General features: G+C 29.7%; 5 protein-coding genes across 10 annotated transcripts; 2 read left to right on the forward strand and 3 right to left on the reverse strand.

Annotated features, from left to right (window-relative positions):
• Positions 1–4,301: 4,301 nt before the first annotated feature.
• Positions 4,302–17,810, forward strand: LOC137827943 (RNA-binding protein 2-like). 2 transcript variants are annotated; one of them, XM_068634323.1, is made up of 6 exons: positions 4,302–4,582; positions 15,363–15,505; positions 15,593–15,881; positions 16,003–16,064; positions 16,178–16,259; positions 17,388–17,810. In XM_068634323.1, exons 1-6 carry the CDS (start codon positions 4,498–4,500, stop codon positions 17,489–17,491), a joined length of 765 nt encoding a protein of 254 aa, XP_068490424.1. In that variant the 5' UTR covers positions 4,302–4,497; the 3' UTR covers positions 17,492–17,810. The 2 variants fall into 2 exon arrangements, with proteins under 2 accessions (XP_068490424.1, XP_068490425.1); XM_068634324.1 differs by having other exon boundaries at positions 15,596–15,881.
• Positions 17,811–37,841: 20,031 nt separating this feature from the next.
• Positions 37,842–39,846, forward strand: LOC137827942 (extensin-like). Its single transcript, XM_068634322.1, has 2 exons — positions 37,842–39,289; positions 39,531–39,846. The coding sequence occupies exon 1, from the start codon at positions 38,027–38,029 to the stop codon at positions 39,260–39,262; it is 1,236 nt and encodes a 411-aa protein (XP_068490423.1). The 5' UTR covers positions 37,842–38,026; the 3' UTR covers positions 39,263–39,289; positions 39,531–39,846.
• Positions 39,847–70,445: 30,599 nt separating this feature from the next.
• Positions 70,446–94,291, reverse strand: LOC137827685 (nuclear pore complex protein NUP214). 2 transcript variants are annotated; one of them, XM_068633940.1, is made up of 17 exons: positions 93,953–94,291; positions 93,647–93,861; positions 92,146–92,314; positions 91,556–91,702; positions 89,009–89,133; positions 88,163–88,275; positions 87,181–87,320; positions 83,422–83,587; positions 82,951–83,080; positions 82,076–82,834; positions 81,700–81,852; positions 78,624–78,681; positions 77,878–78,011; positions 77,681–77,805; positions 73,502–73,844; positions 72,795–72,987; positions 70,446–72,710 (listed from the first exon to the last, which is right to left on the reverse strand). In XM_068633940.1, the coding sequence occupies exons 1-17, from the start codon at positions 94,143–94,145 to the stop codon at positions 70,609–70,611; spliced, it is 5,265 nt and encodes a 1,754-aa protein (XP_068490041.1). In that variant the 5' UTR covers positions 94,146–94,291; the 3' UTR covers positions 70,446–70,608. The 2 variants fall into 2 exon arrangements, with proteins under 2 accessions (XP_068490041.1, XP_068490042.1); XM_068633941.1 differs by having other exon boundaries at positions 92,146–92,274; positions 93,953–94,269.
• Positions 94,292–95,401: 1,110 nt separating this feature from the next.
• LOC137827692 (serine/threonine-protein kinase STY46-like) lies at positions 95,402–110,828 on the reverse strand. 4 transcript variants are annotated; one of them, XR_011083768.1, is made up of 17 exons: positions 110,142–110,820; positions 109,923–110,037; positions 108,145–108,257; positions 107,857–107,979; positions 107,051–107,123; positions 106,170–106,280; positions 105,687–105,737; positions 103,368–103,507; positions 103,195–103,302; positions 102,574–102,647; positions 99,052–99,227; positions 98,549–98,644; positions 97,582–97,662; positions 97,400–97,450; positions 96,873–96,977; positions 96,486–96,626; positions 95,402–95,881 (listed from the first exon to the last, which is right to left on the reverse strand). XR_011083768.1 is itself a non-coding variant. In XM_068633955.1 (16 exons), exons 1-16 carry the CDS (start codon positions 110,321–110,323, stop codon positions 95,855–95,857), a joined length of 1,662 nt encoding a protein of 553 aa, XP_068490056.1. In that variant the 5' UTR covers positions 110,324–110,828; the 3' UTR covers positions 95,402–95,854. The 4 variants fall into 4 exon arrangements, 2 of the variants coding, with proteins under 2 accessions (XP_068490056.1, XP_068490057.1); XR_011083769.1 differs by lacking the exon at positions 96,873–96,977 and having other exon boundaries at positions 96,486–96,649; XM_068633955.1 differs by lacking the exon at positions 96,873–96,977 and having other exon boundaries at positions 110,142–110,828.
• Positions 110,829–114,093: 3,265 nt separating this feature from the next.
• Positions 114,094–121,987, reverse strand: LOC137828078 (transcription factor VIP1-like). Its single transcript, XM_068634496.1, has 5 exons — positions 121,381–121,987; positions 119,521–119,653; positions 115,595–115,679; positions 115,238–115,345; positions 114,094–114,368 (listed from the first exon to the last, which is right to left on the reverse strand). The coding sequence occupies exons 1-5, from the start codon at positions 121,917–121,919 to the stop codon at positions 114,094–114,096; spliced, it is 1,140 nt and encodes a 379-aa protein (XP_068490597.1). The 5' UTR covers positions 121,920–121,987.
• Between the last annotated feature and the right edge of the window lie 22,192 nt (positions 121,988–144,179).

Raw genomic sequence — 144,179 nt, forward strand, 5'->3', positions numbered from 1 at the left:
GTACTCGTGTGTTTTTTCTCCTGGATCCTTGACTGCACCAGTGTAAAAACACACACAAAAAAACAAGTCATTCACTTGAAGAGGGAAAAAAACAGATACACATAAACCACACTCTGTAAGAAACTGTTGCAACCGACAATTTGTGAATAAAGTTTTGTGATGCTTTTTCTTCGCATAACTGTGACCAGTAACCACATGACAGAAATTTAAACTTTATATAGTGAATTTTAATCTTGAAAAGATACTAATTACATTTATCTCATTCAAAAATAAGGAAAAAAAGCTCGAATCTAATACTTATCACGTACAAGATCCTGTTTACTTCACTTTATCAAATTTTTATGCATTGTTTGAAACCAGCTAACAATAAAGGAAAGGGAGATAAAACTCTGTTGGATTTATTATGTGTACAAAAAAATTCATAAATACTTATAAGAGAAAAAAAAATAAAAAAAATAATATCTTCATAAATTTTTACATAAAGTTTTGTTACATTAATTTTAACTTGTGCAAGCTTATAGAAAAGTCTTTTTTTTTTCTTGTTATGTCTTTCCTTAGACTTTCCTATGGATTAGAGGGAATATATGATTGAAAGATGACGAAGGACTCACCATTTTTGCAATCAGCCTCTTTTGCATTAAAGATTATGTTCAGCGCATCAAAATGCCACAAATTACTTTTTTATTATTGATTTCTCATTAACGATATTCATTTTGTTATATATAATCTTATATATATTATCATACAATCTAAAAATCATCTCACTTTCAATTTTTTTATTTTTCTTTCTTTTCATTTTTTTCTCTTTCACTTTTATCTGAAATAAAACATCTTTAGATTTTTAACTTTTTTATTGGATGATTCTTTCAACTTGTCTTGGCTATCCATTCACCCATGATCTTGATGATAGATGAAAAGTATTGGAACTTGCCAGTCGTGAAAGTTTTGTGTGTTGTTTTCTGTAATGAGAAAAAAACAATGTATAATTCCAATGAGAGAAGGATACGAGAGAGGAGATTGCATGCAACAAGGAAAGAAAGAAAACAAAACTTTTAGTTGTTGTGTAACATGTTGTATATTAGATAATGGAGTTTCCTGTTAGTATTATATCATTCACGTATACAAGCAAGATATTGAAAGCATCAGAAGTTCTTTTTATAAACAAAGAATTATGGATTGAATGAAATCAATGATTTTGAGAAAAGAAGATAGTTTGGAAAACCATTACCTACTTGTTATTTCAAGCCATATAATGACTTGGTTAGTTGGCATACCCAACCTGATTTAGGAGCTTCCATACCTGAAGGAGGAATCAGGTAAATGTCTTTAAGTAACTTATCGTGAAGAAAGACATCGTTTAGGAAGACATTGTTTACATCCAATTATTGCAAATGCTAAGCTTGAATGACAACTAAAGCAAGAAACAACCTCGTTGTAATCAACTTAGGTTGAGAACTCATTAGCATATTTTAGCCTATGTGAACATTAAATTTGACATATAAGAATTCGAAAAATAATTAATAAAAGTAGATAACCAACCAAATTGTTTGCTTGGTCGAGAACTATAAAAGTAAAAAAAAAACTTCGGGACAGGGAGATAATGAAATAAATTTACACAAAATACAAAAGGCTTACATAGGCCCAATTATTGGGATGTAGTTCAGTAGATCGACATTAAGAATACGAAGAACACCTTTTTGAAATTCATCAAGAGGAAACCGGACATTAATGTTCATAAAGAGACATTCATAAAAATAAAAGAATTCACAAGTTTCGCCTTCACGGTCATGACAAACATTGTCAATAGCTCGACAACGCCTAAAAGAAATGATTTTCTCAGGAGAATAAATATAAATTTTTGATAAAAAAAACTGCGAAAGGCTGAAGAATAATGATACCAAGAGAAATACTCGCGAACTTTATGATTAATCCATTCATAACCATGTCGAAGACTCTAGTTTTATTATGCTCTTTCGGCTCGTTCTTTAGCTTTAAGATCCACAACTTCATCACTTGAGCTTACACCAACACAAGAGTTATTTCTACAAGAGATGTAGTAGTCGATGAAGCAGACAAATGAATTTTCCTAGTAATGTCCTCACTCACTCTCCCGGTAGCTCCATTGGTCGCGCTCGAAAATCCTGAAATCTCATCAGAACCAGAAACAGAGTTTGAGGAAGACATAATACCTTATAAGAATGATTATAGATATCTCTCGGACACAAAAATACAAAAGTAGTAAAAGCAGTGGTATACCATTTGGGAACAGATATTTACGGTGCTTAAAAAACCTTTCTAAACGAAACAACATAACATCACAATCGTTGAATTTGAACGCATCCAACGGTCAGAGATTAAAAACCTTTCACATCAATGACACAGTAATTGTTGCACACGTGAAAGGATGCAATCTTTTTGTACCAAAGTGCAATTAATACACGAAATCTCATAAATGCTAAAATCATTTCAAAAAATCTAATAGTTCCAAAGTGCCATTTCAACTTCTTCAAATTCCTTATAGGCATTTCATCTTTTTAAATTCTTTATGTTTGGGAGTGTACTATTTAGGCCGAATGGTCGAAAGGTTAACAAGGAGATGAAAAACCAAATTAAAATGTGTAAATAATAAAATAATAAAGCACGGTAGCGAAGCCCAATGAATAAGCCAAAATAGGTACAATATGTTTAATAAATATAAGGTACGAAGAGTAAAAGTCCAATCAGACCCAAAGTCTAATAAGTGAGTATTATGAATAGGTGATCAACCTAAAAGGTAAGTAGAGTGAATTTTATCTGATAATTAAGCAAAATCGATTCTGACTTTATCATCGGAGCTTCTTATAGGTACACACACTCGCTCGAGAGTTGATATTGAGTTCAGAAGTCGAGAGTTCGAGTTGACCAAGTCTGACAAGTGAGAGTCCATATACTACATCCAAAAACAAGCCCAAACCCAAACCAGGAGACCGTGAAGCCGAAAAATTAAAAAAAAAAGAAATTAATTGCTTCTAGTTCTTGTAAGAATATATATATATATATATATATATATTATATTTATATATACTTAATTTATAATTTTTGTGTACATGTAAACTTTAAATCATCATCAAATTTTCATTTTATCTCTTATTTTTCTTAGGTGAAACTAAACCAAAGCAAGATGAATGTATAATTAACTCTCTTGATGGTAATTATGTATTTTTTTTTATATATATTTGAACAAATTCTGAAATTTGTTATAGAATTGTTTTGACAACATTTGATGACTTAAAACTTTTTCTAAATGATAGTTAATGTAGTTGAGATTTGAATTTAAATATTTTAAAGAAAAGGTGGTAGTGAGTGTTTTCACCCATTGCTTTAGACAAGTTAAATACTCCTATTGTGTATATTTTTTGAACACATGGTTTAACTTTTAAAATTAATGCAGGTAGATTAAGAAATGATTAATAAATGAAAATATGATAAAAATAAATTAATCAGACTTTCAAAATTTAATATAATTTTTTTGGAATAAAAAAATCTGAATTTGTTTAAAAAAGATGAGAAAGGCAAAAATTTAAATATTTTAAAACATATTTTAATCTAAGTACTATATATTCTATTTAAATTTTTAATTATATATAGTATAACATTATAGGATGCACTGCACAAAATACAAGTTTGTTTTATTTATCTAATTTTTATAATAATAAATAGTTAAAATAACAAAATTACATTACAATTTAAAAGAGTTAAATATTCTAAACATATAAAATATATTCTAGAATTATAATAAATAATTTATATGGCTATACAATGTTATTTTTCAAAAATATTTGAAGTCATAACTAAAAGTATTGAAACATAAAATGAAATAGATGAAAAATCAAGAAAAAAATCTAAAAATATTACAGTAGAAAACAAAATTTAAAAGATTTCCATTTTTATAATGATTTAAACATTATCCTTAAATATAAGGGAAAACATTAACTTCTCCTTTACTTTTGAATAAAGTAAATTTACATTCTTTATCATTTTTAATAGAATGATACTTACTTTCTTTATCTATATAAAAACTATTATATTAAATAAAATTTAAATAAATTTAATAAAACTTAAATATAAGTGACAAATGTAATTTCTCTTAAAAATTATTATTTTAATTTATTAGGTATGAAAGAGAGTAGAATTAGAAGGATATATTAAAAATTAAATTAATATTTTCTGATCTTATTTTATGTTGTGCATAAATTTGCATATGCTAATAAAAAATGGAATAAATAATAAGGAAAAAAAAGTGTCGGAATGCAACCCTACCCCACGACCAATCTCTTTACAAAAAACACAGGTATGATAATTTTTATTTTGTCTCTTTTGAACAGAGAAGTGCAAAGACTTAGGGTTTGGTGTTGTGCAAATTAGGGTTTGTGATTGGATCTCCATCAATCTCCACTGCCAGAGTCTTAACCATAACCATTGCTCATCAGATCTGCGAATTCCATATTCTCTCTCGACATGACAGACGGCTCCTGGAATCGGCAGCAGCAACAACCACTTCTGCCTTCTTCGGCATTGCTTAAGCGACCGCGTACTGAATATGGTTCTCTCTTTTCTCTCCTTCTCTTTACTATTTACAATTTCAAATTTAGGGTTTGGAGTCAGCTTTCTTAGTTATTTTCGCAATGATTTCCAATGATATATGATTTGTTCTGATGGTATATGTTGTTTTTAAATCTTTCTAATTTGACTTTTGAGGCCATGGCAAAGGAAGTGATGATATTATTAAGTTTGAGTGTGTATAATCTAAATTAGTTGGATAGACTTAGAATATTGATGTGTTGCAGGGCTTTGAGGTATAATACCCTGGAAGAAGTGTTTTTATGATTTTGAGTTTTTAGTGATTAAATTCTGGTGGGGCTCAATTTGTGTAAGGGAGGAATGTCCTTCTGTACATCTCTGAGCTGTGGTTTTCAAGTAGGTGGAACAGCAGTGACTTGTGATAGTATCCATCCAGTTAGTCTTTAAAATGATCATAGATAAATATATTACTGGATTAAATTACTTTCATACCATTTGCTGTGCTGATTACTGCATCCTGCTTATATCTATGAAAATTCTCTTGATACCATGTGCTTGGAAGCCTTATGGTAATAATCAGGATCGTATGATTTTTGGTGTTTCTGGTCATTTTCAAACCCTTTCAACATAGGATAGCAAACTGGAGGGAAAGGAGCATTGATGGGATACATGTAAATTTGTCGGATGTGTGAGTGTTATTTTGTTATAATTTCCTGTCTTGGTAGTTTATCCATACTCGACTTTTCCAGCCAATTTGGCCTTCCCTTCCAAAGTTCAGTTTCCCCTTTTTACTGTGTTCTCAATCTTGAACATCTAATCCATCTTTGTGATTTCTGTCTCTGGTGTTTGGTGTTTGAAAATTCTGTTGGCTGATGTGAATGCTCTGTTCATGTCTTTGTTTGAGTTTTCAAGTGTTCTTTTGTTTGAATTTTGATATTATGTTGGTCCTTGTTTACAATTTTCTTGTTTTTTAGTCACACATTTTGTTTGCTTGTTCAAACATAACATCTTAAGTATGCTTTGCCTTCACATTTGCACAGTGCATCTTGCTATGGTTCCATCAACATCATCATCATTATCATCATCATCATGAAATGAGGCCATTGTTCAACTTGAGCTGTAATACATGTATATGTTAATGTAACAAATAAGAAGCTTAGAAGGAATTAAATTTTGAAGATTATTTTGTAGTAAAAGACAATCTATTCAGAGAAGATGTGTTATGTACTATGGAGTATTTATCCTACAAGAGTATGATGTTTATTGTTAGTATTGGGATGTTTCATTTGCTAATGTATATATCAATATGTCATGCATATGGAGATTCATATACAAGAATGTGAAGATTGAGACGTGATCATCCGTTGTGCATGCAATTGTACTGGCTTGTGTTTTCTTTTTCTCTATAACCAAAACCTCTTTCTGTTGGAACCTGTAATTATTTCCTTTTTCCATTCTCATAAACTCATAAGATCACCTAAAGAGCATTGCTATGCAACTCAGCCCATTGTACATGTTTTATTTATAGTAGTAGCACACATGCTAGACATGGTGAAATATACATGTTTCACTCTTCTTTTTTGAAGAATTTAATACAACATGCCATAATGCACGATAGGAAGACGCCTCTGTTTCCTTGTGCACCTTCATCTCTGAAGGATCCTTACTTCCACTATTGGTTTTTGGCTTTTTGGTCTTTGTACTGTTAACTCATTAGTGACCATTATGAGTAAAGAGTGATTGCTGTTTCATTTTGAAACCTTTAGCTTTTTTTATTTTTTATTAAGTATATTGCCAATAAACACAATTGGAAATTTTAAATTGTAATCAACAATGTTGTCAAAATCGTGAGTTTACTCTGTCGGCAGATTGGGATCAAAGTGCCAATCAGAGGATCACCAAAGCTTGTCAATTCTGGATTGTGACTCATTCGTGGTCATTTTTGGCCAAATAAATGGACCTTGCTTTTCTCCATTTAAGGCCCAATGACAAAATTTAAGGCCCAAATGACCCAAAATGTGTGTTCTTTGTTACGAGAGTGAGAAATCCCAAACAAGAGTGGAAATCCCCTAACAAGAGTGAAAAATCCCCAATCGAAAGAAGATAGGAAACCTAGAAACGAAACCCACCTCGTACTTGTTGCCGCTCACCATTGTTGTCGTCTTGCTTGCCGTTGGCCACCGCTGTCGTCGTCGCTTGCCGATCGCTGTGCCTACTTGTTGTCCTACTCTTCGTTTGGCTTTTTTAATCTATCACACAATGCTTCTTCTCTTCTATTCTTGGTGCCTTTTATAATGCCTTTAAGCGGTGACAATGCGAAAAAAGGAAGTGTAAGAACACATTCTGCATGGAATCACTGTGTTTCTATTGATGAAAAATCAAGAAAGGTAAAAATTGTGAGAAGGTCTTAACATGAGGTATTTATAGATTAAAGCATCATCTTGTAGGGACTTCAAAGGACGTTAAAGCATGTATTGCCGTTCTCGAAGAGGTTAAAAAATTAATGTTGGGTATTGTTTCTATGCTGCAACAAAATTTGATGAAGAAATCTATGTCTAGAGAAGAGTGGGATAGTCCCTAAACCCTAAACCCTAGTGTGGTGATTTTGAATTTTTTTGAAAAAGACCAACTCAAGAAGACTGTAGGGGTGAGTCATCAAGTATTTTACAAGAGAAAAGGAACTCAAACTGCTATCAATTCCATCTTCAAGATAAGTGAGAGGGAAGATTCATGACAAGAAATTGCTTTATTTTTCTACAACAATGCTATTCCATATGATGTAGGAAAGAGTGAAGAGTTCAATAAGATGCTTGAGTTGTTTGCCAAACATGGTCCTGAACTTAGGCCACCGTCTTACCTTGAAATTAGAGTGAAATATTTGAAGCAACAGGTTGAAAAGACCTGTCTAATACTGGAAAAACGTAAATTATTTTGGGAAAAAATGGTTGCACAATAATGGCAGATGGATGGACTGATAGGAGGGAAATGACCATAGTTAATTTTCTAGTAAATAGTCCAAAGGAGTTTGTCTTTTTGAAGTCGATTGATGCTTCTGACATATGCAAGACAACTAAATTGTTTTGAAGAAGATGAATGATGTTGAGGAGGTTGGGGAAGAGAATGTCATCCAAATTGTAATTGATAATGCAACAAATTACAAGACAGGTGGAGATATGTTAATGCAAAAGAGACAAAAGCTGTATTGGACACCTTGCGCAACACATTGCATTGATTTAATATTGGGAGATTTTGAGAAAATAGTCAATGGTAAGAAAATCACAGCTTACATCTATTCAAGAATTGGACTTATTTGCTTGTTGCACAAACATACTAAAGGGATAGATTTGATAAGACCATCTAATACTTGTTTTACTAGTTCTTATCTAAATTTGGGATGCTTGAATGAGAATAAAAGATTACTAATTAGGATGTTTATATTAAGTAGTGACAATCTAATTGAAGGCTTGTGGAAAATTTGATATTGGACAAGAGATTTTGGACAAATATTTTGAATTGCATGTGGAGTGCTCTTCTCCTAATTAAGGTGTTGCGCATGGTGGATTCGGATGAAAAACCAGCCATGGGATTTATTTATGAAGAGATGGACCTTGCTAAAGAGAAGTGACAGTCTTTTCAATAGAGTTAGTTATAGGTAAATAACTAATTACCTTTCACTTATATTTGATTTCTATTTTTTTTAGAAATATAGACTTTGTTTTCTAGATTAATTTATTTACTTTATCTTAGTTACATTCCCCTTTGGGAAATCATTGATCAAAGATGGGACAACCAACTGCATAGATCATTGTATGCTGAAGGCTATTTACCTTAATCAATTTAAAATGTTTTTCCAAAATTGAAGAGCACCCCTAAAGCAATTTAAAATGTTTTTTCCAAAATTCCTTGTCCAATATCAAATTTTCCTCCAACCCTCCATTTTTAGTTTTTACAAATTTACTAGATTGCCACTCTGAGGATGTGAACATCTTAATAAGTGATCATTTATTCTCATTCAAGCATCCTAAAGTCAGATAAGAGGTGGCAAAACGAGTATTGACTGGTCTTATCAAATCTTTTCCTTCACTATATTTGTGCAACAATGAGAGAATACTAGTTCTTGAATAAATGTGGGTTGTAATTTTCTTACCATTGGTGATTGTGTTGTGATGAAGATATATTTTCTTTTCAAAATCTTCCAACATTAGATCAATGCAATGAATTGCACAAGGGGTCCAATACAACTTTTTCCTCTTTTGCATTGACAACTCCCCTGCTGCTTTATAATTTGCTGCATTATTTGTTACAACTTGGATGTTATTTTCTTCCCCAACCTCTTCAACAATATCATTCATCATTTTGAAGATTTTTTTAGTTGTCTTGCATATATCAGATGCATCAATAGACTTCAAAAAGACAGTTTCCATTGGACTATTTACCAAAAAATTAAGTATAGTCTTCCTCTTCCTATCAGTCCATTCATCTGTCATTATTCTACATCCAGTTTTTTTGCAAAAAACTTATGTTGTTCTAGAATCAGATTTGTCTTCTCAACCTCTTGCTTCAAATATTTCATGATATGATAGTGACTTTAATCCGGGACCATGTCTACCAACTAATTCAAGCATCCTCTTAAATTCCTCACTCTTTGCTACATTAAAAGGAATAACATTATTGTAGAAAAATTGAGCAATCTCTTGACATGCATCCTCTATGTCATTCTTCTTGAAAATGGCATTAATAGTACTTTGAGTTCCTCTTCTCTTGAAATTATTTGATGAGTCCTCAATCTCTTCACTTGATCTTTTTCTAGCACTTTTTGAATAACCCTCATTACTCTCTTCTCTAGAGATTGATTTCCTTAACAAATTTTGCTGCAGAGTAACCAAATCCAACATTGATTTTTTAACATCTTCCGGCACTGATATACATGCTCCCACATCCTTTGAAGTCCCTGCTTAATGGTGCTTTAATTTGTAAACCCCTCTTGTCAATACTTTCTCACAATATTTACATCGTACGTCCCTTGCTTTTCCATCAACAGACACACAATGCTTCCATTCAGGATTAGTTCTTCCACTTGCCACTATAAATTATCACCCAAATGTAGTGGAGTAGTGGCAGAGTGGAGGCAATGGCGGAGGTACCGAATTGCGTGGTGGTGCGAGCAGCATGCGTAGTGGCGCGAGTAGCATGCGCAGTGGCGCGAGCAGCATGCCCAATGGCGGAGGCAGCGAATTGCGTGAGCGGCGAAAAACAGTGTGAGCGGCGGCCAACTGAGGCATATGTTATAAACTTAGGTTTGGGTTTTCAAGTTAGGGTTTCTAGGTTTTATTGGGTTTTAAGTATTTTTTTGGGTCGTGTCATGGATTGTGGAGGCCCAAAGATCGTCTGATCCGACCCATGGATCATCGGATCGCTCCGATCCGAATAGATTCCGATCCCACCTCTGATCTAGCCCGTTTTCTTCTAAAAAGATCGTAAGATCGTCGATCTTGACAACATTGACGATGATTTCCTTGGATAGTTTAATTGTATTAAACATTTGTGAACTTATTAGTTGTTTTATATATGAACATTTTTTGAATTATGAACCTGTTTTCAGTTGGGTTATGTATTGAATGTTATTTTTCATCTGTTAGTAACTCTTACTGGTCGAGTTACGATTTACAAGTTTGACAACATTGGTAATGAGACTTAAGTAAAAGGGCAAAATCTTGTTTTGTCTGTCTTAATGTGTTCTCTTGTAGTATAGGAGGAAATAAGTTAACCCTTAGCTAACCAAATGATGTGAAATTGTGGGAGCCCATTTGAACCAAGAAAACTTTTAGAACTGGACAAAAGAAATGAGATGGAAGGATGGAAGTCAAAGTAAGCATAGTTGTCCCTTATTTGTCCATTGTGTATTGAAGTCTTATCTAGGCTTGATAAGACTAGTTTTGAATAAATTCCGCAGATCCTATAGTTAGATGGTGAGTGACTTGAGTATGCAAACTACATTTGAATGGAAAACCTTTCTAGTTTGAGTAAAGGTTGAAGTGTGTACCCTTTTTAGGAAATGCTTGGAGTTGAATGGGTTGGAATGGCATTATAATGGGGGATTTGTCACTTGGTATAAACAGGAGTTGAAGTGCTCCCAAAAGTGGTTGCATCATGGAAACCCAAAACAAGGTGAATTGTACTATTGTTTTGAGCCAAAGCTTGGGTGTATCCCAATGGTTGTTTTTTTAGTGCAGAGTAGTATGTAGTGGATGGGTGAAAGTAAATAGGCTTGTGCTGGATTCAGAACTAAATAAGTTGTTTGAACAATTTACAACCAAATTGACGTGACAAGAAATCAAGCATTGACAACCCGCCTGACCTTCATGACCTTTGACACAATCTAATCAACTATAGCTGCGCCTAAAAAATTAACCTTCCTTATTTCCTGTTTTATTTACAAAAGTGTCTGCTGAGTCATTTCATTGTGATGTTTGTCAGTTTGCTAAACACCATCGGACAACTTTTCCTCCCAATGGTAATAAAAGTTCTAAACCTTTTGATCTTATTCATTCAGATGTATGGGGACCTTCACCTATTCCTAATATCTCGGGTACAAAATGGTTTGTTTCATTTATTGATGATTGTACTCGGGTTACTTGGTTATTTCTCATGAAAGATAAGTCTGAAGTTTTTCACTTGTTTGTAAAGTTTTACAGAATGATTCAAACACAATTTGAAAGTTCAATTAAGAGATTGCGTTCTGATAATGGAAGAGAATATGTGAACCAAAACCTTTCCAAGTTCCTTGAGGAAAATGGAGTTGTTCATGAATTAACCTGTGTGGACACTCCTCAACAAAATGGGGTTGCTGAAAGGAAAAATCGTCATCTCCTTGAGGTTACTCGAGCTTTACTTTTCCAAACATCTGTTCCTAGATCTTACTGGGGGGAAGCAGTCCTGACTGCCACTTATTTGATTAATAGATTACCCTCTCGGGTTCTAGAGGGTGTTACTCCTATTCAGGTTATGACCACATTCTATCCTTCTATTCCCATGTTGAATAGTCTTCAGAATCGTGTCTTTGGTTGTCCTGCTTTTGTCCATGTTCATAGTCCTAATCGGGGTAAGTTAGATCCTCGTGCCATCAAATGTGTCTTCATCGGTTATGCCCCCTACAAAAAGGGGTACAAATGTTATCATCCTCAAAGTCGTAAAGTTTATATTTCCAAAGATGTCACCTTCCATGAAACAGAGTCTTTCTTTCCTAGTTCTCAGCTTCAGGGGGAGAGTATTCAAGAAGCTGAGGACCTTGAGTTGCCACCTTTTCCTTTGTTACAGGATTTCGTTCTTAGGAAGGATGACAAAGACCCTGCACCAACATCATTACCAGAGAAGAATAATGAAGACAAATATTTTGGAAAACAATATCAGCGAAGGCAACAAGAACCCGTCCTGGTCGAACAGCAACTTCAATTGTCTGAACCGGAGGTAAGAACTCATACCAGTGAGACTCTTGAGGACACCTTAAATACTGCTTTTGAACCTAACCTAAATGATTTACCTATTGCCTTGAGAAAAGAAAAAAGATCTTGTGCCAAATATCCTATATCCCAATTTGTGTCTACAGAAAAACTTTCTATGCAGCACCAGAGTTTTCTTTCAGCTATTGATTCTATCAAAATCCCTACATCGGTACAAGAAGCCTTAAAAGATGATAACTGGATTCGAGCCATGAATGAAGAAATGAGCGCGTTAGAAAGGAATGAGACTTGGGAGATTGTAGAGAGACCAAAAGATAAGAAAGCAGTGGGTTGTAGGTGGATATACACAGTTAAGTATAAGTCTGATGGCACACTGGATCGGTATAAAGCAAGGTTGGTTGCAAAAGGGTACACTCAAACCTATGGGATCGATTATGAGGAGACTTTTGCTCCAGTGGCAAAAATGAATACCGTCAGGATTATTCTCTCCCTGGCGGCACACTTTGGTTGGGCAATGCATCAATTTGATGTTAAAAATGCCTTCTTGCATGGAAGCTTGGAGGAAGAAGTATACATGGAGATTCCACCTGGGTATGGTATTGTTAATGAAGGGAATAAGGCGTGCAGACTTAAGAAGGCCCTATATGGTCTTAAACAATCACCTCGTGCTTGGTTTGGAAGGTTTACTCAAGCTATGGTATCTTTGGGGTACCGACAAAGCCAAGGTGACCATACTCTGTTTATAAAACATTCTCAGAATGGTAAACTCACTCTACTTTTGGTCTATGTAGATGATATGATTATTACAGGTGATGATGAGATTGAAAAACAAAATTTGAGGGAGAGACTAGCTGCTCAATTTGAAATGAAGGATCTTGGGAAGCTGAAGTACTTCCTTGGGATAGAGGTTGCTTACTCGAGACAGGGCATCTTTATTTCTCAAAGGAAATACATCCTTGATCTTCTCAAAGAGATTGGTAAGTTGGGTTGTAAGCCCACTGGAGTGCCAATAGAGCAAAATCATAGGATTGGGAATGATGAGGAAAACCCAAAAGTGGAGAAGACACAATATCAAAGACTTGTGGGAAAACTCATTTATCTTTCACACACTAGGCCAGATATAGCCTATGCAGTTAGTGTGGTTAGTCAATTTATGCATGATCCAAGAGAAAGACACTTGCAAGCAGTAGATAAAATTATTCAGTACTTAAAAGCCTCTCCAGGAAAAGGATTGCTATTCAAAAAGGGGGAAAACTTATCCATGAAAGTATATACTGATGCTGACTATGCAGGATCGATTGTTGATAGGAGATCCACCACAGGCTACTGCATGTTCTTGGGTGGAAATCTGGTGACATGGAGGAGCAAGAAGCAAAATGTAGTTGCAAGATCAAGTGCAGAGGCAGAATTTAGAGCCATGGCTCAAGGGGTGTGTGAACTCTTATGGATGAAGATCATACTTGATGACCTAAAAATAAAATATGAAGCTCCTATGAGTTTGGCATGTGATAATAAGTCCGCTATCAGTATTGCACACAATCCGGTTCAACATGATCGAACAAAGCACGTAGAGATAGACCGACACTTTATTAAAGAAAAGTTGGATGATGGTCTTATAGCCACTGAGTACATCCCTTCAAGACTCCAATTGGCAGATATGTTTACTAAGGGACTTCCCGCAAAACAATTCGAAGATCTTACTTGCAAGTTGGGAATGATAGATATACATTCACCAACTTGAGGGGGAGTGTTGCATAATCAGGAGAATTATGTTATAATTAAGTGCAGATTCTATTTTATATTTATTAGGACAGATTTGTTAGTGATTTGATTTGATTTGTACAGCTTTAAACACTCATTATTTCTGGCTTTCATTGCCTATTATTTCTTTCTTTAATTAGGTTGTAAAACAGTCTATAAATAGAGACTGTAATCACATTTGTAAAATATCTCAGAAATATATTTCACTTATTTCTTTCCACTCCTTGGAAACTGTAAGAGAAACCCATAGAGCTGAGTAAATAAAACTCTACTGACCACCATATCCAAGTGATGGTGAATGAGGCCTGCATAGTGCTGAATGCTTGAAACTGCAGCACTCTCTTTTAGAAAACTTGATTTGAAAGAGTACATTGCTAATGCTTATCAATTTGTGCTTCTTGTACAAGATGCTATCTTCAATGTTGTACACTGTAGGGATCAGTTATGCTGTTTATTGAGGTAACAAAAGTATTAGAAGTCCATCAAGGATGATGTCAGTGTGATTCAGAGATGAAAGTGGATCTCTGATAGAGAGATCAAGGAATTAATGATGGATTTGATCAATGCAGATGCTCTGAAATTGATTGCTTATTTTCTTGTTTGAATTCAGATCTGAGTTGACACAGCTTAGCACACATGCAAATAAACATAACTTACTTTCAAATGTCCAAGGAAAGTTTGCATCCAATGACTTTAGGGTCAGAAGAGATTCTTCTTGTGAAGTAGGCACAGAATAGTGCATTTGATCCTTCCACTCTTACTGCAAGAAAACTCTGGTTACTTGTGAAGTAGGCACAAAATGTCAGAAAGCCCACTTTTTCTAAATTTTATGGTATTTTTCTAATCATAACAACACCTAGTTGCTTACTGTTTCCAAAGTAGGAATTTTTTGTCATCAAGTTTTGTTGAAATTGGGTGAGGATGTGATATGAGCAGGAGTGGGTTGAGTAGAAGATTCACTGAGAGATGCTGGTGGATCTGAAAAACGGAAAGATTAAGTGGTGATGCCATGGAGTGGAAATAGATCCAAGAAAATCTTTCTATAACACAACAAAAGTCAGTAGTGAGAGCTATAGAGATAGATAGACAATTAAAGAAAATATTAACCAAATGAATTGACTTCTGTTGCAAGGAAGAAGACTAGAGATACACATGGTTGAGAGTGCTTACCGGTTAATTGCTTAGAGCTGGGAAAGTATGAGCCTGTTTACAATCTCCAGTAACTACAATTTGAGTAGTTAACCTAATACAACTAGTCAAGTAACAATGGTTGACTTTTTATGCTATTTGGTGTGTAAGGATCTGACTACTGGTAGTTTGATAGGTGACAACAAGCATGTTTGTGTGTGTCCTCTGCTCTTTGTAATATTGTGAGCACTAAACAATATGGAGCATGTGCTGTTTAGTTATCTGTGTTTTGCCAGCATCTGGCATATTTGCTACTAGATATATTGTCTGTGGTTAGCATTGGAGGATGGCTATGGTATACAATGATGCAAATGACCAAAACTTCTTTTGATTCAGTGTATTTAGGTTCTATATTTTTTACTAGAGTTAAGGCTAGATTCTGATACATTGCAGATATGTCACCTTCTGGTCTGACTTCGGGAGGTAATGAGATGCATAATTATATTGCTAGGAATGATGATCATACTGGTCACCGAATGCTAAAGGACACTAAAACACTTGGATCTGCTTATGATCGCTACCTTCAAAATGCAGGGGTATCTTAACCTGTTTTTTTTTTTTACATATTTGAGGATGTGCTTTCATAGCTTGTTTGCTGAAAACTTTTTTTTGGTTAATAAAAGCAGCTTACTTCGTTTAATTCTGGGGAAGCGAGTGCAATTGGTGGTGTTGGATTGGCAAGGAGTGTTGGTGGATTGCCAGGTCATTCGCTATCTGATCCTTCTGTTATGGGGCATCCTGGTGGTGGTCATGATCTTGCACGAAATGGACGGAATGTCAATTATGGTGGTCAGTTACCAGTAGACACAGCCTCCATGCCTGGACCAGAGACTGTACCTCTCCCACCAGATGCATCTAGTACTTTATATGTTGAAGGTCTCCCATCTGACAGCACGAGAAGGGAAGTGGCTCGTATCCTTTATTTTTTTCCTATAATGTTTATTAATTGGATTATCATACTGTCGACTGTCTTGTCATCTTTTTTTTTATTTTTTTTATTTTAGCTTTTCAAATTCCTTAATGCCATTTTTAGATATTTTTCGCCCTTTTGTTGGATATAGAGAAGTAAGACTTGTAAGCAAAGAGTCCAAACATGTAAGTGTACTGCTCGTAACAGTTGTCTGGTTCTCATCTATTATTTTGGTATGTTGTTCTGCTCATTGGATAGAAGATTCATACCTTTATGCTGAAATGCATGCTTCTTGCAGCGTGGAGGAGATCCTCTAATCCTTTGTTTTGTGGATTTTGCAAATCCGGCTTGTGCAGCAACTGCTCTGAGTGCATTGCAAGGTAATTGCTTGTTACCCGCTGAGATAAAAATGAAATTAATTTCATGTTTGATTGTGCAAGTCTCATAGGAAAACATCTCATAAGGTGACTTGATAAAGTTGTGAAAATTGTAGAATTACCTTGGGTTTTTTCTTCTAAACCAATATGTGGCTATTATGTTCCTGAATTTTGTATCAGTGTGTTTGGAAACTCATTGAAAATGGAGAAATCACATTTAGAATTTGGAAACTATAACCATTAGATTCTGAAAATTGCGTACAAAACGCAAAAAAAGTCACATTTGAAAACGTAACCAAATACCCCAGATGTTTTGTTATAATTTTTTTTAATTGTAATGGGGTAAAATATTATAAAGCTGCACTAAATTTATCAGTAAAATTCCAAAGGAACAAGTGTTGGGTATGATGTGCTATCTAATTATGATATTACTGAATATTGTATTGAACTAAAAGGATTTAAATTGGGAAAGTGATAAATCACTCTTAGACTGAATATCTTTGTGAAAGTTACATGTGACGTAATAGTTTATTCAAACTGGGTTACTTCACAGAACTGAAGTAGTGAACACGTTATAAATGAGTTCCAACTTCCATGTTCCTATCTGTTATCCTCTTTCATTCCCAAAGTACATAAATGAACACATACAAAGATAACTATTCTATTAGTTGTCATATCGTTGTTATCATCACTTTGGAATTGTGATCACCCATCACGTGTGTCTATTTTTAAAATGAAGTTATCATTTTTTTATGCCACGTATGCACGAAGTCCCTAAGTTCTGCTGCTATAACATAGTCAGCTGTTCCTGTGGTCAGGAAACTATGGACACAATTTAGATGACGTTTCTTACGTCATTGTCATCAAGTTCTCCAAGTAAATGGTGACATGTTGAGCTATTAAAAAATTCTTCCATACAATTTGTGGAAGTTGCTTATTACTTGAAAGGAGAATTTAATGGTAAATAAATATACTACAAACTTGATCTAAGTTTAAGTTATGTCTTCAATCTAATGCAGTGTTCCTTATGATCTTACTAACCCAGTATTGTAGGATTTGAACTAATGATTTTTTCAAATAGTTATGTACCCAAATTTCAGTGTTTGCTGACATCGTGGTTTGATGACACAGGTTATAAAGTTGATGAACTCAATCCTGAGTCTAGCCACTTGCGGCTTCAGTTTTCTCGGTTTCCTGGTCCCAGATCCGGACCTGGTCCTCGTGGCAAGAGGTGAGCTGGTTCGCTCAGGTTTTATGCTGGTCATAATGTCCTATCTTTATCCCATATTACTGTTATGGGGTTTGAATGTTCAGAGTCGATGTTCACATGCAAATTTAGTCTCCCTCCTGGCTACAATCCTACTTTATTGAGCTCCCTAGGTGCACATAGTATTTTAACTGGATAATATCAAATTACAATTGCATTTTGAGCAAATCTAACATGGAGGGCCTAGTCAATTTACTGTGTTGTATAAATATTGATAATTTTAGTATGAACCTGATTAGAGTTTTTTTTTGGGCTCAAATAAAGGTTTTTAATTTTAATATTATCTATACTGGTCGTGTGCTTGTGATAACTGTTTAGCTTTAGTCTGTTGTTGAGCCACGGAATTCTGTTGTTTGATGACATTTGGCATGTATTGTGCAACTGTAATTAGCTTCGGTCATATGGTGCCAAGGCTCTAATGTCTGAATTCTGTTGTCAGAAGACTGAGAATGTGATAGCTACTTGGATTATCTTAATGGTTTGTGTTTCACTTCACAGCATCGTTATTGATATGCCTTCTAAGATATTTATGAAAAACTCAATAAACTTATCTTAAATAGAAGTATGTAATGTAGGAACAACTAGTTGAACTGTAGTGTGGTTATAAATCGAAAGCACCATGAATATGCTATATTAATGGATTTTCTTATGAAACTATGGGTAAAAAAATCCTTTGATACGACTAAATAAATACAAAAGAAACCATGTCTATCAATTTATGGATGAATGAGACAGCTAGTTTGTTTGTATCATGGAGCCTATCGTTTTATTATTTTTATCTTTTATGCTCGAATATAATCTGTTATATTCCCACGTATTTGTAATTTTTGTACAAGAAATTTCCATATAGATGTAAAATTTAGCATTCTGTGATGTCTCATGTTTTCCACTTCGATTGCAACAACTAAATATTGTAAAATTTCTATAACAATAATATAATTAGATTATTATCGAGTTGTTATTTTAAAAGCTTTTTATACGTGCTAATCAAATGATGTGTACAAATGGTTTTTATTCAAAGAAATTTTTTACAATATGATTTAAATGGTAAGAGTTTTTATTTTTAATTCAACCATTAATTTTGTTAAATTAGCATCTAGTGTTAAGTTATTGAATTAGGAATAATACACTGGTATAAATTGTCACATTGTTTGTTTTAATTTAGGGTTTCTTATAAATATAAAAAACATTTTACATCTACATTATTTTTATATATATGCATTTGTAAGAAATACTTGATTTTGTGGATATTCCAACAATGTAAATATTCAGTTGAAACTTCTAAATTTTTCCTGTTTTTTTCCTAATCACATTACTTCATTAAGTATATAAATTATGTGTTTTCCCTTGTTACCTCCTTAGATTTCTACACCCAATGTATATAAATCAATGTCTTTCTAACTTAAACCAAGCTAATAACTTTCGAGTTATTTTAACTGACATATAAACAATAAGCATGTTTATAAAATTCCAGCTATTTTCTGACTAAATTTATAATTTGTTATGATTAAATTAGTTTGTCAATTAATTTTACCAATACACAACAAAAAAGAAAAGGAAAACAAAAGAAAGTGAAATAAAGTATTATTTTATTTTAAGAAAAATAAAATAAGGTATTTTTTTTGCTTAATTTATGCGTAAGGAGTAATATACACACATATATAATATCATTGTAATCTTTGATTGCATCATATTTTTAAAATATTCAACATTAAATTGAATTTTTTTATCATATAAATTATATATTAAATTATTTAATACATATTTTATATAAATCAAAACAGAGAAATGTATATTTTAAAATATATTAAAATAAAAATAATTTGATATTTTATTGTTATTTACTTTTTTAAAAAAAATAATTATTAAGAGTCAAATTAACAAAATACATTTTCTATATTAAATTATGAATTGCCTAACATTTGGTATAATTATATATATATATATATATATATATATATATATAGATTGTAATAAAAAAAATTATTTTTATTATTCTTGTTTTGATTCAAAGTTAAAATAACCTCAAACCAAAACATATAATTATTGAGTCCATTTGCTCATAATGAAAAAATATATTTTATAGGTTCTAATTAGTTGTCTTCTATTATTTGAATTTTAATTAATATTATTTAATATTTAAAATTTTATATCTTTTTAATAATTTCAAGTATCACTAATAAATATCCTTTTATTCTTATTAAAATTGGATAATTTAATTAAATTTCTCTTTTAATAATTAATAGACTCTATTAATAGAAGATCAAACTAATTATCGGTACACAAGTTCCAACTTCAAGTCGAACAAACAAGGGATCAAACCAATTAGCGATACATAACTCTCTAAATCTCAAGTCGAGTAGATGAGACAAAGAGGTTTATCCGGCAAAAAGAGAAAAGAAATAAATTATTATGTATGTTGTACCTAATTTATCTATGGTCATGTACCAAATATTAGATTTTGGTAGATACAACAATAAAAAAACGTTAAGCTCCTTATAGATGTCTGAAATTATTCAAATTTGAAGATTAAAAATATCAGTATAGAAAAATATTAAATACCTTGACACATTAACTTTTGATTTAGTTCATTTTAATCATTCAATTGTTTAATGTTCATTGTTTTGTTCATTCCATGGTCGAGTTTTAATCGATTTACTCAGTTGGTGGTCAGCCGTTTATTTCTAAGGTTGGAATCTAGTAGAGTTAGACCCGTTCAACTAACAATCAACCTTAGTTTATTTCTACAACTAGAATCGAGTCGAGCTAGACCCATTTGTTAGAATTAGAAGCCTAAACAAGAGAGAGATGAATTGTTTTTGAAAGATTTTCACAAAGATTGAAGGTAGCATAAAAAGCTTTGCAGAATAAATCAATTGAAAATTCTATTCAACCAATAAAAAAATGTTTTAAGTTTGATTCTTGAAAATCAACCAGTTGTTTTCACGACACAATCAGTTGTTTATACCATCAGAATTGAAAAACAATGTTAAAACAGTTTGAGTGTAATGGTTCACTCTTAACCAAGAGCTACATCTAGTCTTCAGCTAACCACTAAGAATTCACCACGTAATCAATCATAGATTACAAAACACACACCAAGAGTGATGATCTTGAACCCTTCAAGAACACATACCACGCTATGGCAAACAACATAGTTTTCAGAAACACATTTTAAAACTGCCTTACACAAGAACACACAGAAATACAATGTTCAATGAAGAAGAGAATAAAATACACCTGGTATACAAAGCTTAAGTTCAGAAGAATACAAAATTCAATCCTATTCCACACACTTGAGATGATCCAAAGCTTTTAAAATCTTGAAAACTGTTTTTGATAAACTTTATTTCTTAGTTAATGCAAAAAAGCGTAAAACAACCTTTATATAACCTCAATTAAGTAGTCAAAGCAGTTAAATCAAAAACCAAAAGCAATTGGAATAATTTAAAACAGGTTAAACCACTTAACAAAATTTTGTTAAGGTTTTCACAAAAAAAAAACTAGTTGATTTATCGAAACAACAAGTTGACTTTGTTTGACCGTAAAGCAAAAACAAAGCTAAGCTTTTCCAAACCATTTTAAAAACCACTAAGTATCGAACAATCGATTGATTCGACATTTCAACATGTTGAAATTTCACAACCTTTTAGAAAACCCATCTTTTCAGAAAGGTAAAAATTCAATTGAACTTGGATCATCTTAAGGAATTAATTAACAAGTTTCAAACAACTAAACAACACACACCCAATAACAAGGTGTTCAAGCTTTTCACTTGGATTTGGAGTCATCAAAGCATCTTGTTCAACACCATTCAGTTGATGGTCAACCTTAGTTCATCTTTAAGATTGGAATCTAGGCAAGCTAAACCTGATCAATCAATGATCAATCTTAGTTTATCTTTAAGACTGAAATGTAGTCGAGCTACACCCGTTCAGTCGATGTTCAACCTTAGTTTATCTCTAAGACTGGAATTTAGGACCCATTTAGTCGATGGTCAGCCTTAGTTCATCTTTAAGACTAGAATCTAGGACCCGTTCAATCGATGCTCGACCTTATTTTATCTCTTAGGTTGTTTATCTCTAAGAATGTTTATCTCTTCTAAGGTTGCCGAGCTAGACCCATTTATTCGATGGTCAACCTTAGTTTATCTCTAAGGTTGAAATCTAGCTAAGCTAGACCCGTTCAATCAATGTAGATTTTGCCCAACCGTACTAGGTTGTAGATTTTTTCTCTGTCGTAATAGAATTTGTCTAGTCATGTTGAGTTGTAGATTTTATATTGTAGATTTTCTTTCTTAATAGATTTCGCCCAATCATGTTGAGTTATAGATTTTATATTGTAGATCATCTATCAGTCGTAACAAATTTCGTCTTGTTGTGCTAGATTGTAGATTTTATATTGTAGATCTTCTTTCTATTGTAGCAGATTTTGACCGATTAAACTAGATTATATATTTTTTTTCTAGATCTTCTCTTTGTCATAAAAGATTTTACATGATTGTGCTGGATTGTAGATTTTCTCACCAAATGTAATTAACATGTAAAGGAATTAGACACATTTTAAAAAGAAGCATTCAACTTATTGGATACTTATTTTTTACTATTTAAAAAATTATCTATTACAACTAAATATTAAAATACTTTCAAACAAAAGTTATCTTTTATTTTTTTTTTCATCAAGGATAACATCGTTTCTTCTTATAATAAAATTGCATAATTTAAGAAGAAAAATTATAATTTTTATGTTTAACTAAGGTAACGATGGATCTCTTAATAAAATAAAATAAAATAATTAATTTAATAAAATAAAAAAATAAAACTAACTAATAAAAAAATATTATTTTTATATTTTTATAATTATCTTTGACATAAATATTTTTTCCTCTCTTGATATTATTTTTTAGGGAGTGTGATTAGTTTAACGTTAAAATAAAAAATATTAATTAGTAATGAAAACTTAAAAGAAATAGATAGTTATTCTATTTTGATTTGCATAATAGATTCAACCTATTATTCTAAATCTATTTTTGTTTAGATTAAAAGGAGAATAAGGAATGAAAGATAAGAGAAATATAATAGAAAATATTGAAAAGTAAATATTTCTAAATGATTTGATTGATATTAGAAAATTATTTATATTAATATAATTAAAAAATAATTTCATTTAATTTATTATTTTAATTATTTATTTGATTAAAATAAAAAAACTTAAATAATAATAAATTATATTAAAATAATAATAATCGATTATGTAAAAAATAATCAATTATCTCTTTTTCTTGTTTTGTCCGTAAATCATTTTTAGGTTGTCTATAACTTTTAAACATTTTTATTTTACGTGTTTTAATATTTTATAATTCTCAATTATTTCTTTCTTTCTTTCTATCCTTCTAGAAACAAAAAGATGGCAAACAATCTTTTCTTTACTTTGCTTTATATCACCAAAGAACTAATTTCTTTCTTTAAACTTTTCTCTCTCTCATGCAACCCATCTTTTTTAATCAATAGTGTGATGTAAGAAAGCACAAGTATTAATAAATAATAAAATTTAACCATATATAATAAAAAAATACATTAACATTGATTTGCAATGATAATGATTTGTATTCTTTAAATAGGTTATTACCTGTTCAAATTTGAATAATGTCAATTTAAATATGAAATAACTCATATCAAGCAAGAGTAAAAATAGTTGGAAAAAATATAAATAAGTAAAAAATAAAGTGAAAATAGTAATTATTATATTTAAGAAAAAAAAGAAAAAAGATTAAGCTACTTTGGTTTGAAGAAAATTAGTGTCACACTTGCGATTCTTGTATCTTTATAGTTGTAAAAATTGATGTGGGTTAAAATATGGCAAATATAATTAATTACCAATTATAATAATAACATTAATTTTGAAGTTTTGTTATAATTAATCTATAACGAACTGGTTGGTATCAAAGAAGATAATATTTTTTATTGAAAGTAATTACTATGTTATTCAAAATTAAAAATATTTTTATTTATATACAAATATTATATTTGTATATGATTGAAACTTACATTAATTTATCACTCCATCGTTAACTTAATGTATTTTCAGATATTTTCATCCGTGAATGGAAAAATGTCAATCTTTTTACAACGGTTAAAGTGTTTACCAGATCTTTATAAATACAAATTTTCAAAATTTCTTCTTTATTTCGTCTGACATGCTGAGTTATATTAGGAGTCTATTTGGATAATTTAAAAAATATCCATAAACTAAAACTAATTTGTATAAATTAAAATTATTTTAAAAAGTGCGAAAAATATTTTATAAATTAATTTACATGCAATCTAATTTAATTTGTGAAAAAATAAATTTTTATATTTTTAAATGTTAATTGGGAAACTTATTCAAATATATTATAAAACTTTATTTTACGAGTTTTTGCTTCAATTTTCCCGCTCAATTCTTGAACAAAATTATATTTAATTATTTGCATCTATTTTAAAGTAATCTATAATTAGAGAATTTGGAATTTAAAATATTATAATACTATATTTAAGAAAATCAACATATTTTTAATTGTTTTGTGAACTTTGTTTTATGCGAGCGTGTAGCCTTGAAGCAAATAATAGTTTACTACTATTATAAAAATAGTAACAAGAAGGATAAATAATTTTTTCTTATATTTATATAATTAATTTAATTTTTCCTTTCATTACTAAAACATTATATTTAGTTTTTCAACTTTTAAATTAACATTAATTTGATCTTTTCTATAATGCATAAACGATCTACATGAAGAAATCAAGTTTATATTGATTTAAAATTTAAGAATTTTAATTAAAGTTTTTAATGATATTATTCTTATAAGACTGATATTATTTTAGCAAAATAAAATTTCACTTTTTAGCCTGGTTAGTTATGTTATTTATAGCTCTCGTTAGTTATGTTATTTATAGTCTTTAAGAGTTTGGTGATATTTTATTTTAATAAAGAGGTATCTTTAGTGATACTCAATGCTTTAGCAATGATCAATGTCTTTTATATTTGAGATTGTTACCCATTTATCTTTATAGATCTTGCAGGCGAGTCCATATCTCATTTAACCTTGACTTAATTGTTTGCTAAACGTGTTGGTTTAAGATACTATTGCGTACGTAATTGTAATGATTTAACGTTGAATAGGTTCTTAGATTATTCTGATAGGCTGAGACCTTCTTGACTAGTTGACTAAGACTAAACATATATTTTGAGATGACCCCTCAAGGGATCATAGGCCTCTACTCATACATTGACTCCTTAGGTTTGAGGAGGTGCTTAACGAGAAGTTTATGTTACATATTAACCTATTATTTAGCTTGTTTTTTGTTATTCTCTTGAGGTTGATTGACCAGTCAATCATGACCTACATAAGCAAAAGCATATTGTATTTGAGTTTAGAAAAACAATAACATACCTCATTCATATGTTTTCTCTTCTCTTCTCTTCTCGCACTAACCTATGTTCTCTCTTGACTGTTCAGAAATCCATTGATTAGGGTTTCCCTTCTTTCATTGGTGTTATTCGATGAGTCTTAGGAGAAACCCTAGATCCCCACTATAAAAGATTTTTTTTTACCATATTATCGAGTCTATATATGCTGCTCCCAAGCTTGAGTAGAGGTCACACAATGAAAAGTCTAGAATCCTCTTCAAACCACCCTTGTGAGACGTGCATGTGTGATTGTAACATTTTAGAGTTGAGGAAAAGTGTTATTATGATCATTAAAGATGGAGAGGGGTTGTGAAGGTTGGGCTTTCACGAACTATCTAAAAAGGGCTCAATCTTAAGTGTTGTGACCATATGGTGCTAAACCATATATGGTTAGGGTTTTTGATATTTAACTTTACTTCTCGAAATTGCTCCTTAAAGGTCCTTAGTGACTTTACCTTCTCTTATTGAATGTTTATTCGCAGACTATTGATGTCAACTACTAAGGATGACTAGTTGCAAATCATGTTTCAAACTTCACAACTAGAGTGATAAAATTGTCAATAAAATGAGGTGATAGCCTAGTGAATCAACTTAGACAACTCCCTTTAAGGATGTTAGGAACACTCGACACAAAATTACATCATCCATCATGTACAAACACATATGTGTGATGTACACATTAATGTGCTTATTGTGATATTTATCTAAGGTATAATTTTTCTATGTTGATGGGACATAATTCGATTCAGAGTGGGATGTCAACACAATCATAATGTGCTTAGGAAGGTATGACTTTAGGCATGATAATATGTTTTGGTAGCCAAATAGCTCTCGATCTCCTGCATCTTGGATGCGAGTGGTAGGAATGTGTCAATCTATGTAGCATAGATACGAATACGGACACTGACACGATACGAATACGGACACGGAGATACGTATAATCTCTAAAATGTATGACACAGGGACACAGATCTATATATTATATAATTTTGAATTATATAAATTGAAAATAAATATTTATGTGTAAAAATATGTTTCAGATTCCTCTGAGAGCAGGTAAGATATTTTTCATGAGTGGTTTAAAAGAATTTGTTCCTTATTTTTATAATCGTAACAAAAATTTATGCAAAAAAATTGAGTTTTTAGAAAATTATTGTATGTATACCTTTTAAAATTGTGTTAAAACTATGCTAAAATTTTCAAAAATCCAACAAATATTTTTTGAATTGAATACTTAACCGATAAGTACCCTACGAGTATCAACATCGATACGTGTGTCCGACACGAATACGTCATTTTAAGAGAAATGTCTGAGTCTCATGCCAATAGAGTTTTCTTTGGTCTTCACTCCTTATCTAGGTTGGCCAAGAAGGTACAAATCTATCCTTTTTCAACTTTTTCTTCATTTAGACATTTTCATTCCTCAAGGCATTAAATTCTGCAGTGTTATTTTTCATTAGGATCTGAAGCTATTTTCATAGTTTCAACAATAATATTGTTTGGTCTAAATTCTTTTACAATTCTTGGAGTGATGGTCACTCATTATTTGTCATGTTACATATAGAAAAAATGTAGTTTTCAAAGAAAGTCTTACCCAATATCAAAGTGGGGGACAACATACTTTTATAAAATCAAGATAATTCTCTGTAAAATCGTATTAATTCTTATCATTTATATTATTTTCAATCTTTAAGAATTCAGTAATACTATCTCAATTGATAAAGAGGTGCATGCAGTTATATTAAATATAATAAAAAATATGTAATAATATGTCTCTTTTACATTATAATTATTATTTATTAATTTAAATGTATATTATTACATAATTATAACAATGAATTAATCTCAATTAATCATAATAAATTTAATAAGTGAAACCATTCACCTAGTGGATTATAAGTTATTCCAACATGATACAAGAGGAATTATATAATAATAATAATAACTACACCGAAACATACCTTTAAATTAATCCTAGTAGGCTTGACGTTCACATGCCTCTTTTCTTACCTATTTACAAGTAAAGTGGAATAAATTATCAGTTTTTCTTTAAAAAATTCTTTTAGAATGATATCTGTTGTGTAAGATACAAATCACACTAAAATTTTTCAAGTTCATACTAAGAGTATAAATGGAATAGAACTTCCAGATAATAAAACATCACATTATTATTGAAACAGGTAAATAAGACTAAACAAACATTAATAATTTATAAATGTAAATTTAAAAAATAAATCTTATAATTTATTTAACTTTATCTTTATATAATTTATTCAATTTTATTCCTATATTATTAAAAATATCTAAATTTTGAAATTAACATCAATTTGGTTTTAAATTTTAATAATATAAATATTATATAAATTATATAAATACAATGTAAAAAGGTAATTTAACCTGATAATAATATACACAATTTTATATCTCTTTGGAAGAGTAACTTCACATTGACATGTAAATATTCATTCCCTTAAGATTTTGTATGTGTCGGCAGGTGGGGTCCACTTATTCTCTAACGTAAAAAGAAGTTAAAGATTTGAATACTGAAAAAGTAAAAGCAATTGCTGCTCCTGTCAGAAATAATAGGTTATTCAATTAATTTGTTGTCACTTCTGTTTATTGCATATCCAATTTTGTACATTTTCATTTGAAAACTATCACACTAAAAAGTTTTTCACATCTAAGTTACACATAATCCATCAACTTTCAACATTTAAAAAATTTATTAAATAATAATTAAATTTAATAATAAAAAATAATTAATCATTATATTAATTAAATTAAATATTAATTTAAAAAATAAAAAATTATTTATATTTAAAATAATTTTTATTATTAATAAAAATTTATAAAATAGTTTTCAAATTTATATCTAAATTAATTATTTAAATTTTAATAACTAATATTTTATATTATAAAATAGTCTTTAAAAAATTAATAAAAATTAATTTAATATATAAAATATTAAATAATTAAAACTTTAGTAATTAGGAGTTAAATACTAATTTATAATTTATTTTATAATTTTTTATTAATAATAGAAATGATTTTAAATGTCAATAATTTTTTTAATTTATAAAATAATATTTAATTTAATTAAATAATAATTAATTATTTTGGTTTTTAAAATTAATTTTTACTTAATGATTTTTATTAATGATTAAGTTGATGCATAAAAATTGAAATTTGATTGAATGATGTGTTCCACTCTCAAATTGAATACCATTAGGAGGGTCACCAAGTTTACTTCATAAATTAGATTTTACTCTAGTTTCATTATTATTTTTAAAAACATAAAACTTTTGGGTATATCAAAATATTTTATGTACCTTGAATAATGTGTCAATTAATTACAGAGAAAATAATAGTAATGTGAACAAGTATTATTTAAAGAAAGTGAATTGAAAGCTTTAAAATCTTATATTTAATAAAAAGTATTTGTGGTGGTTCATTCAATCTCTATCATCCTTTGGCATCATTTGTGTAGTTGGTGGCTGACTTTTCTTCTCATTTTTTCTCATTATGTATAATGTTAGTTTCTGCAAGTAATCCATAAAAATAAAAAAGCAAAGAACTAGTGCTTCTTTATTCGTGGAGGAAATTACAGTGGGGTCTTCTTCACTTGTAATACCACTTTCTTATCTTCTCCAATTAAATGGAATTGTGAATTAACATCATCATCACTGTCCTTGATATTAGGACACACTGCAGGCTGCTTTCATGGAAATGATATGAACAGTAACAATTGTCAGGCTTGCAGTTTCTTGGATGTAGATGGCATGTAACTCACAAATAGCAAAGAAAAGAAAAGGTGTATTTAAGCATAACCTTAAATAGGATAATGTAACATTAGAGTAAGTTTCAAGAGTTATCATGGTTGTTAATGTCTTAAAAAGTTGAATGTTGAACCTCTGAAAGTGTTCATAGATTATTTACAACTAACTTTTTTTTTTCTTACATATTTATATCAGTGGATAGGTACATATTTAATCTCATTCTTTAATTATATGACTATCTAATATTCTACTCAGAGGTAAGATGCTTGTTCTTAATAGGAAGCAAAGGTTGATTTTGTTCTTCTGAATGATCATAATAAGGTAAAAGATGCTTATTAAGTGTTGTACATAAGAACATGCACATGATTGCACTCAAAGCTCCTGGGCCAGAGATAAGGGTTAAATGGAAAAGAGAAACAACTAGAGAGAGAGATCATTCCCATGTGCAAAAGCATAGTTTACAGCCAAAAATATTTATCTTTTCCATTGCATGGCATCTTCAAAAGGCATATACCTAAATCGCTGTCTTGCCTAACTAATGTATAATCAATTGAGTGCATACAAGAAACCTTGGTTAAAAGCAAACTTACTTTGTGCCTCTTGACTTTTGCAGTTTGTAATTATACGTATATTTGTCTACCACAACACAACAGCATTAGCTTCAAATATGCAAAACTACACATCTGATGACTAGGTTTTTTGTGACAGTTACTGCTGCCCTAACAATGACTTGGTATTGATTAATGTAATGCACACATATGGCATAGTTTAGTATCACAGACATGAGATTTTTTTTTCAAGATGCTTGAGTTATTAAGGTGATTTAGGAAGAGTTGAAGCAAGTTGTACAAAAGTAACTATGCATTGAAATTGTAGGTAGTTGTCAAGGCCAATAAAGCAGTGGAATCTTGGGGGAAAAGTCTTTGGATTCTTTGCAATGAGGTAAATGAAAGAGAGATTTTATTGTCATACTGAAAATGTGGTCCACATCAACAATGCCATGTCCTCATGGCTTGATCACGTATATGGGGTTTCACCAAAAGAAAAAGATATCTCCATTGATTTTTTTTGATGTAAAAATGTTCAAAAATATATTTGATATCTTAATGAAATTTTTTTTCACTACAATAAAATCATGAAATAGAAATCAATTTGTAGATACCAAAATAATTAGTTGCAATAGTAACTAAATTAGAGACTATTTTAAAAATTAAAAAGAAATTTGGTTTTTAAATTAGTTTCTATTATTGTTAAATAGTTTTTAAATTGGTATCTAATTAGCAACCAAGATTTTTGTTATCAAATTTAGAAACTAAATAATTGGTAGTTAAAATCTTAGTTGTTAATTAGATATCAATTTAAAAATTATTTAATAATAATATAAAATTATAAAAATTAATTTAAATTTTTTTTTTTTAGTTTCTAAAATGATATGTGTTGTAAATGCTCTACACCTTATTAATTGATTTTTCTATCAATGCTTCGTTTGAAGTGTTGGTGACTCTTCAAGATCGAGAAGCTACAAAGAGATCATACATTAGGGACCACAATAACCAAGACCATGATGTGAAGCTACTTTGACTTTTGCTTATGGATTTTATATACATGGTGATGTGGCCATAATGTACCCATCAGTGAATAATGGAGACTCTCTCTCACTCACATTTTGATCACTCCACATGGTCAAATGCTGACCATCTGATCCACTCCATGACATGATCATGATGCTGCATGTTCAAGATGTGAACTTCCTTTATGATCATTTCATTTTTTCTTTAATGAACTGTAGACACATTATCTTCTTCTTGGTCCTTTGCAATTATTTACATTTTTCTTGCTGCACATGAATACAGCTAAACGAGTGAATTTTATTTGGTGCACTTTGATCCAGTGTGTTTGATTGTTCATCCCACTCTCTTGCACCCTTCAAAATAATCAAATCCAATAGCTACAATTAATCTAGTGGTTGGCTCTCATAGGTTGTATGAATGCACCCAAATTTGTCACACTCCATCTATATCCTTTTAGTCAAGTGGTAAAGGGTGATAATAATGCATATTTGTTTTCCCCACATTGTTTAATATTATTTTAGTACTTTTAATGCTCATACCATCCTCTTAGTCCTGCTGATTTTTTTTTCTTTTAAAAATCATCACAAATCAAAGTCTCTTGCTTTAATCATTATTATGTATTTTATTTATCTTTTCACTCACTTGAAATCTAAATTTAAAATTAATATTATAAGAATATTTTAATTTAGAAGTAGACATGAAAGAGAGGAATGAAACATTTTAAATGAGTATGTGTGAGTTCTTTAGATTTATATTGAAATGAGAAGAACAAGCTGAATTTCTTTTTGTAATGAGTAAAACACAATTGGTTGGGAGTGTCGTTTGTGTCTCACAATGATCTTGTCTCAAAATTTGTTCAATTCAGGATGAACACGCTTTCTGATTCGATTAATGACGTGTGGAGTACAATTTGAGTTGGGGTTGTGGGAAAAATCTGGAATCACAGGAATTCTATCATTTTCAATAGGAGTGTGACTGATGCGTCTGAAATTGGATTTTTGTAAATCTCGCTTTGCTTCGGGGTTTTCTTTTCCTGTTGGTGTTTGAAACCTTTGGAATGTATACGAATGATTGTTTGATGTATTTTAGGTTTTTAGTATGGGTAGTGTTTTTGCTTGTTGGTTTGGTGGTTTTTGTTAGATGTTGGTTACTGTATCTCTTGTATAAGGGCTGATTCACTTCTGAAGTGGTTCACATTTATTTATTTGTTATTGCTGATAAAAATGGCTTAATTTTTATTTAGGGTTTTCATTTTTTTTTCAAAAAAGCAATTTATAATTTATTTAACTTTTTTATCCCTTTTTTTAAAGAACGTATAATTATTCACTAGAATATGAGTATCTATCCATTATTTTCTAAAAAAATAAAGGAAAGAAATTGCATGCAAAAGGTTTGTAATCAAATGCTGTCCACCTAAACCCCTTTGGTATTTTAAATTCTAAACCATTACTTTACAGTGTTAAAACATTAAAATAGTACCAAATACAAGGACAAATATGTCTTACCACTTTTATACTTTATTCCCTCTCATAATGCATAACGTTTGTGATCTATAGGAACCCACATGCCATACTTATATATAATTATAAACTAATAATCAAGTTCTTGTACATTATTCAGAATATTCTTCGCAAATATATAAGATCTATAAAAGTCTACTTTTAAAAATAATTTTTATTTATTGGACTATATAAACAAAAATTAAATATACTTGCATTTCAAAATATTATAATTTTGATTACAACTTGGGAATAATTAATATGTTAGTGAAATTATGTGAAGAAAATAAATTAAATTGATATCCTAATGGTTTGTTAATGTTGAATATAAAAGGACTTTATCTTTGAAGTGAGCATGTGTTGTAATATTTTTTAGGATTGTATCAGAATTTGACCTGCATGGTGTCCACACCTTACAATTTAGTTTTTGCTGAAAAAAAAACCCTTAAAATTTAGTTGTAAAAAAGGTTACTGCACACCTATCTTCCAGACATCCCTAATCAAGTTTCTCCAAAACCTCATGCTAAGAACCCTACCAATTTTTTTATTTCACATTTTTCTAATACTTATTATTATTCAAATAATCAATCATTTACCCTATAAATATTATACTTTTTCATCTTCATGATTTACATGCATGCATGTTGCCACTATAGACTATACATGGGACAACTATCTTGAATACCTCGCAAAAAGTCTTCCCCCAAATAACCCAATCATCATTTCATGTACAAATCCTCCAAACTTTTTACCAAACTAGGTAGATCTCATGTCCTCTAATCATTTCAGGTTTGGGTAGGATCATTTTTTTTTTCATTTTAATTTTAACATGTAGTATTCAAGTAAATTAATCAGTGAAAATTTCAATTTGTTAAATGATCCAATTTAAACGGTTAAAAAATATATGAAATCTTTTAAATCTTTTAAGTATTTGCAGTAAAAAAACTATTAAAATGATAGTTGTTATAAGTTTTTTTTACATTAGAAACACAAATTTATAACGTTAATTATATTATAATATTTATGTTAATGATAAATAACATAAAATATTTTAACATTTTAGTCCATTCATGTTGATTTATCATTGATGTAGATATTATAATATTATCAATATAATTTATATTGAAATTTTTTTATTACATAAAAAAATTTGACGATAAATCCTTTTAATAATTTTTTTATTATAAATATCCAGAAGATTTAAAAATTAGTCTAAAAACAAAAAATAATTTTATATAAAAATATAAAAACAAAATATATATTTAGCCCTTTTTAAAATAATTGTTATCCCTAAGAGACCAAATTTACCATTTCAGGCACATGACAATAGTAACTTTTTCTTTAAACCACGTTATGTTCAATTTATGTTAGAGAAGCTAATGCAAGTAAAGATCCTGCTTCAATTCTACTAGTTGAAATCAATTACACAAATCCTTATATGAAATCTCCTATGTGTTTTTCAATATATGTTGTTTAGCTGATAAAAAAACTTCTCTGCAATCTATTTAAACCATGTTTTTTTTGTAACTGTGTTTGGAGCTATTAAGAAAAATAACGATTTGAATCGATAAGAAATCACCATCCTTCTATATATATATATTAAAATCATTCGAAATAATTAATTTTTCTCAAATTCATTATGCACACCTATCTAGGATTAAAATAAGCATATATAGTAGATTCTGGTTTTGTCTTTTTACACGAAGAATCTCGTTTCAAAAATCCAAAAAAATAGTTTTAAAAATGTGTGTTGTGCAGTCACTTTCACTTCATATTCAAGTAAAAGAATTTACCCCAAGACATAGCAAGACAGCACTGAAGTAGCTGGTGTTCTTGTTTTCTTGTTCTACTATCTCTGATATTTTGCACTAAAAGTTGCCCAAAATCAAACTTACTACTACTTTAACTGTTGCTCATTATCATACCAAAAAAAACAGTGTGGCTATATCCTCCCATAACTTGTGTGAAATATATTACAACTCAAACGTTAATGACATTTGTTGAGAGAGACATAGGAAAAAATGACATTCAGTCAATGGGAATGTGACATCTATGTGATCACGAATGGTCAAATATATGGCCACTCTGGATCTGAAACCTAAACATGTTCTTTTCTTTTAAATGTTTTCCATCTATGATCAACCTCTACAATATCATTCCCCAAGTTGCTTCCTTCACCCTTCCTTTTCTGTCATACACATTCATTACTTTATTTCTTATAAGCTCCATAATTGATTTGATTGGAATAATAATACACTGTGACGGTGAATTATAAATTGTTTCACTATTATGAATAAAACTTCTCTAACAACACGTTTCTCTTCTGTCTGTGGTTGCTTTTATATACTGCTAAATCTTTAGTCAATCCTTGTTTAAGAATAACCACCTGTTATTACTATTTTATGTATTAAACTACTGCACGTAATCAACATTAGTTTCAAGTGTTTTGTATGCTATATTGTAAAGTTAACATCTATATTTGACACATTAGTTTAATACCTTTTTACAAGATTGACACATGTCAATCCTTGGTATCATATACAATGACTTTCCTTGTTTCATATATATATATATATATATATATATATATATATATATATATATCCTTTTTATAATATACTGCACTAATATCAGTCTTTTTCATGTTCAGTTTGGATTTGATGAATACTATTCAATCGGATTGGAAAACAATGATTTGTTGGAGAACTAGGGTTACTAACTAGAATTAAACCCTAAATCCTAATTACATAAAAAAATACAGGTATAATTATTTATGAAGTATTATTACTATATTAATAATTTTTATACTTTTTTTATGATATTTTTTGGGTTTTTTTTTATCAAAATTCCCTACTTTTATCATTTATGTCGATTCTTTTCATTTTTTATCGGTTTGTTTCTTCCATTATTCTTCATATTGTTGTTTATGTGTTTGTTACGTTTTTCACAACCTAAAAATGATTTCTTTTTTATTTTTTTTTATAAAAAAATTGATTGCTTTTGATGTTTCTATTGATATAAAAAATTATGTAAAATTTAAACTATATTATAAAAGTAAAATAAAAAATTAATGTTGTAAGTGAAAAATAAATAAAAGTAAAATCATAAAACAATTATTTCACATTTATTTCCAGTCAATTACGAAGAATGAAAAAAGCTAATTAGCGGGAGAAGAAGGAAATGACATCCTGCACCAATGCGAAGATATACGAAGAATATAATATAATAATAATAATAATAAACTAATATATTCATATAATAATAATATAAATATATTTATATAATAATTTAAATGTATTTATAAAATAATAATAAAAGAAAATAAATTAATAATATAAATATAAAAATTATAAAATAATAATAATAATATGCGTAAAATTATTAATAATAAACTAATATATTCATATAATAATAATATAAATATATTTATATAATAATTTAAATGTATTTATAAAATAATAATAAAAGAAAATAAATTAATAATATAAATATAAAAATTATAAAATAATAATAATAATATGCGTAAAATTAAAAATAATAATAATATAAAAAAAGGTAATAAAATTATAAATAAAAATAATAATTAAAATAAATTTACTAAATAGTAATATTAAAAATAATTTTTTTTATTTTATAAAAATATTTTGTATGTATCTATAATAAAAAATAAAAAATATTAAATAAATTTAAGCAATAAAAATATTTAATAATATTATTAATAAAAATAAATACTAATAATTAATAATAAAAAATATTTATAATATATAAAAAAATAAGTATACAAAATTTTAATTACTAAAATTTATAAAAAAATATTTCTTTTTTAAAGACTGGGATAATTTACATTTTAATATTTTAAAAAATTAAAAATTTCCTCACACACATCACATATAATTTTAATAAGCTTTCTTCACAAATTTACTCTACATACCTTAATCCAAACATCCTAACTTTTTTCACACTTTTCTCTCAAATCAATCTAAATCCACTCCCTCAAATTTTCACCTTTTTTCTCACTAATTCAAACACAACATTATTGTTTTAGGTTATATATATATATATGAAGGGTGATGTAATGAGACTTAGGTATGTGGTAGCTATCTATGTAGCTATGAATGAATCTTACTATTTTGGAATACATTGAAACAGAAGTTAGAAACTTACCAACCGTTATGGAACATGGGAAAAATGGAAACTGCCACCGAAATTTACTAAAATAAGAGCAAGAAATTTATAAGCTATGGTATCTTCACTTTTCTTCCATCCCCTTTCTTTAACTCACTCATATACTCTTCCCATCCTCCTTATCTTATTATTATACGAATTATAATTCGTATAATAAAAGTTAATATTTAAAATTAACATATATTAGGAAGATAAAAATTAACATGCTAAAAATACTTATAATATTGCACCTAACCTTTATCAACGTTTTCAACTTCTACGTAACTTGGGTCACAACAACCATTACTATTAATGTTTTCATTAACTCAACTAACGTCAGTATTCCACCACTCGATCACTCCAAAGCTTGAGGACCCATTAGGGATAAGAACCCACCTTCGTTGGATTCAGGGTGTATATTTTTTTCAACACAAAATTAATTATAAATTACAGTTGTTACTAAGATGATGTTTGGTTAAATTTATGAAAGTGACTTTTAGGATACATTTAATTAATCAAGAGAATTTTGTTTAATTGGACACTTAAAACGTATTGCTTGTAGCAAGTTCTTATATTAAATGTATTAATCAAACAATGATTATAACCTATAGGGTTTATACAAAAAAAAAAACTTTCGTTAAAAAAAGATATACTACAAGGAGGAAGCAAACAATAAACTGTTGGTAAATATTTTGTTGTAGTGATTATGTCAATATCGGTGTTTTGTTCGTAAAAAGAGTTCACTTAATAAGAAATACAATACGAAAGGATTTCGAAAAACAAAGGAAAATGAATATGTTGAGTAATGATTTTGGCATTTATTTAATTCGTATTATGAGAGAGGAAAACCGGGCAGTATCAAATGTTTTGGTCCTACATAGGATCAGAATTATTAAATAAGTTCGATAAAAAAATTATCCAACACTCGAAAGGTAAAATTAGTTTGTTTATTTTAAAATGTAGGTATATTTGGAAGATTTTAAATTTGTTTTTCTTGAATAAAAAATTGTGATTAATTTAAATTTTGAGAAGAAAAATAAAATTAGTAATTGAAGAGGAAAAGATATGAATTTGGGTGGCATTTATATTGCAAAGTAAGAAATAAAAGGTGGAAAGTAAAAGGAATTTTGTTTTTTCCGAAAAGAAAGTGAGCAATGGCATGCTGCATGTGCAAGTGTGGTGCACACTCTAAAATGTCTAGAGAACCCTAGATCAATTTATTAGAGAGAGAGAGAGTAAAAAAAGAGGGATACTCTTTCTAAATCATTGAGGCTGCTAAGGACCATGTCGTACCACACTTTTTAAGTCTTCCGGTGCCAACAAATATCGTTTACTCTCTGCAAAACCATTCATTTATATTTTCAGAGTTTTAGTAAGATGTTTTAAGACCAGCAGTCACAAATTACAAACTAAAATGATAGTTTAACGATTATAAAAGTTATATATAATTTTTGAAATAATGGATTTAAAAATAAATATATATAATAAAGAGTAAATTTATAATTAAATAATAGGCAAGTTTTTTAAAATAATAGTATTAAAAATTATAATGTGATTATATAAAAAATTGGATTATGAATATATCATTACCCAAAAAATACCCAACAGTTAAACGGACATTAATTCATGTTTCAGTATTTTAAATTCATTTTTTGTTTCCTTCTAAGTACCACTTCCATCTAATTGGTCAAGACAATAGTAATAATAGTTTATTTATATTTACTGCCAAAAAAAGGACAAATGTCATTATCGTAATTTAAGGCTTTTTTTCTGTTTGCGAACGTGAATATAGGGGAATGTAGTTTTCTACTTTAATTGATATTTTTTATGAGATAATTATTAGCGTTTTATTAAAAAATAATTAAGGGTAGAAGGAGGAGAAAAGGTGATTGGAATGGGCATGCATGAACGGGTGAGGAGAAATTTAGCAAAATGATTAGTTGGTGTGGAATGTGGTAAAGAAAGAATCTATATAAAGGGTGGCACTTGGTTGTGAAAGAGCATAACAAAACCCCACTTTGTAGTGAGGTTGAGGGAAAAAACAATGAGGTCTCTAATGGCCTCCGCAACAGTCACTCTTGTGTTAGCAATACTGTCTCTAAGCTTGCCATCTCAAATCTCAGCTGATACCTACTTGTACTCATCACCTCCTCCTCCCAAGAAGCCCTATTATTATCACTCTCCTCCACCACCTTCACCTCCTCCACCTAAGCCATACTACTATCATTCACCACCACCACCTTCACCTCCTCCACCCAAGCCATACTACTATCACTCACCACCACCACCTTCACCTCCTCCACCTAAACCATACTACTATCACTCACCACCACCACCTTCACCTCCTCCACCTAAACCATACTACTATCACTCACCACCACCACCTTCACCTCCTCCACCTAAGTCATATTACTATCACTCACCACCACCACCACCCAAAAAGAAGCCATACTACTACCATTCTCCCCCACCACCTTCACCACCTCCTCCTAAGCCATACTACTATCACTCTCCCCCACCGCCTTCACCTCCTCCACCTACGCCATACTACTATCATTCTCCCCCACCACCCTCACCACCTCCACCTAAGCCATACTACTACCATTCACCACCACCCCCACCGAAGAAGAAGCCTTACTACTACCACTCTCCACCACCACCTTCACCTCCTCCTCCAAAGAAGCCATACTACTACCACTCCCCACCTCCTCCCAAGAAGCCCTACAAATATTCATCTCCCCCACCTCCAGTGCACCCTTACCCTCATCCTCACCCCCATCCCCATCCACACCCCCACCCTCACCCTCCCTACGTTTACAAATCTCCTCCCCCACCCCCTAAGAAGCCATACAAGTACCCATCCCCACCACCTCCAGTCCACGTTTACCCTCACCCTCACCCGCATCCACACCCTCACCCTCAACCTCACCCCCATCCACAACCCCACCCTCCCTACATTTATCAGTCTCCTCCACCACCCCCTAAGAAGCCTTACAAGTACCCATCGCCTCCACCTCCCGTCCACCCATACCCCCATCCCCACCCTCTTCCTCATCCCCACCCTCACCCTCTTCCACATCCCCACCCTCTTCCCCATCCTCACCCTCTTCCTCATCCCCACCCTCTTCCCCATCCTCACCCCCTCCCTCCTTACACTCCTCATCCAATCTATCACTCTCCATCACCACCACCACCTTACAAGAAGCCTTACAAGTACAAGTCCCCTCCACCACCTCCACACTACATCTACGCATCACCTCCACCTCCTTACCACTCTTAGACAGTGGTCAACTAGCATAGTTCTATGGTAACCTTCTTCATACCTACGTACATGCTACATTATTATAATTTCTCATTAATGGTTCCGCATTTTTTTACATCTATACTTGTTCCCAAAAAATGAATACCAAACCCTCGTGATCCCTGTCAAGGTTTTTAACTTGATACGGAAAATGATTTTTCTGGTTTGGTTTTATAGGGACCACGTACCCCTCACTGAAATTGACAGACACTATAATAATATGTGCATGTGTTCTAATGTTTTGTAGGATGTGAAGAATATATGCGACAAATAAAGAAAGAGATGGAAAGAAGGGCACGAAAGAGAAAAATGGAAGCAAAGTTTCCGCGTTTTGTCTTTCATAAAAAAACTTTAAATTATTTTCTATCATAGGGTTCGTTTCTGCTATTTTTCTTTGTTTATGAATTTGGGTGTATTTTAACAGTTGTAAAGCACTGCGCTCTGCTGCATCATCTGTCGTAACAGTACAACCTAGCATGCTCTGTAGTTTTCAACCATCTGCGTTTGCAGGGGTCGTAAAACTATTCATATATAATTAAATAAATTATATTCTCTTCTCGCAATATCTTACCTTATTTAGCTGAAATTATTCATCAATTTTTTGGTTCATCTTATTTTAATTTTGTTATGTTTGATGTTGTCTACGTCAAAGTTATGTGCATTACAGCAAGTAACTTTTCATTGAATTGTCTGGTGTGACACAGAATTCCGACAGAGAAAGTCACACTCAGGCTCCCTCCTCCGTACACACACTCCATTACCATAATATTATTACTTACCAATGTACTCTTTAACTTATAATTCATCTCCAAAGAGTGAAAGTAAGAATTTATGTTGAAATATTTTCACAAAATTAATTTGTATTAGTTATAATATAATATTTTATATATTTAAAAATTGTTATTTTTTTTATGAAAGTGAGTGATTTGGCACGTGGTTATAGCGTGGTGCATGGATGGCAAAGTTAGAGCATGTTGTGAGCCAATCCAACTTGAAGGCATTTGTTGAGAATATTTTCCCAATGTTCATGACACGGGAAGCTTGATAGAAACAAACGTGGGTTAGTCTTTGTAGCTTTTGAAAAAAGTAAGTGTTTAAAATGGAGAGGTACGGTCGTTTTGCAAAGAAATACTGACAAATTTACTGAACCGGAATTATAACCCAAAAAAATTAGGGGCTGAATTGAAATCTAAACACTAAATTTATCTCCATAATCTCATTAAATGTTTATCTAAGCATTAGTGAACTTTCAAATGGAACTTAATTGTTTATTAAAAGGTTTTATTTATAAAAACAATTTTTTAACTAACTTTCAATTGAAAATCTAATAAACAGTTGACAAGTCATGTTATAAGTCATTTAGAGAGTGGAAAATGTTAAATTGAAGTAATAAATGGTTTCATCAGACAGTTTTGAACTACAAGACAATTTAATATCTTTAAACGGTCTAATGTCTCTAGACGGTTTAGGAAGCTTCGAACATAAATTTTACTAAACTAAATTTTTATAAATTTTCACTTTTGTTTAGCACAAATCTTCTTAGTGATAAAACACTCACTTTCTTTAAGTTCATTAGAGACTTAATCACCTATAAGATGGATTAGATTGAAGCAATGGAGATTTTGATCATATTAGAGAGACTATGATTCGTTTAGATCTTCGTCATCTTCACAGATCCTCGAACAATCTTTTCTCTCACAAAATCCAGTTTCACATCAATGTGTTTTGTTCTTTCATGGTAGACTCAATTATTTGAAAGTTGTATCACACTACTATTGTCAAAGTAGACTATTATAACTTGGTCCTTCATTTTCAACTCCTTGGCTAGACCCTTAAGCCACAAGACTTCTTTCACAGCTTATGTCATGACAATATAATTTGTCTTAGTGATTGACAAAGTCATTACCTTATAGAGACTAGCTTTCCAACTAGAGTAATATCATAAGCATTAAACTCATAGCTAGTGAAAGATATTTTAGTTTCCAAACGCCCATCAATGTCTAACTCAACAAACCCTTCTAAAGGAACTTCTTCGATAGATCATCTAGATCCACCATAAACTGAAACTCTTATAAGTAATCCTTTCAAGTAAAAAAGGATTCACTTAAGAGATCATCAATATGCTATTCCAGGGTTAGACATAAACATGCTTACAACACTCTCAACATAAGCTATGTTAGGACATGTGTTATCATAACATACATCACAGTACCAACGAGGCTAACTTATGGAAGACCATCCATATAACATTGTTCTTCCACGGTCTCAGGACATTGTTCATCTCACTCAATTTGTAATGGGAAGCATGAGGTGTGTAGATAGGTTTTAAGTTTTTCATGTCAAACTTATTAAGAATTTTTCTCAATGTCAGCCTTCTTAACATCGCTACTATCCATCGGCTTACATTCATAAACTTCTCGCTTGTAAGCCATTTTAGTTTCGTCAAAGACAACATGTCTACTAATGATACAATATCTCTTCACTCCTTTTGGATACCCAAGAAACATGCGTTTTACAACATGACCATCCAATTTATCTTGCCTAATATGAGCATAGGCAACACCACAAAAAATTCTCAGATGATCAAGGTTGGGAGGTTGTCCTGACTAGACTTCCTCAAGGGTTTTCATTTCCAATGCAATTGAAGGACATTTTTTTATTAGATATGCAACAGTGGTAATAACATCAACCCAAAAATTATTTGCAACTTTAGCACTCAATGTCATGTACCTCGCTCATACCAGATGATGAACATAATTTTATTTACACTTATTAACTTTAATTATAAATTATTGCAATGAAATAATATATAAATCCATTATTTAAATTAATGTTCATCTAATTGGGTTTATTTGGGCCTTAATTATTATTTCTGTTAATTTTGTATTTTTAACATAAGTTACTTCTTTTGGATCAAAACATGAAACAAAATCTGAAATAAAGAATTAGAGAATTAAATATGCAAATATATGAGAAAAGGAATTGAATGCAAATTCTTACCGGGATATTCTCTAAAAATTATGCAATTAAAATTTCTCTACAAAATCCTTCAAAAATAGAGAAAATATACTTTGAAGATATTATTCAAGAAAATCTTCTGCAATGTCTCTCACATCAATGTTGGAATCAATTACAATCAATGCACAAATCTGATGAAATTTGGAAACAATATTTCTGGAAGAGAAGCAAGAATAAAATTGGAAACTATTTGGGAATGAAGATATATGTTTAATAATTTGAAACAGGAAATGAAACATTTGATAATTGTAAAACAATATGATAAGGCAGATTTTAATCCGATTTTGTGCAAGGAAAAGAAGATTATAAAAGAGACTTCAGAGGAAGGAAGAGAGAGCTTTTTGGATCATGTTTTAGAGGAGAAAACACGTTCTAGACCTAGTTTTCTTTTCTTCTTTGTAATTTTTTTTGTTTTGTTTCCGCATGGAAGGATAAACCTTTTTGGTTGATTTCTTTGCAATTCCCCATTGAATTCCGAGGTTTTGATCAATAAAAGTTTCGATTTTTAATTCCTTATAGCATATATTTTAATATTCTAATCTCCTGGAAAATTGGTTTTTGTGAGAGGTTGTACTTGAATGCATGATTGAGAGTTTTACTTATCTTAAACTTTGGTTTCTTAGTTAGTTCACATTGTTCTAATTAATTTCTTGGGCACATGATTCAAGAGAGAGGAGATAAGCATTCCCATGGAGTATACACATGGAACAAAGTGGGTATTGATTAAACCAATAGACGCATGTTTTACTTGTGAACTTCACTTGAATAAGATTGACGCGTGTTCAATTTGGTTTAGCTCCGTTGGAGGATTGAGAAAAGAATAATTTTTAGAGAACTTGTGAAGAATTCAATGGTGGGAGAACTTGGGGATCAACTGCTTTTTAATTGCTATTTTAATCTCTTTTATATTTTCTGCACAACTATCTCAACCCCCTTCTCTTTATTGTTATTGCTAACTTTTATTGCTTGCGTATAGATTCTAAACACTGATATACTAATTTCACTATTGGATTCGTTGGGAGACGACTTGGGGTCATCTGACCACAATTATACTATCATCTCTCTAGCGTTAGGTCTATGTTGGAATCATATTTAATTTGACTGCTAAACGACAACTATCACCAGAATAGTCCTATTGAATCTCTTTACTTGGCCATTTTGTTGAGGAGTCCATGCAATCGTCTGGTGCCTTGCTATGCCATGCTCTTTGCAGAAGGTGTTCAATAGTTCGAGACAGAACAAAAGACCATTATCGATTCTTAGTCGCTTGATTGTATTACCATTATGATTTTTTACTAGACTCTTCCAACCTTTAAAGTTCTCAACTGCTTCGTCTTCTTAGGATAAACTCATAATGTACTTAAATTATCATCAACAGTTGACAATAAGTATCTGACTTCAGAGTGTGATGGAATAAGAGATGGACCTCATAGATCAACATGAACATAATCAAAGGTCCCCTTTATCCTCTACTGACTCATTCTGAAATGAATTTTATAGACTTTCCCCTAGACGTAATGTTCACATAATGCCAACTAGTCAATTTTATCAGTCCCAAACAAGCCTTGTTTGTCCAACTCCATTAAGCCTTTCTCGCTTACATGACCCAACCTTTTGTGTCATACACTACTAGAAAATTATTAAATAAAAACCAATTTTAGAGACAAAAAATAATTAGTTACTATATTGACTAAATTATATATTATTTTAGACACTAACAAATTTATTAGTATCTAAATTAGTTTCTATGTTATTGATAAAAAAAAGTTTATAAATTGATATCTAATTAGCTAACTAGGTTTTAGCTACCAATTATTTAGAATCTACATTTGTTTTTAAAATATTGGTAGTCAATTAGATACCGATTTAGAAACTATTTATCAATAATAGAAACTAATTTAGATACCAATAATTTTTTTAGTCTCTAAAATAGTATCTAATTTAGTCAATATAACACCTAATTATTTTGTCTCTAAAATTGATTTTTATTTAATGATTTTTTGATAGTGATAACTCTCTTTTGGAGTAGACATTTTTTTAAGCAAATGCTGACCCAGATATTACAACACCTTCCAAAGCATACAAGTCATTCTTTCCCACAACCTTTATGACTACCATAGCCCCTTCAACACCCCTCTCTCACCTTTGAATACATAACACTTATTTTCAAGTTCATTAAGGATATAGGTTTTGTTTCAAGCTAGATACATACTAACAAATTCACTACACCATCTAGTATACAAACGCTAGGCGATAACAGAAAAACTGCAGGAACGAAGAAGGTTTCTTTTTTATCGACAATAAGCAATTAAATTAAACCAGCCCACTTAAGGGGTGGTCAAACCCTCATACAGAGAATAAAAGATAAAAGTTCCTTTTCACCTTCGTATCTAAAATCCACAAATTAATCCTCTACTTCCTTTCTAACACTAATAACTGAAGAATAAAACAACGCACCAACATTAAATCGAGTACATACATACCAAGGGTTTAAGACGCCATTAAGAGAACGAGAAACTCACTGACGGTATCTTTGAGTTGATCTAAGACCAAACTTTGACATGTGCTAGAGAAAATACTTCAATATGATCTACCACTTCTCCTTTAAACAAACAATTATTCTTGTATCTCTAAATCAAGAACAAAATAAACAAAGAATCACACATAGAAATTTACGTGGTTCAACTAAAACCTAGTCTACGTCCATGGTTAAAATTTCACTAAAACAAAAAAATCTAAGATTACAACACAAAGTTTATTTCATAAGTCTCATAAGTGAACTTTCAACTCTAAGTTAAAAATAATTGTTCATTACAAGATCCTATTTATACAAACAAAATTGTCTAACTAAGTTCCATTAAAAAATACACCAAATAATTTACAAGTCACATGCATAATAATTTGACTAGGAATGGAAAACTCCAACTAATACTGAAAATCAACCTGAATTAGTAAAAAATATGCTTAAAAAGCTATGATTCAGAATAAACAATCTAATACCTTTAGAAGCTCAAATAAACAATATAATTTCTCTAAACATTCTTATACCTCTATATGATCTACTGACTCTAAATGATCTATGAAACTTCGAACATAGATTTTAATAATAAGCAAAATCTTCACATGTATAAAAATGTGAATTAAGCATGTGGCTATGTTTCCATAACAAGTATGTTTTGATAGTCCTCTTACATAGTCTCCACAAACATCTCTTTTATTACTTCTATTCAAGAGCATTCAAATTATTTGTTACTCAAAATTTAACAGAATCCAACGTTTTCTATTTATCGATATATTTATACTATTTATTAAATCTAGTTATATTAATTTTTAAATTATAAATTTTTATCAAGTTGTGGTCCTGAACAGAGTCTAGGTAGCCATAGTCTACCACTGCAAATTTTATAGGATACCAAATTTTATTTATATATTAAAACTTAAAATTTACAATAATTATTAATATTAATATATATTTCCACTCATTAAGACAAACACTATTAACATGTATAAGGCCAAAAAAATATTTTGTATAATAAAAAATTAAGAGACACATCACACCTATACTTCTATTGTTAACCTTAAATAAACCTTTAATTTTCTGTTTTCTCCATCTCTACATAAGATTAATTTATTTTCAAATAAATTTAATTCTAGATATTTTAATTGAAAACATAAATCTATAAAATTAATTTCTTAATAAATTTTAATTGTTTAATTTTAAAAAACATATTAAAATAAAAATTAATAACAAGGAGTGTATATCCACCTAGTTAACAAGAAGATAGTCCAAATATTGATGCTTACTACTTATAGATATTCATTAAAAGCATTTATTTTTTATGCATTGGCATAAGAAAAAAATGGAAAGAAGAAAGTGCAATAAATAGGGTTGATGAGAAATGTGAATTAAAGAAAGAGTTGGAATAATTAATAAATTGTGAGTATGGGATTGCTCTATTCTTCCTAACACCTTTGGACACTTCTCATCCCAAAAGGTTAGTATGAGTGAGACCCTACCCTACTAACTAAGGTATCATTTTTTTAGTATGCCACTTGACCTGTTAGGGATGCTGAGACTGGTGTTTTGTCATTTCTTCTTTTCCATTTTTATATGAATCTGATTGTGAATTAACTTTCCTCTATGACCCCGGGACAAGTTGATGTGACATATACACCTCAAGAATATCCAAATTAATGAATTTGATAAAGAAAACCACCACAGATATAGAAAAGCTTCTATTGCATTAAGATTTTTTTATAATTTTTAAAAAGTTGGAATACTTTTACTTTAAATGGTTTTTTATTTAAATTATTCTTTTAAATGTTTTGTTTAGAAGAAGATTATTTATTACATTTTTTCGGATAGAGTATTTTGATTTTCATTAAATGTAAACATTTATTTTTAAATTACAATATATTTATTTAACTGGCAAAAAATATGCATAGGCAATCTTTTTTTACTTATAACAATAAATAAAAAATTAGTTGACATAACTTGAAAACTAATTTCTCAATATTGATTGAGAAAATCATTGATTAATGAAGATGAAGAAATTATTGACACTTTTATTAATTTGTGCAATTTTATCTCTTAATTACTAAAATTGATTAAATTTTAAAAAATTATCAAAACGGGTAAGTCGTGCAACCTTGACACGATTTTAGATAAAATTTGATTATATTCAAGTTGTGTCATCTTGGCACGACTTTAGTTCAAATATACTAAAGTAGTATTTGTTGGACATTTCAAGGATTCTCACTTCAGTGTTTGATGAAGTCATGTTTGAAGACTTGCTGCCTTATGTGTCTAGTTAGCTTATGTTTTAATTTGTTTGTCTTGATTTATCTTTTGTCTTTAGGAATGATGAAGGATCAAATAACAAAATATTTTTCAAATAGTTAGAAAGGTTTTCAACTTGTTTTAATTTTTTTTTTCTAGAAAGTTACAATTTCTCAATCTGTTATCTTTTAAATCAATTGATTGAAAATACTGAAATGTTTTAGATTTTTCTGTAATATGTTTTATATACTAAAAACCATATTTTTATATGTAAGATAAGAATTGTTTTCAGTTTAAGTACATTCTATTTTAGAAAAATTAGTTTAATACAAACTACAATTTTTAAGTAAAATCAACAAATTATTTTGATTTTTAACTGGTTGATTTTACTTACTGCATCATTTTCTGTTTTAAAACCGTTTATGTTAAAAACTCTATAAAAGGGTGTGTTTGTTTTTAGAAAAAGTTTTTTTTTACTTGCACAATTTATACTTTTACAATTAGTGAGAACCTAAGTGTGAGTAGATTATGAAAGAGTGAGTCTTTGATAGATCTTTGAGAGTTCTTAGTGCCTAATCTTCATCATCTAGATAGAGGTCAAAGATTCTTCAAGTGTTGTTGTGAATTGGAAGGTCCTGTTGCATTTATTGATTCACAGTCAAGATGTTTTCGTTCCCTTACCTATTGTTTTGTAATTTTGTGTTTGTTGGGGCTAAGATAGGGTTTCTTGGTGAGAATCATAGTTGTGACAAAGTGTTGTAGTGAGTGATTTGGTTCTTGTAGTGTTAAAGAACTGTTGTTGTAAAATAATTGTGTTGATTTAGTGAATTCTGTCTTAATGTGAGGTGAGACTGTGTGTGAGTGAAAAGTATAAAATCTTGTTCTGGTTTATCACTGCATTTTAATTTTTCTGCTCAATATCTTGTTCTGGTTTAATCAATTGATTGTTTGTAAAAATCAATCTGTTGTTTTGTTCTGTACAAATATGTGATAAGTGTCAAATTTCAATAATATTTCATATTAAAATATAGGTACATATGGGTATTAATTGCTAAAATAAGTATAAAATAACCCCTAATTTATTAAATTATACCTTTTTACATATTTTGTTATTTTAATTTAAATATGAACGATTTATTCCCAAATTTATGTTAATTTTAGGATTCTAGGGTAGAATGAAGATAACTGAGCAAAATGAGAATATACAAAGCTAAAAAGAGAAAGTTGGAATGCACTAACATCAGCTGCCCCCAAACTCACAAAAAACCAAAACGCCATCAGTGGATCTCGCTTAAGCGAGCTCATTCTCGCTTGAGCGAGATTACTCTAGTAACGTTGGACCTTTTTATGTTTTACTCGTCCAAGCGAGTCCATTAGCACCCAAGCGATAAGTCACTTAAGCCCAATAAAATTAGGTTAAATAAGAGGCTTGAGGCACAACCCTAGACGTGCAAGATTGAGAGGAAAAAACCATTGAGTGAATTGTAACCCAATTGAGAGAATAAAATATGTTAAAAAAATCTTAGAGGAGGTAGCCATGAAGGAGAAAAATTTGGAATCTTCTTTTCTTGCTCTCCCTGCTTGTAATGACCATCATGTGTGGCTGGTTCTACCCTTTGGGATTGGGAATAATCTCATCAAAATCCTATGTATTGAGGTGATATCTAAACACAATATTATGTTGTTGATTGATGATGGATATTATTGTTTTGTTTGTAATGTTTAGTTTACCATGATCTAGAATCTTAAATTTGATTGGAAAGTACTTCTAAGATTTTGATCTAAATGATAATACTTAACATATTTGAATGTTAGGAATAGATTTGAAATGTTAATTGCTATCAACATTTGATCTTAAGGATAAGTTGTTTTTATAAATATACATGAAAGCTTTTTATTAAAAAAAAAGTTGTTTTTATAAATATGTGATGAATCGATATTTACAAAGCATCTTAATAATTTTATATGCGAGGAATCAATATAAATGTTTTTTTATATGGGCATCAATATCAATCAAAGGACACAATATTGCCATGTTAATCAAAATACAAAAGAGTGAGAAAGATGAACCCCAATCCCTATTTTTCCAATTGAAGCAATAAACTCTTTAACTTGTTTTCTTATTAAGCATTGTCATCATAACAAATCTCAACACACTTTTATTATTCTGTTTTATATTTAGTGATCTTTTACTTGATTGTTCAACTGTTCCTTGTGAGTTTGATATCCGTTTTTACGGACAAATTATTACTTATGACAATGCGGTGCACTTGCTGTTAAAAGTCATCAGTGCTGTTTTTTTTTCTTCTTCTAAAATAACCAAAACAAATGTGTTAAAAAATAGAGTGTTACATTGTGAATTGATTATGTTTTTATTCATTAAAATTTATTACTCTTTAAACAAGTTAATTTGAATCAAAGAGTTTCTTAAAAAACTTTTTGATGCATTTTCTGCACGTCTCTTGAAATCTACAAAATCTCTTTTCTGTCATTGTTAATGAGAAAAAAAATATATGTTATTTTCAAATATAATTTGTTCAAAATAATTCAAAATTTTATTTCTTAAACAGATTCAAATCTTTTCAAACTATGATTGTGATTGACAAGATTGTGCTTTAAGATTTGTGTTAAAAATTTAATCAATTGTTTTTTAAATCATGGTTTGAGTGGTTTGAAAATGAAAAGAAAAAAACTCAACATGATTTTGTGGCAAAACTATTATTACATCTGCTTTGGATATGGATGAATTCTTCAGGGTTTCTGAGTGCAGTTCTTCCAAGGAGATGTGAGACATCTTAGAGGTCACACACTAAATAATTGATTATGTGAAAAGAGCAAGAAAACATACTCTTACTCAGGAGTATGAACTGTTCAGGATGAGCAAGAAGAAATCATAGCATATGTACATAAAAGGTTCACACACATATTGAATCACTTGACAAATTGGGGCAAAGTCTTTGACAATGAAAAGCTGAATATCAAAGTGCTGAAGTGCTTGGATAAAAGCTAGCAATCAAAGGTTACAACAATCTTAAAATCCAAGGATTTGTCAAGACTATCTACATCAAATTTGTTTGAAAAGTTGAGAGCACGATGTAGAGCTGAACAAACTAAAAAAGAAAAAAACTTCTGAAAAGAAAGTGCATAGCATAATTTTCAAGACCAATACACAAAGGAAGAGTGAGAATGAAAATGATTCAGATCAGGATGAAATCTTAAATCTATTCACAATAAATTTAACAAATTTCTAAATAAAAAAAATCGTGAAAAAAGGTATAAGTATTTGATTTGAAATGTAAATAATTTGAATGTTAATAAATTATACGTTAAAATTTAAAATGTTTTAAAAAAATGAGGGTCAACTTATCAAGTGTTACATTTAAAAACGAGACATACTTAAGTCATTCTTTGTGCCTAATATCAAAGGATTTTAATGTTTCTTTTAGTGAATTAATGAAATCATGACTTTGCGTGGTTGTTTGATGGGACGTTAGGCTTTTCTTGTATGGTTAGCGATAATGGGTGTTAGGTAGGTGTTCTGTGTCAATCTCTGGGTATTGTTTTATGTATAAGGGTTGAACCACCTCTGAAGTGATTCACATTTTATATTTAATTGTTATTATCGATAAAAATAAATAAAAATGACTTGCGCGATTTATTATCCATCCGATCTAATTCTAATAAATTACCTTTCTCTTATTTATTTTACTTAGTTTTATCTCTTTCTTATTAAAAGGTTTTATTTGATCTTTAATTTTTAAAATCAGTGGAATGTTTCTCCTTCTGTTCAATCTAGGTTGCCGCCTTTGGTTAAAAGTATATGACAGTAAAGAATTGATATTTTGTAGAAATAAATTTAATGAATAAAAAATATTAGATGCATATTTTTATTTTACTAAATTTCATGCTTTTAAATTTTTAGTTTCTTTGATTTTTTTTTTTAAATAACCAAAATATTGTTATATAGTGAGATTGCATATTTTAAGAGGTAACAATTGATAATCAAATATAGTCGATGAGATTTTTTTTATCTTAATAAGTGTCTTATTTATATATATATATATATATATATATATATATAAATATATAATTTTGTAAATGAGAGAGGCTGTTGGTGTAAGATTTCATATTTGAAGACTTGAAATTGATGGATAAGATTTTTTTGTGAGGAGAGATTTACGTATAGGCATGCTATCTCTAAATAAAAGGAATTAGTATTAGTATCTACTCAATAGTATGCTTATTTAAATGTGTAAATAATATGTTATTAAAATAATAAACATATATGTATATCTTTGTACTTAAATGTGGGAATAAGATAAAGTAGGCATGAGATCAGTATGGAAATTATTGTTGATGTAATAAATGTAAAATGTTTTAATCATGTACAGGATGATAGTAGGAAATTATTGAAACCCAAGGGTTATAGTATTAAAGGATGAAATTCATTAAGAAAATAAGGCATTTTATGCTTTTTCTAATTATATGATCATGTAAATTAAAGCATTAATTAGTGAGAAGTTGAAAAAATTTAATTTATGAGAATTATGAAATAGGTGTATGATTTATCCTAATGTAAGAAGTTAAGGATGAATTTTCAATATGTTTTTAATGAATTAGATGTAGTATTTAGATAAATATGTTAATATGAATCTTTCACAAAATATTGAATATAAAAAATTACACCATTTTATTAAGATATTAAGTATTCATACATCTCAATTAACAATGATTTAAATATAAATTTAATTATTCTTATTTTACACTGAATTCATACATAATCCATACTATTTCAATAAAACTCTAAAAATCAATACTAATTAAAGTTGTCTTTAAATTACACCAGCTTTTAAATATTATTTTTGAACTATATCTATATTAAAGTACGTTTGTTTTCATAAACATCTCCTTGCATTAAAATCATATAACATTAATACAATTACTTTCAAATTTCAAGTAAAGTTGTGTTATCAAAATACAAATTATCCACATTTTTTTTTTATGTGATTCAACCCTTATAAAAAAAAATATGAGCAGCTTAACTACATAACATTTTTAAAACATCTAAAAAATAAAACAGCTCTCGAAACAGTTCCTGACATAACTTGACAGAAACTTCATCCGTCATTCCACTAAAACAAATCAAAATGACGAGATACCAACAAATTACCAACATTAATAATTGTTTTTTTCCTATTTAGTAAAATCCAAAATGAATTGCACCATTTTATGCAATAGCCCAATTTAGCTGTATAGATAATATTAATTAAAATCATCTGATAAGATTACTCTTTTTAAAATGTTTGCATGTAGGGGCTGGTAGCTTTCATTAAACATCACAATACTGTAGTCGGATTTCTCACTTTCAAGTTGTCTAGTTGGACCCGATTGATGGAATCTTTATTCCAAATTTGAATATTAGAACTTCAAACAACTTTATAAACATCAAATAAAATACTAGATTTGCCACCCACCCTGCAGATTTTTTGTTTGTTAATTGGAGCATAAATAATTTCACAAAATAAATTAACAACATACCTTTATATTTGTTTTAGTATTAGGTAGAATTTCGTTCTGATTTTATCAAAATGACAGTGAATATAATGAAGTTAATTTGAAAAATTTGCATGTAAAATTAACTTAAATATAAACCTCAAAATTGTTAATCTTATTCCAAAATTAGGTAAACATATAGATCTTAAGATGGTGAAGAGATTGAAAGGAGTGACTTTCCATCATTCAATGATCTAGACAAATGATGCTTTACATAAGGTGCATTCAATAAAGCAAGTAGTTATTGCCACTTTTTTCTTTAATGTTTTGTTTGATATCAAAATATAATAATTAATTAGAGATCGAGAAATGGAAACACATTCCACTTACATATTAAACCTAATTAACAATAATTAGTATTATTTTGTTGAATGTTTGTTGATTTAAGTGATATTTAGTTTAATTTTGTTGAATATATGTTTTATATATGAAAAAAAAGTTAATTTTTTTAATTTAGTTTCGACATACCCAATTCAAATTTAGACTGGGTGAGGATTTGAATGGTATGTGTCGGGTCATAAATTCAATCACAGTGAATTTAATTGAGTCAAAGAAACACCAGGAGTCTTACCTATAATATAACAGAATCTTCACTCTCTTTGGAGTGAGTGAAGTAAAAAAATATTTTAAATGTACATAAATTAGATTTTAATTTCTCATTATTTTTTAATTATATATACAAAACAGGAAATATATGGTTAGAATATATTTTTCTTTATTTTTACTGATGATAAGAAAAAAGAATTAATAAAAGAGAAATAAAAAGAGATTATATGAGAAAGAAGAGAAGCAAAAGATGATCTGATAAAGTAGGGTCCAGGGGTTCCAAATAATGTTGAAATATGAACCTACTACAATTTATATATGGGACCCTTCATTAAACTCAAAATCTGACCTATGATTATTTTATGTATGTGTGGAGCACATATTTTAAAATTGTTTTTTTATCTTATTGTTCTGTCCTTCCGTTCCTACCTTCAATGCTCCAACTCTGGAGCAGACATGATCACGTGTAAATAGTAGGAACATGGAAATTTTCATTTAGAACATGTTTGGTTTACTTGTTAGAATCATATATATTTAAAATATTATAAAATAAAGCTAACTATTTATTATTTCGACTTTGAAGTTAGAAATAAAATAAAAAATGCAAAGACATATGCATGTAACATTCATATATTTCAGTTCTTTAGTATAATGGAGAAAGAAAACAAAGAAGAGATCATAAATTTTACTTATATATAATAAAATAAAAGACACGTTAACATATACTATTATCTAATATTTTATCTTAAAATATATCATTTTTTAGGGATTTTAATATATACACAAAATATTACAAACAAAACATTCTGAATAAAGACATTTGTTTCTCTAGTTGCTCACTGAGGAGTTCTATCACCTACAACTTCATTTGTTCCCGTGTAAAGTAACACGATCATCACAGATTAAAGAAAACAAACACAAAACAAAGCAAAGGGTAAGCTAGCTATATAATTTTTTTTATATAATTTCAATTTCAAGTTAATAAACATAATTCATCAAGTTTCATACAATTTCTCAAATCATCAGGTGTCTATTAAAATTCATAATTCATATTTCACATGTCAGACTTCTACTGATTCACAACACATAGACATTTGACTATACTTCCATAAGACTCGTGCCTTGACTTAGACTCAGAGATCTACACCTGTCATACTATATCACTGTGAAATCCATACAGTTATGCACATAAATAATCTCAATATCATCTTTCTCCTAGTATGATAGGGTTAACTGATATAACAGGTCAAGTTAGTTATCTTTCAAAAAACATACTCATTCATATGAACCTCATTCGACTTTCGCCACCTGAATAATTTCATATATATGATTCCATTATCTCAGGAGAGTCAGGATATCTCATTCTAGACGAATCCTTGGTCAATGCACATCCTAAACAATCTTAACAGGATATTTTATTTCCTGAAAAATACTATGTCTTTATTAAAATTCATATTCTGAATCTCACAATATCCAACATCAAACAATAAAATCATACCAAAGTTTAGAATTTCCAAAATACATAACAATTTATTTACTAATCATATAAATATCTAAATTAAAGAAATTTTCAATTAAATATACATAAAATAAAAGTTTACATAATTTATAAGTAAAACTATACATAAATAAATAAACCAACCTTTTAAAAGCAAATATAAAATAATAGTTTTTTTACAAGATTATCTTGAGTGAGAATGGGTCTCGTTCAAGCGAAAATTTCCTCGCTTGAGCAACATTTAACCCGAGAGCACCCGAAATTTCATCCTAGGTCTCGCCTAAGCGAGAGTGGACTCGAGAGCACCCTATCTTTCTATTTTATTCTCGCTTGAGCAAGAATTATCTCGCCTAAGCGAGATATGCACAAAATTTATGCATAAACCTATTTAAATTCAAAACCAATATTTCATTCAATTCATAAATTTATAAATCTACACATTACATTGACAGTTGATACTCATATATGCTTTCCAAACCAAGCATCACATCTTAATTACTTTAATAGACTATTCAAATACAATTAAACTCATTTATATTACCATTCAAACACTTTCATTAACTTATTCACCTTAAAAATCACTATATAATATTCAAAATTATATTACTTTAGTCTTAAAATAGACAATCTTGCAAGAAAATTTGAGACTGGTGACCACGTCACCCCCTCATCCAGATCTTCTAGCCCAATGTTCTATTGGAAATTTAAAACTAGCTTCCCTTACTTGAACTTGAACAGATATTCAATAAAAGCTCCACATCTACCAAAATCTTAAAGGTCACTTAACCTACACCAAAGAGTCTTGATCACAAATCTAACTATACCGTTAAGATCATGAGCTAACAGAGACTACTTTTGAAAATAAAAGTATCACATGCAAGATTAAACTAAAGGCAAACCTAACCAGATCAAAACTAACTCAAAGGAAAAGGAGCCAAGAATGAACTTACTCTATCTAATATTTTGATCGGACACTGCAAGAAAATCATGAAATAGAAACCAATTTGTATAAACCAAAATAATTAGTTGCAATAGTAACTAAATTCGAGACCATTTTAGAAACTAAAAATAAATTTGGTTTCTAAATTAGTTTCTATTATTTTCTATTATTGTTAAATAGTTTCTAAATTGGTATTTAATTAGCAACCAAAGTTTTTGCTACCAAATTTAGAAACTAAATAATTGGTAGTTAAAACCTTAGTTGCTAATTAGATACCAATTTTAAAACTATTTAACAATAATAGAAACTAATTTAGAAACCAATTTTTTTTTTAGTTTCTAAAATGGTCTCTATTTTAGTTCCTATTGTAACTAATTATTTTGGTTTCTAAAAATTGGTTTCTATTTCATGATTTTCTTGTAGTGGGACAATCTTGTAGAGTTCACTGTCAGGAGTCTAATGGCGGATTCTGATTGTCAAACTGATGAGCGAGGAGAATCTTAGAGAGAAGGCAGGAGACGGAGAAAAGGAAAAAAGAAATTTTTAGAAAAATGATGATTCTTTCTATTTATATGCTCTTTTAACTTTAATAATAAAATATCTAGATATCATTTTAATTATACTAATTCTGCTCTAAAATTATTTTTCTCGGTCCTTATAATATTTATAAAAGAAGATAGAGCAAATTTCTTTCCCCTCCTTAAATGAGATTTCTTTAAATTTTAAGGTTTACTATATCTTGGATTATATTCTATTTCATATTTTAATTATAATGTATGATTTTGTGGATTATTACCAATAAATTTACTTTATCTAACACATATGTAATTATGTTGTTGTGATAATATTATTAATGTTATATTTGAAATATTATCATCTTTGAAATTCAGAATTTTGTTAAATTTTTATCTTTTCAAAAAATTAAGAAACAAATATATATTTAAAATACTTATCATTTTTATTTTTAAATAATGTAAAATCATTAAATAAAGCAAAAATATAATAAAAAATAACGTTGTAAGAGATGAAATTTGTACTTATTTATATATTATGAAATATTATTATCTTTAATTGATGTAGAATCTCCAAACACATCTCGTCACACCAAAATTATCATGCATGTGACTATATATTTGTGAGTTATTTGATAACGATCCGATAGCGGGTGATCGGATAAGTTCAACAAACTCTCGTTAAAATAAATTTTAAAGGACTCTGATACCATACTAAGTCTAACTTAATTTTATAAATTCAGGTTTATATTCTCTTATATTTCATATAAAATGTACATATCTCTAAAGTATGAGATATCCCATACATTTAATCATGATATAAATATAAAATCAGCAAAGAGTAAACTAAATCACAAAGCATGTAAACCGAATCAAAATATTGATAACCAATAAAAAAAAATCTCAATATTTTTAACTCTTATAAAGTTGAAAGTAATTTCAGTTTCGAAACACTATTTTTTTAATTTTACTCCCAAAAACTTCTTCGCCCCACAGGAAACATTGTGCACAAAGTGCAGACACAGGTTATAATGGGAAGCAAACAACGAGATAGTATAGGTCCAATGGCATCAGTATTTTTAAATGAATAACGTTTATATTTGTGTCATGAGTTGGTGAGGTTACTTCCCACATTTACTTTTCCCTCTCTCTCATTCAAATATATATACATATATATATATATATCACTTATATATGAAGTAATATAATATTTTTTTTATTTCTCTATAAAGATACAATATTTTTAAAATTCAATTTCTTTATAAAACTTTTCGTTTTTCTTTACAAAATTTAATTATCACTATAAAATAAAAACTAATTTTAAAAATAAAAAATAATTAATTTTTATATTAATTAAATTAGACATTATTTTATAGACTAAAAAATTATTGATATAAAAGTATAGTAAAAGTCAAATAATATGCCAAATTCTACTATTTATACTATTAATTTGAGTAAAGTTTTCCCTTTTGATCTTTAGTTTTATAAGTTTTTTCTTGTGCATCATGTGGCTTTCTTACTTGCATGTATGATTGAAGCCGAAAAAAATGGATTTATACTAGTAAAATTTTCATTAATATGCTTGATTTTTAAATCCAAGTTTTGTGAAAGTATGCAAAGATTTTTCTACCTCTTCTTTTATTCTCTATATGTTTGTCTTCAAGGGTAAAATATTTCAAATTAGAGGTACCTAATTTAATAGTTAAGTTTATTTAAGTTAAATGATATGTTGAAGATGAAAAAAGTTGGAAACTTATATTGGATTGAATCCTAGATTATATATAAATGAAATATAGTGTTCATTGATTTTTATGGAAAAAACATTGTTAAAAAATTGTATTGGAAGGAGTTATATAATGATGAATTTGATTTACACATGTGGATGTTTTGATGGATAAACACGGATTATGTTGTATTAATTTGATTTTGAATGTAGTTCTAATCTTCTTCTAATTTGGTTATTGATGTGTTGTGATAGTTGGACTTGTATCAACAACTTAATTGTTGTTGTGTGTGTTTGTTTTATGTGGATGTTAATTACAAATAAATTTTATTTGAATGTTTGTCAAAAAAATCATATACTTATCTTACACGGAATTCTTATTTATTTGTTGTTTTTAAAAATATTTAAATATAAATTACAAAATTTGTTAACGAATAAAGTTCATAGACTAAAAGACTAGTTAAGAATGATTGAGGAACTAAAAAAATTTACAAGAGGATAAATAACTTTATCCAAGATTACAATTAAGGAAGTAGTTCATGATGTTTTTTCCTTTTTATCCCTTCTTAATGCAAGTTAAAGAGAGAAATGATAAAAATATTATTGCCATAGCTCAATAATTTATAGAAGGATAAGAAATCAAAGAAAGACTAAATAATTGGTAGCTTTATTAATTGAGTGGACAGAATAAATGTAGATGAGTTTTTTCCACATTCAATAATTAAATTGGGTAATATAAAACAATAGGTACACACCCCAATTACTTTATGGGATTTAGAATTCACTTGTTGTGACAAGTGATATTGTGTGGAATTTGTCCTACCCAAAGTCTCATAGTTTCTTCTCCTTGTCATAACTTGCTAATAACACATGCAATAGCTATGTGAGAAAATAATTACTTACCAAGATGCATGAAAAGAACAGTGATAGGAAAAAATAATCTATTTTTTAAATATATAGTTAAAGTTGAAAATTTTCAAGATAAACATCAACAACAAATTTTATAAAATTTAATTAAATTTAAAATATTTTTTTAATAAAATTCGTATATATTTTGAGAGATTGGACCTAGTTTTTTTTAAGGTCCACCAAATTCTTTTCTTTCTTATCTCTTTTGGTAAACCACAAGGTAAATAAGACATTTGTTTTATGCTCCAAATTTATTTTATGCTTCTTTAATAAATTATTTAATATCAATTAAAATTATGAGGTGAGAAATTTTGTTGCGGAATACTAATTTATTTGCTATTATTTCTATTAGTTAGACAGTATAATTTAAAGATACGAATATAAGTGCTATTGTATGTTATTTAAGCCTAATATTATTATTTATTTTTTAAAATATTTAAAAAAATTATAATTTATTTTAGACTTTACCTCTCTTCTTCCTAAAAAGAGACTATTTTTTAATTATATGAAGTTTCTTCACTAAAATATTACCACATATTTGATCACCATTTCACTATTTATCCAATTATATTGAATTTAATGTATTATATGTGAATAGTATATTTACTTTCTTCGAGTTAAATTTACATTATAAACACAATAAAAAGAAAATAAAAAATTTATATAATGTCTTAAAAGATAAATAGAAGAATGAAGTTTGAGTTTAGAGGTGGGTGTTAATCCTTCTGTGAATTTGACTTAGGTTTTAGGTTTTATTGTTATTTAAACTTTTCGATGAATCTTTCTTTAAAAACTCATCACTGTATATTAGTATCATGCTGGTACTTGTCTCTTTAATGTTCTAAATATTAAATTAAATATTTTTTATTAAAAAAATTCAAGAAAAAAATATGATATTTTCAAGGATTTGAATATTAAATAAACATATATTTTAAGAATTTAATGATAAAACATTTGAAATTAGAAATTATGTTCCACGAAATACAAATGTATCATTTGAACGAAACCATAAAAAAAAATATATATGATGTAAAATGACTAATTCGAGTAAACTTTTTAAATATTAAACAAGTTTAACAATAATTGAGAGATAAAAAAAAAATTGTATAATTTTGTGAATATTAAACAAGTCAAACTTAATAGAATAAAAAAATATGTGGCAAAAGAAATAAATAAGGGATTTCAGATGAAACGAAAATAATGATAAGAATAATGAGGATAATTTTTTTAAATTACTTAATAAAATATAAATATTTTAGTAATTTAAGAAAAAAAGAATATGAGAAGATGGAGACACGACAAATATATATTTTTACACCCCTCTTTTTATACCTAATTTGAAAAAAAATAAGTGTTATAAATATGAAGATTTCTCATCAAAATCGAAAATATTCACAACTACAACCTAATTCAAACCAAAAAAATTCATCTACTAATCAATGTGCACACTATCAAGACTTAAATCAAAATAAAACAACAGAATACCCCTTATTTAAGTAATTCTGAATCTCGTTAATTTACCAATAATCTTATAACTCAATAATTCACACAATTAATTAAAAATTAAATATCATGTTGACCATATTAAAGTAGACTCAAGAATTTGATTAAACTCTCCACTTACCTGATAGTTGTTTATTATCTAATCAATAATAAGTCCAATATGAGAAAGAGCTTAATTTGCATAAAAATCTTCAAAAGCTTAAAGGAAACTTCGCCTCACCAAAACACAGTTGAATTAATAATTGAGATAATAATAACTTTCTCATCTTATTAAACTTGTGAAATTCTAAAACTTGTGAACATGTGGAAATTGTCAGTGATTAACGCTAAAATGCGTGAACTGAGAGGAGGGAGGGTAGAATAGGAAAATTATGGCCAACATGATATATTTTCCACACTCTAGTCATGTCGTTTTAAAGAAATAGTAAATTTGACAAAAAAAAATTCTATAACTCAATGTTTTCCTACTGTACCCCCACACTTAAATCAAAATCAAAATTACTTTTTTTTTAATTGACATTTTTTTAATATCATAATGTGGGATGTGAAGACTTCAATATAGATATATGTTTTTAATGAATCTAGAAGTTAACATTTATGTTTTTATGCATTTTAGATTCATAACACAAAATTTGTATTTCGGATTACATAATGTAGAATACAAATTTGTGTTTTGATTGTGTAATAAAATAAGAAATTTGTATTTCAAGTTCCGCAATTCATAATACAAATTTTATATTATGATTACATAATGAAGAATACAAATTTTATATTTTAGATAAGGTAATCTTGCATGAGTATTTTATAAGGTTATTGTCCCCAATAAATTTGTGTATTTTAGATGGTTTAGCCAATAAATTATTGCGTGTGAAGGATGAGATTTCATGATTGGTCTCTAGGATTCAAGATTGACTTTTGGCTTTTGCTTGACGATGAGCATGACTTTTGGCTTTTGTTTGTTTTTCTTATTCAGATTGGTGTCTTGATTCTTTGGTTTGTATGTATTTGATCAAGAGATTTTGAATTTTAAGGATTTTTAGAAGGTTGGGATGAAGTGTTAGTCTATTCCTGAATTTCTTGTTTTGATCTTTGCTGGCCTGTATTTTTGTTTTAGTTTTTGTCCTAGTAGGAAGTTAATGATAAGTGTCTAGAGGAGATGTTGTTCTTTTCTGTATGGTTTGTACAAGGATTAGATCACTCATCAAGTGATTTTTATTTATTTATTTATTTTATTTTATATTGTTGATAAAAAAAACTGTTTCTTCCACATCAAATTATAAGATTCAATAGTTTGTTCTTGAAAATAGTTGAATGATTTTTGTGTTGATTTTAGAGGAATGTTTGATTATAATGATGAAGAGAGATTGAGAAAGTTGCAAAGAGTTGAGGATTGAGTTAGAGAGTGAGTTGCAAGTGAGAAGATGAAAAGGGGTATTGTTAGGGTTTATTTTTTTAAGGATAAAATAATAATTTCACCACCTCATAGAATGCAGGATGAAACCATAGGTGCAAGAAGAATTTGCCAGTAAAATCTTGTAAAAGTGTAGGTAAGCCCAGATATAAAAATATATAATAATAAATTCTAGATACACAATATATGCATTATTTCTCATATTTTTCAATAAAATTTAAAATTTAATTTTAACATTAAACATAATAATTTGTACTTTTTAAGTAAAATATAAAATTTTATTTCGATTATTCAGAAATTAAAATGTACACTAAAAGTCATTTTATCATTATAACATTTGGAAGTTAAATTAATTTGAAAATTACTGTAAATAAAAAACATTAGTTTGTCAAGTAAATAGCATCATTTTTATTTTTTTTCCAACATTTGAAATTGATGCGTATATGTGGAAACTTTTTAAATATATAAGCAAATTGAAATATTTTAGCAACATTTCTTTTATTAAAAATGTTGATAGCAATAATTTTCGTTTTTAATTCAAATTGTGTATTAATTAATTTTGAGATAGCAATAATTTTCTTGTTTAATTCAAATTGTGTATTAATTAATTTTGAAAAATAATTAATATTATGGTGAAATTGTTGGTATTAAATAAATAATATCTAATTTTAGTGGTAAAAGATATGTTTCAACTTAAATTCTAAATTTAATTTGACATATTAAAAAAATTAATTTACTTCTATCTTTGTATGTAAAAAATCCAACCTCATTCTTATTTTATTGTATATGTAATATTCCTTTTTTTAACAGTTACATTAACACACAATCATTCACTCATCTCTTTAATTTATTGTAAGGTAATATTTCTTTTTTTTTTACCGTTACATTAACACACACACCCACATACCACACACACACATTTACATTTATATTACACACATTTTCTAAGAAAAGGAAACAACAACATGTGAAATATAATTTATTTTTTTTATTTTTAATTCATTTATGTTGAAATTGTTCTATCGCAATATTATTTAGTCTTGTGTAACACAATCATCATAATTGATAAATAACACAATCACAAAGTAAGGTAACTATAGGATTTTAAAAACTTTCGTATATGTATATATTAAATTTTACACACATATTATATTCACATCTCATCCACGTACTTTAATTGATACAATTTAGATTTATTTATTAAATATATATTAGAAATCAAGTGTATATATTTTAACCAACATGCTACATATCATGTTATAACTTATAAGCTACTAATGTAATGTATCACAAACACTTGAGTGCGTCTATCATATTACTTTCACTAAGTTGTCACCACAACAAAACTCTATAATAGGAAATCGGTCCACTTATATGACATGATAAATTCCTATGATCTACTAACATAGTTCTTTTTCACACCACATACTCTGTTATAAGAACCTCTTCCAACTTTCACCACCTAATATTTTCCTTTATGTGAGTCCAAAATTAGTAGAGTCATGATCGTCTCCTTCAAAATCCCAAATTTAATATAACCTAAACATCTCACCATAGTATTCATTCCCTAAAAATAACCACGTTCACCACATACAACATGTCATATCATAAATTTCTATTCATATGTATACATCTAACTCAATTTAAATGTTACAAAATTACAATTAATCTTCCATTACATTATAATAACATTGAAATACAATATATTGACAAATATAAAAATATACTGAAAGAGATAAACAATATTAACTTTTAGAAACATTTAAAATATATTTTCAAAGTTTAGAAAATATTATCCTGTTAAGTCAACACTTTGCTCACATAGCAAATTAAACACTTGTTACAAATTGTCCAACCATCATTCTATTTGTCCAAACTCTACTCATTCAATAAACAAAATATTCACTCAAACTAAGTCACTATAAGTTTTCATACGATTTTTCCATTTAATATATTTATTTCTCCTTAGTTCAAATGTAGTTTAGGAAAAATTATCTATACTTAGTATTAATTACTAAAATCTTATTAATTACTAAAATCTTATTGAGAAAGTGATAAGAAGTCACTTTAGAAAACTATAAAAAAAATATTAAAGAAATTCAAATATTCTAAAAGAGATTTTAAAAAATAAGTAACTAAAAAGTAAAAGTTTTAATTATATCTTTATGAATATAACTTGAAATTTAATATTTATTATTTAAAAGATGATAAAACACATGTTCTTAGAACATGCTTAATAAAAACTCATAATTTTCTTAAGCATAATTATTTTTTAATAAAAAAATAATAGATAACATGGACTTATGAGTCATTGCACTCGTGGTTACTATCATAGTACTAAGAAATTGCTTCATTTTTCATTTGATAAAATTCGTACTAGATATTTATAGTTGTTTTATCATTATTTACCATATTAAAAAAACAATATAGGCAATTTCTAGCTCCAACTTATTGTGCAAAATTGTAAATTTTATTCTACTCTATAAATAAGATTCATTCTTCTTAAAGATGAAACCATATGTTATTTTAAGAATAAATATATTTTTGTTTTTTATATTATAATACAAAATTGATTTTTCTCTTCGATTCAAATTTTAATAATTTAAATGCTTATAATGACATTGGAATATATCTTTTTGAATATGAAATATATTCAATTTGAGATTTTGCTTCATTAACCTATTAAAAGTAGTCATAGTAGATAATAATAAAAATAATAAAAAAATTTGAAAAAAATTAACAATCATTTCACATACATAATGACCAATTTCAATTATTTTTACTAGCGGAAACATAAACGCAACCGCGCCTGTGTACCCGCATTTTCCTCTTTTACTCAATTTTTATGATAATACAAATTTAATATACATAAATAATTTTAGATGGGTCAAAATTGAAAAGTAAAAAACGGAGTGCAGAGAGTGATTGAAAATAAAGGTTATTTTATTTGATATATGAGATTTGGTGTGGAAATGTGTGAGAGTATGTTCTCCCTTTCTTTCTGTTGTTACGTTAAAATAAGGAATTAATGGAAGAGTGTGGGAGTCAAATAAAAACCATATATTAATATTAATTTAAAAAATAATTTTATTTTTTAAGTAATTCATATTAAATGACAAAATACTTCATTGTATTAATAAGATGAGATATACTAAATAAGGGCAAAATCGAAAAAAATTGTGTACATCAAACAACAATTATAATGAGAAATCCCTTTTATATATAGGTATAGATACTATAAGTATTTGGATGGTTTAAAATTTAAACCAAAAACAAAAATCAATTTTTAATATAAAAAAAAATATTTAACCCATATTTTATTAACCTTTTATATATCAAATCAAATAGTTAATCCAAATGACAAATTTATTCTTCCACTAGATCTATTTAATTGTAAGGTATTTAATAATAGAAGAAAAACATGTGTAAGAAGTTGCTTTCATACTTAATGAGTGCAAACAAGTTCAAACAAAAGTTCTTGTCACAAACATGGTATGTAAAAAGATGATGTGTGTGTTGGAGATCATGGTGAATAAGATCCATTAGTATATATATATATATATATATATATATATATATATATATATATTTTGTTATGTATGACATATTCTTCCTTCAATAATGTTAATTGTAACATAACATGGTCTGTCTCGGTCAAGCATGTGCTCCCACAATATTCCACGTGCCATATATGCAAATAATTAGCTATGCAAAAGGAAATGTATTATAATGAAATTGATAAAAAAAATGTCAACATTGTATGACATATTTATTTTAAAATTAATTGTAATTATTGTAAATATGTAGATCTAACTTGACTACTTTTTTCAATTTCTAACATTGATATATAGTGTATTAAATATTTGGAAAACAATTTTTATTTTTCACAATAATTTTTTTTATTTACTCGAAAATGCATATGCTTTCATGAATGTGTTTTTACATTTTATTATCTTAAAATAATATAATTTTAAAAATATATTTGAGAATAATATTAAAAATATAAAATAATATAATTTTACAACTATAATATTAAAAATATATGTGATAGTTATATTAACACAATAAATTATTTAATTGTTTTGGAACAGAAAAATTATTTAATTACCTGCAAATATCTTAAAGTAAAAAACATGGTTAATTCAAAAATTACCCTATGAATGTGTTGTATATATCATGTAGACTAAATTATTGCTGAGGGATTTTTTTATATACACTAATTAACATTTCATTTATTTTTAAATCTTATCTAATCTTTTATATATTTTGAAAATATCATACTGACAATTTTTTACATTTAAAAGTATTATACTTATTCTTGAAGTTATTGAATGAATAAAAAGTAGAAAAATAGGAGTAATTAAAGAAAATATAATTTAGTCTATGACTTATAAGTTGATGATAATTACTTTATATATTAATAATATTATTAATATTTTTTTATATAAAAGTTTTCATATAAAACTAATGAATATTATTAATATATAAAATAATATAATTTAATTAATATAATATTAATAATCTTTTATATTAAAATTTATTTTTTATTTAGTTATTTTTTATAATAATAATTATGAACAAACTTGTTAAACAATTTTTAGTAAAACTATTGATCCGTGGAAGAATGAGATTGGTTGAAAGCAGAAGTGAAGAAGAAAATGAAGTGAAAGAGATTGAAAAAGAAAATGAAGTGAAAGAGATTGAAAAAGAAAATGGTTGAAGTGATTGAAATGAAAGTAGAAAGAATGTTTATGAATCTGGACAGGATTGAAGCAAGTGTTCATATAAATGAATTTGGACATGATTTTCGTACAGGGTTTCAATTTTCTCTCATATATAAAAAATAATAAAGTTTGTTTGATAAAGTAAATAATAAAAAATAGCAACTTACCAACTTCTTATAATAAATAATATTTTAAATTAAATATTATTAAAATATTATTTTATTAAATTATGAAGTGGATGTTTTGACTGGATACGTATCAACGTATCACTGCTCATGTATGAGATGTAACTAAATATTTAATTATTATTTAGCAGAGAAAACGAAGAATGAGAATATAAATAGGAAAATGTTACTTTTATGCAAACTGCTTCAAAATACATTGCATATTATATATATTTCACCATTAAAGCAACGTAATGTCAATTAGAGTTGTTCTTCGAGTGTAAATCTTTCAAGACATTAAGTTTATCTGTAACTAAAAAAAAACATAGATTTACTCATTTTCAGTTGTTTATTATGCATCTTAATAAAAAAGATGGTGATAGTAGATATTAAGTTTATCTGTAATTCAAAAACTATAAATTTACTTGAATTACACTTTCTATGCCTTGATAGATTTACTATATTTACTAAAATGTCATATTAAGTATGAAAAATAAAAAAATATTATAAAAATGAAGAATTGATATGAAAGTTGTCATCACAACTCAACAAGTCTCTTATAGGAGAGACTTACATAGTTGTGTGAATCATGAAAATGTTTGTAATTTTTGTAAAAAATTGCATGAGAAGATTCATAGCTTTTTTCCATAAAAAAACTACATAAGAATGTTTGCAATTTTTTTCAAAAGAATTGTATAATGTTTGTAGTTTTTTTCTAAAAACTCTACATGTTGAGCAATAATAATTTTGTTAATATTCATGTAGCACATTAAATTTATTGTGTTTATTATTTAAGTTATCACTGAAAAAAAAATCATGAAATAAAAATCAATTTTTAGAGACCAAAATAATTATTTACAATAGTAACTAAATTAGAAATCATTTTAGAAACTAAAAAACAAATTAGTTTCTAAATTAGTTTCCTTAAATAGTTTCTAAATTGGTATCTAATTAGCAACCAAAGTTTTTGCTACCAAATTTAGAAACTAAATAATTGGTAGTTAAAACTTTGATTACTAATTAAATAACAATTTAAAAATTATTTAATAATAATAGAAACTAATTTAGAAACCAACTAATTATTTTGGTCTCTAAAAATTAGTTTCTATTTCATGATTTTTTTGTCTTGTAGTGTATACTCTTATTTGTGAGTGGATTTTCGTTAGAATAAATTATTTTCCTATTGTGTGATTTAATACTCACATTAGAGTCGAGGTTCTAACAAGGAAGGAAGAAGAGCGGTTAGACATGAGAAAAATCAACATTGTGTATTGCATCTTCGGAGAGGTTAGTGATATATTTGTGCAATAACTTTGTTGATGCATATATGGTGGGATCTACCTTTGCTCGGGGGTGGTGTTAGTCATGAATTCCACCTTGTGTATTGGTGAGCATCCAACAACAATGACTTACGAGTCATCGTCAAGGAGTATCTCCAAGTCACCAATAGCGATAATGGTTCAAGCAAATTTGTTGCCAAAATGTGAAATGTTCATTTCAAAGCACAAAGAAGAAGAAAAATGGTTGATTTTGAAGCTTTGTTGTAGAGTTACTTTCTTTATGTGAGACTTTTGGTGAATGGAGGATATGTTAACGTTAATGAATATTCATTAAAGAACCACATTGAGTAATGAATAATATAAATAATAAAAAAAGTAAAAAGTTACTATAAAAATGAAGAGTTGATATAAAATTGTCATCAGAACTCAATAAGTCTCTTGAATCTCAATAAGTCTCTTAAATGTATAAAGACTTGGATAATTGCTTGTCATAAAACGATTTATAACTTTTTTTTCAAAAAATTGCATGAGAAGGTTTACAGTTTTTACTAGAAAAATTGTATGAGTGTTTACAATTTTTACTATGTCTTGAGATGTGGAAACATATTAAATTTATTGTGTGTTTTTATTTAAATTTTAAATTTTTATTTGTGAGTGTATTTTAGCTAGAAGAAATTGTCAATTTCTTCCAATAGTTAATTCCCATCAACATTATCCCCAAAGAATTCACATAATTCTGTGACAAAAAAAATAGTACAAAATGATGCCCTAAGCTAAAAATTAAAAAAATAAAATAAATAAATAATCAAGTCTTCCCAGGAGAACCTAAATTTATTCAACTTTTTTTGCTTTTAGCATGAAGCTCAAGAAACTAACCATGAATGAACCAACCAATAAAAGTTGATGCATCAATTATAAAAACATGTTATGTGACAAAGGCTAGTAATACAATTTCAACTTTTTTCACAACTCGTCCAAATACTAAACTCTGCTAAGTTTAGTCATATATTTTTTCAATGGCTGATTCTCCCTGCACCCGATCATTTATACTGACACCCAATTGCATATAGAAAAAGACTAGACTACCCTTAATGAATTTGAAAATACCTTAAGTGTGATCTGCACCCAACCTTCTTCTTCTTCTTCTCCATTTGTGCGTGAACCAGGCAACCATCACAGTCAGCCACCTTCGTCTCCGTTCGTTTGCTTCATTGCTTCACTGTCAGTGACCTTCATCATCGCAGGCAGAGCAGCAGCCGCCACAGTCAGCTTCGAAAGTCGGAGAAAGAACCATCGTCGAAGAAGTCAAGGTACACTAACATGACTTTCGAATATTTTTATCCGTAGTTGAGTATTGCCTTCCAAATATTTATATCCGTAGTTCATTATTGAATTTTGGATATTTTTATCTGTAGTTCATTATTGCCTTCTGGATATTTTTATCCGTAATGAACTTTTGACTTGCAGATATTTTTATCCGAAATTTGTTATTCTGCGGATATTAATATCCATATTAGTGTTAGATAGTTATGACACTTGGCTTCTATGAGATTTTTCATTTATTCTTCTACAGCTAAAAGCAAAACTTCACCACAACAATGAACTTCCTCTACCTCACCATACACTATTTTTCAAAATGAAGAAGAAAAAGGCACAATGAGAATTTTAAAAATTCGTCGTCGAGTGCCAGTCATAATTGACCAGTCAGGAAGCAATTGCCTTTTTCAATTTACTATTTACATCCATAAGATCCATTTACTTAAATGACAAGTGTGAAATGGAAAGTGACTCATGCATAAAAAATAATCATATTTTATATTTTTTTATTGTACTGAAATATAATTTATATTCTGAATAATATTCTGGAACACAATTTTCTATTTTTAATCTCGAAATACATTCTAAAATCGCATTACATAATATATTAATACATTCTAGATTATATATTATATATTTTGAAATATACATTTTATATTACACAATATATTAATACATTTTATATTGTATATTATACATTCATATTTGTATATTCTGAAATGTATATAAAGTTTCAAAATAAGTTTTGCACGTCCTGGATCATCCAATTTGAAATAAACCAGCAGCATCAACAATAAAGAAAATAAATTCAAAACATAAATCTCGTCCAACGGCGCAACGAGACAACAAGGTCGAAGATGATTCTTCATATAAACTATTCCTACAAAGTCTCTCACATACAAACATAAAGAGAATGCACCAAATTCTAATTGGAGGTGCATGGCGGAAGAAGAAGATGAAGTGGAAGGGTGAAGAAAATTTAAGTTTATTTTATAAATATGAAGTAGGACACTTGTGTTTACCATTAACGTTATACATAAAATTACAAGAAAAGGAACTAGCTTATATAGATTTTTTTTTAAAAATAAAGAATTTTAAAAGTTTAAATAATTTTTTATTAAATGTTATGAACTCCAACTGTTACATTTGCTCATTACATCTCAACATTATCAATCCAAAATTTCATATGCTTTTGACTAGTTAAATCGAGGTGGTTATTTTTTTCAATTTCTAAACATTTAAAAACAAGTTTTCCTTCAGTTATCACTTCAAAACAGAACACCATACCATAACCTTCTTGACCACAAATTTCATACATTTCTCAGGAAAAGTTAGAAGACAATTGTTCGTCATTAAAATTATACCGTTTCTTTATGTTCAGTTCAGCTGTAATTACTTTTCAAGTTTCAGAATATAAACTCTTCTTGAGCTTTCCAGTCACCTTGGACTACTTTCTCATCTGTGTGAAGAGCTCAGGTGGCTTATTGCCGCCAACTGCACCAAACCCACCATTCCCTTGGCTGCTAAATGGTCCAAAACCACCACCTGAACCAGCTCCAGCAAATCCTCCATTAGAAGAAACAGCACCAAAACCACCCCCAGGGGCAGCAGCACCAAAACCACCTCCAGGGGCAGCAGCACCAAAGCCACCCCCAGGGGCAGCAGCACCAAAACCACCACCAGGGGCAGCAGCACCGGCAAATCCACCACCAGAAAATGCACTACCAGTGGATGCAACACCAGCAAAGCCTCCACCTGTTGATGCTATGCCAGCAAACCCTCCACCAACGGGAGTGTTTGAGAAGGCACTAGTGGAACTACTTCCCGCAAATCCACCAAAACCACTGGGAGGGGAGAAACCACTTCCAGGTAAACCACTACCAAGCTGTCTTGATTGTCCGAAACCACCCAGTACTGATCCAAGAACCTGTTGCCCTAATCCAATTTGTGCTGGCTTCCCAAACCCACTAGGAGGGGCTTGAGCAGCTGCCACAGCATTGAAGCCACCAGAGAATGCACCTGAATTTGTTGTCTGGGATTGCGCAGATGACTGAGGGTTTGAGAAAGTAAAAGATGCTGGTTTAAACAACTCTCCACTAGGAACAGAGAATGTAACTGTAGAGCTTGATGAACTAGTCGCTACATTATTAAATGAACCCCCAAAAGGATTTGACTTAGGCATTGATGGGTTAGGGTTTGAGCTAATCCCAAACCCGCCAAAGCTTCCCAAACTAAGTTCACCCGTGTTGTTACTTGTCTCGGGAGCTTCTTCCTCCATCTCATCCTCATGGGAAATTCCAACTTCCAAACCCTCATTTTTCCCACTTGAAACACTAGCAGAGGAAAGGAAAGAAGTTGAAAACTGCAAAGGAGCATCAGAAGGACGTGCAGCTTGAGAAACTGGGACAGCATTGAGATCAAAACTTGTTATATTGTTGGAAGATTGATCGATAGGACTGCTTGTTGGTCCAAGCTTCAATTCAGATGCATTATTTATGGGTTCATTTGGTCTAGTGATTACTTCTGCAGCAGCATCTGAATCAGTCTTTGAATTAGACACAGCAGCTGGTTGAATATCTGATTTAGGTAGAGAAGCTGGTTGAATATCTGATTTAGGTAGAGAGGGTGGTTGAATATCTGAATTAGGTAGAGAAGCTGGTTGAATATCTGATTTAGGTACGGAAGCTGGTTGAATCTCTGACTTAAGTGACCCTAAGGCAAACTTCAAGCCAGGTGGGTTAGGTAAGGATGACACTGTGTCTTTAGGTCTCTGATTAGAAAAGTGAATAAAAGCTGATGAAGATGATGACATGGCATTATTTGAATCCGTACTGGTGTTCAAACTAGTCAAGCTGTTTGATGTCACTGACACTGCTACTGGAGGCACTGCTGCAGATGAGACAGATGATGATGGCGGAGAGGATGATGTCTTAGCAGTCGAAGATAACACAGATTTAAATGAACCACCAAATGTGGGGACTGCAGGAACATTTTCCTTGGGCAAGCTTTTATCAGCATGGAAGTCAGTAACTTTTCCCAGGAAGGGTGACGATGCAGAAATAGTGGATGACTGTGACTCAGATGACGGGAAGACTTTTCTCCAAGACTCGGGAGTAAACGCACTAGAAGGTTTGTCTACGGTTGTGGAACTCGTAGCAATAGTCATTTTATTATTTGTAATGGGTATTTCACTGGATATAATCTGCATTGAAGGTGTTTCTGTGGTTGAATAGATAGGTATTGGGGATTTTTGAGCAATTTTCCAATGCAGGGTAGGCTTATTTTCACTATTTGAGACTAAATCAAACTTTTGAACAGTTGACTTTTCAGTAGCCAAATCTTTAGTTTCTGTGGAATAACCACCATGCACCATTGTTGGTGACAAATGGAATGCAGACTGTGAGGGTATGAATAAAGTCTTACTTTTTGGCACAACACTTGATGTAGACTCTGAAACTTGAGTGGTTGCTCGGAGGCTGTCAGCAGGTATAAATGCCTTTGATTTTTCTGAGACCTCTTCAAGTTCAAGATGAGAATCCAGAACGCTTGCTGCAAGTATATTCATGACAAAGATAAGTGTCAGAAACTTAAGCTATAAGCTATCAACCAGGCCAACAATTGATTGCAGCTCACCTTGCATTTTAGAAGAAGGGAATACAATTGAAGGAATTCTAGCATCTGTCTGACGAGGAGCAGATCCCTCGAGAGTGGAAACTTTTTTTTCTTTATTCATTGAATATAATGATTCATTCCTATTAAGTTTCTGAAGTTCTTGCAGTAGCATCCTCTTAACGGTGGTCTTAGGAGGTTCAAAACAGGTCCAACTCTGCACCAAAGTCGGTAGAGGTCACAAGTCACAATCATTAATCGAAGCAATATATCAGAACAACTACATACAGGACGATAAAGTTCCTAATTATACTTATGATAATTTCTAGGGTCCTTACACGTTACATTTCCCACCACTATTTTCTGGTAGCAGTATTTTTATATCACCTCTCATAAACACTCTAGTTCACTCACTCCCTCGATTTTATTTATACAAATGTCAAATGCTCACATTCAAATCACTAGACAGATGGACTGTTTCAAATAAAAAATGTACGCACAAAAATTCAAATGTACTAGCACAAATATTTAGAACATGGTTATTATAATCAAGCTTGAGATTCCATTGGCTAATGATAATCAACAGATGCAGACAAAAAAATAGAAAGATATTATCATAACTTTTATTCAAGCAACCAACTAAACAGCACAAACAAATTAGTTTGCTTAAATATGTGCCATATTGGTATTGATCAACTGAATTAATACATAAGCAACTAACACATTAATACCTGGTCAAGTGAGTCTCTCCTCCTCCTTGCCGTTTCTGGTTCATAACTCTTAGTTGCACTGGTTTGATTTCTCCTAGATTGATCTTTATTAGCTGTCAAATCAGAAAACACAATCTTCTTACTAGGAGGAGTCTTCATAAAACATTTCATGTCTGGTGAGCCAAAAGCTGCTTCATACGGAATTCCTATTGTTTCAAATAGCTCCTTCAAATTCTTTCTTTCCTCAGTTTGAGACCTTAAACTCAACGCTGACATTTGTTTTGAAAGGCAATCCGAGAGATTTTCTGCAGCTACAAGTTGTGAACTGATTGCGCTATGTAAGCTATGCAATGACTGGACATATCTGCAAAGGGGAGGAAACTAAAGTTCAGTTAAACAGAAGATTTTTACAAGGTTGAAGTTAAATGCCTACTCAGACAGACAGGAGAGGCACAAACTAATGTTCACTTTTGTATTGCATCACAGTGAAGCAAATCATTCAATGTTTTATAGTCATACTTCCCCTTGGAAGTGTGTCTACCTAATGGTCCATGTGGGATGACAGTGACTTTAGGAAATGATGCTTCTAAAATCTCCTAACTAAAAAAAACACTTGTTTAGTCACTTCCAAACTTGAGTTCTTCGTTGCCTAAAGTACTTTCATGGTATTGAGGAGAACAGTCAAAGGAAGGCACCATTATCTCACAAGATATATGCTTCTGATATTTTGAACGAAGCAGGCATGGTTGAATTGAATGTCAACTTGTTGGTAGTCTTATGGATCCAAATCAAAAGTTAGTGGCTGGACAAGGTGAATCTTTCTAAGATCCAAAAAGATATAGGAGACTGGATGAGAAACTCATTTACCTCACTATACTACGTTTGACATCTCTTTTGTAGTTGGAGTTTTTAGTAAATTCATGCAGCTTCTCACATTGATCAATGGAATGTTGTGATTCACATTGATAAAGGAACCTCGATGTGGATTGTTAATACCCAAGTTTCAGGATATTGGGATGAGTGTATTAATCAAGAAGAAAAAGATAAAGAAAGTCATAGGAAGATTACATAAAGCCTGACAAGAGACAAGAACCGTCTGGCTCATAAAAATAATTCTGTTTTCTTATTTTAGTATTTCTAGGACTCAGGTTTTAGAATTTGTTTACTTTCTTTTAATTGTATTTTTAAATTATAATTGAAGATTGGGATTGATAATTGGGCCTCAACTCAATTGAGCACATTCAATCAAGGCCCAAGTTTATGTGGATTCTCGGCCAAGATAAGCAAGGGTTGCACACAAGCTAGCATGAGAAGCATGTCTTCAATTCTCAACTATTAGAAACTGGCAAGCGAGACAAAGTGGCAAGGAAAGCATTTGCACCAAGAGTGTCGAAAGCATGACTCCAAGGTGTGCCCAAGATAGGAATATTCCAGAATTATTTTTCAACTTCTGAGACTTGAAATGGCACCAAGATTGGGCACGCCACATAACTATCTAAGACACCATCGTATCCATATTTGACACTTTTGAATGAATGGAAATTTCTTTGAGAAATTTGAGAGCTTAGTTTCTCTTGGGAGTGTGATACTCTCTTTGGAGTCTTATCCAGAAGTGTTGATTCTTCCTCACACTTATCCACATCATCTCAAGTGGTGTGTTCTACATTTCTCTTCTACATCTTTTCTATTTTCTTTGGCTATAGTTTCAAAACTCTACTTGTTCTTATGCTCTTGTAAATTCACCAATGTTTATTCATGTGTTCTTGAATCTATGATTCATAGCTTAAACATGATCTAATTCATGTTCAAAAGCAAAGAAGATATTCAATTACATGGTTATGAAATTGCAAGGATATTGAAATTAATTGAATGATTCTAATGCCTCACGGTTCTTATCATATTCTAATGTTGTTTGGACAGAATGTCCTATGGACATCTTGTGTCAAAGACAGAAAATACTATCTCTTGAAAACATACAAAAAACAAATGTTATGATCTATTAAAACAGTGAAAAAGAAAAACAGGATAAAACCATTGTGTATGTTGAACACATAGGATTATGTTTATATAGAGATTAATCATACAAAAGGTATGGGCTAAGCCAATTACATTGATAACATTGATATAAGCACATAAGGTTTGATGAAGAATACCATGAGAACCCATAAAACTCTTAAAAGAATGAGAAACATACTCACGCACATTATCATTATGCAACATTTGAACAAAAAATCCAAATTGATTTCAAATTTCATTGTAAAAGGTTTGAAGTATAAAAAACAACTCAGAACAATTTTTCATTAAAAACACTCAAGTACATCTTGAATAATCATCAATAAAAATAAAAGAAACATAATACTAAATCTTAAATTGGACTTAACACAACTTGGTCTAAATGTCAGAGTGAACTAAGGCAAAACGGGATGAAGCACGTTATGAGACACTACTAGGAAAAGAACTATGAATGTGTTTCTTGATAAATTGGATAAACATGGAACATGCAGAAGGGTTGAACAAGTGAAAGTAAATTTTGGGCATAACAACGTACGAGACAAAGCCAGATCCAGAACGAGGAACAAGAGGCGATCCCATTGATGTTAAGCGCCATTATAACAGACACCTAACGCACCACCACATGCGGTAAAAAGAAGTGCAATGACCAACAAATGGGAGGTGCGTGAGTGCATGCAAACTCTGATCGCCGCGATCCTGGCAGCATGGTTGCGCCCCCTGCTGTCACACTCACCATTGTCCTCTCTATTCTTGTGTTGTCGCGGGAGGAGAGCTCCTCTTTTGTATTCTAATTTTAATTTTTTATTTCAGCTGCGAAACTGTTCCTCTCTTTTGTTTTAGTTTTTTATTGTGTTGGCTGATAATTATAATAGCAAGTGGAAGGATGGATCCTGTGTGGAAGCATTGTGTTTCTATTGATGGGAAAGTAAGGAATTGAGAATGTAAATACTGTGAGAAAGTATTAATAAAAGGGATTTATATATTGTGTTATGTATTAAATATATAACTTTTTATATAGTAGTAACTCTTCCTAGTCAAGTTACAAGTTTTTAATTCCCTTTCCGATCCTCGAGTTTTCAATGGCAATGTTGCCAATCCAAACTACGACTGTGGTGCAGCAGTGAAGGCGCCAGAGCAACTGTGGCAGCGGAAAAAAAAAATACCAGTGAACAGTGGGTTTACCAGGAAGGTAGGGATTTTACCCTTGTTCTAGATACTATATTAAAATAAAGGAAAAGAAAAAATAGGATAAATCACTTTTTTTATGTTGAACACATAGGGTTATGCTTATATAAAGATTAATCATACAAAAAGTATGGGCTAAGCCCATTACATTGGCAGTTATAACTTATATCTAACATCATCCAATCTAGCGCAAAGTTTAATATAGGATCATGGCATCAAACATCACTTTACACTACCTGTAATCCAATGTTCCATGAAAGAAACAGATATACAGAGATTGAATGTGGTGTTTAAGAAAAATTAAAGGCCAAAGAATTAGTGTTGAAGCTATCAGCTCCAATACCCAGCCCCCAAAATATTTGAACTAAGTCTTTGAGAGGATCTCATTAAATTTGTGTTCCAAACTTGATGTTCCTTACATATGGATTAATGAAAGTATAGAACGAAGAAGCCAGCAAGACAAATCAATTAAACAGTAAAAGAAATCCTCAACTCATCAGACCACTCCATACTCAGAATAACCCACCACTGCCAATACCGAAAATCCCCTCCCCAAAAAAAAAACTCTCACTCCATTACCCACACAAATATAATAATTCCCTCTCTCTAGCACTGATTCCAGCATCTCCTTCCTCTAATTCATGTGTGCAACCTGTTCCTTCTCATATGCCCTCTCTATCTATTCCCTTTCTACTTGCCTCCTGTTCTTTTCCTCCAGTCATTTACCTAAAGGCCATGTAGGCTTCCAGCCCATTGTTAGTTTACGAGTCACCCTCCTTACTCCTTGTTCCACTTTTCCTTTCGTCTATATACTTGCAAATTATGTCTATTAACAAGCCTATCAGTTGTGCTATCAAGAGTAGTATCTCTGACAATTAGTAAATAGTCAGTACTACAGATTACTTAATGGCAACAAGACAAATGATATGACCACATCTATACACTGAAATTGCATGAACATGTTAAGAATTAAAGTGTAAAATTTACTACAAGTTATTATACCTTGAAGGTCCATATCTATTTTGGGAAGGTCCATGACCTATGCAACGGCCACCATTTTGACTGAATTTATTCAGTTCAAGGGCATTGAAATGCCTCTCCAATTCAATTAACTGATTGGTCAAATCCTGGAATAAAGATTGAGATGAAGTTGTTAAAACATAGGCCACAGAATATTGGCAAATTATAACCCATAATACCTGATTCAGACTCAATATATGCTGTCGTTTTAGCTCAAGTTCTGAATTCAGCTTTTGCCTATTCCACAGATCCCAATATCGGCTATCAGAAGCTTGCTTATATATGCCTTCCATATATATTTTTCTTGCCATAACTGTAATCCAAACAGATAACCACTTAGGTTGAATAGAGAAAATGTCCAATGCCATTTTGACCACAAAAAGAAAGCATACTGACTCGTGACAGAATATAACTTTTCTAACAAAAATATATTGTTTTACTTTGTTCAAAAGATAAAGCAAGAGGCTGAGTTTGAGCCCCAGTAAAATATATGTTTTAAAACATGTTGACAAAACTTTATTGTATTAATTTACATTTAAGTGCAGATCAGACAAGACTGAACCCTCAAGTCTTTTGACAAGGCACAAGGCTTAGATTATTCAACCTCCATCGAAGACTGGACAGAAAACTTTTAAGGACCCAAGGGTGAAAGCAATGATTTCCAGAAGCCTGTTAAAAACTACAGTTTTTTCATGGACCAAAAGTATAATTTAGGATAGATGGAATTTAATTGGAAAGAAGGATATTGTATTTGATATTTTTAGCAGCTACACCAGTCAAAAAAATTCTGGATAAGTTATTCACCATTTTGCAATACTTTTTTATTAAATATACATACACTAATATTACTCGATTGATGTCACCACACAATTAGAATTGTTAACAATTCCATGAAACAAATTTCATGGAGAAAGATAAAGATTACCTCGTATTGTCTTGTTAAGAAGATAATGAACTTCCTCATGATGTTCATCCACTTGGCACTGAAAAGTTAAGGGGCCAAAATTTGAATATTAGAACGGATACACAAACACACCCATGTGTAGTAATGACATTAAAATAAAATCTGAATTATAATACAAAAATAAAAGGCATAAACACTAATCAGTTGGCAACTATAATCAAATAATAAACCATGTGAAAAGTCTAGTACACTCTAGATAAAAAAAAAAACACACTATGCAAGTAAAAGTAGAATGGCATGAGAGAAGATGAAACACCTATTCAGGCCTAAAGCTAATGAATCATAGGCCAAAAAGTAGGATAAAAATAGTAAGAAAATAAAATGAAATACTGGGAACATTTGAGGGGCTTAAGTATATCTAGAATACATTGAGACATCACAGCCGCATAGCATAGGCAAATATAAATTCAGCCTGCTTTACAGCTGGAAACGGTAGTCTTTGCAAATATAACAAACCAACAATTCCAGATAAGAAAAAGAAATATGGAAAAAATTATAATGAATAACTAAATCAAAATTCCAAAAAAAGAAAAAAAGAACAAAAGGGAATCAGAGTTAGAAATGATAGGTATCCATTAGTAGTTTTTTAAGACTATTGGAAAAAAAGTTATTTTCATGCATTGACTAGAGATATGGCTTGAAAAGAGCATGAGTGGAGGACAACCCTTACTTCACAAACCAGTTTTGTGTGAATAAGTAAGTTGAAACTCTAAATAAAAAGGAATAGAAGAAATAATGCATATTATTGTTGCCCATAAATACAGAGGGAGGTTGGGTAGAGAAAAAATATCTTCTCATTTGAGAAAGGACTAGACGTTTTCAGAGTGCCTGTTTTTGTCTTTCGAATAACTACCAAAATCCTTCATTTAGTATCTTCTAACCCCAGCCTAAACCTGCTACCACATGGCACATCAACTAGGATTTAGGGTTCATCAATAAAAATTCATTCTTCTTTGAGAAAGGACTAGACGATTTCAGAGTGCCTGTTTTGGTCTTTTGAATATCTACCAAAATTATTCGTTTAGTATCTTCTGACCCCAGCCTAAACCTGCTACCACATCGGCACATCAATTAGGATTTAGGGTTCATCAATAAAAATTCATTCCTTTCATTACATGCTAAACTAGTTCTATCACCAAATGACAGGTGCATGTTAAATTTACCAAAGCATATATCACAACTTTTATGGGCATGCATTTTGTGAACACTAATACTTTTCATTAAAACCTTCTAATAAATCTTTTTTTTATATAGAAATTGGAATTCAATAAGAAAGAAATTAAGAATTATGAAGACAGGGGGACGAGGTTTCCTCCACCAGAAACAACCATAGAAGAAATTACAAAATAAATTCAAACAATAGCAATGGACATGGGCAGTCCATTCCCTCTACAAACCAAAAAGGGAAACTCCTGAAAAATACCATGAGCTGAGCATCAAAGAGACACAAGAATGTTATTCCATTCCTCCACATTTATGAAGACACCTTAAGATATTCAGGACCATCCATAAACCCTAAACCCTAAACCATAAATCCTAAACCCTAAAAGACCAGTGAATAGAAAACAGTAAACAGTTTCATAAACCCTTGACCTATTCCCTTCTTTCAAGACTATTAGAAAATGGGTTTAGTCTAAGCAAAACCTGTTTGTAAAGTAGGGATTACCCCCAATTATAGTATTTTGGCTATCTTTCTAGTCTATATGGGGCTTGAGCTTTTTCCAATACACCCCCTCACGTCCAACATTATTGGACCAGGTACATGGATACTATGGTGAGTGACCTATAACGGATATAAAATAGGATTTGATACAATAGTAAAAAGCGGGTCTAACCTAACTCAAACCTACGAAACCGGCTTGTAAAATGAGAATTGTCCCCATAATGTATCTTGGCACTACCTCTAGCTGATGATGTGGGATTTGCGTTTTTCCCGATCAAGACCTTTAAACCTTACTTTTTAAGGTCTCTAGCTAAAGGATTCAGACAAACTCCTTCCTCCATAAGATTTAGCTATATGGTAACTAGAATACCCAGTTAAAATTAAGTTGATCATGCATATAACACAAATATTGGGGTAAATGTCACTTTTAGGTTTTGATACTGCAGGAAACCATTTCTATGAATCCTATTTGGTAATGCAGTCCATACAAGAATTCACTTTAGAAGGAGTTCTGGATATCCTAATGAAATCTATCAAGGGAAACTTCTGAATATTGGGAGAATGAGTTCAGAAATGAAGTACACTAATAAACTATTAGAAAGGTCAAGAATCCAAATTCCCCTATACAGAATAGAATAAAGAACGTTGTTGGGAAACTGCCTGAAATGCGGTAAACCTTGATCTATTGTTGACCTCACTTGCATTTGCCATGCTCTAGGTTGGTAGTGCTAGACATGAGCGAGAATGTTGATAAGTCACCTGAATTTCAGCCACTAGTCTGCCTTAGTTGCAGAATCTCTTAATTGCAACCTCGAAGTGGTGGTTTTGTCACACCAACTAGAGATGTCACTTAATAGTTCCTAAAACTTGGACAGTTTTGATTTTTGTAGCCGTTTGCTGGCATTGAAATAGACCCTAAAATCAATCTCTAAGAATAGTCATTTTCTAGGAGAAAAGAAATTGCTTGACTTTGTTACTGATAGATATTATTAGATATTATGAGATATTATAGATATTGTTAGATATTTCTATTTATGTAATGGGCTTAACCCATATGTTTCTTTTTCTATATAAACATAATCCTATGTGTTCAATATAGACAAGGTATTTATCCTATTCTTTCTTTTCTTTTAATAGTTACTTCTATCATTAAGATCCTATAGTTAAAGTTTTGAAAGAGCAAATTATTGAATACATGCCTACAAGGAATAGAATGATCAAAGTTAAACATTAAACACCAACAAAAGGCTTATCCCACTAGGTAAAATCAGCTACAAGAGTTGCATGTCATCATGGAACTCTGGTGATGACATGTTAAACACCTAAAATTTTAATAGAAACTAAACAAGAATAATGTATCACTGGAAACATCACCGTTAATGATTTGCATTTTCTAGACAGAGCATCAATGCCTTGCTCCAATTCTTCAATTGAACTTTGTAGTGACCTCGTGCAAGCATCTTTGAACCCACCAGCTCCTTCTATTGATCTCAAAAGTAGATCTAATTCTTTAGTCATCTCATTAATCTGGCAGAAAGAAAGGCAAAAAAGGGCAGGACAATCAGGACTCCTTGCAGAATTTAATAGCAGAGAAGAAAAATACATTACAGGACAATCAGGACTTTTTCCTTACAGCATAAATGACAAGATAAAACAAGAAAATAATATATCCTCATGATTAATGCCTTCTTAGAGGCATAAGATCTACCATTTATATGTTGAAACTATGAAAGATTTCCAGAAATAATACATTGCCAAACTGCTTGGATAAATCAGAACTGGATATCCCAAGCTTAGATGAAGTTCCATGCTGCTCATTTGAAGGAAGGAACTTTGTAGCAGAAGACTTCATAGCTGCAGTATTACCATCAGTTGACAAATGTGAACTGCTATTCAACGTTGGTAGCGTATTTCCAGCTACTAAAGGAGATAGTTGTCCCCCATTCTGAACTAGCCTACTTGTGGAATTGATGGCTGGAGATTTATTCATATCCTGTACAACAAAGGGTTTTCCACCTATAATCCCAGACACATTTGTGGCACCCATGGTATACTTTTTATCTTGAAAACCAACACCATCAGCATGGCTAGAAGCTGAGAATGAAGACACATCAGACTTTTTCGGGAATGGAAATGTTTCCCCAGGCAATAGATTAGAAGCCCTCTGCGAGTTCCGTGAGCTATTTGCTGTCCACAGCTCCCTCGTCTTCTCAGTAGTTGCTTGTAAACCAGGAGAAGCAGAATGACTGTTCACGGTTAAAGAACCAATGCTAGTTCCAAGTGCTGTAGTCTTTTGACCTAAGATTTTTTGTGATTCACCTGAACGATATGGATTTTGATTACCTGTATCTTGGTTCGCATCTACACCAGAAACAACTTGATGTGCATTAGACAATAGACTCTTCGAGTTTTCCACTGATTTCACTTCTGAGTACTTAGTATCAGTACATGTTATTTGTTGAACAATACCAGAGGGCTTGGCCATCAAATTCCCACTAACCTCAAAAGTCTGCACAAAATATGTTTTATTTATTTGAAATGACATTTAACTGAAAACACTATTAATAAGTATTCAAAAGAATAACTCTTCCACTTTAAATTCTAAAATTAAGAACCAAAAGACACCTTATCTTCCTGTTTCTGCAATCCCTGAGAAAAAGTGCAACCTTTATCTTCAGGATGGTTTTCTACAGAAGTATCTTCATAATTGTGCAGAACAGAATCAATCTCCGGTGAAGCTTTATTTCCTGCAAGACTAGAGATAAAACCTATTCAACCTTTGAAGATAGAAAATTTTGAAGCACATGGAAAAGATTAAACGTAAGACAATGTATTTCCACATCCAGAGAATTTTGTTGTGTAAAAAAGAATAATGCCACCTGACGGTAGGATGGGAACTAGCAATATAAAGCTGGTTATGAATTACAACAAAAATGTAACTACCTGAACGAACTCCTAACTACCTGAACAAACAGAAAGTTAGTCACAGGATACAACTGTCAATAACCACCTAACAGAAATATACTGAATACTGGCTAGAGGAATACAACTATACCCCAAGTGAATGGAAATAAAAGAGAATTTTACAAAATTTACCTGGCAACATGGAACATGACAAGTTTTCCTTCTAATGTAAGGCATATAAGAACACAATATGGTGAAAGCTCTGTCCTTTCTTCCACACCAAGTTGAACTCCAACTTTATCATAGATTGAAACATTATCAATGCATAGCCCCACTAGCAAATTATCATCACCATTTTCTGGAAAAAATGAATTTACAAACTTACGTAAGTGCAAATGAAACTTAATTCAAATGATAGATAAAGAAAGAGTCAATAAGCATCAGCTGTTACATATACGCATGCATTATTTTATTATATTGATGTTTCAGGATGCATATGCCAGCTACATCCCTAAGATGCAAGAAGTGTAAATCTTAGCTGAATTTCAAATGAATGTCAAGACCTAATAGAATATTTGAAAGAGTCAGTCCATTCCAAATAGTAAGCATTTGTACAAAATCAAATGGTAAAGATTTGCTCATCCCAAACTGATGAAATGTCGTTAGTATTTCGAGTTAAATTAAAATATCAAGATACAATCAACAGAATGCAAATCAATAAAAGGAAAAATATATATATTTGTTACGCAAAATGTATTAATGGTTATTAGGGAACACTCCTCAAATTATTTTGAAGTAGAACATATTTTGAAAAAACAAATTTGCAAAAACTCACTTAATATATTGGAAATCGGGAATATTGACTCCATATTTATATTGGATATTTGGTGAAAATATATCAAAGATTCGAAGTTTTCCTATCCAAACTACTGTTGGAACCAAAGATTAGCTTAGGGTTGAGCCACATAACCTGAGATCCAAAATATTAAGGTTGTTTCTTCATGTACCACCATACTTTCTTGTAGCTCCCTAATATTTTGAAAATGACCATACTGCCCCTGTTTTCTTAGTGTTATTTTCCAAATTGGGTTTTCCAAAAATGATGAATGGACCTTCGAGATTGTAACCTCCAAAATGTAAAGTTATGTTCTGGATCAGACAATCCATAGTAATAAGGTTGATAACTCTGGACTGAACTATATGGAAAACATGCACCCCTCCCATAAGTTCCAAAACAATTGATCTGGAAAACAATTTTATTTTCAGATTAGGTAATCCAGAACAATCCATTACTTCATATATAGCATCAGATTTGTCAAAAAACTTTCACTTGAGGCAATACGTAATAATCTCCTTGTCAGTTGCGTGGAACCTAAAACCAGGGACAAGAGAGATAGTTGGTGCAGTCTGGTGAGTCTATCATGCTCCTAGCTTTAACCCATTTGTCACAATGGCCTTGAATTTTACCTTGCTAGTCCATCTTACCTTCTAGTTCACAAATCTTTTCCCAAATGTTAACCCCGTGATGTTGTTGAATGCCACAGCCCCAAGTACTTCACCATTATTCCCTTCCTCATAATTCTCTGCCCATATACACATTAAAAGAAATCTGGAAGTAGCAACTTAATCTCTACTTACACATTTGAAGAGTCCAAAGAAATACCATTGACAAATGCATTTATCTGTCTAACGAACCACCAGTGCACCTTGTGTCTTTAAAACTTCTAAGTGTAAACATCTAAACCCCTTTTGTACAACAATTGCATCAAAATTCAAAGCAATGTTCAATGAAAAACTCTTTGGCTATACACTTGATTTAGATAAGACAATCTCGAGCAAAGCAAATGATTTTTAAAGTAGATCCCCGCAAAAGATTTGTTTTGGGATTTGAAAGTTGTGATAGGAACTTGGGTATTGTGGAGTGCTTAAGTTTCACATCAAGTTGTATGGCACACTTAGTAGAGTGTTTAATTCTTTGATTCTTCCCCCCTTGAGATGTGAGTTGATTTTAGCATTGCACATGTTTTTAGGATCTTTACTAGGATTAAGATTTTTATTAACAATAATAGGTGAAACTCAATGGTTAAGTGTGAAGGTTCTCTTCAAAAAAGCAAACAGAAAAACACAAGTAATATGATGATGATGATGAGTGAGGAATTAAAGACAAGATAACATAAGGGCGAAATTTAAAGAAACATAACCAAATAATGGAATGACATATGTGAAAATGGAAGGAAGAATAAAGGAAAGATTAAGATGAGAGGAAACTTATGGATATTGAGAAAGTGGGAGTGAATCACACCACTTAGAGGAGGGAGCTCCAAGATGAGTGAGGGGTAGTCGCCACTTGAAGCAATCATTGCTCAAGATAAGACTCAAAGAGAAATTGGAAACCACACAAGGAATCATTATGACAGAGTTTCTTTACTTCAATTTCAATGTCATTTACAAGAGGGGAGGCACCCTATTTATAGAAGTGGGTGCCTTGGAGAGGAAGAGATGAAGGGTAGGGGCGGCATTTACACAAAGCTTCTAAAATCTAGGTCTAGCTAGGGTGATGACGCACACATGGTGAGATGTTCTAGTAGGTAGGTCAAATTGTGGAGCACATGGGTGGCACATGAGGTGGATTCTTCTAGAAACTAGGTTTTCTAGAAGCCTTAAGTTATGTTATTCTACTACTTGGGCCAATGTGAGCCCAATTAAATACAATTTAATGTTGTCTTAAAAATACTAGAAGGAAAAACAATTGATACTCTGGCCCATGTCCAAGTCTTCTTCTGTTGAGGTTTCTCTGAGAGTTGGTGGGGCCTTGTCTTTTATTCTGAGATGATTGACCTAGGTGTGAAGTGTCTTTTGTGTGCTTGGTCATCTTCTTGTTTAGTTAGGTTGCATCACCTTGCCATCTTGCTTTCAAGGGAGACACTAGGATGTTTATCAATTGGTACCAGATATGGTTGTCAATGTCTAAGAAAGGACTACCTATGGAAGAGCTAACCACAAAGGTTGACTGAAGGATGATAGAGTGTCAACCACCGAGACATCAACTTTCAAGAGCATTGTGATGATAAGAACGCATTGCGATGATAAGAACTTAGGCATTATGGGGTACCCAAGTCCTACATCGAGGAATATGGAATGATCAATTGAGTATTTATGTATTTGGTTCTCCCCCTAAAACATCTAGATTTTAAGGGTGTGTTCCCCAAGTGATTGAGTGAATATCATTTTGATCAAATGATGTTTACTCCTTTTCCTAACAATATTTATAAAGAAACCCATAGATAAAAGGCTTTTATCACGGTAGTTGAATCGAGATACAAATTATGTATCAGAGAGCTTATATTTTGAATCATGAATCGAAAGATTCATAAACATTAAAAAATGTAACATATACTTAAATATATAAGTTATGTAAACATGCAAAGATACAATTAATAACAAAACAACCTCATATTTCATCCTGAGTGTTGTATCTACATGTATTTACCACACAATTTCAGCAACACAACCTCAAAATTTCCTTTTTTATTTACACATTTTAGGGTTTAGGGTTCGCACTTGTATAGTGCGATACGGGAACATAAACTATTGTTTACACAATTCATATCCAGAGAGAGAGGAAACAAGAAACGTATAATTCGTAAGATTTGTATCATGAATCGCACGATACTTACTACCACTGTTTCGTTGGAATTAAACATGGAATGCATTGTTATCATTTAATGACGTACTTTCCCAGTGATTGGCATTCTCAAATTTGTTTTGGCATTTCTTTTTAATGGAGTACCCTTTTCCTCCAAACTCCTTTCCTCTTTTTTCTTAGTGAGGTTTATTGCCAAAAATGTTACAAGTGAACAACAATGCCTTTCCTACTAATCGAAGTTAACATTGATCAAAACATGACACCATAATGTTATATAACAAATATTGTTTGCAATCTTGAAGTACCTTGAAGTTCAATTCTAGGAACCCATTTATCCCGTTCAATATCAATAATTGCAACTTCACTCTTATCATCATCTGCTGACCAACCAAGTAATATAATGTGCTGATCTGTATTCTTCATGTTGGCATTGATTGCAAGTTGGCTGTTATTAAGAAAATAAAATAAAGAAAAGTTATCTGTTAGCTTGCATTTCAGGTCGGTCATACGAGAAATTTAACAAAATTCAAGGAATGTAAAGGATGATATCAATTATCAGTAACAATGTTGGCATTGATTGCAAGTTGGGTGTTGTTATTAAGAAAATAAAATAAAGAAAAGCTATCCATTAGCTTGCATTTCAGGTTGGTTAGAAGAGAAATTTAACAAAATTCAAGGAATGTAAAGGATGATATCAATTATCAGTAACAAGTTGTAGAGATGCAGCAAACAAAAAAGACAACCAAAATATTCTTACCATGAGGAATGCTTAGAGCCTTAAAGAATAACTAGGTTACAATCTATGAAGACCCAAAGTTTTAGCTTGCAATGAAATATGAAGACAATACAGCTAATGACTGATTGGTACTGGGTTCAAAAACAGATTTAGATTTGGCTTTGAACTTTCAGCCTAAAGCAGGCGCAGTTCATGTATTACAGCAGAGATCTATCTATCTCAGGATACATGTATTAAAGTTTATGAGCAGACTTAAAAGTAAAATTATGACACCAAACAGATAGAAACCAGATAATAGAAACAAGAAAAAGCAGAAGACTAGGTAAAAATGGATAAGGAGATCAGGAAATATCAGTAAAGAAATGCAGAAGATTTGCCATCGCTTTATGTATACCAATAAAAGGTAAGGCCCACTTCTAATTGGTACAATATCATCAAATATGACACCAAACAGATAGAAACCAAATAATAGAAACAAGAAAAAGCAGAAGACTAGGTAAAAATGGATAAGGAGAACAGGAAACATCAGTAAAGAAATGCAGAAGATTTACCATTGCTTTATGTATACCGATAAAAGGTAAGGCCCACTACCAATTGGTACAATATCATCAATTAACCCTTGGTATATATCATAAAAGGATTGAACAACTAATTCAGAACATTCCTGCAAGAGAAAATACAAATTTAGAATGTAATGTTACATGAAATCAAATAACTGAATTTTCTTAGGGTACCCCAGAATCCACTTATGAAACCCGGATACTCCAAAATTTGAAAAGTATTGACATCATACCTGTCTTAGATACCAATGCTTCAAAAGATACATATCCAAAGTTATCCAATTTTTTTATTTCCTTTTTAACCTTTTGAGACACTTCTCCAACATCGCAACTACTTTTAAATTGCTTTTAGATAGGTATCAAAAAGCTTTCCTTGAAGCTGTTTGCGCAGTTATATTATTCCTCATACTATGAGAGGAATTGGAGTACATACTCCTTCATTCATGTTCTTTGAAGAAAAACAGAATAGATCTAAAAATATGCACATCTAAACCTTCAATATTTGTCTAGAAAATATTAAGGTATTATTATTGAAAAAAAAAAAAAAAAGACAAGGTTGTGGGACATTACGATATGTCTAGCAAACTTTGTTAGGATAGGCTCCAATGTCATCTTACAAAAGGGTTTAGAGCTAACTCAATCCTACAAAACCAGCATGTAAGATGAGGATTATCTCCGTTTATGTACTATAGTTATTAGTTAGTCTCCGTTTATGTACTATAGTTATTAGTTAGTCATATGTCTAGTCAACATAAATCTCTAAAATAGTAATTAGTCTTAGTCAAGATTGCATTCATTATAAAAACAAAAAATATATTGCAAGGATTTTGCACTTACATCATTAATTTCACCATGTCGGCTTCTAATAACTTGGACAAGATAATTTTCCTCCTTACCATCTTCAGTAACTTGAACGCATCCAATTACAATAGAATCAGGTCGAATGCACTTCACATAATCAACTGGTACAATTGTTCAAGAAAGACTATATTATGGCAATGCATATCATACAAATAACATTGTGAAACAAGAACAAAATTCAAGCAACAAGAAGACAATTAAATTTCATAGTGAAAATGATAAAGTTACGCATGAATTAAATTTCAATATTTAATATATTTTTATATTCCAATATCTATTAAACAACATTTTTTACTCACATTCTTTCTAATTTCCTTCTTATTTTTTCCTTGTCTCAAAATCTCCAACAGTATTTTTTCCTTGTCTCAAAATCTCCAACAGTATTATACCACCCAATGTTGCATCACAACCAAACACATAGAGATCAATTGTCATTTTGTTGGGAAGAAGTTGATGCCCACTTAATACTGAATTTAGCAACTCTAATGACCAATTTGTAGGGATAAAAGGGCCTATAATTCAAGTTATATATTCCATGCTTGGTACATACAATATATGCTTCAGCCTAAGAGGGAGTATTAAAGTAGTTTATTTATTGAACAACTTCTATAATGTTTCCCTTTTGGATGTATCTAGGCTTAAGGGTTGAGAGTCATACTTGATCTCTTTATGAGTGGATTAAACCTTCATATACAACTACAGAGGTCAATGGAGGATTAGAAATGTCACAAATGGATGCCAGTTGACACAGATAGATACCAAAGGTTGGAGAGAAAATAAATTTTCTTATGCCACACTCATCCATACATATATGAGCATGGTAAGTTTATTTATGTATTCCCTTATGAGGTACACTTTTATTAGAAAGTGAGTTTAAGCCTATTGATCCTCAAAAAACCGGCTTATAAAGTGAGGTTTACCCCCACTTATATACTTTAATTTGGTCTTGTCTCTAGTTAATATGGGATCTCCACCACACACCCCTCACGCCAAGGCATATTTATCTCGAGCATGGGACTAGATATTAGTAGGTGGTCTAATAGCAGTCCAATAGTGAGTGGCACAATAGGCCCAACAAACCTCACTAGAATAGACTCTAATACCATATTAAGAAGTGAGTTGAAGCATAAGTCATCCTCACAAAACCGGTTTGTAAAGTAAGGTTTGCCCTCACTTATAATTTGGTCCTATCTCTAGTCAATGTGGGATCTCCAACAACCTTGAAATTATGTATATGATTCTTCACAATCTTAAAGGAATGTTGCAGAAAGGGCTCATCAAAAAATGAGAAGAGAGGAGTTGAGGTGTAAAATAATGCTCTGGTTGAACAAGATCAATCGTAGATAGGATATTCACATTAGATTATTGCCCACTTCTATGGGGTAATTTGGTCACATGGAGGAGCAAGAAGCAAAGAACTGCAAGTGGAAGAAAGGTATTGTTGCTAGAAGTAGTGCTGAGGTTAAATTTAAATAATAGCTCAACATGTTTGTCAAGTTTTGTGGCCCTAGATCGAACTAGTAGCATGTTGAAAGTCTTGGGAGGAAGGTCTTCCAAGAGAATGGTTGTACCAATTCAACATGTGACAGTGGGTCAGTCAAGAAAAGTGTTCTACGAGCTACTTCAAAAGGTTAGAAAGTATGTTTCTCTATGTTGGGACACATGCCCAAAAAAGAATATGAAGTCTACGATGTTGAATCAACATCCTTGTTTGGGATAGCATTTTCTTGAAAGGGAAGAACTAACCACTCACTCTCCTAGTCGAGCAAACCTTTCGCTTTCCTTTGAAGAGACCAGTTGAATTTCTAGTGATGTTGTATTGTAATAACAAGGCAATTATCATCATTAACCACAACCCATTCAAAATGATAGTGCTAAACATTTTGAGACTGATAGACACTTCATAGAGGAAAAACTTGAGGAGAGAATAATGTCCACGTATTTGAACTAACTACACAAAGAGTTATAGATATTTTGACCAAAGTGTTGTTGACACAGCCATTTGGACTACAAGTTAGGAATTTGGGCATGATTGGTATCTTTACACCAACTTTGAGGGGTAATGTTAGTAAACTAGGGTTTAAGTTTTTGTGCTAAATTTAGATTATAGAAAATTACTAAAAATAAAGGGAGAATAAATAAAGATCAAATCAACTTTTTATATTAGGTACTCTTAGAATACGATGTTATTATGCATTCTTATTTGTGTGTTGTAAATCACATATATGAGAATCAAAATCAAGTTTTACTCCATTCCTACCTATATAAGGATTAAAAAATCAAAATTTAAATAAGGACAAACACCAAAAACAAAAAAAATTAAGGGACCAAAAGTAGGAGTCTTTCTTTTCTTAGATTTTAACAAAACATCATTTTGATAAACTTGTTGAATTAAAAATCAATTTAACAAGTCTACAAAGAAGTTTTAGATTGAAATAAAAAAAAAAAGTTATTTATACACATTATATACATATACACATACATACATATATACACACATAAAAGAAACAGAAGAATCCAAACCTTTTATACTATTATTGGCTGCGGAATCACCAATCCATGATCCAAAGGAGAGTGAAATTGAAACTCTTTCTTCAAACTCAGCTGATAAAAGGCTTAGAACACTCTTACTTGCAACAGCAACAAATGAACCTTTCAAACCCCAATCAACTTCACAAAAAAACAAATTAAAACATGTAATTCAGAATGCCAAAATAAAGAAAAAAAAAGTTGTGAACCAGACATGATTGAAATTTGAAACATTGAAATGCCCACCAAACACCCTACTCTTTTCATATATTGGGTGAGACAAGGGAAAGAAGAGAGACATCTATGCATAGACATAGCCAAATGCAGATTTAACTCATTACCTCCCAACCATGAAGTATACAAAAAAAAGAAAGAAAAAGTAAAAAACTAATAGCTAAAGCTATGAAATACAGACACACAAACACATTCACACACTGGTATATAACATTGTGAACCTATTCATGTTCAAAATTCTACAGTCAATTGGTGCATGTTCCAAATTCTAACTGATATATAAAACATTAACAGATAGATAATGGGATATGAACATATTCATGAGGTAAGGCAAAAACAGAGAAGCATACCAGCATCAACACTGTCCATCACATGTTTAAGTGGAAAACCAATCTCTCCATGATATAATTTCCCAGTATTTGAAAGAACAACATAAGAACTTTTCCGTGTTGTTATCCAACGCATGTCCTTGACCAAGGCTGAATCATCAAGTGAACAGGAAAAGGATTGCTTCACTTCCTAAAAGAATATATATATATTAAAGTAAAGTAGGTATAAAACAATTCAAGCATACGAATTGTATTTTAAATAAAGATATAAAGCACGCAATTTATATACTTTTATAATCGAGGATACCCTCAAACACTTCCTATGGTTAAAATAGAGAGAGTGCAAATCCCAACAAAGAAGGTAAAGATTTTAACATCGTAAAAATGGGAATAGAAGATTTGTGTAAGAGATAGCCAATTAAGCAGTGAGAAAACCAAACTAAAAGAAGAATCTTCCACAAATGGCCATCCCTGAATTTGACATTAGAAACATTACCCACTTTCAAAAACAAAAGACTAAATAAGAAATATGAGAGAGAAATAAATTTCAACCGGCTAAATTCATGAGTTTGGGCTACTGTATTAGCCTCTCCATTCTAATCTGAGGCATACTCCAAGTTACTTGCCACAGGAAATGAGTTTCCAAAGTGCTAGGAATATGATTTGATTATGTTAGATATATGATTTAATTACATTAAACAGTAGATATGATATGATTTGATTATGTTAGATATATAACTTAATTACATCAAACAGGTAGGTCTGATGATTTTAGAGGGAAATATCTTAATGTTTTTTATATTAGATGCTGATTTTGTTCCTTATTATTGTATCTCTTTTTCATTACAACTAAGAATACTGGTATGTTTACACAAAAACACACAATTCATCATTTTCTATTTTCTTAATATGGTATTAAAGTAGTACCATCCATTGTGATCTATTTTGTCACTAATCCTTTCAACACAAAGGACAGTCAGTCAGTCAGTCATCCAATCACTAAGGAGTTTCAACGGGATTGATAGTAAGTACGGTATAGGTGAATAAACATGAATGTTAAGAGGAGACGAGAAAAATCATTTTGTAGTCATCCATCAGGTAATAAAGCTTAAGTAAGGGAAAAATTATAGTCTAAAAATTTAAAATGGAAGATTAGAAAAATAGCATCAATACAAACCATTACCATGTAAGAGATTAGTAAGCTTGCAAAGGTAGTTAATGACATTTCGAAGGGTCTACTGACCAAACATGTTATGGAAAGGTTTAGTTGTTCAAAAATAATACTGATTTCCTAAGCTGCTTCTTGGTTAAGATTGCCTGAGTTAATTCACACATAGTCATCTAGTTTATGTTTCATTTATTTTTTTCAAGCAAGAGTTTAATTAGCTTCTGCTCCAGTAATACTATTAAAAAAAATTAAACTGGTTAGCACATTCAGTGTTTTAAAGTATTCGCATACTAAACACCACGAGTCCACCTATTATGAAATAATCTCCACGAACCAAGTCACAAAATAATGTACCTTATTCAGAAAGCTTTCAACAGAGTAAAACGAAATGTCTCCGGAGCCAGAAGCCACAGCAGCCAGTGTCAAATTATCGGTGGAAATAGCCAGTGAGCGTACCCTCCCAATAGGTACATCCACGAGACTCAGTTGCTCCACGGGAGAGCCGTTTCCCTTCTCCTTAAACTCCTTTGCCGAATCAATAAGGTCCTTTGTCTTCGCAACGAAGAAACCTAAACCACAACAACTAAAAGTAAATAACATTCAATCTGAGCATACACGAAAATAAAATTGTGTTTAACTGAACACGCATATTCAGATTACCTGAAGAATGAGCCACAAAAGTGAGGCGAAAACGTTCAGAGATTGTGAGAGCCTGCAAGGGAAGGGTTTCCACGTCGAAATTGAAGTCGGAGCCTTTCAACGGAATGGCCTCGCCAATTTTATCGAAAAAGTAGTCGGTTGTGCCGATTATTTCTCCTTCAACCTCTTCGGGTTCGATCTTTGTTGGACTCATTTTCTGCTGAACGATGTTTGTTGCACAAGCTTGAAGAAAATGAAGAAATGTGGAGAAGAGGAAATGTGCGAGAGTGGTTGCGTTCGGTGTGGGATTGGAGTGTGTGGAATCACTGGGTGAAAGTGGTGTGTTGAGAAGAGAGGGTCTGTCTTAATTTAAATTAGGTTTTCTTATTTATTTTAACTTTAAGTTTATTCGATTCTTTTTTTTCCCGCTGAACATTCTAGTCAAGTTAAACAGATATCTTGAATTTATAAACATGTTATTTGTAAAAATCACTCTTTCCGGATTGTGTTGGATATACAATATAGAGTCAATTATTGCTGAAGTTTTTTTAATTATACGCTAACACGTCAACTTTTTCAAAAAAATTATCTAAATCTTTTATGTATTTTTAAAGTATTACACTAAACACCTTTTACACATATCTTTCAAATTAAAAAAAAAAATACATTATACTTATCCTCAAAATTATTATAAAAAATAGAAATATAAGAGTGATTTAAAAAATATAATTTACTCAGTGTGACTTGTAACATGGATAGATAAACACAATCAGATTGGGTTGGAAACATTAGAAGGAAGAAAATGAAGTGACTCAAGTGAATAAGAGACCTCACTGAAATGTACATGTATGCGGAGACGGGGAAAAGAGAAGTATTCATCTGGTGCAATATAGCATCTTAGAACATATACATTATAAGTAATTTTATTGTTGGAGAAGAGTGAGTAGTCTTTAAAGTTGTTTAAAATTTTATTTAGTCGCTGGATCATGAAATAATGTTGCTTATACCAAGAAAACATTATTTTATCTCTTTCCCGCAAATAACAGAAGTTGAAATATAGTTGAACAAACAGATCCTATGTCAAAACGTAATAAAACAATGATTGATTAACAAGTCATCATTTACCAGAATAAAACTAACTCCACCATATCTTAAAACATTTGTCATCGTCAACTATCTGCATTACTAACGATGGATCGGTAAGACTAGAAAAATATTAGCACATTCTTCTTATCCTTTATTTTTGGATAAAATCTGAGGTGTGAGCGCGGGTGTAAAATCTCAATCATAGTAGAAAAAATATACCAAATATGACTGATTAACCACATACGTATTTATAGTTTAATAATCCAGTGTGATTTCCAACAAAAAAATGATTAACTAGACGGGTTTAATAAATCTCATTAAATTCACCTCCTCAAAACAATAAAAATAATAGAATGAATATAAATATGACAAGGAAGGCAAAGGTAAGTAAGACTTTACATTAAACTAGTTTAAATACGCGCACCCATTGGTCCATACCAGTCACTAATTTACAGCACGAAATATAAACACTGAATACTTGACCCAAAAATAGAAAAATGAAATGAGCCATTAACGCTCAGCAGCATTATCCTCACTGTACACTTCATTGTTTTTTGTAGCTACGTGGAACGCATTCCTCTAATTAATATAGTTTGAGAGGAGTATAACGTGATTTTTCCGGGAAAAGATATATTTAAGTATAGTCAGCTATAACATTAGTATGCCTCTTTACATTTTCTCACTTTGTATAGGTCACACCTTCTGTGAACGCCTTTTTCCCTCGGTGCAACAGGGGGAACGTGAAAAACTTCACAGCTATTTGAATAGCTAGTGGAAGCCAAAAAAAGGTCAGATCCATCCAACCGTCTAAAAGATCTGGAATATTAGTTTGTGCAGTCAGGCACCATTCGCTTCTGGATCTTTCTGCAATTTGCACGTATAAACAATAACCAGGCCAGCTAAATTAAATGTTTACCAAAAGAATAAACTAATTAATTATAGTAGTTGAATCGAGATATAAGTAATGTTTCAGAGGGCTGATTTGATTTTCTGAATTGAAAAACCTTTGAAATGAGTCGGGGACGTTTGAAATGACGCACCAGATTTGCGGTAAATTAAAATTAGAGCTTTTATTTATAAAAGCAATTAAAATTAAAATTAGGATTTTTATATAATAATTCAAATTCAAATTAGGATTTTTACAAAAGCAAGTCGCGATACGGAATCGTTTCACGATTTGTATCACGATTCACACAATCCAACTGCGATACGGGAGCAAAAACGATTATTCTTGTGATTCGTATCGCGGGCACTCTGAATCGTATCGTTCGATTCGTATCGTGAATCGTACAATACTTACTACCATGAAAATAATTATTAGGGCAAATTATATTTAAACTCAAGAGAAACTGCACCAAATATCTGCGTATGGAAGAGGGAGGGGCATTGGGTGCAGTGTCACTTCTGTTAAGGGAGTCTGAATGTACCTTGTCCTAATTTTTAAGAAATAACAGTTAATATAATTTACCTCAATTTCTTGCAAAAGATTTTCAAGTTCAACCGTTATCTCATTAAAGGATGGACGGTCTATTGGAATGGCTTCCCAACATCTTTGCATCAACTCTATTAGTTTAAAGTGTCCATGCTTCGGAAGCTCTGGCCGCAGACCCTGAAGGATGTACAGTATTACAGCTGGGGTCAGACACAAAATAGATTATCTTAGTTGAAAACTTTTACTGCAAATATGCTCTCTCATAAACATGCATTCACTGAGGTAGAATACTTATTTCTGTTGACTAAATATTCTGCCTAACTTTTATTTCTTGTTGACGTTATAATGAAGCCACGACTTATAGATCCCTTGGAAAGACGAGAAAATAAAGAAAAATTGAAATGCTTGCAGATTCAAGTTTACAATTTCATGCTCGCCTTCACCATCTTTGACATCCTTGAACTGGTCATAACGTATAATTTCTATTATGCTAGCTTTACGACTTCAAATTTATTCCGTATCCATCACCTAAAGTTGAATATGTGAGATATGATATAAGCAATTACCGAAAAATATTTAAGTGACAAAAGCACATCCTCAAGTAAGTCAAGTAACAACTTCTGATGACAGAACTAACTTGTTCCATGATATCCTCCATAACAGTGGCACACAGATAGTTATTTTAAAAAATTAAAGTACTAGACTATGGCACAACTGGTATGGGGCATAAATACACCAATAGTTATTGGTTCACATTTTGTTTTAGTTGCTAGGAAAAAGGAAAACAAATTTGTTTCAGAAAACCCAGTTAAGATTTAGAAACAAATTTGTAAAGAAGAGGAATACATATAATGTTGTCATGTACCTTTAGAGTAATAACTTATTAAGGTTTCAGTTTTAAGTAACATTTGCTAGAACATTCAAGTGTGATTGATAAATAAAGAGCAAACCTGTCTCACACCCAAAGCAGCTTGTAGCGGAGTCATGGTGTCATATGGTACCTGAAATATAAGATGAAGAAAAAATCATATTTTACAAGGAATGTCTTGACACACAAACAAGCACACCGTTCAAGGAACGGGAAAGGAATATGAAAAGAACACAATATTATACATCCAATTTAGGCTCATACCTTCGCGGTCACTAATTCCCACAGCACAATGGAAAAACTGAATACATCCGCTTTCTGATCATAGGGCTGATGGTTTATAACCTTATGAGAAAATTCATTAACAGTAAGATACTTACAAGTAAAACCAGAACAAATTAAAATAAAACAATGGTCATAATGAGCATCTATAGAAAGAGAACTTTATTTCTCATTTCTTATGCCCGTTCCCTTTTGTTCCAGCTTAGACTAAGGCAGAATAGAAGAGAGGAAGTATATTGTCTATCAAGTGCATTAATATATTTTATCTATTTGGCCAATTCAAAAATGGCATGGAAATTTTTTCTTAAATGACACACGTGACACTTGTTTGGGAATAAGGATTACGGTCTGTTGCGGAACTGAGGGTGGGAAGTTTTGGGCAACTTCTGATTAGCTTCAGAAATAGTTTGCAGGAGTAATGAGGACAGTTTCATAACAGGATTATATCCATTTCTTTGCTATAATGTATTACTGACACCAAGGAGATACATACATATGTATGTATGTATGCATACATTTATTATCAGATAGAAATGTATTTATTATGTTCTGAGATCAAAATCAGAAATCTAGGCACAAAATACTTCAATATTTTTCTGAGATTTGTACCATTTAGACACATCACAGCATAAAGCACGTATTGTTTTCATCAGAGGTACAAATTTGATTGGGAAATATGAAGAAAAATTGTTCTAATTCCTCAAAGAATATGTCATGGTTTATGTTGAACAACAAAATGCAAATTAGGTTTGAAAGAGTCAATATAAGAATTCCACAGAACTAATAAAACTCCCAAGTAGTAAACAAAAGAAACATTTAGTTTTAATTATTAATGGCCCAGCCCCCTTAGCTTTACAATGTCTGATGCTTAGACACTAAAACATTGATACAAAACATATCAAAAAGTACAGCAGTTTTTTTTTTCCATTTCTCAATTCAATTAACGAACCTCCGGTGCCATCCATCTATATGTTCCAGTTTCTGCTGTCATCACTCCCCCCTGATTTAGGAACCGAGCAACTCCAAAATCTGCGACTTTAACAACCTAAATGGAAAAGATTTTTTTAAAAAAAAAAACTTAATGAACAGAATTTAATAAAATTACATATATGCAACTCCAAAACAAAATAGGGTGTACGTTTCCAAAAGTTTAAATATGTGCAAAAATTTCATATCAAATTTTCAAGAACGCTAAATGTCAATTAAACCGTTGTACTACAGTTATTACTGAAGTTTTATTATTTATCATACTTCAATAATTTAATCAGAGAACTTGTGGATAATTTGTCATAGTGAAATAAAATTCTTGGATTAAAAATACACATAAAGATACTAGCAAATATCTGCCTCATTAATATCATTTGCATACAAGGTAGCACTCATTTTAGTACAGGTAATGTTGTACATAGTAGAGAATTATTAGTTTCAAACTTTTAAAAAAAAAAATCTTACATTGTGTGTATCCATCAACAAATTAGCCGTCTTCAGATCTCTGTGAATTATGTTGTTTGCATGCAAATACTCCATACCCTTGCAGACATCAATTGCAAATTTTAGTAATTGAGACAGCTCCAAGACATTATGATTTTTGTGCATGTAATCATACAGACTTCCTCCGGGCATATACTCTGCACACACAAAAAAGAAACATAAAGTAAATTTTTAATAAATTAAATAGAAAAGAAAGACATTGAACAATAAATAGGAGAAGAGACCATTTTTTAATTAATCAATATAAGTATTCCATAGCTTAAATGAATTTAATTAATCAAAGCCAAAATTAGGCATATGCCTTGAAACATTCTTCTAACACACAAGGACAAGAAGAGGCATCACAGGTTTAAAAAATGAATAATAACATATAACACCATCAGTACAATGGTGGAATATCATACCAGTAGATTCCACTAGGCAATCTCTCAAAAGGAAGGAAACAGAGATTGTTGTTGAAAACCAATTTAATTTAACTAATATTGTTCTGCATCGAACATCATTTGGAGGAACTTAGATCCCACATCATTTAGCAGGTTCAGTTCACTAGAGTATATGAACAATATTCATGAAGTGAACTACTTCAGAATCAACAAACAATGTACACTTGCAGTGACACAGGTACAGAGGAAAATAATCCTAAGCTTGACACCCAAACTTTAAGGAACATATTATCCACAACAAATTAATATCCGATGACATGAATCTGTGAAGATAATTTTTTACTTGATTTTCAGATCATTTTTCTTGATGTCATAAAACATACAGAGGGAAGATTGCCTTAAGACATGGGATCCACTGTCCCATAATTACAACAATGGAGATCAATTTGCATGACATTTAGAAACCTTCTAAGCCCCGTAACATTGATTTGCATCATGAACAAGTCACATTGAAAATGTTGCGATGACCAGTGTTTTGACCTAATAAATCCCCTGAAAAGTACTAAATGATGAACATATTAGCACAAGGTCAAGTGATCAGAAGAAAAACCATACTACTCAGAACCAAAAGGCACTTGACATTTAAGACAAAAGACACTTAAACTATGCTATTTGTAAATCTTGAAAGATAGATTATCAACACACACCAGTATAGAACTACTCATATATCATGATCAAACAATTCATGTGTTTTAAGGAAAGAAGTCTAACATTGAAAGTCTTGTGCATACAACTACACTTCAAACTAAACACCCAGACCACAAGCTATAGATGCAGAAACAAGTATACATGAAGTGAAATATAAATGTTTAAACTTGCAAAAAACTTCATTTCTTTATAAATAATGAATTGATAATTGATAATATGACTACATTCTACAAAGCACAATTTATTAATTTAATAAGAGAAATATTGTTTAAAACTAAAGAATAGCTTTGGCTAAAATGTGTTCTACCCGTTATTAAAAACTGTACAAACATAGAAATGATTTGTAATCGAGAATTATAATAGAAAAGTAATATGAAAAAAAAAATCATTTATAGTTATTATAAATCTATTTTAACAACAGTTCACAAAAAAAAAATAACTATATTTTGGGTACATGAGTTAGAGTAAGGAAAAAGAAGACAGCCTGGTATTAAACATGTTGCATATCTATAACTTTTGTACTGCAGCACATTTTTATCATTGTAAACGATATCTTGAGTTCCTTGTGATGTTCAAAAACTCATGGATTAAACTCTTAATGTGCATTTTCTTGGTTCAAAAATTAACGTGTACCAAAAGTGCCCAGCTTCACTGACCATTTGACAAATCTTTTGATCTCAAGCTCACAAAAAGGTGCCAGAAAGGATTTTAATTTTCTAAGAATAAATTACACTTCATTCAATACCTTAAGGTATACCAAAATGATAGCAAACTTCAAAATTAATATAAAAAATCTATAATTCATGCCATTATTTCATATTTGATTAACTACACTATTTTCAGAAAAGAAAATTCACTTAATATTTGAGTGACTACACTATTTTTAGAAGAAGAAAAAAACCTAATATTTGAGTAACCACACTATTACTTCAGCTTGCAATTATATATTTAAATTTAAATATTAATTCATTGTAACAATTAAAATTTTCAAAAAAAAGTGCAAAATACTAATCTAAATGTAATCATCAAGCAAATAAGGAAAAACGAAAAATAAATATTTCTCTAATTTTCTCTTTGCTTTGTTTTTTGTTCAATACTGTCTAATAGCTCAACTGCAAAGAATTTTTTAACAAACTACAAAGGACTTTTACCAACTGATTTAAGTAACTTGTGTTTTATAGTTAATTTCAATATAAATACATATAGAAACCAATAATTTAAAAAAAAAATCTTAAAATAACTAAACAGAAAATTTAGAAAACAAATATTATGAATATTAAATTATCAAATTCATTAGAAATTACTTAGATGTCAATTTACCCACAAAATTTCATGCTAATTAATTTCCGATCATGACCATATTTAGATTTTACTTTATGGGTTATATTAGTATTTAAAATTTTCAACAGTACGTTGAAAAACTGAAATAGGAAAAAACATTCATTTACAGCGGCATTAATTGAAAAATTTAACAAAAATAACAATTGTTTAATAAATGAACTTTTTAAAGCACTTCTTTCTTCTAGTTCAAGTTAAATTTTATTTTGTAAAACTCATCCATAGCAATTCAAATGCCTATTATTTTTTAAAAACTTAGAATTACAACAAACTTTTATTTAACCAATTAAAAATGAATAGCAATGAACAAAAACATTAAATCAGAAATGAGAAGATAACTCCTTATTTTTTTTATTGCTTAGTTTGTGAAAATATCTGAATTAACATTGCGCACTTTCAACTTATACCAAAACAAATTTAATTTTTTTTTAAAAAAAATTACAATACTTAATCATATTATGTATGTGTAAGTCAATATTGCATCAAGTGATTGTAGCAATATATCAACATCCTCGACATTTCCTATTTAGAATAAACCTAGCACCTTTCTGGTAAAAGTGATACAGCAATACTGACAAAGGAGAGATGATACAAACAAATAATAACAGTAACTATTCAGATAATACAGGTGAGAGAAAATTTGAAGTAACGAAAAATAAAATGTTAATTAAATTTAAAAAATAGAATGGTATCAGTTTCTTAAAATGTTAATATATATATATATATGAATTTCTTAAAACTTATGAATTCGTGTCAATTTACTCTGTCATCTCAAATTCACTAAAACATTCGGCTAAACATTATTGTGAAACTCACTAGTAAATAAGGAGTCATCCCATAAGTTTTCCTCACTAATTATTGTTCTATTAGAAAGGGTCAAAGGGGGCATGGATGTGAGTAAATTTTAATTTTTTTTAATCTCAAACTTCAGGGGCAAGATTCTAATAGTCTTTACTTCCATAAAATATCAACGAATAAGGACAGCAATCGTTTCCACATTAAATAGGATAATATAGAAGAATATATCTGCAGAACCAAACGGATTGGTCAATACCTGTTACTATGCACAAATGTGGACACTTTGTACATGCACCAATGAAACGAACAACATTTTTATGTTGTACCTGCCTGCATTCAGAAATACAGAAGTCAAATTGTCAAAAGATTTTCAGGGAAGAAGAGAAAGAACGGAACCTAAATGAGAAAGTGACTGGCAATTGGTCTTTAAATTTGTGTCCTATAGACAAGAAAAAACTAAATAGTATATGGAGAAATCCCAGCACAGAAAATCAATTGAGAAAAATAACCAGTTGTAAGGATGCTACAACTGACATCAATTGTCAGAAGTTTCTAGTAAACAGACATCCAGTTCTTCAAGGGTTGATTGTAAGGATGCAGCAACTAAGCAGTTACCTAAACTGATGGTTTTGTTAGGCAAAACGACTTCTTAAAACTTGGTAGTTGGTACTTGGGTTGATATTTCAATTTAAGCTTTATCAATCAAATAGGTGTTCCTCGAGGAAAAGATAACACAAGTGTTCCAAATAAACTCTATTGTACAACACAGAATAACCAATATTTGATAATCTTTTAGAAAGAGAATTTATAAGATTAATTAGGAAAACAAATTATGATATGCAGTATGGTCTTAAACTCTGAGCAGCAAAATACTGACCTCAGAATTGCCACTTCTTGAGAAAATTCATCCTGTAAGGCATCATTCAATTGCTCAGATCTCAGAACCTTAACGGCAACATCTTCCCCAAGATAAACTCCACGATACCTGGGTATGAATCATAAATATCATGATATGGAGAAGAGAAGAAGTTAAAAAACAACACAACTCACAAATCTCCAGAGGATCCAGACGCTATTTTTTCTCCTAACTTTAGCAACCTCCTGTCTATTTCCCAATCTCCCGATTTTCCCTCTGTTGCTAAGGCTTTCTCAACAGCAGAATGAGAATTTGAAGAACGGGACCATGACCCCTAAAGAAAGGAAGAATTTTTATTACAATCTTATATGCCATGATTATATACTATGCAAAAGGAGCTACCAACTTCAATTATTACTAAATCCCAAAAAAAATGGAATGAAATGCAAACACCTCTTAGCTCCAGCTAATACGTGATTTAACCCAAAAAATGTTTATAAAACTCCCGTCATCCCATTATAGATACACTTTATCACTGAAAAATTCAAAGGAACTTCATGTGCTCACTTGAAACCACAAATACTCCAGAGCAGCAATTCGGTTAGTAAGTGCAACAGCAGTCATCTAATAGCTTGGTCAGTTACAATAATCAAATCAATCCAACTCAGCACCTGCACCTATACGTAGGTTGTGCAGGGCTGAGCAATGTGGCTTGTATTCATTCTTTTTCTTAGATCAATGAAACCAGTCTACAAGAGCAACAGTCTTCTCTCTAAAAGGGTACCAAAGCAGACTGTCATCGCCAGGTCCAACACTAAGGCTGAATATCGCAATCTCACAGCTGTTACTGCAGATATTCTTTGGATTCAAACTCTAATGCATGAAATTTCTGCTCCTTGCCTCACAACAGTGGTGTTTTGAGACAATCAGACAGTAGAACACCTAGCTCATAATCCTATTCTTCATGCTTGCACAAAGCATATGGAATTGGACCTCTTCTTTACTGAAAGAGTTATCAGCAAACAAATTCAGGTCTGCACATCCCTTGTACAGACCAGCTTGCTGAACTATTAACCGAGCCACTTTCTCCTCCGCATTTCTTTCGTTTAAGGTCCAAAATCAATGTATTTGAGCTCTATTTGGAATCTCACCTACCTTTAGCTATGTAATATGTTTTCTCTATGTAATTTTCAGTTTAAAGCTTTTTATTGCATTATGTTAGTTCTGTTAATAAGTGTAAAAGCTGTCATTTAGGTAGTGACAGCTACAACTGTCACATCAATCTGACTCGGAACCTACACCTATGTATAGATATTAACAGGCTGAGCAATGTATCTTGTATTCGTTCTTTCATAATCAATGAAATCAGTTTACAACAGAAACAGTTTTCTCCCAAGCTATGAAACCATTAAATTGAATAACGTATCAACAGTGAAATTTTCATTCTTCTGTTTAACCATGTATTACGATATGATTTGAATGAAATTTTCCATCAGCTTTTTTACTTTTATAAAATCATGTTTATTGCTAATATGCATCAAGTGATTGTAGCAATATACATTATCTGTTAATGAAGGGATCTGATGAACAGAATGAGTTTTCTGCGTATTCATGGGTTCAAGGGGGGGTTGACATTTTACACTTTGGATAAATCACATGTCAAAAGTAAAGGATAATGAATTTCAACTAAAGCACAGGTTGGGACACTACTAAATGAATTTCAAATAATGCTACTTTTTTACTCTAGTACTCAATATAGAAAGATTAAAGGTGTCTTACAAAGACATTGGTGTCCTGATACGATTTGTTACTCCTAATCTTTGTGCTTGAGTATTTATGGAGATTGGACAAATAGTCATCATTTTCACAGATGCTGCGTGGCAGATTTCGAATTGACCAATCAACATTTTGTATGATCGGTGAGTTTGTCCAGCTTTAGATAATTTTTAGAATATCCACCTTAGGGATTTGGAGGCAGGAAGGAGTGAAAGATCTTCTGGAAATGGTGATGCCGGCTGATGTTGTATGTGGACATAGCAATAAGCTGGGTTTTAATCAGATAATTCTTCCTTCCTTCACATTCTAACAATAGAGTATTAATTTTTGGTGTTCCTGTGGATAACAGCCCATTGACATTATTTCAAGGAGCAGTTCGGAGACTAGGATTCCTATACTAGAAGAAGTGCAAATGATCAGTCACTTTCAATATTTTTTTAACCTGAATAAAAGGTTTCTGGCCAAGGTAAATGCTTCCAGGATGTCTGTTAGGCTTGTTATTTATCAGTGGTTATTCCTCCATATCAAGTCTTCTTTCCCTATAAGTCCCATATTCATTAGCCATTTTCAAGGAAAATGTAGAGTAATTACATTTCCTTACAATTACATTCCAGGAAATACAAGCCAGTGAAAAATTAAGAATCATTCATTCGTTCATTCTTTATAGATAAAAATCCAACATCTCAAAAAACAAACATATGAATGTATAGATACAAAGTCAAGGAGACACAATGCACCTCACTTCTTGCTACAGCTTTTTCCATAGCATCATACAATTCATCTGTTTCCTGAGCACAAGATTGCAAAGTCAGCGATATTTGTACTCAGCACACATCCCTGTCATAAGGGTAATATAATAGCAGTCCCCCTTAAAATCCTACAAACTTGACTCCCAATATAAGACCATTTTTTTGTCTGAACTGAAACTGGTAAGATTTTTCTTTTATAAATAAATATGACACGGATGCAACATTTGTGGGCATAAATAATTGCCATCTTGCCCAATTTGCTATCAAATCAAGGCTCATATTATTGTAGCAGGGATCAATCACCATGTACGAAATTGTGTAGTCAATTAGAAGTTATAAAGTGTTTGCAACAACACAAATGCAACAGTAAAATTAACGTTAATGAAAAATTACAGGTTTCATAGATACAACTTTGCAGAGGTCTTCACGGTAAACCAAATAGCATCACATTCATCAGAAGTAGTTGTGTACCTCTACTGGCCACCCATCCACCACAAACACATCAAGGGAATAGCCATCAGTTGTGGAGAAGACATGTGCTTCACGGATGTTAAGTCCAATATCAGACAGCAAAGCTGACAGCTAAAATAAAATAATATCCGTTAAAAGCAATCATGCTATCCAACAATTATGTTGTCAAATATTAACAAACTATAACCTCGCATTTGATTACATCAACATAGTGAAGCTACATTTACACTTAATACAAGGAAAAGCCCAGATTTCCACTCTCAAGCTCTTTGAGTAAAATCCACTCCAGTTTTTCCATTTACACTCTCAAGCTCTTTTCTATCCAATGTTTATGTGTTATGAGAGAATACAGGAATATTCAATAATACAAATCACTTGTCAGTATGAAATCAATGATACACCAAAACTACGCATTAAAACATTTGTATCCAACATTCCATCTAAACTTTCATACAGTAAAATTCACTCCAGTTTTTCCATTTGCACTCTCAAGCTCTCTTGTATCTAATGTTTATTTGCTATGTAACTTGTCAGTATGAAATCAATGATATACCAAAACTACGCATTAAAACATTTGTATCCAAAATTCAGTCTAAGCTTTCATATAGCTATGGCTTCATTTTTTCTATGCTTCAAATGACAAGTTAACACATAGTCCAAAACTTCTTAATAAATCTCCAATTATCAAATACCTTTTAATTTTTTAGAAAATTTCTGTTTCATTAAGTGGATAGAACTATGGAAAATAAACCTTTATATTTTGTGCTAAGTGGATTGAAATTTTTCAGCTCACTATAGTTTGGAGTTTCAAAACTTCCAATTAATTTAGAAAATATACAAGTTAACACAAACAACAGATAAGATAAACTCTTCAAGCATACCTGGCTTAACAGCTTTGGCTTGTCAACAGTAGAAAATATTATTTCATGAACTCGGATACTTGAATGTTCATGCCTGTATTTTAAATTGAAATATTCAGGTAACATATATATTGATAGACTTGAGATATAAAGGTCCAGTTCCTCCATCAACGTGAAACAAGGTTAAAGTCTATCAGTCATAATAATGAATATAGTCCTGAAACTTGTAAATCACATATAAATAACAAAACAGATGGAATGGAATATCCTCCAAAATGAAAAAAAAAAAATTAACAATATTTTTAAAATAAACATGTTCTAAAGTACCAAACAAATCCTTCAACATGAAAGGGTTACTCTACAATGCACATGATGCTTATGTTGGGGCCTCATCTACTTTACTTTATTTGAATCTCTATATGGATTGTTAGAAGAGAAAGAACATCTTTTTTCTCTGATTTGATCTCCTCTCCAAACCCCAATCCCAAACAAATCCTTGCTTAAGAGTTACACATGCATTGAAATAAGAAAATGTTCTAGCCACATAATATAAAAAATAAGCTTTTTGCCACAAATGCTGTCATGTCAACAATAATACATCCAAGTATCCAACAGGCCTTTCTACTACAACTTGTATTTTTCAATCCCAATATATTGTCAGTAAATATTAATAAACATTTGGCAACAGGTAGAATTAAGTTTTCCTGCCCTCTCCAAGGGAGAGAAAATTGAAGCCATGTCTACCAATTTTAACAAAAGTTGCCATACTGCTATTTCAAAAACTAAAAAAAGTAAGGATCAGTGTTGTAACTTCATTCTGGAAGTACCTCGGAAAAAAGTTGTCAGCAAGAAATTTCTCCTCTGTCTCCTTGGAGTTCTTTCTAACATCCAAATTTAAGTCCTCAAGCTTTGAGCAAGGCTCAAACTCATTTGCAATATCCCTCATCGTACTGGTGAAAATAATATAATGTACATTACAAAGATACAAAATTGATATTTTAAGTCACACATTATGAAGACATAATTGATAATATAACTCATGCAATATCCATCTTCTTCCTGTAAAATGCTTGTGCAAATATATTGAATATTTCAATGTTCACCGGGTACAATACCTTTTCCCAGATGCCACTGCTACCCCATTTGTTGCATGAGAATGAGATGACCCCGTCCTATAATGAGTACTTAAAATTTGTTGATCTTCACCATCTGCTCTAGTTGAAATATTCTGCCCAGCAAATTGAGAGAGAAGTAAATTTGTTACAGACACAAAAAACTGAAAGAAATATGAAAGACTGATTGCATGAATAAAAAAAAGGGAATAGAAAAGGCAATTGTTTCACAATTGACAAATATTTATTTAAGGATAAAGAAGAAGAATGGAAGTATTGAAGAGAAAACCAATAGAGGTCTCATTAAGAATAATTTGTTAGATGAGATAGCCGACTAAACAGATGTAGAGGAAGACCAAGAAAGGGAAAATCATCGGATGGATCATATGAACAACTAACTACCATGTAAACATAAGCACTTGAACGCTCAACTAAATATAAGATGTACAAGTTAAGAAAGTGTACAAAGTAAAACTCTTTCAGGAATTCGTGTAACAAAGAAGCAAGGACACATAAAGTAATCTAATATAGTTTATCTTTCGGATAGGTAACTGACATTCTCTAAAATCTAAAATTTCAAAATCAACATATATGTTGCTTCTTCAGTGCAAGTTGCAACCATAAGCAACAAACAGGCAAACTGTAAGTATACACATAAACCACCCAAAAGATTATTTTTATTGACTGTATATGCAAATTAAGATGCTGCAGCATCTTTACTTTTAGGATTCATGGAAAAACTTAGGCGTTACCCTTTAGGTGTTAGTGTGCTCTCCAATTAAAATTGACTTTCAGCTTGGTAACTGCACCTACCTTTAGTGCTTAGTTTACCAAGGTAAAATTGTAATTCTGACCACACCTAAAGAACAACATCTTAGTGTTTCCCTTTCAGATTTTGTTACTTATATATTTCTGTACTTTAACTATCTTGTTAGTTCATGCCCAGGTCAAGGTGTATATATATCCAGAATATACGTTCCTATTATTTTGGATTTCAATTCATTCGTAGTTACATTGCAGGGTACGTACATCATATTCACTGATACAAAACAAACACCAACACAGATTTAGGCTTTTGCTAGTAAAACCAAGTCATGGCCCAAGCACACATCAATGGCAGATAATATTCCCTAATCCTTTCTTTTGTCTCTGTTAACACAACCAGTATGGCTTCTAGTTAAATCCATACTAGGAAAAGATGAAGAATGGACTCAAACACACGTGCTGACACAGTTACCAATAAGAGAATAAGATAAATATTATCTTAAAAAAATAATTGATATGCATCTGACAAGGTAAATAAATTATGTTTACAGTCATCCAACCGCAGGTCACCATATATGGTAAGTCTACTGTTATTTTTATTATAGTAACTACACATTAAAAGTCATTCTGATAATGAAATTGCCAAAAACACAAAAGGAGGTGAAAAGAATTACATGTCTCTCACAAGTTCAAACTAACTAGTCCATAGCATAACTTACTGAAACTATTTCATTTAACTTTTGAATTAACTTACACCAAAGCTAATTTTAACTTCTAGGAAAAACTTAATTATTTTACCAGTGTAAAAATCTTTACACTGACCGCGAATGAAAATTAAACTCTTATTTAAAATCTAAATACATTATTATAAATTATCTAAATTGGTTGAACAAAGATCCGACAAAATCAATCAGCGATGATCCAAAGCTAACTGAAATTCAAAATTCCAAATAGCAAGACAAACGGAGTTAGCCACAGGCAAGCAAGCAATTCTTCAATATTAAGCATAGCAGTACCTCGAGGAAGCGTATATGGAAAACAGGACGCTTGTCAGGGTCCTTTGCCAGAGCAAGAAGCGTTTGATGCAACAGAACATCTTCCGCTTTATCGATATTCACATCGAGTCCATAACTGAAACAACAGCAACGGATTAATCAACACTTAACTTAGTCAATGGAAAGTGAAGCAAAAGACACTAATCCAAAAATAGTAAGAAGAGAGTCCAATCGCGGAACCTCGGAGGCAACCGATTGAAGTGAGCCTCCAACTGTTCGCGGAACTCGGGATTGGAAACGGCTTGGTCGTGGCCGGTTTCGAGGAGGCGGTTGTAGACGTCGTTGCGTACGTCGTAGTTTCCATATCCGCTGAAGGCGCGCGGCGGCGAGGAGCTCTCTCCGACGCCTTCTACCAAATCCATTCGCCTCGGAAGATGGTTCTTCAAGGTCGCATAGCGTGAAGAGAGAGAGAGGACGGTTGAGTTGACTGTGGTGTGAGGAGAATATGAGTGGAAAAGGTAGTAGGGAAGGGTTTGGTGTGATTTGAAGAGGAAATGGAGGGCAATTTGGTCCACCGCGAGGGTCCTTGCCGCCGGAAGCAAAAAAAAGGCAAGATTATAGGAAAGAAAGAGAAAAAGCGAAGTAATTGGGTTGGGATTATCGTTCCTCTCACTCTTGGCTAATCTCGGATTCTTTCAGAGGGAAAACAAAACCAATCTCAACGGGGAATTTTATTTTTACTTTTCAAGGAAAACTTACATTGACTTCACTTGAAATCCTCTTATAAAATTAAAACATTATACTCGTTAACTTATACTATGCCATTTTTCTAACATAATATTATCATATTTAAGCAACATGATAAGATAAAATAATATCGGTTTTAATATGGTTCTGCTTCTTTCAGTAGACTTGTTTTATTGTTTTGGTTCCAAGAAGAAAACAGCTTTTTGCTTTATATAATATAGGATTTTACTATTTTCATCATTTTCTTTAATCGCGTCTTGCTGTCAATCATAACGTGACAAACAATATCTTATGTAAGGTTACATATCTTAGCGATATAATTTTCCTCTTTCGTATCATCATTTAATTGGGGGAAACAGTAATGATAAGAATTACAATCGTAAAAGTTAACATTACCGTTGCATCAACATGTTAAAGCAAATAATCTAAATATAACATTCTAGGGTGTGTTTTTTATAATCTAATTTTTTTATATGAATTAAAATTTAAACAATATTCATGTAAACGTTTATTCATCGTTATAATTTAAAATATTTATAATTTTTTATAAAAATTATTTTATTAAACATAAAAACAAACAATTAAATAATTAAAACAAATAAACAAGTATAGCATTAAATTAATAATATAAAAATAATGTAATAGTGAAACAATAATCCAAATTTTATAATCATTTTATACATTAGAAATTTCTCTCATTATTTTAAAACTGAAGAGAATAAAATATAAGTTTCTCTGGTAAATTATTTTAAAACATTAATATGGACAATTTATTAAAATAAGATAAAAAAACTAATAAAAAAAATATTTTACCAACCATAAATAAAATATTTTATCAAAATTTTATTTATTAATTTCATCTATAAGTCAGACGATATATTTTACCATACATAATATTAACATTTATGAGTGATTTAAAGACAAATGTTTGTGTTTTTTTTATGAAGGGTAATTTTCAATTTTATATATATATATATATATATAAGTTTTTATGTTATGTAATTTAACATTTTTGTCACCTTAAGTAATAACAATCGTCTCCCATTACATGAAAAAATATTATTAAAAAAAATTACAAAAATATGTTGGAACTATACCAAAACTCATATGTTAGTCCTAACCGTAAACACAACACAAACTAAGACAAAAGTACATTCAAGTCAGACATTAGTAAATCTCATCTTTTGAGTTTCCTGTAACATGTATAACTTCATACAACTCAGCAATCATAGCAGTCTAAACTTCAAGAAACGCAGAGAAAGCACTAATAAACTCTCTCATACTCCCACGGAAAATACTTTCACAAGTAGCAAGACCAGGATACCCCTAGCAGCCCTATCAATGTTAATTTTAACCCAGTCTAGTGAAGGAAACTCTCGTCTAACCGGAAGAGGACAAAGAACTTTACCATTACGAGTAGTAATACCAAAAAACTTTAGACGAATTTCCCACTTGACAATTTAAATCTTTAATTATCGAAATAACCCTAAAAATTTCAATCTTATCTTGAAATCTAGCATAATTCTTCATACGCCATATGATCCAAATAGAAAATATTGGTAGTTAATTAGATACCAATTTAGAAATTATTTATCAATAATAGAAACTAGTTTAAATATCAATACTTTTTTTAGTTTCTAAAATAGTATCTAATTTAGTCAATATAGCAACTAATTATTTTTTGTCTCCAAAATTGATTGTTATTTTATTATTTTCTAGTAATGTAATCTAAACAATCTAACTTTCTTCATATTTTTCTCCAAGTTATTCCAAATTCACCCCCTCAAATCCTCACAACCCTCCCTGATCCAATCAAAGCTTATTGATCGAGTTACATATATTATAAAGAATGTATTTAAACGAAGTGATAATAATTGTAAATACACTATATTCTCTTAATGATAAATCCAACCAAATTTTATGCGCTCATAGATTATAATATTCTACAATAAACAACCACAATCCATCAATTGTTTGATGTTAGGTATCATAAATTACATGTTGAAAAAATATTTATTTTAATCATTATATATAAGCACTTTTATATGAACCATTTTTGTAATTAATATATTTTTATTCAACATTTTAAAATAATCTTACAATGTCCTATAACTCTCACGCATAAGGTCACAAGATTTTAAACATAAGAATATTTCACTAATACAAGTTGGCCCACATTGATGGCAAAGCCCGCAGCCAGACACAATCACATAATAAGGAGAATGAAGATCTAAAGTCTGTTTATGGACTTATTTGCAAATATGGGTCTAATTGGGCTTTTGTTTATATTTGTAGACCCAATCAAAAGGATAACTCTAGGATGGAAGAATGTATAAAGCATATCCAAGAAGATCTTGAACTCATCAAAACATAAACTAGAGTTTTGGTGAGAAGAACACAAGAATATTGAGTTTAGACTTACTAATCAACATTATTTTTTGGTTAAAATTTAACTTAAATAAATTGTATAAAGTTGTTTAGGATTTCGTGGATCATGTATTGGGTCTAGTAGCATAAAATAATTGGACCAAGTAATATAGGTTGTTGGGCTTGTATTTGGGCAATAGTAGAATAAGTCTAATTAGGGTTAAAAGTGACTAGTTAGGGTGATAATTGAACTTATTTGAGCCCAATATAACTCTAGAATGTATAGGGTATAATAGAGGACGAAAATTACCTTGACATAGAGCACATGGACGGACACATGACAGCCTAGGAGTGGAGAGAATTTAGCAGGTGTGAGCTAAACATGGAAAACATGATTTCACATGTATTTTGAATTTTCAAATTAAAAGGCTCCAAAATGTTTAACCCTCTCACCTATAGATTGAGGTGCTTTTGAGTGTTATTCTGTCAAATTGCAAGGCTAAGCACTCATTTGTCTAAACTTCTTTAGGATAGATGCCTTGGTCTTTTTCTTCACCTTTTCTAAGTGATATGATTGAACTAATCACTCTCCCTACTCTTTATGCAACTACAAGGAAACCATAGCTCCAATGGATACATCCTTGATCCATTTCTTCCATTAAGCATCCGCAAATTCCATTCAAAATTCAAGAAAACATGCCACCGGATGAGAGAATGCTATCACACATCCACAAACATACGACTAAGAGAAAATATGTTTTTTCCTTCCATTTGCTTTGCATAATAGAAAGTTTGATCATGCATACGGAAGCTACTAAGTAATATATGAAAGTTTTCACCAACACAACCATTCATCAAGTTCAATTGTTTCCACCACAGAATGTTGAAATAAAGTGCGAGTCTGGTTTTTAGCCTAAAAATATAGGAAATAAACTAGAAGAGTCTCTATAGCCTGACACGGTAAAACATAAGAACAATAAAGAACAAATTCAGGACACTGAACTTCACATATCCTTCACAATCTCGAGCATTGCAAACACAGACAAGATTATATGTTTTTACCGATGGTGCTAATGAACTAGTTTTGCTTATTGAAGTTGCAGAAGTTGGAGAAGTTAGGGCCATAATGCCCAGTGAAACTCGGGCCAGACGGAGCAAGAGGATTAGGCATGGAGAGTTGTGGCTGCAGAGGGTTCAGATGCTGCTGAGATGGTGGGTTATGAAACTGATGCAGAAGTAAGTTGGAAGAGAATGGAGCGAAAAGGTCCCCTGGAGAACGATAACTCGATAAAACATCAAGATTTTTGTTTTCGTCCTCGAGGCCGTGAATTCCCTTCGACACAGCACTGTGAGCTGCAAATACAAGAGTGTGTCATGATAATATTGATGTACTGAATTTATAAATTAGCAAGAGACTCTATGATCAAAACTAGTAAAAAATAACAAACTAATTACGGATTACAAGTTCTCCCTCTTATCTTAAAAGGTTGTTAAACTTCATATATTAAGATTCTACAAGAAAAGTGATATTCACTACTAGAAAAAACAGATTTTCTTTACATTTTTTCGTAAAACTTTTAAAATTCATATCAAAATTTATAGGAAGTTTATTTTTTTAGTAATTTTTTTTATAAAAGTTCACAGGAAAAAAAATTAAAAAATTCTAATAACCTATATAAATGCAGACATGCTAAAATACTTTTCTTGCAACAAGTAGTCTTATGATAAAACAACAATTTTATGCAATTTAATATGTGATACGATGTAAAGCAGCTCAAGCAAGCACGTAATTGATAGACATGCAGATGTATCATGATATTGTTCATGCAAAAAGTGATACAATGATAAACCTTTAAATTGTTCAGTTTATAATGTGAGGCGAGGGAAAGCTCACGTTTGCTACTTTAGGAGTAAACAACTATGAAACTATGCATACTTTCTAAAGCTGGGCATGGATAACAAAGTAAGTTTTCTAAAGCAATATTTTCTTTTGATTGGTATTTGTGTCCACTATAACAAGCTTGAAAACATTGCATTAGTAGAGAAAGGTATCAGTTTTTATAATAGAATATGTTTTTAAGCCACTTAGGGTATGTTCCATAAAAAAAAGAGTGGATATAGGGTGTTTCTGTGTGGTTAAAATCTGCAGGTGATGCTGATATATAAGAATATCAAAGCAATAATTCAGAGTTTCAGACCTCTGCATTATTTTTGTTTCATACCTTGGGGAGGTCGAGGCAAATCCTTCAACGACTCTGCATGATAAAGGGTGTCATAACGATATGACGGTGCAGCAGCAGGCATAAGCATAGATGAGGACAAATTCAGTTCTGCAGAGTAGGTTATTTTGGATCACAATACTTTTTTAGCAAATATCCACATATATGATATATCAGTATTCTAGTTGGTATCATGAGATTGTTATGTTTTAGCTGTTTTGTGCGTAAGGGAGTGAGGTTGATAATAAGAATGGAGATTACATTCTAATTGTACAAGGATGGGAGAAGTAGTAGTTTAAGATTCTAAACACTTTTGAATAAGGATCAAAACATTTCTTTTATGATAAAAAGAATGCATACCAGGTTTAGATCGGTCTTCTTCTTGCATAGCTTCTAATTTTATTCTGATCTCCTTTGCATGAACAATGACTACAGTAATCTGTCTCTGCATCATAGGAGATATTAATGTTTTTTTTTGTTTTTTTTTTCTGTCATATGTGTACGTAAATTTAACATAATTATTTCCTTTCCTTTTTCATAAACCATGCGCAAAAACACCATGTGAGTTTTCAATCTATAATCTCTCTCACAGACCAATTTTAGATATTAGAGGAAAGTTATTAAGCTGCACATCAATTGTAACAAACATGTCAATCTCTATCAGTATCTACTATTAAAGACGACAACACTAAAATAGCCATTAACATCTTTAACAAGAAACTCTGTTTCAAATTATAGAGAAACACATTTTCCATATATGGTTGAACGCAATTCTCAATAACTACCCACATTCCTCAAATAATAGAGACAAAAATTAACTGAATACCAATGTGGAATTAATAAACTAGTTATATTTTGAGCTTGTTTTTATTTTAGGTGAATGCAAGAAAAAGTGTATATAAACAGACTCTTAATCCCTGCATTCTTATTTCAGACACTAATTTAAATGTAGTGCTTTGTCTTTTTTCAGGACTTTTTCAGGAGTGAAACATGTATATCTCCTCCACATGATGCAGAACATTTTAATGATAGTAAAATCAAAGTATATGAATAAATAAAAACTATATATTCAGACAGAAATTACCAACACAGAATTTTTCTAAATCTAGAATCACAAATGAACTCTGGTCAACTATGAGATTTACAGGAATAAATTAAAATGAAAATGGTTACTTTGCTGTCTCCAGTGCACACATTACAAATATACCAGTTTTTATTTTATATAACTTTCATGTAAAATGAGTACAAGGGTAGCCACCCAAATACTGAAAAAGTAAAAGGTAACGAAAAAACAACAACAACTCAAGTTTAAGAGAAATATCGTGGACTGGCACCTACAATATTTCCTCACTGTCCTCTTGAGAGTACGTAGAAAAGATTTTCCATTTCCATCTTAAAAATTGCATACCATTATTTAATGATTCCATAATATATGCATATTTTAAGTATTACAAACTGTGTTTCTTTTTTCAGTATAATTTATTTATTTTTTTAAAATGAAGAAATATAATAAAAAGTTCATTTAATAAAAATATATATAATTTTTTTTAATTTCTATATACAATAAATGTGTAAATTAAAGATTATATAAAAAGGTAATAGGATCAATGTAACAATAAAATAAAAACAAAATTTAATGCAACTCTTGAAAGGAAACCAAGAGGGTTTCACCACTTCAATAATTACAAAATCAAAATATGATATTAATTTAGCACTAAACACACACATGTGACTCTTCTCATGTATCATAAGGATATGAAGATAAACCTAACTACAAAGATATTATGATTAACTATTGAGAAATCATGTCCAACATATATGCAAGCATAAAAAAAAACTAGTCATAGGCAACATCCATAAAGATGATAGTAAGTTTGATTATATTTTTTTAAACTGTCTTGATCCTAAGTTTATTATCCTAAAATTATACTAGGAAAGAACTTTGATTTGAAGTTGAGACAGAAGTGTTTTCTTTTAATTTCATTAATTATTTATTGATAAAAAACATAATAAAAAACCAATAAATAAAATTATTAACAAAAATCAGCTCAAATCCTTATTATTTTGATCATATTAAAGTATATGATGTTTAAAAACATAGGACACAACATGAAAACTTCATTATAAGACAAGCCTTTTAAGATTTTAGGTTTCAAACACTCAAATAATTTTTCTAATCGATAATAAAAAATAAATAACTATTTGATGGATACACCAACTTATTAAAAAAAAGTACTTATAGTAGTCTAATAAACATGTTTCAACCGAAAAAAACAGTCCACAAAAACCTAACTAGACCTACTAACACCCCGAAAAAGACCTTAGAAACCTAACAAAAAAAACATCAATAAAGTGTACAAAACAAACCGTGTATCTAAGCAATGCAAACACATTATAAAAATATATTCTAGTGAAGTGCTGTGTAGATCAAACTTACCACATCAGAGAAGAATAGTATTTTCTTACACATAAAACCTAAAGTAGGATTAGTTTTTAGATAAATCTCAAGTAAACAGTACATTTATCACATTTAAATTGCTACAGTTCATTTATTTGGGTTATGATCAATGAATATCCAAACTGCATATGGAAAGTATCCAGCCATATTTCTCAATTTTCTTTGGATCCCAATTTATATTTTAGATACCGCACATAAGTATCTAGGGGCAAAAACATTTCTCAACAATTTCGTTTATTTAAATTTCACCATGTTCTTTTATGGATACATGCATGACATATTATTTATGGATGTTTTCCAATCCCAATCACTTAAATCCATCAAAGATTCAGAAACACGATTAAAAGACTTTAAATTATATATCTGGGTGAAAGGTGACTATAATATAATCAACTGTGACTTAAATATAATGAACCAATATTTTAAGTTTTAAAAATCAAAATTAAGTTTATGATTTGTTTCAAACATATATAGGAATCAGGAGTAATTATTCACAAATTAAAAAAAATACAATTAAGCAGACCCAAACCAAATAGTTTGCTCAATTCATTCAAAATGAAGCACCCACACACGAACCTATTTACTAAAGTTTTGAAACACATATTCAATGGGATAATTATTAATCAAGAGTTCAAAAGTGTGGATCCCTTGATCTTCTAAGAATGGAGGTTTGTAGTTTTAGAGCAAAATGTAAGGGTAGAAAATTACTACTACCTTTTTAGTTTTCTTTTATAACACGAAACTCGTTTAAGAAAGAGTTTCAATAGCTAAATGCTGGGTGATTAAGAAGTATTTTTTTAAAAAAAATATATATGCTACGAAACAGTGTACTACTATGTGGCAAAACTGAGGTTTTAGAGATGTTAACGCCAGTTTACCTCTAAGACATCTTAATTAATATATATGAATTGAAGCATTAAAAAATGCTCCATTTTAATGCAATTCTTTATTGATATTTTTTTAATTACACATTGAAAAAGAAATTTCAAAGTTTGTGTAGATTATTTTTATTTTTTAAATAAGTGAAATATATCAAAATTTCTCAAAGTTTATAAAAATGGAATAGACACAATTTTGGAGAACAAGTTTATGTAAAACCATATAGGTGTATATTCTTGTAAGTGGTCATTCTTGCCGCGGAGACAAGTTACTTAATAATTTGAAGAGAGAAATTTCAATTCTGAGTTTGAACAAATAAATATAAATTATTTAAAATAAATCTTTATTTTAAAAAACAATCAAAAAATCTGTCCAACAAGAATATCATTACAACAAACTTCAAAATATATTTTATCAAAAAACAAAATACCTCGGCTCCTAAAGAAAACCTTCAAACACATAAATGATCGCAGCAAAATATGAAAGATAGACCAAAATCAACAAATAAAAAAAAAAAAACAGTAACAACCCTGCTTATCTTGAGGGAATTTTTCGTACAAAGAAAACAAAAACAAAGCGTTGTCTGTAAGAAATTTTCATATAAAGAAAACCCAAAAACCAGATTCTAACACTCCTCTACCCCTAGTCTAGCTATTCCAAACCCAATCCAGTCTTGCATCTGCAGGATTTCTTCCCAGCCAAATATTGTAATTTAATCTAATTATTATTATCCTAAACCTTTTGTAATAAGGCACCACAGTTTCTAAGGAAAGACAACATCTATATTTAATTTCAAACAAAGTATTTTCAGAACATCATTTATAATTAATAGATATAGGGAATGATGTAACAGGTTTAATTTTTAACAAATATTAGTGTTAACAATCAAGTTGCCAAATCTTCGTTATATATATATAGAACCATAATAAATTGAAAGGAAAACACATACCTTACACAAGACAATATTATTGATGTGGTTAACTACTTCAATTTCAAGCCATTCCTCCTTCTTTTGCAATTCTATCACATTACGTTCTTTCTTCTCCTTTGATTTAGCAGCAGATTTCCTATTGGCAAGAATCCTACAAAACACAAAGATTCAATTTATATCAGTCTAAGAACATTAATCCTACATCCTCTGAAAACTAATTTCTCTTGAGCAAGTCAATTGTGCAAATGGTCAACTGATTTTTTTATTTAAATATTACTTCTTCTAAAGTAATTAAGAGATAGACAGAGACCAATTTAAAGTAATATTTTTTTTAGGTAACATTACAAGAAAATTATGAAATAAAAATAATTTTTTTAAAAAAAAATAATAATTAGTTGTTATATTGATTAAATTAGAGACTAAAAGAAATTGATTTATAAATTAGTTTATATTATCGTTCAATAGTTTCTAAATTGATATATAATTAGTTACTAAAGTTTTAACTACCAATTATTTAGATTTTAAATTCGATTGAAAAACCTTTGTGGTTATTTAAATACCAATTTAGAAATCATTAACTAATTTAGAAACCAATTTTTTTTAATCTTTAATTTAGTCACTATAGCAACTAATTATCTTTTATTTCTAAAAATTAGTTTCTATTTCATAATTTTCTTGTATAGTATAAATACAAATTTTATTTAAAAAAATATAATTATACACTAAAGCATGATTTCCATTAAAAAAATGAAAATTATGTACGCAAACACAATTTCTATAAAAAAAAATTAAAAATCATTTATGCAAATATAATTTCTTAGAATTGTTAAAAAAAGTTGCAAGCGGAAGTTCTTTATTAAATTATAAAAAAAAGCAATTTAAAACAAAGTCATGCATTGGAATGATTTATTTGATTTTGAAGTTGTAGTAATAAATTTGAAAAAAATAGATCACAGTGGAAGAACTCTTAATTACCATGCAAAGATGAAAAACTATGAAAAATTGTCGAACTTGGCTCGTCTAGGATAATGATACATTGATAATTCTAATTTTCTAAACAACTATATTACAATTTTTAATATTATTATTTTAATATTTTAATATTATTTAATTATAAATTTATTTTTATTATATATATTTATTTCTTAATTTATTACATAAAAGATGGTATATAACTCTGTCAAACTTCTTTAAGTTTATGAATAAGTTTGTTTTTTAAAAGGAAAAGATTAATTTATTACCAAAAAATAAATCACATTAATAACTATTATATTAATATAATAATATTTTAAGTTGAAAAAAAAATTAAAATATTAATTTATTGAGTTGTTAAAGTGAATTATTATCACCACCCTTTGTAAAATAATAATAGTATTTGAAAAAAATATAAAATAATTACATACATATATTATAATTTATATGTCAAATCCTTTTTTTAAATTATAATTTTAAAAATATATTTTATTTGTATTTTAATAATTTAATATACTTCTAAAATCAGACCGTTAATTAGACCATAAAAATCTGCTATTTGATAACTTTAACGGCAAAATGATTAAGGTTTGATGAAGATTTTTTATGAATAATAATAAGTTCCTATTAAAATGAGTATGCACAAAAATAATTTTAAAAAAAATTATTCCTTGAAAAGAGAAGTAATTATGTTTCCATTAATTTTTTATTATAATTTAACACAAGTAATTAATAATATCAAACTTTGTTTTCTTCATGAAAAATATAATTTATTTTGTAAAATAACTATATTCAGTCAAAACCAACCACATCTCTACACATATAAATTATATATAGCCGGAACAAAAATCCAACTTTAAAAACGATTTAATTAAAAAATAATTAAAATGGAAAAAAGAATAAGACCTCTTAGCCTTCATGGGATCAACCTTAGCAAGTTCAGCAAGCTCCTCCGGCTCCATACGCTTCCTCGCCAAAGAAATCGGTGGCCCGGCCTGCATCAACTTTGTCAATGACGCCTGAAGGGAAGCGTTCTTCCGACGCGGCTTCGCTTTCTTCTTCTTTCCGCAATCCTTAATACAGCCATCAGCTCCGCCGCCGGCCATGCAGAGATCACCCGAGACTACGGACTTTCCTCGGTCGAGTCCGGCTGTGGGCACTACTGGTGCAGCTCCGATCTGCCAGCTGGGTTTCTCCGAGGTTTCGGAGTCAACGGACACTAGAGAAGCGGTTGGTGGCAGCGGAGGCAGCAGTGAAGAGTTGGGCATTTCGAAATCAAGATGTTTGCTATCGAAGTTGGGAAGGTTGTCCAAGGTGTCGAGGAGGGGATAGGAGTGGTCGGAGAAGATCCTCCAGTGGTGCATGGGGCTGTGTGGCTGTTCCGTCGGTGGCATCTGGTAAAAGAGCGCGGCATCCGACGGAGCTCCGATGTCATTGTTCTCCATGGCACAAAATGTGAAAAACGTTTCTGTGTTTGGGATTTGTAATTTGGAGTTTTGTTGAAACGTTTTGTGGTGACAGGAAACTGAAGCTGTTGAGGAAGGAAGTGTTTTGCGTGACTCTGACCCCAGTCCCTCGTGTATATATATGAATGATATAAGGATAACTTTTTTTTTTTTATACAAGTTACAACTCCTAATACTATTATTTTAATACTTTTTTATATTATTTAATTACAAATTTATCCTTTACTATATATATTTATTTCTAAACCTATCACATCATGGTTGTATACAACTTTTTGAGTTGTCACACTATCATTTTCCATATATATATATATATATATATATATATATATATATATATATATATATATATATATATATATATATATATATATATATATATATATATATCCGCCCTCGGTTAGACATGCAGTGGAACACGGTGGGTTTTCACCATAAAAAAAAAACTGAAAAATACAAAACCATTAATAATACATATTTAATTACTTCCATTTATTTCTTTTAACTCATTTAATTTTCAAAAACTCTTCATTTTATTTGGGCTCGTTTTCAAGATAAGATTGAGATTTTTCAGACTATTTCGGTTATTAAAGATTTAACTTGTCTTGTAGATAACTCTTCTAAAACTTCTATGAAAAATGTGATATTATGGATTTTAAAGTTGTCAAATTTTTTGGTATTAGTAAAGTTCTTCGTCCTCTTCTTGTGAGATGAAAGTTTTCTTTACTAGACTGCGTTAAAATTAATATTGATGAGACTGTTAGGGGTATTCAGGCCTTGCTACTTGTGGAGGTATTTTTTGTGAGAGTATGAGAGAATTTATTGTAGCTTTCTCTATGTTCCTTGAAGTTCAAACTACTCTAGTGGTTGAGTTTTATGGAGTTATACATGCTAGAGAGGAAGCTTAAAAGATGAGGCTTATTAATATCTGGTTGAAATGTGATTCTACTTTGGTTTGGGTTGCATTTACTACTAGGACAAATGTTTCTTGAATGTTTCAAAATCAATGAATACTTGTCTTAATTATTGTGAGAAAATTAGGTGGTTTAAGGTTACTCATATTTTTTGTGAAAAGAATATGTGTGCTGATAACTTGGTTAATTTAAAAATTATTAATAGAAAATTATTTATTTTATTGGTATAATAGACTTTTATCTAGTCTGTTCTTAAAATTCTTTATGAATAATTATAGTCTACTTATGTACTGTATCATTTTTGTTAATATATGAGTTTTGACCTAATATCCTTATATTTTTTTTTCTTTTTTTAATAATATTTTTTCATATAATGGTAGATGATTGTTGTTACTCTAATGTCTAATGGTAGTTTAGATGTCAAATTACATATATTTTTATAAAAAAAAAATTGAATGTAAACTCATGATAAATTTAATTACAGTAGAGCATCATTAATTTGAACGGAGATTTTAATTTGATAGGAAATATTATATTAATTCAACATTAAGAGTGATATTAAATTAAGAATATTTAAAATAATATGATGAAATTGAAAAAAAAAATCCAACACTCATTTTCATTGTTTTAAAAATATTAAATTTTAATTAAATATGAATAAGAAATAAAATTAAATTTAAAATCAGATTAAAATATTTATAATATATTTCATACAGTTGAGTTTAATTTAAAATTAAAATATTAAAAATTGTATATTAACATAACTGTAAAGGTTATTCCATTAAAATAGAATTCATCAGTTAAAAAATTAAGGAATAATTCTTACAAATGCTTTAACTTCTATATATATTATTTTTGTAATTATTGTAATAGAAAACATTAAATTAATTAAATTTAAACGGATAAAACGGAAAAGAAAGTTAAATTATAAAGGATTAAAATATATTTATGATATATTTAAAGGGGTGAATTAATTATTTTGTCCTGGGTATTTTGTATTGCCACGCGTTTTGTAATATCCAAAAACATCTAATTAATATTTCTATTCTCTTTCTTCAATAAATGATCATTACTACATTATAAAATAAACTTTAACCATTTTTATGGTAGGTTCTATATTTGTTCTAATTTATTTTAAAAATTGTGTTAAAATATAAATTCAAGTAATATTTTTTTTAGATAGAGTGAAAAATTGGTTCAATTTTAATTCTTTTAATGAAGATTGGGAAAAAAGAGAGAAGGAAGAGTGAAAATTGTTTACCTATAAATTATTATCCATATATTCATAATAATAATATTAATAGTAATAATAATATTAATTTATAATAATATATAAAGAACTTTTTTATCTTTTATATATATATATATATATTTATTTTTATCCTTTATAATTTTAAAATATGACAAATCTAAATTTAAAAATTTGAATTTGAATGAAAAATTAGAAACACAATTATTTGAATTTTAAATTGAAAATTTGAATGTGAAAAAAACACAATATATAAAGAGGATTTTTTTTTCCAATTTTATTCTTTGTGATTTTGAAATATGAAAAAAAAAATAGATTTTTTTTTAATTTTAAACTAAAAATTTGAATGTGAAAAAAAAAATTCTAGAACACAATTTTTGGATTTTAAACAGAAAATTTAAATTTGAAAAAAAAAACTAGAAAACACACTTTTTCAATATAAAGGATGAAAATGGAGAATGAAAACACACTCTTCTGCATTTGGGAAATATCAAAACCCTATCATATCATTATATTATTTTGTATTCAGTGCATAATCCAGATCTTATAGTTCAATGAAAATCCCACAAAACATTCATACATATGCTTACACAAATAGATAATTGTGTATATTACATATATCTTTATTTATTTTGTAATTTATTGATTTTTCTGAATTTATAAAAGAATGAAATACTTAAGGATCATCAATCACTTGTATTGATATACAAGTCAATTGATAAAAAGAATATACTAATTTTACATAATGATCACAATAATATTTTTTATTCTATTGAGTGGGTCCAAGTTAACAACTAATTAAAGGAAACTTTTAAATTTGGTAGAAAAATAATTACTTTCATAAAAAATAAATTAGAAATTATTTTAGAAACTAGAAAAAAATTTAGTTTTTAAATTAATTTATATTATTGTTTAATGATTTATCTAATTAGTTACCAAGGTTTTACTACCAATTATTTAGATTCTAGCAAAAACTTTTGTAACTAATTAGATACTAATTTAGAAATCATTTAACAATAATGTATTAATGTATTAATTAATACATTATTTTCTATTAACAAGATTCATAGTTGCTTTAGTAACAATCTTCTTTGAAAAACAAAGTATATACATTTTTAAGCTTCTAGTGATTTATTCCATCTTTTATTATAAACTATATCATAAATGTATTACACTAGTTTCTTGTCGTGTAGTTTTTAAAGATTTGAGAAAGTATAAATGACGTTTTTTATACATTAAAAAAACTCATTTAAAGTTAAATTATATTTTCTATTCAAATAATATAAATTTACTCAACTGGTACTGGTGTTATAATTTAATAAATATAAATATGTTCATTAAAAAAAAATACTTTTTATAAATAAAAGAAAAACTAAACACATCCTCCTCTGAAAATGTATCACTTCTTTAGAATGTATTTTAGAATGGCATAGAAATATATATATTACAATTTATAATGACATTTATAAATTTATTATATATTAATTAAATTTTTAGTGTAATAATATTATATAAAAAACTGTCTCACACCTGTTTTTGCTAATAATAATAATAATATTATTATTATTTGTATTATAAATATTATTATATTATTATTAATATTACTATTTAATATTATCCACTTAATAATATATAATAATGATGATATCAATATTAATAATAATAGTATTATTATTACTATTAACATAACTATTAATAATAAGATTAATTTTAATAATAATATGGATAATCTATACCTATATATAAAGGGGATTCCCCTCTTAACTGCTCTTAAATTTTTTACCTATTTTATCCTTATATTAATATTTAATTTTATTATTGTATTATGGTCATTGTGTCATTTCTTATTCCCCTCTTAACTGCTCTTAATTTTTTTTCTCATTTTATCCTTATATTAATATTTAATTTTATTATTGTATTATGGTCATTGTGCCCTTTCTTATTTTTTCTACAATATTTGGTATACGTAATAGGGCGATTTTGAATTGAAAGAGAGGTGGAAAAGCGATTTTGAATTGAAAGAGATGTAGAGGAATAGTTATGAAATGAAAGAGAGGTGAAGGAGTGGTTATGAATTGAAAGAGAGGTGGAGGAGTGGTTATGAATTGAAAATTAATTGCATAATGAGAGAGTGTCTTTTGTATGAGAGAGAAATAAATTTAATAAAATATTTGAGATAAATGGAGCAACTGTTTGAATTGAAAGAAATAATTTATTTTGAAAATTAATTGCATAATGAGAGGGAGTGAACGGTTACCACTTTCTTCACTAGTTTTCACCCTCACCATTTACATCCACTTGAGTAGTTTTCACCCGTTACATCCACCTCCTTATAAGGAGTAGTTTTCATCAATTGCATCCAAAAAAAAAAATGCTCATAAATTTTGACACATTTTGAACCTTCTTCCTTCATGCTCCATGTTCTTCTCCTACTCTCACCCCATCTTAGTCCCTCTTCAATCACCACTGTATAACAACCACCATTGCTTCCTCCTTCTCACACTTCCCAAAGCGTTCTAAGCAGAGACGTGTCTCATTATTATAGGATTTGAACATTTTTGTTTATATTGCTTTCTTAATTTTTTTTATATTTTTGTATGAATCCTAAGCCCAGCTTTGGGGGCAAAGTTTTTATGTCTAGTGATGCTTTGATCTATTAGATATTACATAAGTTGGAAGTTTGGTAATTTGTATTTAGTTTATTATTTTATTTTTTTCAACTTCTTTGCCCTGGAAGATGTGGATTCCATTGATATGGTGATGGATTCTACAACTTCCAACATACAACCATTTGCATTATGTTTTGACATTGTTTGCTAGTCCATTTTTTTTAAACCTTAATTTTAATCTTGATAACCTTACAAAAAGTTCAAGATTACACCCAAGTTAAATCAAAATTTAATATTCAAAAACAATAAAATAAAAATATAAAAAAATTAACATAAAATCTTAATAAAACTATTATCAATAGTACATTTAGATAATTTACATATCTTCTCATATAATTTAATATTTATTAAAATTATATGAATATATAAATAGTAAAAATGAAAAATACGTGCGCCTGTGTTCCCGCTAGTAAAGATAATAGTTTTAATGGTAATTATAATAAAAATAATATGAATACTAATATTAATATTATAGTTATTAAAATTATCAGGATTTGTAGGTAAATTTACCTATCGGTATCCATTGCTATTTTACCAACGAATACCTACCTACATGTGCAAAATTCATAAGTAAATCTACCTATGATTAATATTAATAATATAAAAATTATTAATAACAATATTAAAAGTATTAATAATAATATTATTACTACTAATATTAATAATAATAATATTAATATTTTTGTTTATATTTTTAATAATATTAGTAATATTGTAAATATTATAATTAATATTATTTATATTATTATTAAGATTATTAATATTATTAAAATTATTATTACTATTAACATTATTATTAATATTATTAAAATTATTATTACTATTAACATTATTATTAATATTATTAAAATTATTATTAATATGATTATTATTAGTATTAACATTTCTAGTATTGTTCATATCATTAAAATTGTTATTATTACTAATATTTTTGTTAATATTAATATGGTTAATTATTATTATTTTTATTATTAAATATATTATTAATAATAAAATCTATAATAATATTAATGTTGTTGTTATTATTAATATTAATATTTTGACATGATAATACTCATAAGAATAATATTAATCATAATATAATCACTAAATTTGTGTAGTGTAGTAGTTAAATATTTTATTTCTATTCATGAAATCTGGGTTCGATTATCTCTAACAACACAATAACATTGATAATATTTACTTACAAATCAACATCGATATAAAGAACTAAACAATGTGTATGAAAAAAAAAAAAAATGCATAAACGTATGTATATAGCACGGTTCTGTATTCATATTTTGGTATTTTTTTAACTTAGTTTTTTTTTACTAGTTAAATATGTTAAAATAAATAAAATCCTAAAATTATTAAAAATCCCGCACAAGCAAGAAAATACAGAATCTACTTTTATCTTATTATATTTTTCACGTCCTGAATGTTAGATAGGAATCTAAAAATGAAAAAAAAAACAAAAAAAAATTACTATATAAACAAATAGTTTTAGAATAAGCATTATTGAAATCTCCAAAATAATTAAAAAATAATAAAGAAAATGAATATATTCTCTTATATTACAACACATTTTTTTTCTTTTAACACTAAGATACATAAATATTATGGATTCAGTTTTCTAAATTAAATAGTAAAAAAATTAAAAGGATAATCTGGTGGTTTGGGAGGGAGGGATGCAACAAAGAAGAGAGAAGACGTAGAATGGAGGTGAGGAAAAATTAGGCTTGAAGATTAAATTATAAGTTAAATGTATTTTAATCTTTTTCATGTTAATGTTAGTATTGGTGCAAGTAGTAATTATGGGTTAAGAAAGCAAAAGCCCCGACGTGATATTTCATTGTGTATATAGTGGGTTTAAATTCTTGTATCCAATTAAAACTGCAAAGCATATTTCTTGGATCTTTGAATGCCCATTTTAAGGTTTCTATTGACAAGCACTGCAGTGCCTTGAAACTTGGCTGCTTCTTCCTGCACCTCCATACCTTTTTGTGCCACCCCATAAGTTTTTTTTTATTTCAAAAATACTCATTTTTAATATACCGGATTACATAATCCAGAAGTCTTTTTTCAAGATCCATAATTAACTTATGGATTATGTAATTCAGAAGCCTTTTGAATTATGTAATCTGAAAGCCTTTTGTGATTAATCCGGAAGTCTTTTTTTAGATTTATAATTAGCTTTCAGATTATGTAATCCGGAAGCCTTTTGTGATTAGCTTCCGGATTACATAATTCAGAAGTCTTTTTTATACATAAGATTAGCTTTCGGATTATGTAATCCGAAAGCCTTTTTTTTTCTTTTTTCAGATGTGTGATTAGTTTCCAGATTACATAATTCAGAAGTTTTTCTAACTATGAGATTGACTTCCGGATTATGTAATCGGAATATATCTGAACTACATAATCCATAGGTTTATTTCAAATTCAAAAAAGAATTTCGAATTTTATAAATCTCAAGAAGAATTCTGGATCCAAAAACATCTTTCAGATTATGTATGGGAGTGGCAAAAAAAAGGAGAAAATGATATTCTTACATTTAATATGGGGGTGACACAAGAAGGTATGGAGGTGTAGGAAAAAAGAGTCTGAAACTTAACTTGAATAGCAAGCCCTGACAAACTGAACTGACCTGCTTTTCGGACTCATTAAATACGGAAATTTTTTCTCCACCCCCATAGTTTCTTTCTTCACCTACATAAAATTTCAATTCTAAGACTACCTTGAAAAAAGGAGCAGAAATTGTTTTTTTTTTTTCATTTTCGAATTCTATAATTTGTAGACATTCCGGAACTCTAGAATTTAGAATACATAATAATATTATCAATTTTAGAGTTTGGAAGGTATTTTTTGAGTTTAAAAATGCATTTTGAACTCTATAATTTGTAACATAATTTTGTATTTCGAGTTTTAGAGTTGAATTTTTAGTTTGAAAATGTATTTTGAACTTTAAAATTTTGAATACAATTTTGTGTTCTGAATTGTATAGTTTGTAAGGTGTTTTTTGGATTGAAATTGCATTATGAACTTTAAACTTTTGACCCAAAAAATAGAAGAGTGCAAATTAGCTATTGATTTGATTTTCGTTGCTAATTTGCATTGATTTAGAGATAGAAATCAAATTGATTGTTAAATACAAATGTATGTTTACAAATTAGCGATCAATTCAATTTTGATCGTTAAATGCCTACAAATTAATTATCGAATTTGATTTCGATTGCTAAATACAAATATATGATCGTAAAGTAGCAACCAATTTTGGTTTATGTCACTAATTTATACAATGAGTGAATTCTAGTTAATCACTAAATACAAATACATGACTACAAATAGTGACCAATTTTGATTTATGTCACTAATTTATACTGATGTAGCAACCAAATTCCAGTTGGTCGCTAAATACAAATACATGATTACAAATTAACTATCAATTTAGTTATTGAGTTATAATTATTTTATTATTATGATTATAGTTATAATCATTTTATTATTATAATTGTTATTTTAATTATTATGATTATTTTTAACAATAATATTATTGTTTTGATTATTATTAATATAGTAATAATAATAATAATCATTATTATTATTATTAATAATAATAGTCGTAATATGATCACAATTTTTTTTGAAGTGGTTATAAGTTCCATCTCTGCTCAAAAGATTTTGGTTCACTTTTTTCTCACAAGTTGTTAACATTATTATTATTATTATTAATAATAATAACTCTAAATTAGTTACTAAAAATTATTTAATTTTAATTATTAAATTTAATTTCATTGTGAATTTTAACTTTTCACCAATTTTTTATTATTGAATTCATCTCCTAAAATTTAGTGACCAAGTTTTCTAGGACTAAAATAAAGACTGATTACTACAAGAAAATCATGAAATAGAAACTATTTTTTAGAGATCAAAATAATTAGTTACAATAAAAATTAAAATAGAGACTATTTTAGAAATTAAAAAGAAATTTGGTTTCTAAATTAAATAGTTTCTAAATTGGTATCTAATTAACCACTAAGGTTTTAACTACTAATTATTTAGTTTCTAAATTTAGTAGCAAAATCTTGGTGACTAATTAGATACCAATTTAGAAACTATTTAACAATAATAGAAAATAACATAAACTAATTTAGAAACCAAATTTTTTTTTAGTTTCTAAAATGATATCTAATTTAGTTACTATTGCAACTAATTAATTATTTTGGTTTCTACAAATTGGTTTTTATTTCATGATTCTCGTAATGAATATTGTTATTTCAACATAAAATCAATTTAATAATCAAATTTTACATTTTAACGAATGATAAAAGATATTTTTCTAAGAACTCATTTTGTCCTAGTTTAAACTAAGAAAAATAATTATTGAGAACCAAAATTTAATATAAATATATTTTTTTTCTCCGAAGAAAGTGACTTTTAGGTTGAATCCACTAGTAGTCTTGGTCCTCTCTGTCCGAACTTAGAAGTTGGATATGCTGAAATTGGAACAACTAAATTTGGTTCAACGTGGAATCCACATTAGTCTAGGATTCAGTCCACCAGACAAGATATAAATTATAGCATATCTAAGGTGTTACCAACATATATTTGTCGGTGTTGGTAGGGTTCTGCAACCTGCAACAACAAATTCTAATTATGCACTATTCTAGTTATGCTATTCTACATGCTCAACTCTAGTTAATGTATTTTTTTTAATAAACTAGTTAATATACATAGTGGAAGGCTCACGTTTTTTATTAAAAGAAATAAATGTTTTTCAATAATATATGTATATTTGTTAACCTACCGTTAAAATATTTTATGTAAGAGTTCTTATATATAAAAATGTTGTCCATATATAGAAAATCAGTTCTTTAAAAGCGAATTTGAATTTTTTGAAACAATTGTAAGATTTATTTCGAATTCTTAAATACTATAAAATTGAAAAAAAATAACTGTTAACGTTGTTAGATTTTACGTAGTGTGGTAGGATCTAGCTTTTTTTCTTCCGAAAGGGGAAGCGAGCAACATCATAAAATTAATGGACATATTATAGATTAATCATCAATAATATATTATACTTAATTAATTAATTTTCTCTGTTTTTATAATTTTATTTTTCTATTTTTATAATTTTTTTTATCTTATCTTATAGAAATTATTAAATAAAAATTAATTTTAAAGATTAAAAAAATTAGTTATTATATTAGATATTATTTTAAAAATTAAAAAAATTATTGATATTTAAATTATTTTTTATTATTGATAAATAGTTTGATATATAACTATTAATTTAAAAGTTATTTATAATTTAAATATTTTTTTTTTTAGTTTTTAAGATAATATATAATTTAATTTATATAATAATTAATTATTTTAAATTTTTAAAATTAGTTATTATTTAATGACTTTTTTAGTAGTATTATAAACAAGTTTGCTATGAAACTTTGTGAATCAATAGTTGTGGAACCGAAGTGAAAGGTGTTTGGTAGTCATCTTAGAATTACTTTTTGTACCGAGTTGATTTACTCTTTTTTAGGTTGCATATTTTGAGTGTAGATTTTGTGAAGAACATTTTTTTAATAAGAGTTGGAACACTCTTAAATATATTTTATAATTTAATTTAATTTATTTTTTACGGATAAAAAATATAATCTAATAACAGAAATAATTTTTAATAGCAGCACTGTGACATATGGGTGGAACTTATAAAAACAATTAAACTTTATTTTCTTTCAAAGAGCTAGGGAAGTGTTTAATCTTTTATTTGTTTTGGTTTTGAGGTTTCTTATCTAACTTTTGATTCTTTTAAAAGAGTTGGAGAATTAGGGTTCCATTCTTGAGGATGTTTATGAATTCTTTGAAGACTAAAAAATTGCAAGACGTGGTATGGGATATTTAAGGAAACGATCTAGGGCAATGATCTCCAAAACTTCAATAATTTTCGTTTTGATATAACACGTAGTGTTTCATGCAAGCGTGTGTAATTTTATATTTAGATTTCTTTTTGGGTACTAACAAAGGAAAGGAATCTCAAACTTTTGGATGCACGATCTTCATTTTGAAGGCTGTCAGGTCCTTTATTGAAAAGAATGTCGAAAGGGAATATCCAATTGGAATTTAACAAATTGTTCATGGAATTTTGTTTATTAACTAATCATCATCTTTCACCATCACATTCTCTTCGTTTTTTTTTCTTTCATCCACGCACTCCGTCTTTATTTTAGCTTTTTCCCTTTAGTTATCTAACCTTTAAAATTGTTGGAATTATTTATCATGTTAACGTCGTTTCTTTGACATAAACAAGACATAACAATATTCGAAAGGTGGGTAACAAAACTGATAAAACATAATCAGACGTCTGATTAGAAAATTCGAGGAGTATATTTATTCGTAACGTAGAGATGGTGGAAGTTAAGAGAGTTATTATTGATTTTGATATTTTTATTAAAATTGTTGTTAGTTGAGGTTGAGTCTTTTTGTTAGTAAAAAATTTAAGAAATTTGATGAAGAATGATCTATTGTTGATAATGTATATGTTGTTATAAATGTTGTTGATATAGAGGTCCAGATCTCAAAATGATATTTTTGCTGATATGTCTTATTTAGATGATGTCTATGAATCAGATGATTTGTTAAAAGGAGTGATTTATTGTGTCATAAAAATTTTGGTATTTTAGAATGATTCTCCCATCTCAAATTTTCAACTAATGCAACAAGTCCTAACATTGTTGCTGTCAAATGTGTTACTTCCGAATCAATTTCTCAAGATTTGGCTTTGCATAATTATTTTAAATCTCTTTCAAGTGATGAACAAAAGGCTCAAGGGTCATGATTGACCATCTTGATAGTAGATATAGTTGAATCTATCTTAACTGATATTTTTTTACAAGAAACCAATTAAGTTTCTAAGTTATGGGCTGAAAAGATGGATGAATAAGGATAAATCTTTAAGTGAAAACGATGAACCATTTCAAATTTCTTGTAGATCGGGAGGTCTTCCTAAACCTGAAGTAAAATCCAATAAGAAGACCTTCAAAGCAGGTCAACCCAAGAAAACATAATGGTAGTGATGTGCATTAATATCTTAGAATTTTATTACTGCGATGCAAACATGATCAATCTTATTTTATTTTTTGGGATCCAATTGTTCATCTTTGTTGTCTTTATGAAAAATATTAGAAAATGTTCTTTTGTTTGTCTTATTGTCTTTATTTAGTTTTTTTTTATACTTCAAATGTACTTGTTTAGGTTGGAGTTTCTTTGTTTTTCTTCTAATGAATTTGTTTGTTTTATTTTTTTATTTAAAAAATTAATACATGACATTATTATATAAACTATCATTTCACTCTACTATATTAAGCTAACAACTCAAATGAGTTATTTTATTTTGTAAAAATTTGCTAGGGATGCTTTAGTGTTTAATTTGAAAAAAACTCTTAAATTATGTTTTTTTATCATCAATTTATTGCTATATTACTTTGATCAAGTATTTTGATTAAATGAGATGGTTATTTATTTTCAAATGACTTGTAGGCATCAAATTGCTTTGATCCGATGTGATGGTCATTTATTTTAAAATGACTTATAGATGTTAGATTGCTTTGATCAAATGTAAGGATCATTTATTTTCAAACAAATTTGTATTATTATCATTCGATGTGATGGTTGTTTATTTTCAAACGACTTTACATTATTATGTTGATCAACACTTATTTACAACTGACTTTGTACTACTTTGATATGATGTTCAAACAACTTCAGATTATTATGATGATTGCTTATTTTCAAACGACTTGATAAGAAGTCATCTAAAAAAGAAATTTTATTGAAGAATGTGCCTCATTAAAATAAAAAAATTTGCTTGCCAATATATTCCTTAGGGACAAAAAATGAATTATGAAAAAAAGTACATCATTCTTTTAACAAGTTTCAATTATAATACATCTTCAAATGAGGTGCATTTCCATGTTCTTGGTATAAGTCTGTCATTTAATTATTTGAGTTTGTAAGCTCCATTTTGAAAGGAATCGACTACTTGGAATAGACCCTCCCAGTTGGATGCTAATTTCTTTCATGCTTGTCTTTTCAGGCCTTTGTGAAAAATTTGTTCCTTGACGTGTGTATTGAAAACCTGGGCTGCCCTATTCGTTGCAACTTCCTCCTTTTTCGTGTTTCTTCACATATCTCAAGTACAAAGTCTAGTTCAACCCTTAGGTTGTCATTATTATTATTATTCTCATAAGAACTATGCTTTCACCGTTCGATTTCTCCAAGCTCGATCAAGATCGTTGCATCCAACCCACATGTTAATCAGAATGGTGTCTCCCTTGTAGATGATTGGAAGGTGCAATGATAACCTCAAAATATGTTGGCTATTTCTTTGGCACAAAGACCCTTAGCCTGCCCAAGCTTTTTCTTGAGTTCATTTAGTATAACCTTGTTAGATACTTTTGTCTGACCATTACTTTAAGGGTGCTCATGGATGGAATTGGATGTTTTATGCTAAAATACTAAAACATTGCTAAAACTCCTTGTCTATAAATTGTTGACCCATATCCTAGATACAAAGATGTATCAACATAATAATATAAATCAAATCAACTGTATCCAAGATATATAGAGATGTATCTTATGCAAAATCAAATCAGATCATGCGCACTTGTATAACTTGGATATGTTGCACACTTCTAATTTCTTGAACATCAAAACAATTTATGAAAATATTTTTTAATCTAAATTAGTTATTAATTACAATTATTGTTGTGTATTGCACTAGTCGTCCGAGAGATGATAATTACTTACTACTTGATATTATGTGATTGATACACTTGTCATTGAACTAATCATGCTAACAATATTCAGTAATCAATTGTATCTTCTATTTGTTTAAATATATTTTGAAATACTTCAACCTAAGTCCAAAAGCCTATAAATACAAATAAATCTCAATAAGTTCTCTCATTTTTCTCTTACTCATTTTTATACTCAGTAATTTCTCTAATTCTTATAAACTTGAACGATAAAAAATATTTTTGCAGATTAACTATCTCTGGAAATTCATCAACAACTCAGCTATCTTCTACCTTAAAAAGCCGCACTCCTTACAAGATTCATTACTTGAACAAAAGAGAGTATTTTGACAAACTGTTTGTTAATACAAATATAGTTTATACATAATTGAGCAGTAAGAAGAATAAAGGTATAAAATTCATTAGTTGAATGCTGAAAACGAATGATGATAAGTAACGACATGTCAGACAGGAATTCAAGTGAACCACGCCATTTGGTAATGGATGTCACTGTTGAAATAGGCAAGGCACCTTTATTTCTTGAGACCTACTTTAGTATATTGGCTTTGACGAGACAAAGAGTTGTGGACCTTCTTGGTTTTTTCCTCTCATCTAAGAACCAAAGTTGGTGATCCATAGTGCAATGAAGAACGTTGTTGGTTGATGTTGGAGAAGAAATGAAGAGTTGATGAGCTTGTTTGTGTCTTAGTAATTGGAAAGAATAATGCACAAAATGATGGTCTTCGAGTAGGATGTACACTCTCTTCCATTATATAAATCATCCAATTCCTTTCTCTTCCTTTATATCCCAGCATTTAGTGCTTTCCTCTTCACCAATCCATTCCTTTTTTTCTTTCCTTCTCAACATACTTAGCTTATCATCACAAACTATAATCAATAATCAAGTTGCTATGACTACAAAACTTCTATGCTTATATCCATAGTATAAATTTTATTTCTTATTAAAAATAGTTACATCACTCTTTTTCTATTAATTTTTCTTAGTTTTCATGACTTCATTTTCATTTTTTTTTCTTTTAACTCTGTATCTTTCTTTTTATTACACATAAAATGTTATCTTATTTCTCATATCCTCCACTCTCTGTCTCATCTTGTTTATCCTTTTCTACGTGACTATCTTGTCTGCATGACCAATCCTCATCACTACCTTCTCTACTAACATCCTCATCACATAAAATTTAGTGACTTGGTTGAATAGAATTTAAAAAAGAAACGCAGGCTTATTGCGCGAAAGAATTGAAACAATATTAAATGAACATATGAAAGATTACACGAGTATTTTTATTTTTTTTTCTTTTTTTTCAACAAAGAAAGAATGAATAAATAGAAAGATTTTAGAAATACTCCATTCTTATTAAAAAAAAAGACAGAAAACACTCATAAAAAAAAATCATAACACGTATTGTCATACCACTACAAGAAAATCATGAAATAGAAACTAATTTTAGAAAACAAAAATAATTAGTTAGTGATTAAATTAGAGACCATTTTAGAAACTAAGAAAAATTTTGATTTTTAAATTAGTTTCTATTATTGTTAAATAGTTTCTAAATTTGTATCTAATTAGCTACCAAAGTTTTAACTACCAATTATTTATATTCTAAATTTGATAGCAAAAACCTTGGTGGGCTAATTAGATAACAATTTAGAAACCATTTAACAATAATAAAAACTAATTTAGAAACCAAAATTTTTTTTTAGTCTCTAATTTAGTCACTATAGCAACTAATTATTTTTTGTCTCTAAAATTGGTCTCTATTTCATGATTTTGTAGTGTATGTGAGTATTTTTAATGATAAAGTTAATTGGATCATATATTGTTATTTTTAAGTTCTTACCTCTCATAACAAACATTTACTCTAAATCATGAATATATATATATATATATATATATATATATATATATATTAAGATTAATATACTTTAAATGATTATTTTTGTTTATAGTAAAAAATTTAGATTTTGTAGTAAAAAAATTATAGAAACTAGTCTTTTCTTTTTTACTAACAAACAAACTTTCAATTTGAACTATATTATAATGTTATAATATCCATCTAGTCTATATTAAAATCTGTTTGTCAAGTAAAAGAATTTGACAATAATTTATTAATAATTTCCTTATTACATACACCTAGGAGATATAAAGTCATTTTACATAAAAAAAAAATATATATATAGGGATGAAAAACATATTTAATCTAATTTTAAATATTATGTATTAATATAAGTAAAGAATGGTTATACATTGTAGTTAACATGTTTTAATAACTAACATTAGAAGTTTTAATCTAGGAACTTTCAGAATTTTATGATATGTGAATAACAAAATTCTGAAAGTCATTTAGTTTTGAGTACCAAACTCCCAGGTATCTATAACAAATTCATCCACAATACCTGAAACAAACATCTGAAAAATAATAGAAGTAGTTATACAAAAGACAGAGTAACATCTGAAAAAGAATAGAAGTAGCTATACAAAAGACAGAGTAGAACCTATTAACACATAAAAGACTCTGAAAAGAATAAAAGTAGTTATACAGAAAGATAGAGTAGAACCTATTAACACATAATTCTGTAGTTTTTTTTATCGGCAACCCCTTTCAAGTACTATTTTTCGTTACTTTTTCTTATCAGCAAGAAAGAATGAATAAATAGAACCACTTCAGGAGTGATTCAACCCTTATACAAAACAGTAGATAAAGGCAAACCAAACCTTACAGACCACTCCCAACAGGAAAAACAAAACCACCACCTATCATAAAATAACAGACACCTAACTCTACTTAAAACAACTACACTAGCAACCCAACCTGGCAAAGCAAAACAACAACAACTTCACCAACCACCAAACACCCCACGCAAACATCCAACCAAAGATTATCAAAGTAAAATAAATTACATCATATTTAGACAAGGCAAAGGAGCAAGACACCAATCAGAGAAGAAAATTTGAGTAGTGTGATTCTTAGAAGTAACCCGAAACCAAGCCTTTAATTGAGGCAAAGAGAAAATTTCTGAATGATCCACCACTCTACCATTGAAGGTGACCTTATTCCTATGGCTCCAAATTTTACTTACCACAGTAATCCATACACTCTCCAAAACAGAGTTAACAAATGTAATGCATTATAGATAGAAAACTGAATGAAATGTGAGAAGGAATCAAGATGGGTAATCATCAACACCAAACCTAACCATGTAAAGCATTGATTCCGGACTAACCAAGCTATTCTACAACCAAAAAACACATAATTGGTAGATTCCTCTTGTGCACCACACATACAACATAGAATACTTTAAACCGCAACCCCACGCCTAACCAAATTCACTTTAGTAGTAATTTTGTTTTCCAACACCCTCCATGCCACTATTTTGTATCATTTTCCTTAGACTTTGATTTTGTTCTAGTACATAACATAGTTTCCCATAATTTAGGAGTAAAAATTAAAGATAATTTATATATTTTTTAAATTTATAAATATATTTTTAAAGACAAAATTGTAATTGAATTTTTTAGTTTCAAAATACCTTAAATATAATATAACAATTGATGGTAATGATGTTATGAAAATATTTATGAGAGAATTGTTCTTAACATGACTTGACAACTCATCTGCATCATAATTAGTAGCAGCCTCCACTTGCGTCAATCTGCAGCAGCCCTCCAACATAAAAAGAAAAGAAGCTGTTGTATGATCCAATAACAAAAATAATGCAGAAGTGGTAAACTCTCACAATCCCAATAACAACTCCAATTTCTACAGCAATTTGCACTTTAATTAACACCTTGTTGAAGATTATGTACTTGTATATTATAGGATCATGGCTCTCGAAATTGTTTTTGATAATTCTACACCTAAATCTTCAGACCTATATTATGGTATGAACTATTTATTTGGTAACTACCTAATGGGAGGAGAATGTACCTTATCCTTTACCTGTTTTGTTATAAAAATTTCTTTGGAAATCTTTCTTTTCAAGTATGAGATAATGATTAGTATCTTTACACAGTTTAAAATCCCGTTTAGGTTTAAGAGGTTAAATCCGTCGCCTTTTAATAAACGACTAAATCTAAACCTGTTCTAATATTTAATATTTGCAAATATAGTTTCTTAAATAATTAAATATATTAATAAAACACTTTTGTATCATGTGATAATATATTTAAATTGAAGTATATATTGCAAACTTTATTAGTAATTATATTTTTATGATATTACGCTTTTAATTATATAATATTAATTTGATACTATATATTATTAATACTTTTAATATTATTAATATCATTCATATTATTAATATCTTTAATATATTAATATTATTAATATATTAATATTATTACAATATAATTTTTAAGTATTACGTACAATGACAAACAAATTATATTAATAATATAAATAATTAAAAAAAAAATTGAAAACTAACCTATTTATGTATGAAGTTAAGTATATATGTTTTTATGAGTCACTCATCTATGTTTGTAAGTATTGTTAGATCCGCACTTTTGTGTTTCCATTGAGACTCAACAAATTCATATACTTTTGGAAGTATCTTCTTTAATAACTCTAACCATTTTGTAAAACTTTTATTTGTCCATCAATTTCTACTTTTAAATTGAATAATCTTAAAGTTGCTAACAATTTTGCTAAATTATTCTATCTTGGATTCAATTTTTGTTCCAAATTAGACTTCTAAGAATCATAAACATGTGCTCTTTCAAAATGTTATTTGTAAACATCACATATCATCCCCTCTAAATGATCATTCTTCTATTTTTCAAAATTTTATATTTTTTACATAGTTTGTGTCATGTTCATATGACATATTCTTGACAATACAAAAAATAAACAAGTTATAACGCATTTCTTCAAGTTCCTGACATATCTGATTCAGACAACAAATAATATATCCCCTTGATATGATTTTTATTTTTTCAAGTAAAATGTCACTACATAAAAAATTGGATTTACCGACGGATTTTTACCTATGGATCTAAATCCGTAGGTAAATTTAGCATTACTTACGAATATTATCTATGAATCTGAATCCATAGATAAATTTAGCATTATCTACGAAATATTACCTACAAATATGAATTCGTAGGTGAATTCAACATTACCTACAAATTACATTACAAGAAATTTGCATTATATACAGATTTGGATTCGTATGTAAAGTGAGTGTTACATACGGATCCAAATCCATATGTAAAGTGCGCATTACATACGAATTTTTACATACGGATCCAGATCTGTATGTAAAGTGAGCATTACATACGGATCCAGATCCGTATGTAAAGTAAATGTTACATACGGATTTTTACATACAAATCCAGATCCGTATGTAAAGTGAGCATTACATACGAGTTTTTACATACGGATCCAGATTCATATGTAAAGTAAGTGTTACATACTGATTTTTACATACAAATCCAAATTCGTATGTAAATTGAGCATTACATAGGAATTTTAACATACAGATTCAGATCTGTATTAAAGTAAGTGTTACATACCGATTTTTACATATGAATCTAGATGTTTATGTAAAGTGAGCATTACATACGGATTTGGATTCGTATTGTTCTTGATGAGAATTAAAAACCATGAAAAAACTAAAATATAAAAATATAAAAGAAGTTCATAGAGAATTGAAATAATTTTAAAATTTATTACGTTGTTAGAATTAAATTAGAAAAGTAATTTGAGTTTAATTATTTTTTTAATTTAAATAAAGAAAAATTATAATATTAAAATTATAAAAAAAAATAAAAAAAATAAAAATAAAAATATTAGTATCAATAATAATATTTCATATTAATTGTCTCCATCTAAATCATATTAGAATTATAACACCTTGGGCCATATGTGTTGTAATCATTAAAAAAACTAAAAATAAAATTAGATGCGGCATGAATTGTATGAAGCGGAAATAATTACATATAAATTGTATCCGTATATAAAGTATTACATATAAAATATTTTTAATAATTACAATAATAATAATATTGATATTAATGAGAATATTAATATTAATATTTTTATCAATAATAATAATATTATTATTAATATTTATAATATTAATTCTTATGATTTAGAAGTGTCTCACGTCTACATATCTTACAACTATAATCTAAGAAAATGACCATCACAATGGCATAAGAACTACAAAGAAAGTACGTAAAGAATATATAGAATTTATTGTGATGCACTTATAAAGCTTTTCATCCATTTTCCAATGCAATACGAAACTCTTTGTGGTACTACTAGACCCTGTCTTAGTGTTATAACCGAAGAAACAAAAGGGGACTCAATAATGTGGTTTTCCCTCTCCTTTTCGCGTGTGAAGAAAAAAGCAAATTCATTTTGGTTATCTTAACGTTTTGTCCTTTATCTGAGTCATGCCATACATGAGGTTCTGGTCACTATAAATTTTGACTACTTTTGTGGATAGATAGATTATCTACAAATTATGGGTTTCTATGAATCATTCATTCACGTCGTCACACTGTCGATGCTTTTACTTTCTTTGGATCGCTATATGTACCATTAATTCTACCTCTTCTACAATTCAATTCAATGATTTATATTCTAAAATACATTTTTTGTTGGAGAATAGCTTTTTATCCAATTAACAGATATGATTTCATGAACACTCAGAAAGAGTTGCTCTCTTTTTGGTGAACAAAAGCTATATAGCAGTGAATTATTACATTAATTTCATGAATTTTATTTTAGACTTCATTAGCTGTGGCTGTCTTAAGATGTCCATATTCACTTGGTGGGTTTCTTTTCCAACTTTTTTTTTATGTATATCTGAAAAATAGCATATCTCCTTGATACCATTTCAACACGGCATGCCAGTTACTGCTTTGTAATGTTTATATATATATATATATATATATATATATATATATATATATATTTGTTAATTTTTCGAATTCAAATATGATGATAAAATAACATCTTTAGATATTATATATCATAGTTTTGTTATGAAAAGAAATCTCTACAAATTAAGAAATGTTTGCCTTGTGAAATTTGAGTGAATAGTAACAGTTAATTATTCACTCTGACAAAATTTATGCACCCCAAATTATATTAACCAACCAATATATTGCCCATAATTCACCATGACTATTGATAGAGTCATTGTAGAACTATTTATGAGACCATAAAGGCTCAATAATTTGCAAACACACACAAAGCTTGACTGCACATTAGAAAGTGCATTTCGTATTTGACCACCTCAAATAAAGTTACATTAACATACTTTTAACAAAATGTCACCTTTGCAGCACATACTTTGCTCAATCATTCACTAAAAAAAAAAAAAATTGTTTTAATGGAATTTATTTTTTATATTATTTAGGTTTAAAATCTCTACTAAGTTATTTATCTAGGTTACAGTTTCCACTAAACTATTATGTTTTTTTAAATCTTAGGAAAAGTCTTTCAGAATCCCTGTTAAATACTATGAGTTTAAGAACCTCCGTAAAATATCATGGGTTTCGAAAGCTCCGTAAAATACCATGAGTTAACTATCCTCCTGACTTCTCTCTTCCACCGTAGACACACTGCTCTCCAGCTCAGGCTCAATGACCGCCGACGGTTCCTAGCAAGGAATCACAATTCAACCTCACTTATGTATATTATATCTAAGGAAAAGAAACACTAAATAAGACATCATCTTCTTCTTACTCCAATATTTCTTCTTCTATCACCTTACTGCCCCAACTTGGGTCATAAGTCATTATTACCTAACTCGGCAACAACTGGTGTTTATCACTACTTTATATATCTTAAATAATTGCATTATTTATCATATGTGGGTTTCAAAGTCATGTGTGTTCTTGTCTAAAGATGCAAGAACATATTACGAGGATAAATTAAATTTATTATTTCTCACTTTCACAGTGAATTAATTATTATATAAATTTTAAATTAAAGGTCGTAATTTAAAATATTTCAAAATTATGATAATTAAATATTAAAAATTATAACTAAAACTAAGATTGCATAGAAAATATACGTAAATCAAAAGTTAAAACAAAATAAGTTAGGGTTTTTTTGAAGTATGAGCTCGTAACAAAAGAAAACTATGAATTATATAAACAAACTACCATCAATCATAAGAAATATGCAAATACTATTGAAGTACTTATTATCCAAGATTAGTTCTTGAAATACTTATTATCCAAGATTATTTTGCTGAGTTTTTAAAAATAAATTTGTGAAACTTTAAAAAACTTATTTATTTGTATGTAAAGTTACACTTTCAAAATTTTATAGAATTTAGTTATAAAATATATTAAAATTATATAATTTTTAATTATTTATGTATAAAGAGATTTCATTATATTTTTTTAAAAAAATTTGAAAAATCTGGAATGTTTTATTGAGGTTCTACGATAAATCTTTAGAATTTAATGAATGTTAAAAAAAACCTCTGTTATTTTGTTGAAATTTTAGAATAAACCTTTGAAACTTAACAAAGGTTAAAAAGATTTTCATTAATTTGCTGAGGTTATAGAATAAACCTTTGGAACTTACTCAAAGTTAAAAAATAACCTCCGTTTTTTGCTGATGTTTTAGAATAAACTTTTGGGATTTAATGAAGGT

Source organism: Phaseolus vulgaris, chromosome 7 (assembly GCF_000499845.2).
Source record: "Phaseolus vulgaris cultivar G19833 chromosome 7, P. vulgaris v2.0, whole genome shotgun sequence".
Lineage (NCBI taxonomy): Eukaryota > Viridiplantae > Streptophyta > Magnoliopsida > Fabales > Fabaceae > Phaseolus > Phaseolus vulgaris.

What these genes read in the sequence shown, in the direction of transcription:
- LOC137827943 (XM_068634323.1), top strand. Translation starts at nt 4,498, where the DNA reads ATGACAGACGGCTCCTGGAATCGGCAGCAGCAACAACCACTTCTGCCT. An exon ending in GCTACCTTCAAAATGCAGGG is followed by an intron (nt 15,506 to 15,592) that starts GTATCTTAACCT and finishes GGTTAATAAAAG; the next exon opens with CAGCTTACTTCGTTTAATTC. An exon ending in TAAGCAAAGAGTCCAAACAT is followed by an intron (nt 16,065 to 16,177) that starts GTAAGTGTACTG and finishes TGCTTCTTGCAG; the next exon opens with CGTGGAGGAGATCCTCTAAT.
- LOC137827942 (XM_068634322.1), top strand. Translation starts at nt 38,027, where the DNA reads ATGAGGTCTCTAATGGCCTCCGCAACAGTCACTCTTGTGTTAGCAATA.
- LOC137827685 (XM_068633940.1), bottom strand. Translation starts at nt 94,145, where the DNA reads ATGAGTCCAACAAAGATCGAACCCGAAGAGGTTGAAGGAGAAATAATC. An exon ending in TTTTGTGGCTCATTCTTCAG is followed by an intron (nt 93,862 to 93,952) that starts GTAATCTGAATA and finishes GTTGTGGTTTAG; the next exon opens with GTTTCTTCGTTGCGAAGACA. An exon ending in TTGAAAGCTTTCTGAATAAG is followed by an intron (nt 92,315 to 93,646) that starts GTACATTATTTT and finishes ATATTCTTTTAG; the next exon opens with GAAGTGAAGCAATCCTTTTC.
- LOC137827692 (XM_068633955.1), bottom strand. Translation starts at nt 110,323, where the DNA reads ATGGATTTGGTAGAAGGCGTCGGAGAGAGCTCCTCGCCGCCGCGCGCC. An exon ending in AGCCAAAGCTGTTAAGCCAG is followed by an intron (nt 106,281 to 107,050) that starts GTATGCTTGAAG and finishes ATTTTATTTTAG; the next exon opens with CTGTCAGCTTTGCTGTCTGA. An exon ending in TGTTGATGGATACACACAAT is followed by an intron (nt 98,645 to 99,051) that starts GTAAGATTTTTT and finishes TTTTCCATTTAG; the next exon opens with GTTGTTAAAGTCGCAGATTT.
- LOC137828078 (XM_068634496.1), bottom strand. Translation starts at nt 121,919, where the DNA reads ATGGAGAACAATGACATCGGAGCTCCGTCGGATGCCGCGCTCTTTTAC. An exon ending in ATAATATTGTCTTGTGTAAG is followed by an intron (nt 115,680 to 119,520) that starts GTATGTGTTTTC and finishes CCTATGATGCAG; the next exon opens with AGACAGATTACTGTAGTCAT. An exon ending in TTTGCCTCGACCTCCCCAAG is followed by an intron (nt 114,369 to 115,237) that starts GTATGAAACAAA and finishes TTGTATTTGCAG; the next exon opens with CTCACAGTGCTGTGTCGAAG.